At 44.2% G+C, this 144,179-nt stretch overlaps 3 protein-coding genes across 5 annotated transcripts; 2 read left to right on the forward strand and 1 right to left on the reverse strand.

Annotated features, from left to right (window-relative positions):
• Nucleotides 1-15,043: 15,043 nt before the first annotated feature.
• On the reverse strand, nt 15,044-105,604 carry LOC121870045 (involucrin-like). Of its 3 annotated transcripts, XM_042371784.1 has the most exons (6): nt 105,373-105,604; nt 52,731-52,760; nt 38,230-38,363; nt 25,132-25,639; nt 19,357-19,491; nt 15,044-15,134 (listed from the first exon to the last, which is right to left on the reverse strand). In XM_042371784.1, the coding sequence occupies exons 1-6, from the start codon at nt 105,500-105,502 to the stop codon at nt 15,064-15,066; spliced, it is 1,008 nt and encodes a 335-aa protein (XP_042227718.1). In that variant the 5' UTR covers nt 105,503-105,604; the 3' UTR covers nt 15,044-15,063. The 3 variants fall into 3 exon arrangements, with proteins under 3 accessions (XP_042227718.1, XP_042227719.1, XP_042227720.1); XM_042371785.1 differs by lacking the exon at nt 52,731-52,760; XM_042371786.1 differs by lacking the exon at nt 52,731-52,760 and having other exon boundaries at nt 105,376-105,603.
• Nucleotides 105,605-123,560: 17,956 nt separating this feature from the next.
• On the forward strand, nt 123,561-128,873 carry LOC121870047 (endoglucanase A-like). The gene is made up of 15 exons (XM_042371787.1): nt 123,561-123,673; nt 123,983-124,131; nt 124,304-124,472; nt 124,592-124,677; nt 125,124-125,268; nt 125,387-125,482; nt 125,644-125,732; nt 125,939-126,032; nt 126,186-126,244; nt 126,550-126,668; nt 126,786-126,951; nt 127,417-127,584; nt 127,725-127,870; nt 127,999-128,107; nt 128,583-128,873. Exons 1-15 carry the CDS (start codon nt 123,613-123,615, stop codon nt 128,688-128,690), a joined length of 1,764 nt encoding a protein of 587 aa, XP_042227721.1. The 5' UTR covers nt 123,561-123,612; the 3' UTR covers nt 128,691-128,873.
• A 4,022-nt stretch (nt 128,874-132,895) lies between these two features.
• LOC121870048 (endoglucanase A-like) lies at nt 132,896-140,144 on the forward strand. Its single transcript, XM_042371788.1, has 15 exons — nt 132,896-132,997; nt 133,798-133,943; nt 134,089-134,254; nt 134,474-134,556; nt 134,936-135,080; nt 135,201-135,296; nt 135,895-135,983; nt 136,286-136,379; nt 136,892-136,950; nt 137,456-137,574; nt 138,047-138,212; nt 138,736-138,903; nt 139,182-139,327; nt 139,516-139,624; nt 139,865-140,144. Exons 1-15 carry the CDS (start codon nt 132,937-132,939, stop codon nt 139,970-139,972), a joined length of 1,755 nt encoding a protein of 584 aa, XP_042227722.1. The 5' UTR covers nt 132,896-132,936; the 3' UTR covers nt 139,973-140,144.
• The last annotated feature ends 4,035 nt before the right edge of the window (nt 140,145-144,179 follow it).

The following is a 144,179-nucleotide window of genomic DNA, read 5'->3' on the forward strand; positions in this document are numbered from 1 at the left end:
TAGGGGAAGGAAGGGGAGAGTTGAAGAGGAGAGCGGTAAGGGGATATGGAGGAGGGAAGGGGAAGAGATGTGGAGGAAGGAAGTGGAGAAGAGGGAAAGGGAACTTGTCTTTGATGTTCAATTACCAGTTCGGGAGTTAAGTAATTATGGTCAGTATTTACAGGTGAGAGGAGGTGGAGGCTCACTCTTAATTAGACATTGGCGAATGGCGGTGCAGGCGAGTGGCTGTGCAGGCGAGTGACGATGCTGGCGAGTGACGATGCTGGCGAGTGACGATGCTGGCGAGTGACGATGCTGGCGAGTAACGATGCTGGCGATTGACAGTGCAGGCGAGTGGCGATGCTGGCGAGTGACGATGCTGGCGAGTGACGATGCTGGCGAGTGACGATGCTGGCGAGTGACGATGCTGGCGACATCAATCTCCCTTCCCTCCCTTTCCCTCGCCCAGGTCCGCTCGCTTGCGAGGCGAGCATGCTGACCATTACACCACAGGTCGCCATACACATGTACTCCCCTACCACACACCCCGCCTACTCTCTCTTCCCCAACCTTCTAACCTTTACCTCTATGTTATCACTGTTGAGTCTCTGCACTATCCCGCTAAGATTGTGTGTAAACATCGACACGCACTCCTGCTCATTCCCTAGAAGGACCTGAACAATATTACGGTTCTCAGAAAACAGGGAAGTTATAGTGCCTTCTGTTGTTATTAATTCTCAGAAAACAAGGAAGACTTTATATAGTCCAGTGCCTCGTCTCTGGGTCACACCAATACCATGAAGCGGAAGTAAACAATGCTCTTATTACTGTAAAATGTCGGGTTGGGTTAAGATGGGGACAAGGTTTAGGTTAAATAAGGTTAGGTTAGTATTGTGTAAGTTAAGTGTGTGTGTGTATTATGTTAAGGGTAGGTCAGGTTAAATTAGGTTAGGTTTAGTGAAGTAATAATGTGGCGGCTGAGTGGATATAACTCTCGACCCCAGATCAGGGAGTGTTAGTTGTTCAATCAAGGGACGTATTAACTGTATGTGTGAATGCCGCAATAATGCCAGGTATATATATATATATATATATATATATATATATATATATATATATATATATATATATATATATATATATATATATATATATATATATAACAGCACTCGAGAGAGCTGACACCGATAGCATCTTCTCCTAAGCTGTAACACTGACCTTTGACCTTTGAGGCCCGGAAAGACACTAGCTATAAGGGTCATCTTGGTGAACGTAAACACCAAATTTGAACACTGTAACGCCTTCCATTCTCAAGGCATTCCGAGGACATACACTGTTCGTTAGTCAGACAGCACTGACCGCCCTACATGCTGGACCCGTCAACTCCAGTATTAAGTGACAGTTACACAGAGGACACGTCCAACACAGCTTCAGGTTGTCCGTCTCACTCTTTATTTTATTCATTAACCTGGAATTTAGTTTTCCAGGATATAAAATGTTTTCTTTCCAGCTTCGCGCGCGCGCGTGCGTTTGTGTATGTGTGTGTGTAACAACTGAACGGGCTTAAACACTCGTCTATTTGAACATCTGTAAACATTTGTTCCTACGAGATTCCAAAATGTTCGTGTAAATCTGTCATACACTTGTACCCACTGGAGTACCCACCTACACCTGTGTCCACTATCTTACCTGGCCACACCTGTACCCACCAGTGTACCTCGTCCTACTATTATGCCAGGCCAGGGAAGGGGAATGCCGGCAGCCCAGCAGTGCGACAGTGCCAGGCCAGGCCAGGGGGGAGGGGGGTGACAGTAGCGCAGCAGTGCCACACAGTGACGCTGACCAACACGCAAATCAGAATTCGATATTTCCCGGAAGTGATAGTCAGGCCACACTCTAATTGGGGAGGGGAGGGAGGAGGAGGTGGGAGGTGAGGTGAGGGGAGGGAGAGGTGGGGAGGAGAGGGTGAGGGAGGAGAGGGTGTGATAAGAGAGAGAGAGGAACAGGAGGGCTTTATTTAAAATGAACAACTTGAACCCAGACGACAAAAGTAGTTTTAATATTAATGGGTCTTTGAAGTGTCTATTTAAAGAATGACCTTAGCCTTTTGTGACCTTCTGACCTCGAAGGAAAAAGTACCCTTAATGTTTGGTCAATGGGTATGATATAGACTGCAGTTATTTTATTTTCCCATGAGGTGCTAGACCGGCTTGGGTATTATTATATGAGACTGTGACTCGATATTAGGAGAGTATCATATTACTCCATCACTCCACACCAGGAATAAGGGTATTGGTACATCAACCACAGGAGTTATATCAGGAGCAGGAGTTCGACAATCAACAGTGCCGTGTTGTGGCACTACGAAGGCCTAACTGCATCATTTCCCTTCCTCAGGTGGCCGTCCCTGCCTCCTGACTGTCAGCGGACGAGTCGCCCTACTCAAACTTTCAACTAACTTCAGTGGCAATTCTATCGCCAGTATTGATCTGCTTCCAACACCACCAGAAGGATCGTCAGTGTGTGTGTGTATATATATATATATATATATATATATATATATATATATATATATATATATATATATATATATATATATATATATATATATATATATATATATATATATATATATTCTCCTTGTTACACACCACCGGGCCAAGGGCCAAGTGAGTGGCATTTGAAGGTGATAAGGGAGGTTGTGGAGAACTGCCGTGTTTGTGTGTGATATTATTCCTTCCTTCGTCATTGACACCAGTCACAGCTGGTTCATATCATTACTGGTTTATGTGTTCTATAAAACATCCGCAGCTGGTTTGTTTTATAAACGGTTTACGCGTGTTTGTGAATTAAAGTCTTTGCGTAAGTGCGCTTCACGTTTTTAGGCATCTACTGTACATGACCCAGGAAAGGTGTCGCCTGAGTGTACACACACACACACACACACACACACACACACACACACACACACACACACACACACACACACACACACACACACACACACATTCTGCTCTATTCAGAAAAGAGTCTCTCCCTCTCCCGCTCTCTCTCTGTTGGTTGTATGTACCAGTATGTGTTGGCCTCTTAAAGCATGTGAGTGCAGCGTATACTGTATACCTACACGACCTCATTACCATAAGCATGACATAAGTGCCAACACCGCTTGCTGGGATTTACCTGGCCATTACCTGAGCTCTACTTAAAGGTTTTAGTGTACCTAGGCCAGGGACCTGACTACCACATACCCACAACACACCTGGCGGCTCCTTCACCAGAACACAGCGACGTTTCAGTATACAGCAGTCTTGCACCTGAAGAGTCGTCCCCTCTTATCTGATATAACCTGAAGGTTAACCACCATAACGTTAACCTAACTTAACCTAACCTGTCCCAACACCCTCATGGCTGTTTTGGGGTCACGATCATATATACAGTATATATATATATATATATATATATATATATATATATATATATATATATATATATATATTCAGGTGATTCATAGAGTTATGTCTTAAACGCGCACACTCACACACTCCAGTTTTCTGTTATTGTTGTAAACTGAACAAAACTGTGAACTCCTTTGTTTTGAACGACCGCTACGGTGTAGTGAAGGTGAAGGCAGGTGAGGGGCTCTGTGAATACACGTATACACACGAGCACATTACTGTGCCTACACACACACACACAGGTATATGCATACCACACGCATGAACTTTTCAGATGGCACTCTAACTTACGCACTGTGTGCAGCTATCACCTGCACACACACACACACACACACACACACACACACACACACACACACACACACACACACACACACACACACACACACGAACAAATTAAGATAGCATGCTCACACGCACACCAACAATACAACCACACAGACACATGGTCGTACGCACAAGACCTTTACTGATGGCGCCATGACCGTCATGGGTGACTCATGACCACTGTGTGTGTGTGTGTGTATGTGTGTGTGTGTGTGTGTGCGCGCTCCATGTCACTCACCAGGGCCTCGGGTTGACACACTAAAGGAAGAAAGGAAAATCAAATCCATTGACTTTTTTCAGCCCTTCCTGTCTTTCCCGAGCGCCAGACGATGAGACGTCTGTTTCGCTTCCGACCTTATCTCCGTGTTCGTATTTTTCAGCTCGCATACATGAAGTCAAAGTCTTTGTGAACAGCTACCAACCTTTATGTTAATTTCCTGTTTTTAGTCACTTAATCATTAACAAATACTAAATTCTAATGAGTCTTCTCCCAGAGACATATAAGCGACTTGGTTTGTGTGTGGGTGATGCAGCTCGCTCATAACTTACAGACAAGGGGTCTCCACCTCCCTACACGGTGGCTTCACGAGGTGAGTAGGGTACATCCAGCATGCCTTGTTGAACACCACTAATATAAAATACACAATAATCTGTAGTCAGGCAGCACAGGTTAACACAGATAATGTCAACACCATCATCCTGGCATTACGTGATATTTATATAATAGGTATTTTGTTAACACAAATCTTACTCTGAACCACTTTGTTAAAATCTGGCCTAAATTACTTGTGTGTGAAGCTCTGGCTCACGTTGAGAATCAGGCCCTACTTTACTGATGAACAACTGAGAATCATTTATTTAAGTCGTGTGCGCCCCCAAGCAGCCATGTTTAGTTCAGAAAAAAGCCCACCAAAGCAATCAACAATAATGTCTCCAGCAATGTACAATCAAAGGAATATCTCAAGCCTTTCCTTAGTCTGGGAGGAGCCATGACTACTGCCAATACGCAATCATACAGAACCTCTACCGACACAGGCTCATTCACCGAACTAGCACTATGGAACACCGTTATAAATGTTGTCCCTGTCATCAGATCATTACATCCTAATTTAAACTCAGTGAACAGATCTTGTACTAGCATTTGTCGCATTAAAAACGGTCGTATTGTTATTCCTAATCAACTTGTACTTCCATTTCGATAGACATATTTTTTTTGTATATGTCAGCTTCTTCTCCTATACTTACTATCCTTTCTGTATCGTCTTCTCTGTCAACTTTCATCGCTTTACTCTTTGTTTCTGTCTATATCATCTTTCTTATTAATACCTCCGTGTTCATCAGTTCACTTACGGATACATACTGAACAAAAAAATGAATATCCACTCACTCACTCACTCACTCACTCACTCACTCACGGAAAAAGATGAGCTTCTAGTCTGACACACAGCACACAGTTACTCACACAGGCTCGCACTTCAGCATGACAACCGTAAGTGTGATCCTCGTACAGGCTGAAGGATGAGGTTCAGCCGCACCTTCGAGGAACTGCGGCATCATATTTCAAAAATGCAATAAGCAGAACCTTCAGGTGGGTCATGAGAAATACCTGGTTTGTGAGAAATATCAAAGGGTGAAGGTATTCATGTTGGAACACTATGCGCGGGTGAGATGAAGGAATATAAAAAGCAGTTCATCAGTCTTCTTCTTCCTCCTCCACCACCTCCTCCTACTTCACCTCTCTCCATAAGGTTAGAGGGGGCCCTAGTCCTACCCAGCCAATTAGGAGTGTGGTCCTGTTCTAATAGGTCCCAATCTAACTTAACCTAACCATTGGAATTAAGATCCACTAGGAGTGGGGCTCCTGACCAGTCGTCGTCGCTCTTTCTCCCTGGTTCACTATCTACGTATCATCGTCTCCTTAGTGTGTTCGTACTACCACTCTATAAAATGATCCTTCACTCTCCTTACACATGGTTCCCAGTTAACCATTATCACGACGATATCTTCCCTGGTTTTCTACATACGCTGGTGCGCGCCTGGTCACCCTTAGTTCACCCAGTTGTGGATGGTTACCAAACTTTACATTAGGAGAGCTTAAAGTTGTCGAGTACAGTGCCGGTCATACTGTTTACTTGTGTATTGAAGGATTATGTCACCTACTTTCCTAACTTATATGACACACTCGTTAGTATATGACACATTTATCAACACACTCGTTGGTATATGACACAGTTATCGACACCCTCTAAGTATAATTAACAAATTATGACATAATCATTGTACAGGACACTTCCTCATGTATACGACACACCCTCGACGCCTCACGGTAGTGTCTAATAGCGACGACGCCTGTAGTAACGACAACGCAAAATCCCCCTTCTCCAAACACTCTTTCCCGTCGTCTTGCCACATTCGTCCACACCCGCCCTCACCTTTACCTCTCTATAAGAAGTCATCTGGAAGGAAATGAAACTGGACGTCATCCTCAGCAGGTAAGAGCCTGGAGGTGGTGTGGGCGTGTGACTGTGGCCGCCTAATGGACCTTCTTCCCTCCTTACCCCAGGAAACTTATTCAATTCTTGTGCGTGCTGGAGTTTCCGCTGCGTCTTATAACTCAATCTGTACACCGGTCGCTGGGAGACGGGCTCAAGGAGGCTGGTGGAGTGGGAGAAGATTATTCCAATTTCTCCCATATTCTTCCAATATCTGGCTTAGGCAGTAATAACAGCAGTCAGCATATTTTGTCCTCAGGCCTCGTCATTTCCCGGAGGTTGGAAATTGAAGGATTTTAATCAGCGTTCATTTTACCTGTGTGTCTGTGAGGCGTGGGGATGACATCTTAGGCTCGTATGTGTGTGTGGTATGGATCTGTTCACTGGAGATATAAAGGAGCAAACATGACTCAAGTGCTGGTCGGTAACACATAATGGTTCAGTAAGCACACGAGACCTTGAAATACCAAAAGCTTAAAAGGATGAGTGTTCGTTGTTCCTGATATATTACGTATTAATTATGTTTTTGAGGCAAGTAAACATATCTAAAGTTTGATAAGGCGGACACACACACACACACACAGACACTCACAGACAGACAGACACACACACACACACACACCACGACCCCATCTTCAAATTTGATGAGAAGCTTCTGCACCATCCTCGACACCGGCTCTTACTACCACCCGAGATCCCTCGTCCGATAATTGCTGTTCGACACCACAACCGCATCCAGCCCATACGAGCACGAACTGATCGTTATAAGAACAGCCCAGTCCGAACCATTGTAAAAATTATCAATAACTTGTAATCAGCCAGTGTATTCACTCCCAGTCAATCTTACTCTTCGCACTGTCACTATGTTGAAATGCCCTGTAGTATGACCTCCCCACCTAGTTATTATATATCATATGTGTATCACTTTTGTTACTTGTATATTATTTGTAATTCAAGAGACCCATTCCCTAATTATGTAACTGTATATTTTCAGCCTTCCAGCTGCCATGATCTTTCAATAAACCGTTTAGTATTATTTCTATTATTATTACACACACACACACACACACACACACACACACCTACCGTGTAACCGAATTCATAAAAAGACACGAAATATTTACACAATCCGTAGCTTGGGCCCATAAATACTCAGAAGACCCCTCCCCCCACACACACACATCATCATCATCATCAAGTGTTAGACACGGGAAAAGTTTCTCACACATGCTTGATAATTTTCGGTCTGGAAATTTCCTTGTCTACCGAAAACTTTCCAAATTCCTAAGTTCACGTATTCACATAGTAAGTAAGTCTTCTTCTGACCAGTTACTATGTCTTGAGATATATAAGACACAGAACGGTCACCCAGCAGCTGGCCCTACTCCGCCCCCTTGTCTCTCCTCCTCTAACTTCCATTATTTTTTACGAGGCGCAGCTGGTCCCTCCCTTCCACACACCTTCCCCCATTCCCTCTCCCCCTCCCTCGTGTGATTTACTCCAGGGCAGGAATGGGTTCCCGGCCCCGCTGCTCTCAGTTGTCGCCGGCAGTAACAGCGCCTCGACAACCTCACACCACAAATTGGAAAACGCTTACACGCTTTTTATTTTGGCGAGAAACAACTTTTATATACATGTAGTTTCTTGGTACAAAAATAAAGATGTTCACTCCTCACTCGCCTCCTTCACGCTACATTTACTTCGGGTTCTCCTTAAAAATTATATAATTTATAAAAAAATCACTCCCATTCGTGAGTGATTAACCAGAGTAGTAATGAGGTAGAGGATGAGGAGTAATGGGTTGATAGTATATGACATGAACTCATACTCTCTTTTAACTGATCTCATATAACCTAACCTAACCTAACAATAATTAAGATATGGACACACAACACACTCGTCAGCACACACACACGTCAGTACACACTCAACACTCTCGTCAGGAAACACTCAACACACGTCACGGCACAGCAAGACTTACTATTGGTGTCTATACTATGTACTCTCCACCCAACTATTTGAAACGCCAGGTGATGTTCCGGAGTACACCTCAGCCTGGGGTACTTAATAAAGGTGAGGGGTGGGACAGGTGAGGTGAGGGGAGGGGAGTAGATGATGAGGGGAGAAAAAGGTGAGAGGAAGAACAGGTGTGTGAAGGAATAGGTGTGGGAAGGGACAGATGAGGGGAGGAACAGATTAGGGGAAGAACAAGTGAGGGAAAGTGTCGGTAGGTAATTCATTCCTTCACCTTACAATACAATACAACTGAATGAGACAAAGACACTCTGAAGACAAAGACTCGGTAGGTATCACTGACCGTATGTAAGACTTGTGGCATACTCATAGAAGTAAGACCTGGTTGTTTGTTGTTTGATTCAGGTGCTTCAAGATAACCAGGGGGCGCTGGCCGTTTTGTACACAATATTTCAACTAAAATGTCGAACACTATAACTTAAAATTTTAGGGTACGGAGGCCGAGCGCAGACAACACTTGCCTCTTGCCTATAGGTTCGTTAGTTTGATATCGAGTCACTCCCAGTCCACCCAGCTTTAAATAGGTGCCTAATTTTACAGCTGGTATGGTGAAGAGAGTCGAGTGCAGTCAGTGTCGACCACTATGCATCCTTGTGTACCGAGGACTTAGTAACAGTATGCAGTGTGCTGTATCCGCACTGTCCCTGACGGGCAGTTATGTCTAGGGGAACTACTTTCTCTTTTTAATTTATCATTAATACAGCGTTAAACTCAGTTAACTAAGGCTAAGTTAGAGTTAACTTAGTTTGGATTACGTTAGATTAGGATAAATTAGGTTATTATAATTACGCAAATTTCAATTACTTTGAATATATTTACCAAACAACCTGTAAACATGGCCAGGGTCTTGAGACAATAAAGTCTTGCTCTCTACACTAACCAACAACTGTCATCACCAGAAACTCTTACTACGTGTTTTACAGTCCGTTAAAATTAATAAAATACTTTTAACTATATTATCGCCCCATTTAGAAAATAAAGTATTCTTAGATATTTTACAATCCCATTTACAAGAATAAAACCACATTTGTGGTTGAATGTGGGTGCGCCAAGTCCGTAGACTTACTAGTTCTACTTATAATAATCATGGTACAGTACTGTACTCCTTAGTATTTCACAATCACTCATAGAATAACTAAAGAACTTAGAGTATGTACTTATAAACCTGGTAGTTATAGAAACAGAAATACAGTAAAATAATCCTAACGTATGTGATTTAAAAATAGGGAGATAAAAATCTTTGACTGTCGTTGAATTTTTCGGAATTAAAGACTTTTTTCCTTAATTCTATAATGACGTAAATACCGAGAATTCCCCAGAGCCCGGAGTATTTAATATAGGTGAGGGAAAGAGGTGGGGTGGGGAGAGGATGGGGTGGAGGGAGGAGGAAGGGAGGGAGGGGAAGAAGCGAGGGGAGGAAGAAGTGAGGAGAGGAGGAGGGGAGATGGTGAAAGGAGGGGGATGGAGGAGGTGGTGAGAAGAAGTGGTGAGGGAAGGAGGAGAGGAGAGGAGAAGAGGAACGGGAGGTGGTGGCAAGAGGAGGTGTGAGACATGAGGTTGGTAGGAGGAAGAGATAGATGAGGAAAAGCAGTCGGGAGGGGAAGGCAGGCGAGGGAAGGAAGGCAGGCAAGGGAAGGGGGGCAGGCAGGGAAGGGAGGGGCAGGCGAGGGAAGGGGCAGGCGAGGGAAGGGGGGGCAGGGAGAGGGAAGGGGAGGGGCAGGCGAGGAAGGGGGAAGTAAGGTAAGGGGCAGGTGAGGAGTGCTACAGGGGAACTGCGGGTGAGGGAGAAGAAGGTATGCGGTGGTAATCTTCCCATCCAACGTTCTGTCCCTCTGTTCTTCCACTCTTAAGTTTACCCTCGGTCATGTCCTTTCCAGTCTTCAGTTACTAATTCTTTCCCCTCTCATTCTCCCCTCTTCTCAAGTCTCTCCCCTCGTAATCTTCTCTACTTCCGATTTTTCCCCATTATGTCATCTTTTCCCCTCACATTATCTTCTCATATACTATCCTGTCTCTCTCCTCATACTACCCTGTCTCTCTCCTCATAGTATCCTGTCTCTCTCCTCATAGTATCCTGTCTCTCTCCTCATACTATCCTGTCTCTCTCCTCATACTACCCTGTCTCTCTCCTCATACTATCCTGTCTCTCTCCTCATACTACCCTGTCTCTCTCCTCATACTATCCTGTCTCTCTCCTCATACTACCCTGTCTCGTCCCCTCACACAGTTATCCCATCTTTATCATCCTATGTCTGTCTTTCTCTATGTGTTCTTTCATGTTTCATTCTCTTTATTTTTCTCTTTCTTACTCTTTCTCTCTCTTCACATTTATTCATTAACGTTTCTTATGTAAGCTTTTATTTTTTTATTCTTCTTCTTCTTATTCTCTCTTTCTTATCTCCCATTATCAATTTCCCTTTGTCATTCGATCGTCATTCATTATTGTCCTATTTATTGACAAGTTAAATGGGACCATATCCTAATTGGGCCCAAACTAAAATTGGGGCCCATTGGAGTAAAGGTACATAAGAACAAAGGTCCATTATAATTAGGGCCCTTTAATTTAGCTTAGATTCTGTTAGGCTGGGGTCTATTAGTTTAGGGGCCTGTTAGGACTGGGGCCTATCAGGACTGGGGCCTTTAAGGACTTTCGCATGGGACCGTGTGGGACCATTTGACACTAGAATATTGGGACTGGGACCATTTGGGACAAGGACATTGGGACTGGGACCATTTAGGACTGGGAAAATAACATTGGGACCATTTGGGACTGGGACCATTTGGGACTGGGAAAGCAAAGGCAAAGACAGATAACAGAAGGGAGGGAGTCAATTGAGGGAAGGAGGGAGGAAGGAAGGGGTGGAGAGGGAGGGCGGGAAAAGGGGGTCACTCGAGGAAAGGAGGAAGACATCAGCATTGCGGTGGGCGGATGAAGGTGATGGTCAGGACCCAGCGAGCTGCCACAATAAGATTCACCTCATTTCACCTCCCCATCACAGCTGAGAGGCAACCTGGCCGCAGATGAAGTCTCGGTCTCAGGTGAAAAAAAAAACAGCGACGACTATAACACTTGTCTTTTGCAGATGATGTTTGTCACTCCCAGGCGGCAACACAACCTCTTAACTCGCTAAAGGAGACAATAATTCGGGACTCATAATGCTGTAAACATCTACAGAACAGATGAGTAAGACTCAGTTGACATCATTACGAACTCCTAACGCCAGGATGAGGTAAGGATGGGGGCCATGGAGCCGCTAACACTGGCTGTAAGACTTCCTAGGAAATCAACTTATCTCACCAGGCTGCCGGAATTCTCGGTGTTCCAGGCCACACTGGGGATGCCACGCACGTCTTCCAATCCCATATTACGGAGGACGCAGGGGAGGTGGTTGGGGGGGGGGGATAAAGAGGTGGAGCATTGGAGGTATGGAGGCCAATTTGGTGAGGCGGTAGATGTTGGGGCAGGAGGAAGAAGGTGGAAGTGAGGGCTGGTGGCCGCTGTGGTGACAAAAGCCAGAGTGGACATCGATCGCCGCGTTTATGGTATTACAACATCAGCTGACAGAGAAAAATCATCTCGCAAAGAAGGCAAAGAGGAGTTTAAAAAAAATATTATACATTTAAGAAACAAAAGGCTCCGGATGCAAGAGAAGGAAGTAAATTAGAAGTAACAGAAACGATGTAACTGAGAATGATCTGTGGAGTGAATAGACAGAGAGAAGAAGAAATACAGAGATAAGAAGATATGGAAGAGAAAGAAGCCATAAGTTAGAAAGGTTCATAGTTCCGCTAAGATGGTATGGTCATATTGAGGTGGATATGAAGTGAAACCTCATATAAAATGCAGAAGTCAGAGTTGGGTGGTAATGTGGATAAAGGAAAACCCGAAAGGAGACGGAACAAAAAACAGGATAAATGGCAGACTTAATAAATAATAAGCGATTGACATTTAGGAAAAACAGTGTGCGTGAATGAGAGGATAGCATGATGTCGCGTGATATAAGGGGATGGATAACACGAAGCGAAAGGGATAAACCAAGACAATGGGACTTTAACAGGACATACCATAACAGAATAAGTCTCATACATCAGCGACAGGGAATGAAATACACCCATGGAAAGAAATGTTTACTAGCGAGAAGAGTTTTGAATTTGAAAGTGTAAACAAACTTCATTTAATTTCCCCCTTGATCTACAGTGCATTCATAGATTAATTGATATCAGCAGATCTATTTTAATGGAAAACTGATACGGATTTAATTATTTGTTCTGTTTTCGATTTTACTTAATTTCTTATTTAATTCAGACTAAAGATTGGAGAGAGAGAGAGAGAAAGAGAGAGAGAGAGAGAGAGAGAGAGAGAGAGAGAGAGAGAGAGAGAGAGAGAGAGAGAGAGAGAGAGAGAGAGAGAGAGAGAGAGAGAGAGAGAGAGAGAGAGAGAGAGAGAGAGAGAGAGAGAGAGAGAGAGAGAGAGAGAGAGAGAGAGAGAGAGAGAGAGAGAGAGAGAGAGAGAGAGAGAGAGAGAGAGAGAGAGAGAGAGAGAGAGAGAGAGAGAGAGAGAGAGAGAGAGAGAGAGAGAGAGAGAGAGAGAGAGAGAGAGAGAGAGAGAGAGAGAGAGAGAGAGAGAGAGAGAGAGAGAGAGAGAGAGAGAGAGAGAGAGAGAGAGAGAGAGAGAGAGAGAGAGAGAGAGAGAGAGAGAGAGAGAGAGAGAGAGAGAGAGAGAGAGAGAGAGAGAGAGAGAGAGAGAGAGAGAGAGAGAGAGAGAGAGAGAGAGAGAGAGAGAGAGAGAGAGAGAGAGAGAGAGAGAGAGAGAGAGAGAGAGAGAGAGAGAGAGAGAGAGAGAGAGAGAGAGAGAGAGAGAGAGAGAGAGAGAGAGAGAGAGAGAGAGAGAGAGAGAGAGAGAGAGAGAGAGAGAGAGAGAGAGAGAGAGAGAGAGAGAGAGAGAGAGAGAGAGAGAGAGAGAGAGAGAGAGAGAGAGAGAGAGACCACCATATAAAACCACTGGGTTAGAACATCATCAAAAATAACCATTGGGTTAATATTGATAAGACACAAAGATATTCCTTGTTAAACAGTAAAATAAAAGTGTATTATTTTATAATTTTAAGCTTTCTTATTTAGATAATTCAAATTTTCAGATTAGCTATGTGATTTTATAAGAAGAAGCCTCAAAACAATTAAATTATGAGCAGAAAACACCGCAGTGGTGAAATATGCTACAAGACTCATAGTAATGCTTACATTACTTTAGCTGCCCCTTTCTTTCCTAACGTTTTCTGTTATGAGACTGAGTTACACAGAAAATGGTTCAGAAAAAGAAGAAAACGGGTATTTATTGATTAAAGGGCTAACTCATTTAATACTTTGTTAACTAGTCGGATGTTAATGTTGTGCAGCTAAAATATCAGTTGCCATATACAGGGATTTTTCGTGTGCATATTCCAATTAACAGTAATAAATAGTTAATGATAAGTAAAAGTTATGAAGATTGGTAAGATTTTTGTGCATTAAGTTGTCTCACATTAGGTTGGTCTACTTACTCTCACTGTTCGTTTCATTACATTACACAACACACTGCCCAGTAAGAACAACACACCTGAATGATTGTTGTTGGCCTGGGACGAGAATTCTTGTATTTATGGTAGAATGGTAGTGAAGGAAACACGACTAAGAGATGGAGCTTTATTCCTGACGTTTCGTCAAGACTTTTTCAGAGTCGTGTTTCCTTCACTGTCATCTGTTCTCAATGAAAAATCTTGTATTTATGAAAAATCAAAATGTTTTTATCGCCTCAAGAGTGTAACGGTCTTATTAATATTGTGAAAATTAGGTTCGGTTAGGTTAGGTTAATCTTCAAGTGAAAAAACTGGGGTGTCTAATCCTCAGGCAATTCGAAATATGCTTATTTTATGCCCATATAGCCTAAATGATCAGCCTCAAGGCTGAGATAAACAAATATCAACTTTCCTAAGGTGCTCCACCCTCAACAGCTTACCCTCAGCAAACACAAACTTAAAGATTTATGTTGTGTTATATGGTATGGAATATTGAAGTTAATTTTCAGATAAAGAAAGACAAAACACCAACACTCGTTGCCAGTGTTTTCCTGTAATAGGTTATCGAAAACGACCTTCAGAAACATCCCCAGGCGTTTCATTAAGACGTGACAATAATAAAGGTTAAAAAGACAATACTATAAGCAAGACTTTTACAATAATAAAAACTCGAGATCTGAAATATATCATAAATTAAGATATATAAACAAATCACCGATATAACGTTCGTTCCTTACCACTGGCGGAGATGACGTAGTGCTCCAACTGATAAGACAGAAAACGGAAATAACTTTGGTAAGAGGATGACCGAACTAAAGTAAAAATAGCAACACCTGTACCTAAATTCTCTTGATATTTACCTTCAAAAGTATCATCACAATTTGTAGTAAAGCTGTATTATTTTTCTGTCGATTAGAAATAACACAAACTTAAGGGACAATGGGCAATTTAACCTAAATATGTAAACTAAAATACTGGTGAATAACTGAATAATCAAACGGAAGTCATGTCTTGTAAGTCATAAATAAGTATCAGGATATCAGGTAATATCAATATAGAACAAATATCTGAAAGTAAACCGGAAATAAATTTCTAAACACCGAGAAACGTAAACAGACGCTTAAACAAGAGAACCACAGCTGTGCCTCAGAGCTGCACCGAGACAAAGAATACAAGGGAGACCAAGAAAGGCTTCATTAATTAACGTGTAGTGAAGGGTACTCACCTATACCAACAGATGCCAGCCCCGATGACGCCACACACAGCCACGGCGGTGCAGCCAGCAACCACAGCTAAAGGAAGAGGAGGTGGATGTCAACAGCCTGGTCTTAGTGATAGGAATAAATTTTATACATAAATGATACAAGTACATTACATTACACACTTATAAAAGAAAAGTATAGTGAATGATATACTTAAGGGGGGTAAAGTACACTACATTGCATATTTGAAAGGAGATATGTACAGTCAAAGATACAGAGTGGATAATAATAACTATATTAACATGGCTGAGCCAGTTGAGAACCCGAGCTCAGGATCCATTGTAACCCACATGAAGGCGGTCGAGAAATAATCCCCCGTAATATTTACCTACCCGCTTGTTACATCTCTTAGCGTACAGTTACACTTTATTGTTCCGTCTCTTTACACTCGCAGGAGTTAAATCCTTTACTACTCTATTTTTGGATGCGACTGTGTATGACGCGTGTTTGTTCAGGATATATTTATAGTCGGGCGTTGAAAGGTTTATTAAATATTTCTGAAATACTTTTGCCTTGGTTTCTCCTCCCCCATCCCCCAGATTCTCTACCCCAGTCCAACTCCCCTACCACGGCCCACTCTCCCTAGTCTCCTCCCCAGCCTCCTAGCCCCAGTTCACCGCACCCCAGCTTCCTTGCCCCAGCTCCTGTACCCCAGCCCCTTCTCCAGCTCTTGTATCCAAGCCGCTTCCCCTAGCCCCCTCCCTCAGCCTCCTCTACTCCAGCCTCCTCTTCCAGCTCCCCCCCCAGCTCCTTCCCCCAGCCCCTCCTCCCCAATCCCCCCTCCCCCTATCCCCCAGATCCTCTACCCCTGGGCCTGTAACCCCATTCCCAAGTCAGCTCCTAATAGACATATTGACAGATTCATCTATTTTCAGGTTTCTGGCTGCAAATGCAATATTCCTTTGTACCTTCATTGCTTCATTCTTGTTTTGTGTTACTCTGGTCAATATATATTATGTCATGGCATTAGTAAACTCTTATACGGCGTCTGTGTTTGTTTACTTGTCCTTCCTGTCGTGGGTTTGAATAATAACCATCCTCGTCTCTCTCTACCTTGAGTGAAAATTTCCTCTCTGACTATTTTGAGCAACACATTGGAATCTTTCATCACTGTGGTGCGCTTTGCATGGTAATAACTTAATATCCACAATGGCTCTGTTCTTTAGTAATGTATTCATGAATATTATATTACGTTTTGTGCGGCGTCAGGGCCTGAGGGTCGTCCGCTGGTGGAAATAATAGACTGGCTCAGTGTGTAAGACGATATAGTGCAGTACCTGGAGAGGGTGGCACGGTATTATGGGGTCACTTCAAGATGGCACGGAACTATTTTTAGAACCTGTGTCCGTACACGAGACGTTCATGCGTGTGTCTATGTGGTACAAGAATAGTTAGTATTATGGTATCTGTCAACGTTTATGGTGACTTCTGGTACAAAACTTTCTCTGGGGTCAGGAGACTCACGTGCACTGATGTACATTGTTTAGGGTTCATCTTAAGGTTCACGGTTCACTTATCAAGACATCGTGTATATACAGACTGAGTCACCTGACTGTGTTTACTCGATCACTGGGCCCCAGAGTAATGACGACGATGACAGCTATTAAATAGATGAGGAAGGAGGATGACCACGGTGTTGATCCTTAACAGTCAAGTACAGTGAGTTTTATCACTGTAACGGCAGTATACAGTTATCCTAGGAGTGGTACACAGACGACTGACTGACCTTAAAGTGGAGGACACCATCCCTCGTAAAGCTGAATATTAACAAGTACTTCAAATTGAGACAAACTCCCAACAACATTTCACTAACAGGTTCATATTATACATTCACGCGGTATAAATAGAAGCGAGGGTACAGTGGACGCTACCAGAGCCCAGCCGTCCCCTGTGCAGAGCCTCTACTGCATCAAAAACTCCCTTGACTCTGGTAGTTTATCCTTGTAATGCTGGTGTGTGTGTGTGTGTGTGTGTGTGTGTGTGTGTGTGTGTGTTGCTGAACTTAATGATGACGTACTGACTGTCACCACCTTGATCATCACAACCCGTCTTAGTTATCATTAATGGAGATACTGTACTAAACATCACACGGTAACTTCCTTGTGTAAACGAGAGCGTGAGTGACTAAATAGATCCCAGTCCTAAAATGATCCAAATGATTCCTACTCCTAATGGGCACTACTCCTAATGGGCACTACTCCTAATGGTGCCTAAATGCTATGTCTTTAGGTCAAGGTGGGGTCTCTTAGAACTGGGGTCCCTTAGAACTGGGGTCTACTAGGACTGAGGGCTATTTGTGTAGCTCCGGCAGGTGGACTTATGATGCCGCCACCGTCCCGCCACCACAGGTACCCGGGACATTAAGTTTAAACTCTTATATTAGTTTGTCCCTTTATGAGACTAGTACTGGATCCACCCATACTGCTCATAACAACAACTGTATGGATGAATGACCCGGGAGAGAATATTCCGACAAAGAGGCAACAGGACTGCAATTAAGGCAATAGATTTACTCGATATATATACGCACGCACATTGTCCTTGTTTCATACAGAGACTGAAAGGGATGACAGACGCTCGGAGTTTTATACTCTACTCTGGTGATAAAGTCATAAGCACTGGCATTAATACTACTACTACTACTACTACTACTACTACTACTACTACTACTACTACTACTACTACTACTAATACTACTACTAATAATAATAATAAAATAATAATAATAATAATATCAGCACGAGTATTAACACTGGAATATCTGGTTAAATTATTAGCATGAATTATTGAAGCGTCAATATTGAATTTCAGACTAATTGTTGGAGCTGGCTGCTAAAAGCTACTTACTGTATTGCTCCTGAAATATCAACTGTAATGATGAAACACGCGGACACCATCTCTCTCTGTCTCTATCTGTCTAAATTTACTTATGTCTCATCTTATTTCCTTATATATTTTCGTATCTCTATTTTCCGAGCTAATTATCTCTCTCTCTCGCAATATCTCAGTTTCTATCTCTCTACTTCCTCTCAGTTTCCATCTAATATGTATTGATGTCATTTATCTATATGTCTCTATCTCTTTCTCTTGCTAACCCTTGTCACTCGCTCCGACAGCTGTACACTAGGCCCTGCTGCCTCACTCACCGCTATCTTCCTCACCACCAGCAACACTTCTCCCCCTAGACAGCCGGCCATCAATATGCTTTCTAGTTCAGCTGTAAAAATCGATCATTCTTGAGGAAAACTTTTATATTCTTGAATGATGAAGAACACTGAATATACAAACGTTATTCATATCTACCAGCTGAGTAATTCATCATCTTTAAGGAGACAAGACGAGTTTATTCAGGGTTTTATTCATTTCAGTTTTAATACCTTCAAAATGTAGTGTTAGTGATTTGGTCATTCATTTATGGTTACTAACAACACAGACACCACCTACACACAGTACCCTACACCACCTACACACAGTACCCTACACCACCTACACACAGTACCCTACACCACCTACACACAGTACCCTACACCACCTACACACAGTACCCTACACCACCCACACACACAGCACCCCACACCACCCACACACAGCACCCTACACCACCCACACACAGCACCCCACACCACCCACACACAGCACCTACACCACCCACACAGCCCTACACACACACCACACACACACACACACACAGCACCCTGGCCACAACACACACACACACAGCCCCTCCTCCTCCACACACACACACAGACAGCCCTCCTCCTCCCTTCATACACACACACACAGACAGCCCCTCCTCCTCCTCCTCCACACACACAGACAGCCCCTTCTCCACAACACACACACAGCCCCTTCTCCACATACATACACACACAGACAGCCCCTCCCAACATACACACACAGACAGCCCCACAACACACACACACACACACACAGCCCCTTCTCCACAACACACACACACACACACAGCCCCTCCTCCTCCATACCTAATCAAAATTCTAGTGTGTACCAACAACGTACTGGAAATACTACGTAACACCTGACCACTAGGGTTTGATAAACACCCTTTGGGACCTCTACTCTGTAATCCCTTTTTCACTACCGCTCGCAGGATGAGTATGGGGTGCACAATAAACTAGCTGCTGCCTGCAACAAAATTCAAATTCAAAATTCCCTCCTCCACAACACACACACACACACACACACACACACACACACACACTCAGACAGCCTTAGGACCCGTCATGTCACCCACCTGTGAAGTAGAGGTCACTGAGGTGAGGCTGCTGCTGTTGGTTGGCGTCGTGGATGGCATAGCTGGATTCTTTGGCCTCAGAGGGCGAGTGACGCAGGTGCATATAGTTGACCGCCTCGGGCTGAGAGGTCGCCACTGTGGACAGATGAAGTGTGTTAGAAGGAAATAACACGAGTAAGAAATACATACATGTACTCTGATCAATACCCCAGTTTATTTACCCGATGATTAAACACCCAAACACTATACCTGGGGAGGTTAAGTTAAGTTAAGTTAAGTTAGGGTGTTTAATTATAAGGTGAAATATGCTGGGTGCCTAAACTGGATGTACTCCATATAATGTGGTCCACACAGGAGGATGGTAAGTGGCGCAGCAAGGAAAGAGGTGATGAAGGACTCCAGTATTATGATAAAAATTATAAAAAATGTGAAATAAAGAAGCGATGTTCAAGGTGACCTGTGCCCACCAGACGACGCCAGGCCACTAGTGCTGGGGACCATTCGTATTGGAGCCTAATGGTAATAATTAGGTTAGGTTAGGTTAGGTTAGGACCTTCAAGGACTGGGATCATCCTGTATGAACAAGACCCCGGCTTACCTTTTTAGTCTGACAGTTAGCAGGCATAGGGCAATTAATTAACTTAATCGTTAACTTCTACAAGTTAACGATAAAGTTAACTTAACTAGTTAACCTTTAAAATACCGGATAATTTAATTTATATTAACCGAATTCTTATCAAATTAATCGATAAACTCCGATTAATTCTCGATTAACTCCTTATAAGAAATAACAATTATGTAATATAAAACACAGGGACCCTTGAGCCCAGCGGTGAACGACGCAGTGTGTCAGGCTGCCTCACTCACTGGGTGTGTCAGGCTGCCTCACTCACTGGGTGTGTCAGGCTGCCTCACTCACTGGGTGTGTCAGGCTGCCTCACTCACTGGGTGTGTCAGGCTGCCTCACTCACTGGGTGTCAGGCTGGGGTGTGTCAGGCTGCCTCACTCACTGGGTGTGTCAGGCTGCCTCACTCACTGGGTGTGCACTGGCAGGCTGTGGGTGTGTCAGGCTGCCTCACTCACTGGGTGTGTCAGGCTGCTTCACTCACTGGGTGTGTCAGGCTGCCTCACTCACTGGGTGTGTCAGGCTGCCTCACTCACTGGGTGTGTCAGGCTGCCTCACTCACTGGGTGTGTCAGGCTGCCTCACTCACTGCTCACGAGTAGGAGTGTAAAGAAGAAAATAAATCATTCTCAGCCCCAAAAAACGTCTGTGATATCAACCAGGTAACGAAGGAAAGACTCAACCAATGGAACCACTAAGTAATTTCCCTTCCACCCACACCCTCTACATGGCATCTGGAAGCGGGGTGGGGGAAGAGGTGGAGGAGGGGTGGAGGAAGAGGTGGATGCGGGGTGGAGGAAGAGGTGGAGGAGGGGTGGAAGAAGAGGTGGAGGCGGAAGATTAAATAAGGGTGAGGTAAAGTCCAGTCACTGATGAAGAGACAAATTAGATGAACCTCTTAATCTCTTTAGTATGACGTCCTTCACTGTGTGTGTGTGTGTGTGTGTGTGTGTGTGTGTGTGTGTGTGTGTGTGTGTGTGTGTGTGTGTGTGTGTGTCAGTTCATCAATTTTCTCCAATTTCAAACAGATAAGGTGGAACAGTTAGTACCATTAATGACTCTCAAGGTAGCTGAGATTAATCCATCAACTCAAGTCTCTTCTACCTGGAGCAGCTGCGCGTCGCTCGGTGCGTAACAGTATCAAGAGTTGTTCCTTGTACTGTACTTGTGTATGAATCAACCACAACAAATTATCTAAAACTTGTTTCGTGTTTTCATTAAATTTTTGCCAAGTGTCAAGCATATTTATAAGCTTAATAAAGTGATCCTTATGTTTCATTGTATTTTGACTTTTGTAAATAAGCCAACAGTTTAGGTCTGGGAGGAGTGGTATCTAGTCTAGTTAATCCATATACCTTAACTGTCAGCCTGTCTAGTGAAGGAATAATATCGTGTTACTATCTCGTCTCTTCTTCCATGGAGTGTGGGTCATGTTTACACTAGATCTCCTCAGGAGGTGGGGGTCAGGCAGTGTTGACACCACCAGGATGGGGAACTTCAACAAGCTTAGATTGAAGGTCTTCCTGCCTCTTCAGTGCGTCATTAAGGACTGCTATAAACTTTGGGCTCAGAAGGAAGCAGAATGAGGCAGAATATCAAAGGACACGGTCGGACGGAGGCTCTGGCTGGTGGCGATATAACTTTAGTTGCTAATGTTCCTTACGGAGTTCAATAACAACAATTAAACGGGGAATTTAAAGTCCTCTGTAACACTAGCAATTTAATTTTTGATAACTAATTAATTATAAATTCATTCAACTGCAAGTGAAGGGTCTCAAGACACATGACATTTCAACTGTGTAAATTGACTTAAAACCTTAAAAGTTCAAGTGAAATTTGACGTAAAGCACAAATGTTGTATATCAGTGGCAAGTCTAGCAAACTGTTTACATAATCCTGTTTTTCTCTAGCTATACCCGTATATTGCCTCCATAGACGAATGAATCCTCAGCCATAAGCATTTAGATAGGTCGTTCAGAAAATTAAAATAGAATGACTTAGCATACAATACGTAGTCAATCTTTTTCTCGCCTCTCACACACTGCATTATTTAACACATAGTGAGGTAAGAAGCTCCTGGTCCCTCAGTTAATACAATACACAAAGTGACTCTGTGGAAGCCATGTGACTTTGGTTACTGGTGGACCATGCAAGAAACAATTTAACAACAGTAGTGATGATAGACCCGAGTAGTGTCCAATAACAGACAATTATAGCTCGTATATTACCTGATTAACGCAACTCACTTCTCTTATAAACTCATAGGAACTAGGGAATCATACATTGTTTTTGTTATTACTACTTTCTAGATACTGACAAAGCGTAACAATAAAAAAACGCCTGACCAAACTTTATTACAATGACCAACAACAGAAGACACGGATAGAGAATGATAGATGACGCTAAAGGAGTAAGATATCCTAATTTTGTCTTGTAAAGGAAGAAGCGAACATACTTAGATGAGAGTAAATCTACATACAATAGCTCTGTGTGTAAAGGGATGGTAGCTATTGACTCGTGGGCCAATTCAGTGGTCCCGCTTACCACGTAACGCCTTTTGTTTGATATAGAATGATGACCTATAAGAGAGAGAGAGAGAGAGAGAGTATCACTGGCCACTACTAGGAGAGTGTCGTGGGCGGGCAGCGGCGACAGAAACGCACCATTAGCCTACACAAACAAGACTGGGCCCCGGGGAGTCGTGATCCAGACGGCAATGGGTAATTCCTGTTGCCAGACCTCCTGGCGTAATGGACCATTTGGTGGGAGGATTTTCCAATTTAATCCTAACCGGTTTCCTCACAAGGTAAACAAATTACTACATTCAAGATCCGGCTCAAACACATCCTGCACGTGTGTGTGTTTTAAATAGAATGGTTACTATAAGACATTCTAACATGCAAAAAGATTCAATAAAACTCCCAAAATGGGGAAAATAAATGAACAATACAATTTTCAGATTAAAACATTTACCGACAACAAATTCAGTGAAAGGAATATTAAACGATGTCATTGTTTTCTCCCAATGAGGACATCCCCGCGACTACGACTTAATGGAATCTTTCAGACGTTCATACTTCTTCCCACTGCTGGTCCTCCTCCTCCTCACCAACCCCCATCACCGTGTACTATACTCCCCATTAACATCCCCCAGGTTAACCATACATCTTCTAAATATTCAAATCTTTTCCCTTTTCCCATATGAACGCCTCATTACTACCACATTCCTCCTCATCCTCACACATCACAGTAGCTCTCCCCATCCTCACACATCACAGTACCTCTCCCCATCCCCACACATCACAGTACCTCTCCCCATCCCCACACATCACAGTACCTCTCCCCATCCTCACACATCACAGTACTCTCCCCATCCTCACACATCACAGTACCTCTCCCCATCCCCACACATCACAGTACCTCTCCCCATCCCCACACATCACAGTACCTCTCCCCATCCTCACACATCACAGTACATCTCTCCCCATCCTCACACATCACAGTACCTCTCTCCCCATCCTCACACATCACAGTACCCTCACCCATCCTCAAACCCCTGTCTTGGCACACGTGATACACCTGGCTCCTCACACTTGGTCACCTGAACACCTTCATATGGCATTAATGAACCTTCACTTAACCTGCCCTCAATATTATATTCAGTATCTAGGTCGCTGGTCGTCTCCACACTGTCACCTAGATGGCATGTTTAACTTACTATGTGTCACCTAGATGGCATGTTTAACTTACTATGTGTCACCTAGATGGCATGTTTCAGTATGTTTCACCTAGATGGCATGTTTAACTTACTATGTGTCACCTAGATGGCATGTTTAAGTATGTTTCACCTAGATGGCATGTTTAACTTACTATGTGTCACCTAGATGGCATGTTTAACTTACTATGTGTCACCTAGATGGCATGTTTAAGTTACTATGTGTCACCTAGATGGCATGTTTCAGTATGTTTCACCTTGTCACCTTTGCTCTCATCTAACACAACTCAAGAGACGTTTATTCACCTTATTTATGATCATGAAGTCACATATGTTCCTCAACTGGGTTAATGAATGTATACATGTAAGTGTGTGTAGGTATGTCAGCTTTGTGTGTGTACGTGTGTAGGGGTATCGGTGTGTAGATGCATCGGTTTGTGTGTAAGTGTGTCCGTGTGTAAGTATATAAGTGTGTCCGTGTGTAAGTGTGTCGGTGTGCATGTGTAGGTGCGTAGGTGTGTAAGTGTGTCCGTGTGTAGGTGTATCAGTGTGTGCGTACGTGTCTCAGTGTGTCCGTGTGTAAGTATATAAATGTGTTGGTGTTTGTCAGTGTGTACATGTGTCGGTGTGTACGTGCTTCGGGGTGTAAGTGTGTCAATTTGGCGGTGTGTAAGTGTGTAATGTGTCGGTGTGTAGGTGTCAGTGTGCATGTGTACGTGTGTAGGTGTGTAAGTGCGTCCTTGTGTCCGTGTGTAAATTATATAACCCTAACCAATAATATTTCCATTAATTTCTGGGTAATTTCATTTTGGCAGCGCTGGTGGAGTGTAAACCTGACAGTGACGGCTACTGATTGATGGACGCACAGAGGCGGGGATTAGGCTTTATTTGCCTCGGAAAATTTTAAATGTTTATACAGATATTTAGTTATGTGGATGAGGAAAGGTGGAGGATAAATGGGTCTTAAGACTTAGAAGGCCCAAGTCTTAGTAAGCCTTAGTCTTTGCAAGCCCCAGCCTTACTAGGTCCCAGGCTTAGTAGGTCCAAGTCCTAGTTGGCCCCAGTCGTAATAGACCCTAGCTAATCACATCTGATTATTATTAAGATTGAAGCTTTAAACTAGTTATTAGTATTGGGACATTATCGTAATGTAATGTAACATAAATACTAGAGCTGGGGCCCTGTTCTAATGGGCCCCAATCCTAATGGTTAGATTAGGTAAAAAAAATCGTCAGTTCATGGTAGAATGACGAAATCTCCTGGTAAAATGGTTGCTTGTATTGTTTACTTGTTTATAGCCTTATATTCAACCGATAAAAATATACGTTAAATATTCCTGTGACAATTATCGAAACACAAATGACCAAAAAACTTACTAAGACCAACTACTTGTTTATTTGTGTTTTACATTGGCCTAAAAAATATTTATTTCTCACCTTTTTGAGGCGCCACCGTCGTCTCTGCTTCTTCTGCCGTCTTCGTGTTTTTATCGACATTATAATCGTCATTTTCATCCACCATGAGGCGCTTGATCTCTTCCCGCCCGGTGTTCTCCTCCTCCATCTCCTCCCGCTCGCCTTCTGCTCCCATCAGCCTGGGGTCCAGCCGCCGGACATCGTACACGGCCTCCTCAGGATACCGACTATACGGCAGCCGCGGGAGGAACTGGGGTTGATACTGGTCCTGCTCCTGGGGTCGTCGGGGTTCGTACCTGTACTGGGGTTGGTACTGGGATGGGTCCTGTTGTTCCTCATCCTGGTATTGGAAAAACTCCCCCGGGTACACCTGCTGGGGTTGGAGGCCGAGGTCTTGTGGCAGTAAGCGAAGGCCCTCCTCCTCCTCCTCGACCTGCTCGGGGGGCTCCACAGGCCGGAGGGAGGAGACGGGCAGATAGTAACGCTGGTCTTTTGGGGAGACAGCGAAGTGGATCTTCCCATTCACACCCTGTAAACAATATGTGGCGTTAATAGGTGTAGACAATAAGTTGCTACCTAAAGTGTAGACAATAGGTAAACAAAAGGCGCTAATACAGTTCATGTAAACGATAACGTTGCTTAATGTAAACAATAAACAACGTTAATACGTGTAAACAATGAACTAAACAATAGATAGACGTTAATATCTATAAAGAAAATGTAATGTTAATTCATAAAATCATCTGATGTAACAAAGGGTTTAACTTATGAGACAGACAGACAGACACAAAGAGAGAGAGAGAGAGAGAGAGAGAGAGAGAGAGAGAGAGAGAGAGAGAGAGAGAGAGAGAGAGAGAGAGAGAGACACACTTCAACAGTTACCCTTATCATTGACTTACTTACCATAAATATTAAACACTCTAATGGTGTGTCCAGGTAGGTTAAGAGGATATGGACCAGGCAGGTGTATAAGTGAAGCTGAGTATAAGTTTGCTTCAGCCCAGCTAATACCTTTTACCTGAAGCGCCATTACCGTGAATTGCGCCAAATTAGAATTTTTACCATAAACTTAGGGAAATAACTTTAAGGTAATCCCTGACTACCCTTTGAGGACGATGGTTTAAGCTTTATACCTAAAACCATTATTATCATCATCAAAAGGTTTTACCTTAAACCAACGCTTCTATAAATAGTGTCGTTCTCTCATATGCAAATCTTGTAATGTTAATCAGCTTTAGTTGTGATTCATAGGAGAGGAGGGGAGGGGAGAGGAGGGGAGGAGAAGGTTAGGGGAGGGGAGGAGAAGGTTAGGGAGGGAGAGGGGAGGGAAGAGGGGTGATTAATGCTGCAGGGAATGGGTGATTAATGCTACAGGAATGGGGGTGATTAATGCCAGGAATGGGGTGATACAGGAATGGGTGATTAATGCTACAGGAATGGGGTGATTAATGCTGCAGGAATGTGTGTGTGTGTGTGTGTGTGTGTGTGTGTGTGTGTGTGTGTGTGTGTGTGTGTGTGTGTGTGTGTGTGTGTCCAATACTGCGTTCAATATTAACCACTAGACTCCCATAGGACTCCCATAGGACTCCCATAGGACTCTGGTTGGGTAATGTAGTACTCCTGAGATGGGCAACACTAATGTCAGTTGAATAGTCACTCCAAAAACTATCTAAACAAAATTTTTGAAAAAAAAACATGACACAACGGACGAGGGATTTTGGCAACCTACCGAGACAACAGGAGTCAGTGTTTGTTCTGAAATTCATCGACCTTCCCAAGTACAGATAGTTTGTACTACTATTGAGAGGAGACAACTAACCCGAGAAACATCCTATTAAGTTTCGCTAAAACTAAACCAGATGTTTTTGTTGAATCGGAAGTGTGAAACTTTTATGGCAACAGTTGAGTGGATAAAGAAAAAAAAACGAAAAACGTGGAGAGTTATCGTATATCCAGAGCGATAACAAGAGGAATCATTAGTGTTCCAGTTTTGTCCTGAAAAACTGTCCTGTACATGCACATGCAGTTGTACAATACACATACAACATAAACGAGTTCTGCCTGTGGGTCTCATAGGCTCGTCGGCCCATATTTTGCACACAAAGAAACAGCAGCGTGGGCGGCACTGTATTCAACCGCCTCCACTTCCCCAACTGTAAATTTAGGTACTCGTTTACAGCTGGGTGGACTGTGGGTGCCCGGGATCGAGCCAGCGACTCACATACAATGATATATTTTGAATTAAACATTCTTATCTTTTATGGCGACATGAAACTGTAATCCAGGAGAGATGAATTTAGTCATGTCCACTCGGTGACCAAACATTTAATGAGAGTTACACTGTAGGTGTTGAGACAAACAGTTAAGTGACGTCAGCTGTTTTACCTGACATCTGTCTCTTGACACTTGTTAATGTGTCTAAAGTGATACCGGCATGCAGGCCAGGAGGACGTACCGGTATGCAGGCCAGGAGGACGTACCGGTATGCAGGCCAGGAGGACGTACCGGTATGCAGGCCAGGAGGACGTACCGGTATGCAGGCCAGAGGACGTACCGGCACAGGCCAGAGGACGTACCGGTATACAGGCCAGGAGGACGTACCGGTATACAGGCCAGGAGGGACGTACCGGTATACAGGCCAGGAGGACGTACCGGTATACAGGCCAGGAGGACGTACCGGTATGCAGGCCAGGAGGACGTACCGGTCTACAGGCCAGGAGGACGTACCGGTATACAGGCCAGGAGGACGTACCGGTATACAGGCCAGGAGGACGTACCGGTCTACAGGCCAGGAGGACGTACAGTAAGTATCAGCAAAATAAACAAACACCGGGGAAGACCCACACTCTCCATCCTGTCATCATCTACACAGAATTATTGTGTTGTCCTCTCGGTGGTGGAGAGAACCTGTCCTTCCTCAGCACCTCCCTTAACTCCTTCAATCACGGAATATGATGTTTTTATCAAGCCGTGTGAAGGTCTCTGTCAGGAGTATTGTTTTGCCCCTTGACGAGTGTATCAGGTTATTCCATAGTCTTATTTCTTTTGTTCACCTGCTATGAATAAGTTGTATTTATAGGAAAACAAATAAAGGTGTACTAAAATTGGTAAGAATAACAAGGAAAATCATTGAAATTTATAGGATAGAGAAAATTAGATACTTTGGCCATATAATTAGGGATGAGGGGATAATAGTAGCAATATTGGTGGGTAAATTGATGGTAGGAGGGCCAGGGGAAGGCGGAGACTGGGATATATGACTCAAATTATAAGGTGGGTCCCCAACGTGATGGAAAATCTGGGAGGCCTGGTAAACACAGCCCGGAAACGATCAGGGTGGAGGACCATAGTCCAGAAAAATCCAGATCAATCACCTCGTTTCCTTTGACAGAATCATAAATGTGTCTCACAAAGTTCCCTGCTGCCTCGACAAGCCAAGAGTCATTAACCCTGTAGTGTACCATATAAAGGACGTAACTGAGTTCAGCATCAATCACAACCCAGACAGGAGGCGACACGAGTCTCACCTCTCCGGCCACTGTCACCAAGTCGTCCTCACAACCCCACTCCCCTGACCTCAAGGCAGTCAACGAGTCGGAAAATGTAGATGAGGACAACTGATGGTGTGTGTTGTGGCCCGAGTGCATCTTCCTCGAGACATATATTAAGATGGCGCGGCTCGTTCCTCCTCTTTCCGCTGTTTTCCCAGTCCGTGTCTTGGCTCAGCGCGCACACACGCATACACTCGCTGGCTGCGTCGCTCCTGGGTCTTGCTGGAGCCTTCACGACGATCCATTCTTTTGCCCCAGTCAGTGCACTTTGTGAAACACCGTTTAGGTTTTATCGTTTATGTTCCGCCAGTGTTCCAAAGCGGGAGACGAACCGTGACAACACAACAACAATCTCTACCTCACTAACTCCTCGTGAGAGACGGCACCGTAAATATTTTTTCTTTAAGGACTCTGTCAATTACTCGCACTCTGTCATGCACATGATGAACAAGAATAGACGTGTTGTAGGCGACCAAGCTAAAGATAACGATTTACCCGAACGATGAAGACGACGCCAGGGCTGTGACAATACACCTTTGTTACCCTTGTAAACAGACGAGCTAAAAACGTCACCAAGTTGTGTTTATATTGTTTGCATTTGGCTTAGATCCACGTTGTTTTGTTTATACTGTACCACTGACGCTACTTTACTACATTACTATAATGTAGTGACCTTGAGAATGACGTAGCACTCCTCAGAGGAACCACCACAGAGACGAAACAAGTTGGAATGGTTCTTGGAGACTCGTCAAGACACACAGCATACATTATCCTCCTCCTCCTCCTGTCTACCTCTTTCCTAACCGTGTATCTTTACTTCTTACGGCTCTCTTCCCTCCTCCCTTCTCCTTTATTTCCGTCAATAGTTGTCTCATTCCCTTCATTCATTCTGTCTCCTTACATTTCCTTTTTCCTCCCATCTTCTTTCTTTTTCCCCCATTCGGTCTCTCACCCTCTATTCACCTTCTCTCCCTCTACACCTTCTCTTTCTCTCTCCATTCCTCACCATTTATTTTTTTCTTGCTTGTTTAAAGTATCCGTCCCTCCCAAGTATCCGTCCCTCCCCGATTTAGGGTCATATAGGTCCCAGTCCTAGCAGGTGTCAGTCCTAGCAGGTGTCAGTCCTGACAGGTGTCACTCCTAGCAGATGTGAGTCCTAAGTGTTAGTTTTGACAGGTGTCACTCCTAGCAGATGTCAATCCTAGGTGTTAGTTTTGACAGGTGTCAGTCCTAAAAGTGTCAGTCCTGACAAGTGTCATTCCTAGCAGGTGTCAGTCCTAGCAGGTGTCACTCCTAGCAGATGTCAGTCCTAAGTGTTAGTTTTGACAGGTGTTAGTCCTAAAAGTGTCAGTTCTGACAAGTGTCATTCCTAACAGGTGTTAGTAATAGTAGTAGTAGTCCTGAAATGTGACAGTCCTGACAGGTGTCAGTCTCAGCAGGTGTCAGTCATAAAAGGTGTCAGTCTTAGAAGACGTCAGTCCTAGAAGGTGTCAGTCCTGAGAGGTGTCAGTTCTTACAGGTGTCAGTCCTAGCAGGTGCTAGTCCTAGCAAGTGTCAGTCCTGGGAGGTGTCAGTTCTGACAGTGTGTAAGAGGCCACAACCTAATGGTGCTGATCATAGTAAACAAAAGTAAGGGAGCGAGAACACAGGGTAAAGGAGGGGACACATAAAGAAGAGGCGGGCAGTGAAAGGTGTATTGACGAAGAAGAAGAAAGAGAGAGAGAGAGAGGATCAACAAGCGGTAATCCACTTGTCTCAAATTAACACTGTGTGAGCCATGAGTGGGGATGGTGGGTAAGTGGGGGTTGTGAGTGAGTGGGGGTTGTGGGTAAGTGGGGGTTGTGAGTGAGTGGGGGTTGTGAGTGAGTGGGGTGTTGGTTAATAATAATAATGATGATAATAATAATAAAAGAAAAATAATAATTATTATTATTTCATTATAGAGTTAGGACACATACACGCACGGTAAACAACGGAACAACAGGACTGGGACACACGTTATAATAATCTTTACAAACATTAATAATAGTCACTTCTTTCACAACCAACAGAATGAATAAGTACAAAATACAAAACGGGATTACATAACAGTGCCCGTAGTTTGTTAGGAATACCATGATAACATATAATTACGTTGTTACCTGGAAATTACAAGTCACTAGAGAAAAAATAACACTTTAAATTTATGTCAATAAATAAACAACTCACAGGGTTGACGACTGCATTATTCTGTGGTTATTATCAGGACAGGGAGCGGAAGCCGAGAGGAGACAATACTCGTATCATGTCATCCTAAAGGTCATTGGTTCACGCCCGAGGTACTCCCTGCCCACCCAGATGTGAAAAGGTACCTAAATTTACTTGTGGGGAAGTGAAAACGGTCGAGTGCAGTGCTTCTCTGTATACTATAAAGAGGCTTAGTTTTTCAGAGCTGCGGCAGATGACTCAGTGTGTGTGTCGTCCATCACAGCTGCAGCAGAAGGTCCAGGGGTCTGTTATACACCCCCAGCTCTCGCCCAGGGGAGAGGAGCAGAGGAGATGAAAGATGTAGAGGGGGCAGGGTACGACATGGCGAGGACAGCTTTGGCCTGAGGAGGTCGACATGGTAAGGACAGGCTCAAAGAGAAGATTATCAAGGCTTCCTCACTCACTAGGTCATCCCTCCCACCCTCTCCCTCCTCCTGTACCTATTTCAATATTATTACACCCTTTCCTTAATCATTCATTGTCTTTTACTCTGCTTTATCATCCATGCTTTCTCCTTCTCTCTTAACCTGGTGCATGTGTCTTGTGTCAGCCGCTGCCTCTTAGTTACGCAGGTGTAAACATCGAGAAAATTAAGGGTAAACATATTAAACTGTTTCTGTGTTTCAGATCTCGGGAACACACACACACACACACACACACACACACACACACACACACACACAACCCTGAATGATAAACACACAGTTGTCAGCAGTACACGAATACCTCTGAAACACACACACACACACACACACACACACACACACACACACACACACACACACACACACACACACACACACACACACACACACACACACACACACACACACACACACACACACACAATTCTGACTTAACAAATCTGCTCAGATCCCCAGGCGACTTAAGAGAGTGTGTGTGTGTGTGTGTGAATTCCTTAATATTAATGTTAATAATTGTCCGTGTTTTTCTTACGTCGGAATTACCCAATATTAACAGTGTCATTCTTTACATACAGTGAAGAACACAGCTTATCATGTTACTGGTATAATCTCTATTAATTCAGGTTTTCTATCCAACAATATTACAGGTGCTAGTATTTGCTTTTCCTTATGTTTTTTATTCCTTTGATTTACTCGCGTCTAAAAGTTCTGTTTGGGAAGGAGGAGGAGGAGGAAGAGGAGGAGGAAGAGGAGGAAGGAAGAGGAGTAATATAGATTTTTGTCACCGAGTTAATATATTGTTGGTGTCTGTCAGTTTTTCACCTCTCTCTCTCTCTCTCTCTCTCTCTCTCTCTCTCTGTTTTTTTATTTGTGTGTCTGTCTCCTCCTCTTCACCGTCATTCTTCATATCTATCACTAATCTTCCTCCTCCCTTTGTCATGTCCCTTCCTCCTCCCTCCTATCCTTCCTTTAAATTCTCCTCTTTATATTAACGAAGATTGACATTACTCCAAGTTTGATGACTCCATTGACTTAGCTCCAGATATTTAATGGCCCCAGTGACTTAGCTCCAGGTATTTAATAGCTCCAATTATTATGCTCCAGGTATTTAATGGCTCCAGTGACTAAAATCCAAGTACTTAATGGCTCCAGTGACTATGATTCAAGTACTTAATGGCTCCAGTGACTAAAATCCAAGTGCTTGGCTCCAGTGACTAAAATCCAAGTGCTTAATAGCTCCAGCTATGATTCAAGTACTTAATGGCTCCAGTGACTAAGATCCAAGTATAATGGCTCCGATGACTTACTGTTAAAGACAAGCAGCTTTAGTATTTGAAATGCATGTCAAATGTCAATCCAAGTACTTAATGGCTCCAGTGACTATGATTCAAGTACTTAATGGCTCCAGTGACTAAGGTCCAAGTATATAATGGCTCCAGTGACTTAGTTCCAGGTATTTAATGGCACCAGAATGATTCCAGTGAAGCAGCTTTAGTAAAGATGAGATAATATATAAATTTGGTTTTAAAAATTCACTTGATGTGTTGTTACTGTTAAAGACACCTATTTGATGCATGTCAAGTCAAGTCAAGTCACGTCATATCGTGACATGACATATGTTATTTGGTTAATGTTACGTTGTGGTGACGTGCACATCACTCTCGTCGTGCACGGTGTTGTGGTGACGTGCACATCACCCTCGTCGTGCACGGTGTTGTGGTGACGTGCACATCACCCTCGTCGTGCACGGTGTTGTGGTGACGTGCACATCACCCTCGTCGTGCACGGTGTTGTGGTGACGTGCACATCACCCTCGTCGTGCACGGTGTTGTGGTGACGGATTAAACATAGCCTAATGGGACCACCTGCAGAGTAAACACCCCATCATATGTCACTTGATGATTACAAACCTTAACGCTATTCGTGAGATGATACGTTTGGTTAGGTTAGGTTAGCTGATAGGGAGGCGTCGTATAGACAGTGTCAGCAGAATACACAACATATATTTAATCAATTAATTTCTTTACAATTACAGATTGATAGACAACTTGACATCAACGTTATAAATATATACAATACGTCTTCAGTTTCCTCGTGAAGTTATATTGTCAGATTTGGATTATTTTTTTCCACCACACAGCAGAGAGACACACACCTTCCCGTGACCCAGTTACTGCGTCGCTCTCATACACAGTGGCCGCCTCAAGAAACAACAATGTGTCATAGTCATACAAGAAACATGAAATGCATCCGTGTGAGTACAAAGGCATGTAACGTAATCCAAGCACACACACACACACACACACACACACACTACCTTTACCTTCCCCACCCACCATCACCAACTATCGAGACGAACGCAAAGACTTTCTGCCTCTCACCTCCCTGCTCCGATTCCCGTCCCGTCCCGTCCCGTCCTGTCCCGTCCCGTCCCGTCCCGTCCCGCCCCGCCCCGCCCCGCCCCGCCCCGCCAACGACCAACTACTACATTTATTCATCAAGAAAGCTCGCTCCTCCGTCAGCAATACCCTGAGGGAGGGGAGAAGGAAGAGGAGGTGCAGCTCTCAAGGACGCTGTTTGAGAGAAGAATCATGAAGAGCGGGTGTGAGCTGGTTTTCCTGGCGTGGGGAGAGGGGGGGGGGCGGAGGAAGAGAAGGAAGTGGAGGAGGAGAAGGTAGAAGGGGGAGGAGGACGGCGATGAGGAGAAGGAAGAAGGAGGAAGAGGAAGAGAAGGAGGAGGAAGGGGAGAGGCCTGACAAGAGGCAATATACCACAAGCTTCAGACGAGTGATCAGTAGGCGTCATGCACTCGTTGGCCCGCGGTGAGGGATTGCGGTAGCAGGAGGAGACAGAGAGAAGGAAGAAAAGAATGGACGAAGGTTAAGGGTAAACTTCACTTTTATTAGAAACGTGAGACAGTTGTGAGTTCTGGTAAACTTGCTGTTTACAAATCGCTGCTGGGTAATTTCAAACGGCTTAAATAAATTTGTAAGAGGTATCTCTGACACGACAGCTGTTCTCCAGAGTGCACAATTCAAGCACCTTGACATCCGAGTCGTATGTAGGTCACGACCTCATCAACATGCAGGAGATAACCGAGGTATCTGTCGGGGGTACGGAGGAACACTAGCAGCGGGTCGTGCCTTCTCGATCACAATCCTCTGAGTCCCTGCTAAGAACTTCTCCTTAGTGGCTGCTGGGTACACAACAGCCTGTGCATCGATTATTCTTGCGGAGGAGAGTTCCTCTGTGGTTATGGCGGGCCAGGGTGAACTTCACCTCTGGTAGATAACTACGAGCATCACTCACCTAATACCTTAATGCGTTAACTGCGAGACTCAAATTTTTAGATTAGTTTGAGTGACATTCAACAGATATATACATATATGGTTTTCTCTGGTAGATATATTCAGCTGGATTAAAGAATAAGTCTGTGACGACCACCAACCACATATTGATTCTCGTGCAAGTAGAACACCGGAGGTAAGAGTCTCCCTTGGGTGTCAACCTCAGATTATATTGACAAAAACCTGGAAAACTCTAGCATCTCAGGACGAATCTACCGTGATCATGATCTCCCTCTGACACAACACACTTCCATATCGCATTCTGCAATAGTAAGGTGGAGATTATTTAAACGTTTGCGTTTCTACAGGAGAGTGAGAAAACACAGCAGTAGGTACACGCGCTGTATGTGGTGGAACACGAGGGTGCACAGCTATTAGAATTCTTGCGGACTATTTTCTTCCCAGGGGCGTCGTTGTCGTGAAGGAACGCCCACACGTACGCTGATAAGTTTTCTACTGCTGCGTGCACACGTAAGCTGATGACGAAGACGTCGTGTGTGAGTGGAAACACTTCTGCGGCGCCTCCCACAACACCAGCACCGCCCACTTACTGATACAACCCAACTCTTTGTTCGTCTTCACACTCACTCCAGGACGGGTATGAAGATGAAACACCCATCTAGACGCTCTTCGGGTTCTTCCGATACCGCGTAAGGTAGTTCTAGCTGTGACGTTATCCTGGAATAGTGACAACTGAGCGCCGGGTGTAGGAGCTGTGTGTCTCATAGGAAGAAGACGAGAACACTTGTTGCAGGAGGTGTCACTTAGTACCAGAGGGCGGGGGAGTCTGGCTGGGCTGGGCGTGTCAGCATCCACCGGTCCACCTTGATACGAGCACCAACAACATTCAAGAGGTTCTTTATAAATTCATTACTGGAGGAAAGCCAAGTCTCTTCGGTAACCTGAAAATTCACCCCTAATTTATGTTGGTGGGTGTTGGTGGGTGCTGGCGGGTGTTGAGTAGTGAGAGGGTGTAACTTTCTAATGTCATCACCAATCAAATCTCGGAGTGAATAGATGAGACACATTGATTAGCTGAAAGCGCCCATGTTTGAACCAAGAGGATAACACTACCAGCTAATCAACGTATCTTTGGTTGCCATCCGGGGATATGATTGGCTCATCTGGGAGACTACACAGTTACCGATGTAACTACCACACAGGGAGGGCTTCAACTAACCTTAAGTCTGACCAAAACCACTGGTGCTGAGAGCCCAGACCAAAACAAGAGAGAATCGAGATAAAAACAATAGAGAATCAAGACCAAGACAAAAGAGAATCGAGACCCAAACAAGAGAGAATTGAGACCAAAAACAAGAGAGAATCTAAAGCAAAACAACAGAGAATCGAGACCAAAACAACAGAGAATTGGGACCAAAAACAACAGAGAATCTAAAACAAAATAACAAAGACTCGAAATCAAAACAACAGAGAAACGAGACCAAAAAAGCTCACCTGGGAGACTCGACAGGTGTTGCCTTACAGTAAAGAGATACGGAATAAATGACTGACACATCACATCCTGCGATAATGAAGATGAGTCGTAGTTTTTATTAGCTAATGCATAATATACAAATGAGGAGGAAGAGCTTAATCATTCACCCTAATTAAGTGCTCTAAATTATATCCACCACTTATAATGTTTCAAAATTACTAAAACAATTTGTAATATACATATATATATATATATATATATATATATATATATATATATATATATATATATATATATATATATATATATATATATATATATATATACACAGGTGTCCTGTAGTAAGGTTAGCATATGACAGGTGTCCTGTAGTAAGGTTAGCATGTGACAGGTGGCTCGGAGAATTATCAGACAGTATCCGCCGGTGAGGTGAGGCAGCAGGTGTGGACCAGACCTTCGCTATCATGCTGTAATCTGCCTCTCTTGTTTAACACTACATAAGCACACACAGTGTTTATCAACGCTTGCTAATGTACCTTCCTTTATATAAACTATTGACATGTGATGCTGACATGTGATGAACCGCGTCATACAAACTAGTGGTAAACAACACATGAATAATGTGTCATATTTTACAACAGTAATGAACGTATTGCTATTACTGGTTAAAAAAATACTTTCTTTTTGTTGTTGTTGTTCGGTAAGTGTAGACGAACACTTACAAATAAAGTGAAGGTAAAACATGGCGGGGTGTTCTACTACACGAATAGAGTATTATATTGTTACTCTTATACAGTTATAAATTGGTGATATGGTACTCGTTCCTCGACTATGATAACAACAATGACAATCACAACAACAATAACGACAACAAAATTTATCAGGATCATCATCATTATTATTATTATTATTATATTAATGATAACATTATTATTAACTATAATGAGTTACTTTCCATAATATGGTATGACTAAACAATCTTTTATACCAAACACAAAATTCTTTACTTTATTTAAAAAACAAAACCCAAAGTATAGGAAGGTGTGATGTTCCTGACGGCCATCAGGGGGATACTGGCTATTATGACTCGATACACAAGAAGGCATGATGGCCGGCACAGAACTTGACTGCCTTCACTTCTCTAACTGTATAATGAGGTGTCCCTTCACATCTGGGAGGACTGGGCGCGAACCAACCAAACCTAAGATGGGAGGTGAGTACTGTGTCCACTCGACCACTGTACCGGTGTGTGAGGGCGAGTTTAGAAACCGTTTATAACTCTTTAACATAGAAACCATTACAACAGCCTCGTTAAGTGATAATTTAGGCTTTGTGGTCTGTTTCATACAAACTCACGTCTTCCTTGTTTCCGTCAGGGCTGTGTAATGTGTACAGTAAGACAAACTTGTTGATGGAGACCCCGCGGTGTACAAGACCCCGTGGACCCTGGTACAAGACCCCGCGGTGTACAAGACCCCGTGGTGTACAAGACCCTGTGGTGTAAAAGACCCGTGTCCCTGTGGTGTACAAGACCTGTGGTGTACAAGACCCCTGCGGTGTACAAGACCCTGGTGTAGAAGAAGACCCGTGGTGTACAAGACCCCGCGGTGTACAAGACCCGTGGTGTACAAGACCCCGTGGTATAAGACCCCGCCCCCAGTGTACAAGACCTGTGGTGTACAAGACCCTGTGTGTACAAGACCCCGTGGTGTACAAAGTGGTGTACACCCTGTGTACAAGACCCCGTGGTGTACAAGACCCCGCGGTGTACAAGACCCCGTGGTGTACAAGACCCCGTGGTGTACAAGACCCCGCGGTGTACAATAACAAGACATAAGACCACACAGCCCGGGTGAACCTTCACCTTTTCTAATTACCAATTAACTCAAATTGTGGGTAAGTGGGAGGTAACAGCTGGACACGGTAGGTGTGCCCTTAAAAACACGACACAGTGTAAGTAGTTAGGAAGACAAGGTTCTCACCTGCTGGGGGAGGTAAGGAGGCGAGGTTCTCACCTGCTGGGGGAGGTAGGAAGGCGAGGTTCTCACCTGCTGGGGAAAGTAGGGAGGCGAGGTTCTCACCTGCTGGGGAAGATAGGGAGGCGAGGTTCTTACCTGCTGGGGGAGGTAAGGCGGCGAGGTTCTCGCCTGCTGGGGGAGGTAGGGAGGCGAGGGCTGGTCGTCCAGGTGGCGACGGGACTGCAGGAAGTCTTCCAGTTGGTCAATCACCACCTCGTCCCCGCTCACGTCTGTCAACAAGAACAGTTATGTTACGTCACTTCTTAACACTGCTGCTGGTTTACCTGTAACCCACTGTGTGGCTGTAACTCATAATATATATATATATATATATATATATATATATATATATATATATATATATATATATATATATATATAAGAATATTCATGCACTATGTATAAGAAAATTAGACTTATAATTTAGATTTGGGTTCACTGTATGTCGTATATTAATGTATTGATGTCCAATATTAATGAGTTATGTTCTACACCTAAAGAGCTTATGTCCAATACTTAACTTAGATGTGGAGGGCCAGGCCCGGGAGGATACTCACCTATTACTTCAACAACTACGGTCATTAAGCGCCTAACAAGGTAAGTAATTACATAGTTCATGAACAATTAAAATATTAAGAAAGATAGACCTCTAATAGGGAGGAGATGGATGTATCACGACTGAGAAATGCAAGGAGTGAAGGAAGTGAATGATGATGAAGTTTTAGTGTGAGGAACTTTGTCGACGCAGGAGGAAAAAACACGATAATGAATGACGTGTGTTGTGCCGGGGATGACGGGAGGGTGATGGATGGGTAGTGCTAGTGAAGAGGCAGATCATCAGACGTAAAGAGGAGAGGCGAGGTGGTGAGATGCTGTGCCCCCAGACCCTGAGAGCTGTGCAGACGAACACGGTTGTTGTAATGTACAGGGTATTACGTTCTTCCCTGGTGCTGTACAGACAAAACCCCACACAGCTTATTGATTCATCATTAACCTAACAACTTGAAGAGTGAAGAACGTGTGTTAGAAAAGTAAACAATGATTGTTCAGTTAGTTGTATTTTGTAGGTCATATTGGTGTTTGGAGGAGAGGGTAGTTCACACTACTACTACTTGGCTGTCACTCGGAATCAAGCATGACGATCATCCAGCTAAGATACGATGATACGAGTTATAAGGGATGTCACCTAGGTTGGTGAGATTTAAGGTGACCAAAGAGGCCGATACGGGACCCGCAGCGTCGTCCATATTCGTTGCACATGTGGAGGGCTCCATCTACTGTGGGAGGGGCGGTGGCAGCGTCTTTCCGACGTTGGTGCTTGTCTGCCTCGGTTTGCAATCGGTCTAACTCGAAAGTATTGACACCTTCCCGCGTGGTGCTCCTCCGAGCGTTACGATGTGGAGTAATCGACTCCTCGGTGAGGGGGTCGATTTGGCACCTTTTCAGGTTTGTCTTAAGACTATCCTTGTACCTTTTCAATTGCCCGCCGGTGTTACGTTTACTGTTCGTTAGGTGACTGTAAAGTAGCTGCCTTGTCAGTCCACTGTCGTCCATGTGGGTGACATGGCCAGTCCAGCGTATTTGTTCATGGATATTGATAACCTCGATGCTCCTACAGTTGGTGTCAGCGAGAATACTGGCATTTGTTCTCTTGTCTTCCCAACGAACTCGGAGGATGGAACGTAGACTACGTTGGTGAGAGTTTTCAAGTGCCTTGGGGTGTCTCCTGTATGTGACCCACGTCTCACTGCCATATAGTAGGGTGGGGAGGACCACTGCTCGATATACGTGCAGCTTTGTGGATAATTTCAGCTCCCTACAGCTGAAGACACGATTTCGGAGTCCGCCCAAGGCTTGAGATGCACATCTGATCCGATGCTAAATCTATTCATCGATGTCTGCGGTGGTGGACAGGTGGGAGCCGAGGTACCGAATGTGGGCAACATTAAGAGAGGGTAGTACCGTTAAGCTGGATGGATGGTGGAGGTGTGTTTGAACCAGTGGTGCAAGTGTTGCAACGACTGGGGAGAGGGAGAGTTGCAATGTACTGCCGATAGCCCAGTTTGTTGGATTTCGCCTTAGTAGCCTGTCCATCAGGCAATGCCTTCGTCCGCCGGTGTAGTCGTTGGGTTTCCATGGTGGTCACCTCTTCCGCCTCCACCGCCGTTGGGGTCTTGTTGGAGCTCTGTAAGCATGTCTGCCTGATGCAGGGCTCCACTGCAGAATTTTCGTTCGGGGTTTACTCTCGTAGCCTTATACCTACCAAGGTTAATCTGCAAGGCAGCGGGGCGGTGGTTGGTAGGCGCCAGGTCGTGTCCACATGCCAGTAAGCCTATGCGCCGTCCCTCTGGGGCCCACTGCTACTCCGAGATCCCCTGCTGATCGAGCCTGGGCCCACAAGGCACCCAGTTACCATGTGTTACCACGAGCAGGCACAGCAGGAGCCTTGATGGTGAGGAGGCTGTATACTGGCAGGGGAAGACTTATGCAAATTGCTTCCCTGTTCGCCACTAGGGATAGCCAGCGGCTGCAGCTGAAAGTAAGAGGGAGCAAGCAGTGCTTGCACCCTAACACTAACATAATGCTCTCACACTAGACGCATTTCACTACCCTGTGTGCGAACACACAAATAATATATATATATATATATATATATATATATATATATATATATATATATATATATATATATATATATATATATATATATATATATATATATATATATATATATATATATATATATATATATATATATATATATATATATATATATATATATTGTAAAGTAAATAAAACTGGGAGAGAAATGGTTGCATACACATCATCAATCACTGTGACACACCACCTGTCACCACCTACCCCTACCTGCCACCTTCCACCACCTATCATCACCTGCCACCAACTGCCACATGCTATGACCAGCCACCCCCAGCCACCATCTGCCACCACCTGCCACTACTTGTTATCACCTGGTACCACCTGCCACCACCTGCCACCACCTACCAACACCTGACTTCATCTGTTAACACCTGTCACCGCCTCCTACCACCTGCCACCACCTGCCACCACCAACCAACACAACACATCTCCCCTCCTCTATCCCCTCCTCTATCCCCATTCTTTCTTCTACTATCCCTTCTCACCATGGTTCTTCCTCGTTCCTTCCTAGTCCTTCACTTCCCCATCACTTTCTCCTCATTCTCCCTCTCCTCCTCCACCTCCCCAGTATCAATCACCTGGGTTCACCACAGCACATCCTTCACCCACACAGTAACCCCCCACTCTTCCCCCTGATATACACACACGAATAATCACAAACACGTATTTTTGTATTTCCTCTAAACATGTGAACTGTTGTGTGTATTTTTCCGGTGGTGATAAATCTACAGAGTGTTTGCCGAATAATGTGACCAAACTATAAAATTTAATTAATGGTTCATATGACAAATTGGCTCCAGTCATAAATATCTCCAGTCTTAATGGGCCCCAGTCCTATGAGGGGATGAGGGAAGGAAAGAAGGGAGGAGAGAGGAAGTGAGGGGAGAAGAGAAGAAGCGAAAGAAGAAAGGTAGTGAAAGGAGGACAGAAGAAGTGAGGCGAGAAGAGAAGAAGTGAGAGGAAGTAAAGGGAGGAGGGAGCAAGTGAGGAGAAGTAAGGAAAGAGGTAGTGAGAAGAAGGGAGAGAGGTAGCAAGGGAGGAGAGAAGAAGTAAGGGGGAAGTGAGGAGATAGGTAGTGAGAGGAAGGAAGAAGTAGTAAGGGGAGGAGAGAGGATGTGAGGAGAACCAGTCTTGCCTCAGGTTGAGCTACGTGATTTAAGAGCAGTGTGGCGGAGTTGGAATATTTTTGTGAGGGGGAGACGTTCTCACCGCCACACTCTGATGAATGTTTCCACGCCCACCATATTTCACCCTGTGTGTGTGTGTGCGTGTGTGTGCGTGTGTGCGTGTGTACGTGTGTGTGTGTGTGTGCGTGTGTGCGTGTGTGTGCGTGTGTGCGTGTGTGTGAGTAGAATTTTCGCAATACTTGTATAGGTTTGATTGCACAGGTACCTTAGCATATGTACTTGTATGTGTCTGTATATGCCCGTGCCCCTATATGTATCTATGTCTATATGTATCATTGTGTATATGTATCCGAGAGTCTATGTATCCCTGTAGCCACACCAACTAGGAAACAATCAGAGTGCCACCTGAAGAGTCAATTAAGGGGAGATTACTTGGGCCAATTAGTTCAAGCTTCCGCTATTAGTCTGGCTGAGGTCTGAGGCCTGTGTCGGGGTTCACTGAGCTTTGAAAGTTATATTTTCCTCCTAATTAGAGATGTGAGGAACGTGTCTAACTGTCTCACTTGGACTATGATACAAAGATGGATTCTCAGAGTTTCCTACATTAAGTTTTCCTCCTAATTAGAGATGCGAGAAAGTATTTTACTCTCCCGCTTGACCTACGACACAAACATGACTTGATTTTTCAACTATTTACTGCCTTTACTGTTTTCAGTATAGTACCCATTTTTCCCCATTTCCTATTTACCATATCCTATTTAGTACCACCTGTTTATTCCTCCTTTGTATTCCTTGGACATAATACTTCCTATAATACCCTATGTCTAATATGTGTGTCATTTAGTAATTATCGCTACCTCTTGGCGACCTGTGGTGTAATGGTCAGCATCCTCGCTTCGCAAACGAGCAGCAGGGTGAAACTATGGACAAGTTTCTTTACGCCATTTGCCGCTGTCTACACAACAGTAATTGGGAACCTGGATGTTAATCGATTTGCGGATCGTGTTCTGGGGTAATAGTTAGCCAGTGCAGTTGGCGAGTTGTCCGGTCTTCTCGGACTATTCCTTGACACTGGGTCATGCAGCTCGTTAACTTGGGGTGTGGTTGTTGTATTGGCGACAGCTTCTACACCTTAAACAAATTCACGCCTAGGTGGCCCTTGGATCGGCCATCGTCGATTTCGAGGGGCTTTCCATTATATGTGTGTGCGTATGCACTATCCGTCTGGGGCCTACTGCTGCTCCTAGATCCCCTCCTGGTCTAGCCTGGGCCCACGAGGTACCCAGTTACCGTGTGTTGCCACGAGGAGGCACAGCAGGAGTCTTGATAGTAAGAGGCTGTGTACTGGCAGGGGAGGACTTATGCTAGTTGCTTCCCTGTTCGCCACGAGGGCTAGCTAGCGGCGAGAGAAAGCAAGCAGTGCTTGCACCTTAACAAAATAACACAATGCTGCCACACAGGACGCATTACACCACCCTGTGCACTCTTACACGCACACACACAAACAGACACATTCCAGGAAACTGAATTAATGTGATGTAATATTCAGGGAAGTACACCTTGCCCCCGGAAAGGAGACATAAACATTACGTCAGTTTATGTTTGACTCTGACGTGTCTTTACTCTGTGTCTGTGATAATACTCACTCGTCTGTTAAATTCTGTGATAAACAAAGGCACAACATATTATTTGAGGACCACGACACGAATTCTATTTATTTATTTTTACATTTTCGAAAAGTAACAGACACAAGTTATGGACAGTAACATTACCTGTAACACGTAACAATTCTAAGTAACAGCCAGTAGCATCACTTCCATCACTTAACAGAAGCAACACACACACACACACACACACACACACACACACACACACACACACACACACACACGCACACACACACACACACACACGCACGCACACACACACACGCACACACACACACACACACACACACACACACGCACACACACACACACACACACACACACACACACACACACACACACACACACACACACACACACAGCCCCAATAAGTGGGTTTTCTGAGAATAACAAGGAATAACTTACATACTCTGATAAAAACAACCAAAAGAGAATAATAACAATGCAATAATATCTAGAACGGTCAGCAATTTCCTGTGTTGACACGGCTCAGCGCTCAGGGAAGAGACAAATATTTTACAGTAATTCCGTACAGAGAAAACGTATACAAAAATAGTAATAAAGTTAAAAAATTGAAAAAAAATGAGAAAGATTTCCTTATGTTCTGAATCGTTCGTAAACGAGATTATTACAAATTTACATAACGAAACAGTAGTGAGAAAATATGGTGAGCGTGACCTTTCTCTTGCCTGTTATCTGTGTTAGCCGTGATGCACGCCCACACACGCCCACGGTATATACACGCTCCTACGTACTACGCCCATTACAGTTCACGGCTCAAACACACCACACCCACACTTGCTCACAACTGATGCACACCACGCCCACACATGCTCACGGCATGCTCACACACGCCCAGGATTCTCATACACCACGCCCACTTCTCCTATACGCCCCACTCATACATACCCACGGCTTCTATCCGTCACGCCCACACACGCCCACAGCTACCACATGCTACGCCCACAACCCCCCCCCACGGCTTACAGACATACACTACGCCTACAAAATGCCCAGCTGCCTACGGTACCTACACGCCAGGCCGTCCACATCCCTCCACCACAACACAACCCTCCCTCCACACCCCTCCACCAACACACCCTACTAACACACCCATCCACCAACACACCCTACTAACATACTCCTCCACCAACAAACCCTACTAACATTCTCCTCCACCAACGCACTCCTCTAACATTCTCCTCCACCAACTCACCCTACTAACATACCCCTCCACCAACACACCCTACTAACATACCCCTCCACCAACACACCCTCCCTATAACTCTGACACACACACACATCTCAGACACCCTCTCACTCCACCCCTACTACTCCCCGGGCGTGTATCCTCGGTAAACATGAGAGAGAGAGAGAGAGAGAGAGAGAGAGAGAGAGAGAGAGAGAGACTGCCCCTTATCCGGCTAATATTCAATTATTATAGTAATACATTCCTAACAACATATTACTCTTTAGCGGAGGAAGATTTTTTTTTTTACATCTCATTCAGTCCCCCTCTTCCTCCTTCTCTTGTTTCTCCTTACCCACCTACTCTTTCTTCTCTACCATATCCTCCTTCTCTCTCCTATATCTGCTCCTCCTCCTCAACTCTTCTTGTTTTTCCTCCTTCCCTTCTCATTTATTCTTACTCCCCCATTTATTCTCCCCCTCTTCTTCCCGAATCACTTTCTCTCAATATATTCCTCCCCCTCTCGATCTCTTCTTCTTCCTCCCTCACATCATTCTTCTCTTTCTCCTCATCCCTTGTAGAACCTCTTTCTCCTCCTCCTCCTCCTCTTTCCCCTCTCCTGCTCCGTCTCCCTCCCTGGTCTCCATGGTGACGGGTGCGAGGGCAGGTCGAGGGGAAAACAGGCCAACACAACACTGTATGTCCCCTCACTCTCTCTTAGGTCCCCTCACTCTCTCTTAGGTCCCCTCACTCTCTCTTAGGTCCCCCCACTCTCTCTTAGGTCCCCCCACTCTCTCTTAGGTCTCCTCACACTGTTTTAATTGTGGCGTCTAATGTTTGATGAGCTTTTGATCGCCTAATTAATTCTGGTTGCACGTCGAATGGGGCACATTCCCCATGGGCCATCAGTACTTAATGGGCCCCATTACTGATGTGCTCCAGTACTCATGGGTTTCGGTCTCATGGGTCACTTTAGGAATGTGATCCATTATGAATAGAGCCCTTCAGAACTGGGGCTCATCAGGACTAGTGCCCATCAGGATCGGGGCCCTTCAGTAGTAAGGCCTAACAGTACTAGAGCCCATCAGGACCGGGGCCCTTCAGTAGTAAGGCCTAACAGTACTAGAGCCCATCAGGACCGGGATTAATAATTTATGATCAGTCATGAATTAATTATTTGATTTATTCAGCTTTGAGAATCTGCTGGTGCTTCCTGGTCTTGTTTGTTCGGTCTGTCTTGTCAAGGTTAAAATGAGATATAGAGAAACAGTTATATACCGGGAGGGAGAGAGAGAGAGAGAGAGAGAGAGAGAGAGAGAGAGAGAGAGAGAGAGAGAGAGAGAGAGAGAGGTCAGGTTAGTTTATATAGGTTAACTTGGTCACTCAAGTAGATGTGTGACCTACAGGCAACAGGTGCTGCCACGATGGAGGAGAGAGCGCGCGCGCGAGCACACACACACACACACATTTTCCTTAATATAACCAATATCTCCATAACGAAGATAATTATTACACCTTACGGAGAACATCTCCCAGTGAAATTTATTTGGAATACACAGGAATTCTACGAAAAAACCCGTAATATTGACAAGATGAATACTCTCCCTTAAACTAGGTTGGTCTGAATAAGGTATACCAACATGTGTAAAGACCTTCCAAGCCTTCCTCACAGCTGTTGGGCGCAGCTGGTGTGGGGGAGGAACGGATCATCGCCCTTACTTCATGGAGAAATACGTCACAAAGTTCCGCAACAGCTGATGATCGCTGAGAGTTGCCAGATAGTAAATATGGTTCGTCTGCATCGAGCAGCTGTATTCTGTAGGTGAATTTTTATGGTATCGTTAGGTTAGGTGTAAGAGCGCGTGTGCTTTGATAGGTAATTGTAATTTATTTACTCGAACAAAAAACACAGAGATTATGCACAGTGGCATGGCTCTGGTCACACACACACACACACACACACACACACACACACACACACACACACACACACACATATATATATATATATATATATATATATATATATATATATATATATATATATATATATATATATATATATATATATAGAATATAAACAAATACACACACGTATGTATATAATCTGTACACAAACACACATGCACGCGGAAGTGTAAAGCTTTCACATACGCATACCAAAGCACGCACGCACACACGCACATACACACACACACACGCAACCACACACAGCTGTAGTGCGGTGTCCTTCAGACACCGCACTACAGCTTTAAAATTAACAAATTCCAATAAAATTGGAATTAGTTAATTTTACCGCCACACCACCCCATCAAGTACTAATTTTTTTTTTAAAACTCGGGTTGAAACACGACGGCCCTCTTCAACGGAAGGCGGTGTTTGAAACTCCGGGCGTAAGCCTTCGGTACACAGAAATGCAGCATGGCCAGTAATGCTCTTCACTTCCCCAAGTTACAAACTTCAGTACCCTGGGTGAACTGGGAGCACCGGGGATGGAGCTACCGGTCCGTGTAACAGGAGGCGAGAGCTCCTCAAAAAAAAAACCCCCAGTATATTCTAATATTCTTTTTTTTTCAAAATGTTCAATACCCATAAAATATTCAGTTTAGTTGCGTTAACCAGTTCTATGACAGCTTTTCTCAACACACGCACGCACGCTCACTCACTCACTCATTCGGGTTATTTTCCGAGTTTACTCAACACTTTTCCAGTTGCCTCACGGAGTGCTGTGTAGAGACTGTGTTTGGTGCGTAATATTGTCATACGAATATATGAATCATTAAGGTAATTACGCGTCACAATTGGCCGGTACAGATATATTTAGGTCTTAAAAGAGTATTTTTTTCAGAGTGGAGTTAGCACAATTTTCACGTTTTCATTTGTAGTTAAATAAATTACAGCGTTATTCTGTGTTACTTCCTGCCAGGTAACTATGTAATTACCTGTGTGTGTGTGTGAACAAAACTCTCTCTCTCTCTCTCTCTCTCTCTCTCTCTCTCTTCACTTCTCCTCTCGGTAAATCCACTTCGTTTAACTTTAGTTAATCTTTCGTTTACATCTCGTTAAACCTGAATCAAGATCGTTCTCTTGTTTCCAGGTTAATCCAGATGTCTCGCATTGTTAAGTCTGTATGTCCTTATCTATATATATACCTCCTTCGTTAACTGGGAAGTCAATCGTATACACTTCGTTATACCTGCATCCTCCTCCTACCACTCGTTAAAACATCGCAGTTGCGCACCTCCTTTCCTTATACCTAATTAAAATCCAGGGAAATCGTTCGTTAAGTTCTCGTCAGACTACGAACATCTTCCCTTACGCTCTCGTTATACCGCGGTTGTGTTTGTTATATCATCTTTTACCTCATTCTTAAGACCCGGAAAATCTTCCGCTTAATGTCTCATTAGGTTAGACCACGGAACTCCTTCGTTTATTCCCTCGTTGTATTTCGGAATACTTTCACGAGCTCCTTGTTAAACAAGGTGCCCCTCGCTACCACCACCAGAGCGTCGGGTGTCGGTGGTAAACGTTGAGTGTTATTATCCGTGCTGTTCAACGTCACCGCATCCACTCGTTTATCCGGGAGTAAACGAATATCATAACTGGCTGAAAAACAAGGGAAAGTGGGTGGGTCCCATACGCTTGAGGGCCCGTTAGGGACAGTATAGATACCGACACCTAAAACAGGACGAAAATGGTAGATGGTCTGACGCCATTATTTTTGGAGACTGTAATTGAATGAGGATATGAGAGAGAGAGAGAGAGAGAGAGAGAGAGAGAGAGAGAGAGAGAGAGAGAGAGAGAGAGAGAGAGAGAGAGAGAGAGAGAGAGAGAGAGAGAGAGAGAGAGAGAGAGAGAGAGAGAGAGAGAGAGAGAGAGAGAGAGAGAGAGAGGTTTCACGAATAAGAAAGGTAATATAAAAAAGCCACACTCAAGAGAACATAATCCACATGGTGTTAAGGGAAACTTCGCCTGAAATATATAGCCACACACGAGGCCGTTCCTGAAAATCAAAAATTTTCAGCAGAGGCTTTAAAAATTTTCCACACGATCACCTCACCGCTCGAGGCAGACACGGCGCACTTGTTTCTGAAAATACGCAGTCGTTAGTGTAGTTACTGCGGCCTGGTGTTGATGTAGAGCTGCTTGTCGGAGCCCACGCCACGTTTTTGGCCGGATCCCTTGGGTATTATGTGCGCTGATTGGTCCTTATCGACTATGACGCCAGCTAATGTCCCTCCCATTGGTCCCTCTGAGCATGACGTCATAGTGTCCCTCCCATTGGTTCTTACCGAGTATGACGTAAGTTAGTGTCTCTCCCACTAATCCTTACCGAGTATGACATCAGCTTGTGTCCCTCCCATTGAGTCTTACGAACTATGCCATCAACTAGTTTTCCCCTCATTGGTCCTTGCTAACTATGGCGCCAAATTATGTCCTTCTCATTGGATCTTGAGAAATATAAAGGTAAATGAAGTCCCTACTAGTTTTCCTTACCGAAACGATTTAATATTAGGTTGAATAAGCCTTGATTCAGTTAACTTATCTACGGAATGTAAGGTTGGCGCATCGGATTTTGTAAGAGTAATGGAAGGTAAGCGTCTGGACGTCATAGTCAGAAAGACCCAATCAACAAACAGCACTCCCTTCTACGTCATAGCTATCAAGAACCAATCAACAAACAGCACGCCCTTCTACGTCATCTCTGTCGAGAACCAATCAACAAACAGCATGCCCTTCTTCGTCATAGGGGGGTAGGAGTGGTGGGGGTGGAGGGGAGGGTGAGAGAAAAGGGTAGAAGAAGAGGAGGGAAAGGAGAGGGAGGGGAGGGGTGGGAGGAGGGGAGAGTTGGGGGAAGTGGTAGAGGGAAGGGAAGGAAAGGAGAAGCAGGGGAGGAGTAGGAGGAGGGGAAGGAGGGGAGGACGGGGCAGCAACAGGTCTATGGCTCCTGTTAAACAACCGCTCCTTACTGTACAAGGTGACATCACCAGTGAATTAAAGAGATTCGTTTTAGGGTGAGTGGGTGATCATCATCCTCCTGCCACGCCGTACAACAGTCAGTGGTGTGATACAACACGCGGAACATCACATTTCTGTACACCCGGAGGCAGTGTGGCTGGCACTGCACTCGACTGGCCTCGATTCTCAACAGTAAAGTTAGGAAACTGTTAACAGATCGTGTGAACCCTTAGGACACGATGCGAGCCTCGAAAATTCAGCGTAAACGGTTAAAATGTTCACTTTTTTCGAAAAGGAATTTTATATCAAAACTTGCAACAGGAGGAATGTTATTGATACCACCAGCCGGTACACGCTCAAGCCTTATAAAACATACATTTAATTGGAACCAGAATTTAGAAATGCAATTTTCGTGGTGTGGTCAGGTGGGTGGAGGCAGTGAGAGGGTGGTAGGTGATGGGGAGAGGGTGGTAGGTGATGGTGAGAGGGTGGTAGGTGATGGTGAGAGGGTGGTAGGTTATGGTGAGAGGGTGGTAGGTGATGGTGAGAGGGTGGTAGGTGATGGGGAGAGGGTGGTAGGTGATGGTGAGAGGGTGGTAGGTGATGGGGGAGAGGGTGGTAGGTGATGGGGAGAGGGTGGTAGGTTATGGTGAGAGGGTGGTAGGTGATGGTGAGAGGGTGGTAGGTGATGGTGAGAGGGTGGTAGGTGATGGGGAGAGGGTGGTGGGGGTGTGGGGTTAGTGGTAGGGGAATGTGTTTAGGGGTGGGAAGGGAGGATGGTAGGAGTGGGGAGGATGGAGCGTTATTTCTGGCTCACGTCATACACTTTTGGTATACCCTAAACCTAACCTAACCTAACCTAACCTAACCTAACCTAACCTAACTTAAACAGTACCATAAGCAGCAACAGTCTGGGTAAGTTTCTGACTGACATATCCACTGAGAGAATATTTCATCCAGCGCTGCGCCACTCTTGTCTTTCTCATCTCCGGGTGAAAGTGGTCCAGCAAAGGTAAGGTATTTAACAGGTGAATGACAGGTATGTAACAGATGTGAAACAGGTGTAACATGTTTAATAGGTGTGAAACAGGTGTAACATGTATACAAGTATGTAAAAGGTGTGTAATAGGCATGTAATATTTTTTTTTCTCCAGGAATTAGCCCACCTGGACACAGGTCACTGACCCACATCGGGGCCTGGGGGACGAAATTGCAATAATAACTACAATAATAATAATAATAATAATAATAATAATAATAATTATAATAATAATAATAATAATAATAATAATAATAATAATAATAATAATAATAATAATAATAATAATAATAAAGAACCATAAAGAAATAAAAAATATCAATAGTGAGAAACAATATATACAGTATACAAGTATGTTGTGTTGTCAAAGTAAGAGAAACAATTGAGACCCTGCAAGTGCGTGTAAATGAGGCAGAAAGTCAGATCAGCAACCAGGGACTTGGTCACAATTTTTGTGTGTTTATCAGGTGTTTAACAGGTATGTATCATGTGTGTAGCAGATGTATAACAGAAGTGCAAAAGGTGTGTAACAGGTATGTAACAGAGGTGGAAAATCTCTTGGTCGTGAGACTCTATTCGTATTCAAACAAACTACAACAAATTAACACAATATAAAGTTAAGGTAGAGTCTCGGTGTAAGTTAAGGTAGAGTCTCGGTGTAAGTTAAGGTAGAGTCTCAGTGTAAGTTAAGGGAGAGTCTCAGTGTAAGTTAAGGGAGAGTCTCAGTGTAAGTTAAGGTAGAGTCTCGGTGTAAGTTAAGGTAGAGTCTCAGTGTAAGTTAAGGGAGAGTCTCAGTGTACGTTAAGGTAGAGTCTCAGTGTAAGTTAAGGTAAAGTCTCAGTGTAAGTTAAGGGAGAGTCTCGGTGTACGTTAAGGGAGTTACGTGGAATTTTACGAAACTTATTATGGAACTTGACCCACATATGGACAGATGTGTGTGTGTGTGTGTGTGTGTATAAATGTGTGAAGAGTGTGAAAGTAGTTGAGTTGCAGCCAATGAATAAACCGGTGGAGTGAAGGAAAGATGGAGGGAGTTAATAAAGAAGGGAGTGATGGAGGGAGTTAATAAAGGAGGGAACAAGAGAAAAATTAACCTACCATAATAATGTATACATAAAATCATTTCAAAGCAGGTATACATGCCTACACATATGTATATTACACTGTCATACATACACTATATTAGATAATACTCAGAAACGGAAAATGGTTGCTGGACTCACTAACGACAGGTAACCACGCAAACACCTCTTAATGACCCATGTATGTGATTCAGCGTCAAGGTCACTTTCATAATGACCTGACCTCTAGCTTTCCTTTGTATCTTGTGCTTTCATTATCTGCCTTTCTTCTCATTCCATTTATCAAAGACTTTCATTCTTAGTAATTTCCTTTCTCTTGTGTTTTTGTTAATAGGTAAACTTTCCTTCCACACACCTCACCACACCTGTTAACACACCTCACCACACCTGTCAACACACCTCACCACACCTGTCAACACACCTCACCACACCTGTTAACACACCTCACCACACCTGTCAACACACCTCACCACACCTCCTGGACCACACCTCCTGGACCACACTTCCTAGACCACACCTCCTGGACCACACTTCCTAGACCACACCCCCTGGACCACACCACCTAAGCCACACCTCCTAGACCACACCTCCTGGGATCCACACCTCCTGGACCACACCTCCTGAACCACACCTCCTGGACCACACCTCCTGAACCACACCCCCTGAACCACACACCTCCTGGACCACACCTCCTGAACCACACCTCCTGGACCACACCTCCTGACCACACCTCCTGACCACACCTCCGGAATTCACACCCCCTGTTCACAAAATTGAAACCGTCTTTGTACCAACCCCACCCATCCTACCTCCAGTCCTCCTCCTCCCTCCCAAGTGCCCCTCCTTCCCCTCCCTCCCCTCATCAATACGTACAGTTAATGGTGTCTTCCTCAGCTAATCCTTCTGTAAAGACAAGAAATAAACATGAAAACAATTTATTTTTAATTGAATTTTAAAAGTTTCATTTACATTTTTCTTGATTAAACTGATTATTAGATTAGTTTTTAAAAGGTGAATTTAAAGTAGGTTTTTCCTCGAGGTATTTTGTATAGTATTTAATATTTATTCTTTATTAATATTTTATGTAGGTTTTTTTTATTATTAGGGTTTAAGTAAATTTACCTTTTATAAGAATTAAATTTTTTTTTTACTAAATGTCATTATATACTTTTAGACAAACTGTAATCAACTTGTGTATTTTCTCTCACCCATACACTGGCATCCTTTCTCTCTTTCTTAGAGCTTTCTCTCCCATTATCTCACTCTCTCACCAAACACTCCCACACACCTGTAGTTATACATTTTAGATGCACAAGGGATGGGGCATTTGAAGCTTCGCCCCCACCACCTTATTTCATCTGGAGACTAATCTAACCTAACCTAACCTGAGGGGGTCGTAAGGATGGAGTCGTAAGGATGGGGTCGCAGGGTGGGGTCATAAGGATGGGGTCGTTAATTTTTGTGCCTTTACTTATATGAACAGGTAAGTGGATTATTTGAACTTCACTTACAAGAAAAATATCCACCGTACGACCCTTGTGTTAATCTACCCAGCAGTCTGTCACCCCACCTACCAAGGATGTCGTGTTCCCTCATGAGACAATCACAACACCACCCCATTAAATCTAATATATATTTCCTTCTCTTCAATGACATTCGCTAAAAAAAAATAGTTTGAGCCAAGAACAGGTACACAAGCTTCCTTTACGGCCTGTCATTAGTGTCTTACCAGGTGTGTTCTGTCATGGCATAATCCCTAATTAGTCTAGATTGTACATTTTCAACCTTCGGGCTGCCATGTATCTTAATAAACCGTTAATTATTATTATTATTATTATTTATTTATCACACACACACACACACCACCCTCCTCCCCCCATACACAACACCTCCCCCACACACCAAAACAGAGCCAACTCATTAACGCAGCCAAATATTCACACCACGACCCACCACACACGTCAGGGAAGATTGGATCCCACTTGACCACCCTGATCTCTCGCCTTCCCCTCACCTCACCTCGCCTCACACACCGACCCTACAAGTACGTCTCCTCTATCTATTATTCAGTCCCGTGTTCAGTTTATTCTTTCTCTCTGAATCCTCTTCAGTCTCTCATTTATTCCGTTTCTTGTGGGTCTCTCTCTCTCTCTCTCTCTCTCTCTCTCTCTCTCTCTCTCGCTCCTATTAAGAGTTCTGTAAGGGACAAATTTTCTTCCCAGGTGCGTCTTCTGAATAATATTAAAGCAAGAGTATATTATGTCTACTAACCTCCCAAGGAAGTTGAGTGTGTCTTAACTTCCTTATAAAATAAAATAAAATAAAATTGTGAAAAAATAAATCAAAATCAAATTCATAAGGAGAAATATCAACGATGTGAATTATAGAATAAAAACAATTGAAAAATAAAAGACATTCGAAAATAAAATAAAATAAAAATAATTAACAGTTATTAACTCTTTAATGATAAAATAGGGAAAATAAAACCCAAACGAGCATAATGTACTGTGTGTGGAGGTGGTTCATTCTCGTGTACACACTGACACTGATGGGAGAGTCCGGCTGATGCTCACGTCGGCGGAACACTACACCAAGACGTCCTCCTCAAACTCAAGCGATATAATGAATAAGTTTCTCTTTCCATTCGGATCACTTGAAGAATCTCCACCCCAGCTTCTTTCACCTCACCTAACCTAACCTAACCTAACCTAACCTAACCTAACCTACTTTAACCATTAGGATTGGGGCCTGTCAGGACTGGGGCCCAACGTTAATAGTGGGGTAAGGTTGGGGGCTATTAGAATTGGGGTATCTTTTGATGGGTCTATTTGATCAATCAACAAATAAAACTCAATCAACAAAAGTCTGTCAGAGCAACAGCCAGACAACACGGCCTCATGTTAACAACAACATAAAGTGCACGATCATTTGTCACTACACCAAGAACAGTAAATGTTAACAAGGTGAATGACTGGACGAGCTGTCATTAGAAGCGAATTCCTCAGTAGGACCTCTGTCACAGCCCAGAGCAGGTGCCCAGTACACGGCCCAGCGGAAGTGCCCAGTCCACTTGTCAGTACAACTCATTAATAAGTGCCACAACAAGTCCTACATATACATAATATAGATAAGAAGAAACAAGGCCAGAGTTGCTCTTTGTAAGGCAAGACAATAAAGAGATACAGCTCTTAATGTGGAAGGGACAATGTTTGTATGCTGTCTGTAATACTCCAAGTACCCTTTGCTGTTCATATGAAGACGTACCTGTAGTTTAACTCTTATTGTCTAACCGTCGTGGCACAGAGGAAGAGCCAGGAACATGACCTTAGTCCCCCAAGAGAGGACCTTGACGACGGAGGGGCTAGACAAGGACCCACGTCCTGGTGTGGCCCGGCACCACGACACACCATCATCTGGCGCCTCCCGTTCCCCTTCATATTGACCCACTAGCAGTGTGCAGGCCGCCCTCCCTCCCTCCCTCCCTCCCAGCCTGCCTGCCTGCCGCCCACGTGCCGCCTTTCCTCCCTCCCTCCCTCCCTCCCAGTCTGCCTGCCGCCCACGTGCCGCCCTCTCTACCTCCCTCCCTCCCAGTCTACCTGCCGCCCACGTGCCGCCTTTCCTCCCTCCCTCCCTCCCAGCCTGCCTGCTGCCCACGTGCCGCCCTCCTCCTCCCAGCCGCCGCCCACGTGCCGCCCTCCCTCCCTCCCAGCCTACCCTGCCGCCCACGTGCCGCCTTTCCTCCCTCCCTCCCTCCCAGCCTGCCTGCCTGCCGCCCACGTGCCGCCCTCCCTCCCTCCCAGCCTACCTGCCGCCCACGTGCCGCCCTCCTTTCCTCCTCTAACTCTTTTATGTGTCTCCCCTACCTACGGATCTCTACGCCCTCCCTCCAGGTCTCTCCTCCCCTCCCTCCAGCCCTCCCTACCCCTCCCTCCAGCCCTCCCTACCCCTCCCTCCAGCCCTCCCCCCCTCCCTCCAGCCCTTTCTCCTCCAGCCCCCCTCCCTCCAGCCTCCCTACCTCCTCCAGCCCCCTCCCCACCCTTCCCTCGAGTCCTCCACACACCCCTCAAGGTCGTCTGGAAACTAAGGGGGGATCATATGGAGAAATAAAACCCCGACGTCTACGAGCGAGAGACAGAGAGTCTATGGGGACAAACTCTATGTCAGGGAGAGTGATAATGTGTCTAGGAGAGAGGCTATATGTCTGGGAAGGGCTAGGAGTCTGTGGATGATGCAAGGAGTCTGTGGGTAGAGCTAGGAGTCTGAGGGAGGGGCTAGGAGTCTGAGGGAAGGGCTAGGGAAGCAAAGAAGGGAGTAGGGGTGTAGGAGAAGTCTGGGGACAAGAATTAGGTAACAAGAGCGCTGGTCATTCAGTAATCCGTCTCAGAAAAAGAAAAGAGAGAGAGAGAGAGAGAGAGAGAGAGAGAGAGAGAGAGAGAGAGAGAGAGAGAGAGAGAGAGAGAGAGAGAGAGAGAGAGTGTGTGTGTGTGTGTGTGTTATGGCACTTACTAACGAATACAAAAATATTAATACCCTCTAGTAGAGGATATTATTAATACCCTGTATTACCATAGACATCATTGGTATTATTATTATCATATATATATATATATATATATATATATATATATATATATATATATATATATATATATATATATATATATATATATATATAAGGTATGAACACAACGACTCATCACTGCGACTAATGGGTCATTTACAATAGAAAACCAATGACTCCTCTGCCACCTTATTTTCACTACGATACTTTCGATTTTTCAACAGAGTGTCATGAAACCAAGACGGCCAAAGGAAAGTCATTACCTGTGTTAATAATTTACTGGGAGCTGTAAAGAGCGTCCTGCATACCTGTGTGTAATTATCATAACTGGGTGGTGGAGAAACACAGGGGGAGAAATACAACACAGAGGCTCTTGTGGGTTAACTGTGGGGTGGGTGTGAGAGGTTAACTGTGGGGTGGATGTGAGAGGTTAACTGTGAGGTGGGTGAGAGAGGTTAACTGTGGGGTGGGTGTGAGAGGTTAACTGTGGGGTGGATGTGAGAGGTTAACTGTGGGGTGGGTGTGAGAGGTTAACTGTGGGGTGGATGTGAGAGGTTAACTGTGGGGTGGATGTGAGAGGTTAACTGTGGGATGGATGTGAGAGGTTAACTGTGGGGTGGGTGTGAGAGGTTAACTGTGGGGTGGGTGAGAGAGGTTAACACACTACAAGACGTCCTCCTCAAACTGAAGTGACAAAATGAACAAGTCTCTCCTCCCATTCTTATCCCTCAAAGAATCTCCACTGCAGCTTTTCTCACCTAAACCTAACCTAGTGAAACCCATTTATTGACCTTGACCACTACCTTAACCTGACCAAACTTGATCAATAGTAAGAAAATCATGAACTCAATCAGCAGTGCAAATTTGGTAAAGATAAGTTATGATCTGTGGACACTAGAGTGATAAAGTTAGTTACATAACTCCGGAAGGTGATGATCACTGAAGAAAGAGGTGAGGCAGTGTTAGGTGTGTCAAGGTTGCAATAAGACGACACTCAGAAATATTATCATGACGAGACAATTACTTACTTTATTGGTTGTTGCCCTATACCCTGTACAGTATACTGCTGTGTATTGTTCTTCCTAATTGACCTCTCAAACACACCGTAAACTCTTTAATTGGACTCCATAATTACCCTCCCTCATGCGCAGTACGCTCCCACACACACACACTGTACTCGCTACCAACCCTCCACACACACACTGTACTCGCTACCAACCCTCCACACACACACACACACACACACACACACTGTACTCGAGTGGTCCCTAACCATATTATGGAGGCCACAAGGGTTTCTTAGAAAAGTGTAAATTATTTGGGATTCTTTGAAAGAGTGAAATAAATGAAAATATGTAATAACGTGATACAATTGTCGTGTACAGGACGTGAGAGCCAGCCTTCTCACTGGGGTAAAGACACACGTCCTGGTCACGAGTAAATGTAAAAAAGTATGTAACTTATAACAATTGGACGTGTAAAACTGCAAATAATGGACAGTATATATGAGATTTTTGTTTCTTGAATGTAGATCCAAAGTTCTGGCGCCCTCCACTATATTTACAACGATAAATGTGGCCCAGAGCCTACAAAAGGTTGCGGACCACTGCACACAAACGCCCCTCTCACACACAAGGTATTCACTCCCTCTCCCCCAACATATTTAGTACTCGCTACCACCCATCCCACACATTAGGTACTCACTCCCTCCCCTCCCACACACTCTATAATCACTCTGTCTTCTCCCACACACACTTAGTACTTGCTACCACCCCTCCCACACACTCTTGAACTCACTACCTTCTCTCCCACACACTCTGTATCACTACCTCCCATCCCACACAAAAAGTAAAAACTCTACACACACTGCATTCGGTACCTTCCCTTCCACATACACTCTGTACATTCCCTTACCCCTCACACACCCCCCCTTCCCCCCCTCGTACTCTCCCCAAACGCTCTGCCCATCTAGTATGGCTGAAAGACCGCCTGAATCTTAAAACCTGGGCGGTGAGAGGGAACATTTGTGGCGGTGGGCAATAGAAGACGTCCCGCTGTGGTATATCGAAGTTAAGGTTTAGCGCCGCCGGGAGACAACGCCTAGGGATTCTGTCTCGCTCGCCTGGCTATAAGAAGGTTTATGTCTCCCAGATGACTTTTACCGATAATAAAATATAGAGATATTATGATTTAAAAAGACATATTTGACTTCAAAAGACAGAATTCGAGAGAGATCTTGACTTCAATTGAATTCGAGAGGCGCTGGCTTTAAGAGATACTTGTTAAATCTAGCTTTAATTTGTGTTAGTTTTTTCTCAATGGGAGTAGAAGTTATCTTACAAGTCAGTATGTTCAATTTTGTGTGACCATATTAATGCTTGCTGGCTATTCAAGTGGGCGCCAGTCATTAGGCCCCAACCGTAATGGATCCAAGTCCTAATGGGCCCATATCTAGCCCAAACAATAACATTAAGAGCTTAGGACCCATTAGGACTAGAACCCATTAGAACTGTGAACTCGATGTTAATGGGTGTGTTAGGTTAGCGGCCCAGCAAGACTCGGGACATAAGTGATCAATTAACTAATGCGTTATAGGGCGTCGTCAGTGAGGGAACGTGTGGTCAGACAGAACGACCGGGTCAACACACTCAAGCCCGCTAACACACACTAACAGACCCACACGTATGCCCGCTAACACACTCTAACAGACACTTCATAATACCCACACTTATGCCCGCTGACACACTCTAACAGACACGTCATAATACCCACACGTATGCCCGCTAACACACTCTAACAGACACTTCATAATACCCACACGTATGCCCGCTAACACACTCTAACAGACACTTCATAATACCCACACTTATGCCCGCTGACACACACTAACAGACACGTCATAATACCCACACGTATGCCCGCTAACACACTCTAACAGACACTTCATAATACCCACACGTATGCCCGCTAACACACTCTAACAGACACTTCATAATACCCACACTTATGCCCGCTGACACACACTATACAATTACAGAACAGAATTCCCTAACCTAACTACCCCAGGTAGCGTTAGGGTGATTAATCTTCAGGTAAAATATGCTTGGGGGAAAGGTATCGAATGTTGATCCAAAATTTCTAAATACTTTTCAAAGAGATCAAATTTAGGATCAGATTACAGTGAAGTCTCAAATTAACAGACTCCGAAAAACTACAAGAAGATCTAAACAAATTTTTCACATGGTCTGAAAAATGGCAGATGAAATTTAATGTACAGTCCTCCTTTACCAAGTATTGCCAGGTAAAATTGCGAGCACGAGACCCAGGGTGAGGTCGGTGCATCTTTGGTTGACTCTACCGCTCTACTCTTTCCCACACCTAACCTAACGCAATCTAACCTATAGTACACTAAACCTTACCAACTGTAACCTAATCCCCACTAACCTAACCTAACCTAACAGTGAGAAAAAACTACTAACAGATACCATTGTAAAATTTAGCCAATCACAACATAGGATTCCCGTATTCGCGTAGATTTAGTTACAGTATCAAACAAGCGTAAGGCCCCACTTGTATGCCCGTGGCGGCTTCTATTGTGGGCACGATATACTTCCTGTCCTGTCAGCACAAAGACACTCACAGAACACAGACATAAACGAACACAGACGGAGTGACAACAAGAACAGTAAAAAATCTCCATCAATCTAATTGGTATAATCCGTTATATGATGGTTTCACTGATAACGGATTACACTCCCCCATAAAGTAAGTTAAATAGAGGTGTGTGTGTGTGTGTGTGTGTGTGTGTGTGTGTGTGTGTGTGTACAGGATGTAGTGAGATTAAAACATGTGGCAAGACGTTTTGTGACTAAACACATCCTCACACATTTGTTGGTTTGTGTGGTAAAGAATGTACAGGGTGAGCATAAAGTCTTTCCCTGATTATGAAAAATCATATAACGAAGACCATTCTAGATAGAAACATGAATAGCATTGTGTAGACGAATTCATAGATTTTTTTTTCATGGATATTTTAAGCTGCAAAAAACTGTGTTTGTACCTAGCATATGTTTTGTGTAATAAATGTTTGTAATCAGGGAAAGACTTTATGCTCACCCTGTATATTAGCGGATGGTAGTGAGAGGTTAGAGGTCATGGTGAGAGGTTAGAGGTCATGGTGAGAGGTTAGAGGTCAGGGTGAGAGGTTAGGAGGTCATGGTGAGAGGTTAGAGGTCATGATGAAAGAGGTTAGAGGTCATGGTGAGAGGTTAGAGGTCATGGTGAGAGGTTAGAGGTCATGGTGAGAGGTTAGAGGTGGTGAATGAGGTTAGAGGTCATGGTGAGGTTAGAGGTCATGGTGAGAGAGGTTAGAGGTCATGGTGAGAAGTTAGAGGTCATAGTGAGAGATTAGAGGTCATGGTGAGAGGTTAGAGGTCATGGTAAGAGAGGTTAGAGGTCATGGTAAGAGAGGTCAGAGTTTATGGTATGAGAGCATAGAGGTGATGGTGTGAGAGGTCAGAGGTTATGGTATGAGAGGTCAGAGGTTATGTTGTGAGAGGTCAGCGGTCATGGTGTGAGAGGTTAGCAGTCGTGGTGTGAGAGGTCAGAGGTCAAGCACAATATGCCATCGACTGTAAATTATAATTTGTATGTTCAATTCATGTTCCTTCTCCTTTCAGTAATAAAAGCTTTTGTTAAACGACCCACCCAGCCCATGTCTTTGTATGTAATAAGTCATTTGTGTCCACTGTATATTTTCTACCTTTCTGCTGAACTTTTTTAAAAAACCGTTCATTATTATTATTATTATTATTATTACACACACACACACACACACACACACACACACACACACACACACACACACACACACACACACACACACACACACACACACACACAGCTATCACTTGGTAGTACAGTAAAACATTATGGCTGCCGGAAGTGAGGTCATCCAACATAAGTGTTTACAGAGGGGTGACTGTGACGGTAAACAATAATAGTGACTGTGTGACGGTAAACAATAATAGTGACTGTGTGACGGTAAACAATAATAGTGACTGTGTGACGGTAAACAATAATAGTGACTGTGACGGTAAACAATAATAGTGACTGTGTGACGGTAAACAATAATAGTGACGGTGTCCTGTGAATCGTGATAACAAGTGTAAACAGACAGAATAGATTGATAACTCTATTAAGATAAAACAAGCGTAATTAATAGTGATAATAACACACCCCAGACATGATATTACCTACAGTAACATGTAATTTCACAGAAGCCAAAAAATATACTATTCATTCCACCAACCTATTTTTTCTCAACACAATTTCACTCGAGAATGAATATTTATTTCTCTTCATTTCAGATAATTTAGGAGAGCTTCCCCATATAGGTTGCGCAGTGGGGGGGGGAGAGGTCTATTAGGTCTGGGGTCTACTAGGTCTGGGGTCTACTAGGACTGGGGTCTACTAGGACTGGGGTCTACTAGGTCTGGAGTCTACTTGGTCTGTGGTCTACTAGGTCTGGGGTCTACTAGGTCTGGGGTCTACTAGAACTGGGTCTACTAGGTCTGGGTCTACTAGAACTGGGCCTACTAGGGTCTGGGGTCTACTAGAACTGGATTTATAAGGTCTGGAGTCTAGTAGGACTGGCTTCTTAGAACTCTACTAACAGATTTGGTCTACTTAGGTCTGGGTTACTAGAACTGGGCCTTACTAGGTCTGGGGTCTACTAGAACTGGATTTTAAGGTCTGGAGCTAGGACTGGCTTTACTAGAACTCTATCAACAGACGGGTTCTCATTAGGTCTGGGGTCTACTAGAACTGGGCCTAGGGTCTGGGGTCTACTAGAACTGATTTACAAGGTCTGGAGTCTAGTAGACTGGCTTCTACTAGAACTCTACTAACAGACGGGTCTCAGGTCTGGGGTCTACTAGAACTGGGTCTACTAGGTCTGGGGTCTACTAGAACTGGATTTACAAGGTCTGGAGATCAGTAGGACTGGCTTCTACTAGAACTCTACTAACAGACGGGTCTACTAGGTCTGGGGTCTACTAAGTCTGGGGTCAACTTGGACAGGATCTACTAGGACAAGGGTCTACAAGGGTCTAGTAAGGCCAGTGTGACCTGACTCACTATAACTGGTAAGGTTCAGGTGTAAGATATAAGGTAGATAAATAGTCACATGTGTACAAGTGACTCACCAGGTGTTTATTGACGAGGTCTGTAATCACACACACACACACACACACATATTACACACACACACACACACACACACACACACACCATTTACTGTATATTCATCAGTTATAATAACTCTCGGCTCCGGGACGCAGAGCTGGAAGAGTTCTTTTTTTAGATCTCACAGCCAGCTATATTTTTTTATTATCAGTAAAGGTCGACAGAAATACCAATGTAAGTTTTTTTTTTTTAGAAATGCGTTTATCTACGTGTGTGTGTATGTGTGTGTGTGTGTGTGTGTGTGTGTGTGTGTGTGTGTGTGTGTGTGTTACTAAAATGCAAGAGCATATTCGTTTTGAGAAGAGAGAGAGAGAGAGAGAGAGAGATCACTGCCGGGTCTACACCACCTGTACACAGTATTTCCCCGTTACAAACATAACCTTTCTTGTGACTGGTGGAGTGGCACTACCCTTGATTATTTTCTCTCTCTCTCTCTCTCTCTCTCTCTTATTTTCTCACTCCAACTATTCTCTTCACTCTCTTTCTAGGCATGTACAATCACTTCATGGACCATGGATCTACAACAACTAGGTACAGGTGTGTGTGTGTGTGTGTGTGTGAATCATCTACAAAGAGGTGTGTGCGAGTCATCTTCGTACGTGTGTGTGTGTGTGTGTGTGTGTGTTATCTATATGACAACCTGTGTTGTAATGGTTAGCATGCTCGCCTCGCAAGTGAACGGACCCGAGTTCGATCCTCGGGCAGGGTGAAACTGTGGGCAAGTTTCTTTACGCCATTTGCCTCCGTCTACCCAGCAATAATTGGGAATCTGGATGTTAATCGATTTACAGATCGTGTTCCGGGGTAATGGTTAGCCAGTGCAGTTGTCCGGTTTTCTCGAGGTTTGTTTACCCAGTCACATGAAAACAGCTAAAATGTCCCTCCTTATACACCGATGCATCTGAGGGACTGAGGGACTTTCGAAATTTCCCATATAACTTTTTCCTCACTCATCCACATTGTTTTAGCTGTTTTGAAACTTTTTACGCATGTACAGTTATGAGCAAAGAGAACTCGGCGGGGGAAGAGGGAGTGTAAACTGTGTCTGCCTCATAATTAAACTAAAAAAAACTCAATTTGTGGTATGTAAAGAAAATCGAAGACTTTTAGTTGCCACCTCTGTGTAACATTACCAAGTCTCCGCACCCACCCCTACCCACCCATGCACAACCTCCCTCCCTCCCACAACTGTACCTGAAATGACTACACATAAATTCATAAACATCGGACCTTAGTGTATCTAACTCCTTGTCGAGAGGCTGTTTCCTACGAGTGAATCTATACTGGCGGGCTTGAATACATGTACACACGACTCGGCGCTTCCACGAATAAAGTGAGTCGTGTATGTTGACAAAACCAGAATTTTCCTTTACAGATTCAGGAAATCCCATTCAGTGTGTAGTAATTGAAGACAGCAGAAGACGTGTGCAGTGTGGTGTAAAAAATATATATACGTATACAAATGAGTGACTTAGATTGTGAGGTAATTTTTTCTGGGTTTTGTTTGATATCCGGAACACAAATATTATCTGTCCGTTTCGTTTCAGTGTCTTTTTATTTAGTCTGGGTGACTAAGGTAGGTGAAGGTGGTGGTGACTGAGGTAGGTGAAGGTGGTGACTGAGGTAGGTGAAGGTGGTGACTGAGGTAGGTGGTGGTGACTGAGGTAGGTGGTGGTGACTGAGGTAGGTGGAATGATGGGAGAAACTCAACACCTGTCGTCTCCAACATCTGTCGTCCTCAACACCTGTCGTCTCCAACACCTGTCGCCCAATACCTGTCGTCCCCAAAACCTCTCGTCTCTAACACCAGTCGTCTCCAACACCTGTCGTCCCCAACACCTGTCGTCTCCAACACCTGTCGTCACCAACACCTGTCGTCCCCAAAACCTCTCGTCTCTAACACGTGTCGTCTCCAACACCTGTCGTCTCCAACACCTATCGTCTCCAACACACCCATAAGTGGACCTGTTACTTCTGTCCCTTCACCTCCTCATTTATCAAGCCCTCCTGTCTCTTCCATCTCCTGCATCTCCTCATTCATTAAGTCCTTCTGTCTCTTCCTCGTCGTCTACTGCCACAGGTAACCACAATGTATGGAGCCAGGTACTGTCGTTTTGAGAGCTCAGACATAATGGGGGAAGTTTGTGTCCGTGAATCATTTATATGGTCCAGTCCTGATGGGCCCCAGTCCTGAAGGGCCCCAGTCCTGATGGGCCCCAGTCCTGAAGGGCCCCTATCCTATTCGGCCTTAGTTCTAATGGTCCCAATTCGTAGTGACCCCAATCTTAATAATGACCTCAAATTTCAATTAACCTAAATTCATACTCACACAACACCTTATGAACTGGTTAGATTAGGTTAGGTAAGGTTACGGTAAGTTGAATCTATTTCGACTCAAATGCATTTGATAAATAACCCATCAAACTGGTGTGATTCTTCATGGTTAATGGGTACACAGGGTCCGAACTGAGAGAGAGAGAGAGAGAGAGAGAGAGAGAGACAATAATAAAAGGAGGAAAGGAAAAAAAGAATGAATGACGTTTAACAGTGAGAAAAAGGGGTGGTGGTGGAGAACCAGACTTTCATTCACTTGCGTGGTGGAGAGAGAGGAGAGAGAGAAAGAGAGAGGGGTGAGGCAAGAGGGAGGGCGGGGATGTGGCGGAGAGAAAGAGAACTGTGGTGGTGGGGCGGATGGGGAGGTGCTGCTCTGGGGTATGGGTGGGAGTGCAGGTAGGAGGAGGAGGGGTGGAGACTGTCAGCTGGGAGAGCAACAGTTGCCACCAGTTGGAGGTGTTACCTGAAAGACCGTCACCACGTACAAGTCTGGCACACCCTCAACCTGTCTCTTTGAGAGGACGGAAAACCTCTCGCCAAGACGTGTGACCAGCATAACGCACGCAACACCTCTGAGAGAGAGAGAGAGAGAGAGAGAGAGAGAATATGTGTGTGTGTGTGTGTGTGTGTGTGTGTGTGTGTGTGTGTGTGTGTGTGTAGAAGGACAGGCACTTCGCTAGTGACGGAGGGATTAATAACCTACGCGTTGACAATCTCAGAGCAGGAGGAAGGTGATGGTCTGGATGCTGCTTTGCAAGAGAGAAAACTGCCTCTGAGGAGAGAAAAAGATGTCTATCCTAGTCTTTGACACGCCCACAAGAGAGGCCTCCTGTCTTATTGATCTCTCGAGTAAGCCGCCCACGCCCACGCAATGTTGTGGAGGGGGGGGTGCAATAGAGAGCGAAGGGAGGGGAGAGAGGGGTGGAGGAGGAGAGAGCTAGGGACTGCCAGGTCTCGCCAGTCAGTGTAAAGTCCATCAGTAAAAGATGTTGGTGGTGTATGGGAGCCGCCTCTAGATACCTCTCTATCCCCTGACGTCCTCAATTAAAACACACACACACACACACACACACACACACACACACACACACACACACACACTGTAAACAAACCCTCAAAGTTCAGCACCACTAAAACACTATAAACCCCATTGACTTGACTCCCATTTTAGCAACAAACCTTCACACGATATAATCTTAACTTCTCGAAATATCTAGGTGTTACGCCGCTGCCCTTGGCATTATAAATATAGCAAGTGTCTAACAGTGTTTATCGATGCAATAATCTGTTGTGTTATCTTCTGCGTTATTTTCCACCTTCCTGAGTATGATGAACAGGTGAGAGTTAGTGGTCCTGCTACACTCTGGGTCACCTCTCGTGTTATTAAACCATTAGTCTCGTTCCTTTAAAGTGCATTACAGAATTTTCCTCCACATAATATTAACAACCAATGAATTACTAATCTTTCGACACTTAACTTGTATTAAAGTACTGAAACCTTATCTAAAGTTACCGAACTAAACTTAAACTAACTTAACCAAACCTAAACAGGCCGTTACCTAATCTACCTCAACCAAATGTACACCTAACCTGACCTAAACTAACATGACCTAACAAAATCTACCCGCCCTCAATCATACTAACCTTGATTACACCTAACCTAACCAGAACCAGAACCCACAATGCCTGTTAAGAAATTAGCCTACGATTGTCGAAACGTGTTCATGAAACACAGGTAACGGTGTCCAGCAGTGACCAGCAGTGATCGCAACACCAGGGGAGAAGGGAGGGAGGGAAGGAGGGAGTGAGAGAAGAAGGGAGGGAAGGAGGGAGGGAGAGAAGAAGGGTGGGAGGGAGGGAAGGAGGGAGGGAGAGAAAGAGAGAGGGAGAGGAGGAAAAAGGCAGGAAAGGAGGGAGGGAGGGAAGTAAGACGGAGGGAGGTGGGGAAAAGGGGAGGGAGGGAAAAAGGAGGGAGAGGAGAAGGAGGGAGGATAGGAGGGAAAGACAGAGGAAAGGAAGGAAAGAGGAAGGGAAGGAGAGAGAATGGGAGGGAGAGAGGAAGGGAGGGAGAGAGAAAAGGAAGGGAGAGAGGGAAGAACGGAGGAAGAGAAAGAAGAAGGAAAGGAAGGGAGAAGGGAGAGGAGAAAGAAGGGAGGGAGGTGCATGAAAGGGAACTGCTATCTCTCTCACGCTGAAACATCAATGTCCTTGGCCGAATTCACTCTGCCATCACGAAGGTTGAGTCCCCACTGTGTCGAGGCCGAGTGCGTATGTGTCCCAGTGGATCCCCTGTGGTACCCCTCAGGTACTTCTCTGCCCTCACAGACCTGGGTGGCAGCTGGCGCTCTACAGTCCTAAGGTTACAACTCAAACCCGGAATTTATCCAACTGTACTTAACTAAACAACTCATTCTAAGACAATATAATCTTGCTTGATCTAACCTAATCTAACCTGATCTAACCTAACCTAACCAAACCTATCCAAACCTAATACAAGTCATTTAAACCTGACTTAACCTAACCAACCACTATCGTAATTCAACCTAACCTAACCTACTCTAACCTAACTTAACTTACCCATAACCTAAGCGAACTGAAGATAACGTTCCCCTAATTTAAAACTAAACTTTCTTTGGGAGGACTCGACACAAAGAGGGAAAAGGAGTATTGCTGTGTTTATCACGTTTATCGCCACACAAGGTGAAGTGACAACAGTCGTTATTTGTCCTTGATTTTGTGGTACGAATAGCTGCGTATATACGTATTATTATAGACTACACCACAGCTGCTGGTAAGTGTCGCAGCAAAGTCATACCATGTATCAAAATCATTACACATAACATCATTCAAGTTATATCAACTTACCTATCGTAAAAAGTGAATAGATATAAAAAAAAAAATTATATGTTTGTAAAATAAAATAAAAATAAAAAAAGAATAAAAAAAGTGGTAAATATAAAGTGAAATGAAAGAACTCAAGATGTGTTTGAGAAGGGTAATGCTCAGTGTCTTATTGACCGTCCACGTGGTCTACACTCTCGAGCTGCAATAAAAAGCAGGAAATAGGTTTATAAAAGGTTCATTGTCTCGTATCCAGAGTGTTTACCGGAAGATGCTGTTGTCTTGGCCCGCCTCGAGACAGATGTGTTATTATTTTTTCTTGTAATATACGACAAGAGACGACTTGTAGCTGAACGAGTGTTAGCCACCATCTTCAGGCAGCAGGAAACGTACTAATCTATGAGAATCTGTGCATTGGTTTTTGAGATATCTGAAATGTCTGTATTTTTCTCTGTTTATAAGGAGCCATAACTCTTTTTATTGCCTAGTGATTATTATACTACACTAACATTTGCCTCTATATAACGATAACCTACGCTAACATTCACCTCTATATAACGATAACCTACGCTAACATTCACCTATACCAACATCCTTCGGTATAAAGAACACATGAATATAGCAGCCACTTCTATATTACGTCTACTAGTTTAAACTCTGTCTGTCTGTCTGTCTGTCTGTCTGTCTGTCTGTCTGTCTGTCTGTCTGCCCTGGCCAACGTACGCTACACCCTACCTGACCTACTCTTCAACCTACCTGACCTGCTCTACACCCTACCCGAATGCGTCACACGCGTCACCAGAGTATGTAGTCCGTCACATGCGTCACTAGAGTATGGAGTGCGTTACATGCGTCACTAGAGTATGGAGTGCGTCATATACGTCACTAAAGTATGGAGTGCGTCACATACGTCACTAGAGTGTGGATGCGTCACATGCGTCACTAGAGTATTGAGTGCGTCACATGCGTCACTGCTCTTGACGTCACATGCGTCACTGCTCTTGACCTTCACCATGAACAAGGAGGAGTGACCAACCGCTTGTAAATATTTAACGGGGAGCTCAGAATACGGGAGGCATTTCACTGTCTGTTTTTCTGTCTATCTCTCTGAGTGTCTGATTGTCTATCTGTCTGTCTGTCTGTAAATTTATCAATTTATCCAAATATCAATCAACCTCTTAAAATCCCTTCGTCTATATGTGTGTGTGTGTGTGTGTGTGTTTAATAATAATAATAATAATAATAATAATAATAATTAATGGTTTATTGAAAATGTTCTGCAGCCCGAAGGCTGAAAATATACATTGTACATAAATGACTTATTACATACATTGGTGGTTTAACAAAAGCCTTCATTAGAGAAAGGTAAAGGAACATACAGTGAATATACAGAGTAATGTTAACAGTGGAGGTCACGTAGATCACGTGCGCTGAGGTGTTGAACAGCTAACACGTGGTGTAGTAATTCCCTCACAGATGGTGTTATGAGGGGCATCACGTGGTGTGTGTGTGTGTTCCACGACCTCGTCTCACCTGCACTCTCTTTTCCGGGTTATCGTGTTGTACAAGATACATGAGACCTCCCCAACCTCTCCCTCCGCCCCCAACAACCTCCTGCCAACCCCAGCTCCCTCTCCTGGCCGCCCACACCCTCCTGTCATCCCACCTCTTTCCCACTCCACCACACCTCCTGCCCCCAACAACACCCACACCCCATTAACCTTCTGCCACTCCCTCACACTTCTGCCACCCCCACACCTCCTGCCACCCCCTGCCAACCCCACAACCTGCCACTATTCCTCTGCCTCACAACACACCTCCTTGTTCCCCCACACATCCTCCTGCCACCCCCACACACGTTCCTGCTAATTCCACACCCTCCTTCCCCGCCCCATAAGCAGTAGAAGCAATACGAGACTTAGAAATTACCATGAAAATAAAATTGACAATGAAATTAATTGATCGATTTGATGTTGACGATGTGTTGCGATTAAATTGGAACGGAACAACATTATCGGTGAGGTTATAACAACTTTCCTCTAATAACACGGTAACAACTTTCCTCTAATAACAAGGTAACAACTTTCCTCTAATAACACGGGAACAACTTTCCTCTAATAACACGGTAACAACTTATCTCTAATAACACGGTAACAACTTTCCTCTAATAACAAGCTAACAACTTTCCTCTAATAACAAGGTAACAACTTTCCTCTAATAACACGGTAAATAACTTTCCTCTCTAATAATGGCAACAACTTCTCTTCCTCTAATAACACGGTAACAACTTATCTCTAATAACATTTGCAACAACTTTCCCTCTAATAACACGGTAACAACTTTCCCTCTAATAACAAGTGGTAAATAACTTTCCTCTAATAACACGGTAACAACTTTCCTCTAATAACAAGGTAAACAACCTCTCCTCTAATATCATTTAAGTAACAACTTTCCTCTCTAATAACAAGCTAACAACTTCCCTCTAATAACACGGTAAATAACTTCTCTCCTCTAATAACAAGGTAAACAACTTTCCTCTAATATCACGGTAAATAACTTCTTTCTCCTAATAACACTTGCAACAACTTTCCTCTAATAACAAGGTAACAACTTTCCTCTAATAACACGGTAACAACTTTCCTCTAATAACACGGTAACAACTTTCCTCTAATAACACGGTAACAACTTTCCTCTAATAACACGGTAACAACTTTCCTCTAATAACACGGTAACAACTTTCCTCTAATAACACGGTAACAACTTTCCTCTAATAACACGGTAACATTAGAGGTGAGAGAGAACACCTGTACAACCACCTGCCGCCGCCCTATACAGTGTTGCTGACGTCATGAGGCTGTTGTGTTATGCATAAGACAGCACCTTAAAATAGTACGGCATTTGAGTGGGTCTGCTCCTCTCCACACACACACACTCAATCAATCATACGCTCATCCTTTACTCTCTTATTTGTGAGAGTAAAGATGTGAGGCAGTAGAGTGTGAGGCAGTAGAGTGTGAGGCAGTAGAGTGTGAGGCAGTGGAGTGTGAGGCAGAGTGTGAGATAGTGGAGTGTGAGGCAGTAGAGTGTGAGATAGTAGAGTGTGAGGCAGTAGAGTGTGAGATAGTAGAGAGTGAGGCAGTAGAGTGTGAGGCAGTAGAGTGTGAGGCAGTAGAGAGTGAGGCAGTAGAGCGTGAGGCAGTAGAGTGTGTGAGGCAGTAGGAGTGAGGCAGTATGTGAGGCAGTAGAGAGTGTGAGCAGTAGAGTGTGGAAAGGCAGTAGAGTGTGAGGCAGTAGAGTGTGAGGCAGTGGAGTGTGAGGCAGTAGAGTGTGAGATAGTAGAGTGTGAGGCAGTAGAGTGTGAGATAGTAGAGAGTGAGGCAGTAGAGTGTGAGGCAGTAGAGTGTGAGGCAGTAGAGAGTGAGGCAGGGCGTGAAGCACCACACAGGGAAGCAAGAAGGTTATACGGCCATGTCAACTTATCCTTAATAAAAGCAACAGGAGTTTGATCTTCTCGTCTCCTGTTGTTATCGAATTATAGAAAATTAAAACAAGACTTTTGTTCCCGTGTGATGTAAGTTAAACAAGATCTGATTAAAATATGTCCAATGACACAGTATACACGGGAGCTCATATAAGGTACTGTTGACCTTTTGTTCTTCACCGACACAACACACAATTTTTACAGTGTCTTAGGCTAAACGTACAGTCACACGGGTCACACCCAGGCACTGACATGATTGGCAACTGACGTCATGAATAAATAGTCACGTTGTTCAATGACGTCACTGCCTAGCACGAATATGATTGGCTACTGGTACACCGTAAACACCCAGTCTTTAGTGTTCTCATTTTTTATTTGAGAAGACGTTGCAGTATGTTTCTCCCATGCCTGATATTATCTTGTTTATACCGCCATCAGCTGTGATGTACTGTACACCATGACTGTTTGGTACACTATGTACTGTACATCATAATAGTGTACTGGCAGACTATGTGGTACTGTACACTAATGGACTATAATATTTCCTGAAAGATGTATGAACACTCACACATCCATGTAACACACTACACTTCACCAGGGGATGAGGCAGGATACACTGACCTCCATGTAACATACTACACTTCACCAGGGGATGAGGCAGGATACACTGACCTCCATGTAACATACTACACTTCACCAGGGGATGAGGCAGGATACACTGACCTCCTCGATTATGAACAAAATACCTGTTCGTTCTTTTAGGCATCGCGGTTCTCTCTCGGTGTCCACGATGCCTAGCAGAAAAATAGTTACGGTACTCAACTCATAATCGAATATACCATTATTTTTGGAGCAGTTGCTGGCTCAGTGGTAGTGAGTCTCCTACCTCGTGGCTCAGTGGTAGTGAGTCTCCTACCTCGTGGCTCAGTGGTAGTGAGTCTCCTACCTCGTGGCTCAGTGGTAGTGAGTCTCCTACCTCGTGGCTCAGTGGTAGTGAGTCTCCTACCCGTGGTCGTAAGTGTTCTGTCCCCCGCTGTTGAGTGAGAGGCAGCAGGTGGTGGTGGGAGGAGGGCAGCAGGTGGGTGAGTGAGAGGCAGCAGGTGGTGGTGCAGGTGGGAGGAGAGGCAGCAGGTGGTGGTGGTGAGGAGAGGCAGCAGGTGGTGGTGGGAGAGGCAGCAGGTGGTGGTGGTGAGTGAGGGGCAGCAGGTGGTGGTGAGGAGAGGGCAGGTGGTGGTGGTGGTGAGGGGCAGCAGGTGGTGGTGGGAGGAGGGGCAGGCAGGTGGTGGTGGTGAGGAGGGCAGGCAGGTGGTGGTGGTGGTGTGGTGGTGGGAGTGAGGGCAGCAGGTGGTGGTGGTGGTGAGTGAGGGGCAGGTGGTGGTGGTGGGTGAGAGGCAGCAGGTGGTGGTGGTGAGGAGGGCAGCAGGTGGTGGTGGGAGTGAGGGGCAGCAGGTGGTGGTGGTGAGGTGGGGGAGGCAGGGTGGTGGTGGTGGTGGGAGGAGGAGGCAGCAGGTGGTGGTGGTGAGTGAGGGGCAGCAGGTGGTGGTGGTGGCAGGTGGTGCAGAGGAGAGGCAGGTGGTGGTGGAGGTGAGGGCAGCAGGTGGTGGTGGGAGGAGGGGCAGCAGGTGGTGGTGGTGGGGAGGAGGAGCAGCAGGTGGTGGTGGTGGTGCAGGTGGTGGTGGTGAGGAGGGCAGCAGGTGGTGGTGGTGGTGAGTGAGGGGCAGCAGGTGGTGGTGGTAGGAGTGAGGGGCAGCAGGTGGTGGTGGTGGAGGTGGAGGTGCGGCAGGTGGTGAGGAGTGAGAGGCAGCAGGTGGTGGTGAGTGAGAGGCAGCAGGTGGTGGTGGTGAGTGAGGGGCAGCAGGTGGTGGTGGTGAGTGAGGGGCAGCAGGTGGTGGTGAGAGGCAGAGGAGCAGCAGGTGAGTGGTGCAGGTGGTGAGGAGGGGCAGCAGGTGGTGGTGGTGTGGGAGGGCAGCAGGTGGTGGTGGTGGGGAGGAGGGGCAGCAGGTGGTGGTAGTAGGTGGTGGTGGAGGAGAGGCAGCAGGTGGTGGTGTGGAGGAGGGGCAGCAGGTGGTGGTGGTGGTGGTGAGTGAGGAGCAGCAGGTGGTGGTGAGGGCAGGTGGTGGTGGTGGGAGGAGCAGCAGGTGGCGGTGGTGGTGAGGAGGGGCAGCAGGTGGTGGTGGTGGTGAGTGAGTGAGGGGCAGCAGGTGGTGGTGGTGGTGAGTGAGGGGCAGCAGGTGGTAGTGAGTGAGTGGAGGGCAGCAGGTGGTGGTGGTGAGTGAGGGGCGGCAGGTGGTGGTGAGTGAGTGAGGGGCAGCAGGTGGTGGTGGTGAGTGAGCCGTCGGTACATGGTGGGCGGTGACGCAGGCAACAGGTCTCTCTCCCCCATTGAACCGTCGTTCCTGCTACTCCTCCCGCCTCTCTCCCTGTCTCCCCGCGCCTCCCCAGCCACATTTGCTGCTTCTTCCGCCTCTGCCACGCCTTCCGCCTCTGCCACGCCTTCCGTCCTAGGTCTGATCCATCTTCACTTACTCTGGACAACAAAACTCTGATACCAACCTGAGAAAACTTGACAATCGGCCACAGTTTTCCAGTCAGTGGTCTAAGTGTATAATAACGTGACCCCATTCGCTATACACCAGATTGTATGCTATATTGGTTGTTTGTGAGGTGCTTGACGAAAGTTGAAGACAATTTTGCAGTTTAGGACTTTCTAACAGTTCACATGAAGAAGAAAGAAGAAATAAGGAATAACAAAGAAGAAGAAGAGGGGTGGAATAAAGGATACAGTGCGTGAACCAAACAACAACCTTTATAACACTTGAAGCATTATACCTGTAGCAGCCCCCAGGTGATGGGTGGTCGAGGCAACATGACTCCCCGCACTATAAAAAAGCAACGCCAGACGCCCCTTCGCCTACCACTGGCAATGTCTCCCCTAACCAGAATAAAAGTTTCCCTGCCACATTAAAACTTCCCCTTCTCTTAATTTTTTTCCCCAAACAAAGAATAAAAATCCTCTACGAGTTGAGAATTTGTAATTATCGCGACACTCAGTTCTGTGAAGCAATTATCTAGCTGAAGAGTCTTCAACTTAACTCGAGTTTGGTCTCTTCCCCCGCTGCCTCATTCCTCCTGATCCATATGAAGAAAGCCTGCTGCAAAATTCCCCGTTCAAACACTCCAAGTTGCTTTTTACATTGCATACAAATGAACCTCTCTCTCTCTCTCTCTCTCTCTCTCTCTCTCTCTCCCTCTCTCATTTCGTATTCCCTCCCCCCTCTTTCTCGAAATATTTATCTCCCTCTCACTTACGCGCTTTCTCCTTCATTCACAGTCTCTTCCTCACTCACTCACTCCCTCTCCCTTATTTGCTCACTCATTCATTCTTCCCCACACTCACCCACTCACTCACTTTCTGCACCTCCATAAACACGGGAGAGACAGCGGCAGCAGCGACGCAATCAGCGACTATTGAGCCAGAAACAAGAGGTGACGTCACACCCATACGAGGCGCACTTCACCTACATCAGGTCAAGGACACCCAGGGTAAACACATTTAGCAACCTTTATGTTCCAACCAGTTTAAGGCACCGCCATTATTTTGTATATAACTAAATACTGTAGTTGTGTTGGTGCACAATGTAAGGGTATGAGGCTAAGTGGTTGTGTTCGTGTCTCATGCCATAAGGACCACTGATCCGGTTTTGGGTCATTTCCAATCCTTTCAGCTGTAAATGGGTACCAAACTTAATAGAGTGTATAGGACTGTCGGACAAGAGCCCCAAGGACAAATAATAGTATTATTTTAAATAATGTAAAATATTATTCATTATATCGTAAGGCTGCAATACCGAACCTATTTTGCACTTTAACTGAGGGGCTTTTGTCCAGGGGGCTTTTGTCCGGACCCCTTAATTGCTGGGGAAGTGAAGGCGGTCCAGTGCAATGCCGGCCACGATGATTCCGTGTGTAGGGAAGGTATAGCCATATACGGGGTTCGGACTAAAGCCCCCCGGACAAAACACCCTCAGTTAAAGTGCAAAGTAGGTTAGGTTAGGTTGGGTTAGGTTAGGTAGTGCAGCCTTATGATATAATAAATGTAATATTTTACATGATTTACAAATTCTTATTATTAATTGTCCTGGGGACTTTTGTACTACACTCAGTTATATACTGTGAGGTATCCACACTGTCCTTAGCGGGTCGTCAGTGCCTACTGGATCCAGTTTAATTTTTCATTTATGTGTATAATACTTATACAGTATACCTACTCATACCTTTGTTACCACTGTTAGGATACTGTGGCCGGCATGGTGTGAAGGTGTGGTACAATGTAGCTCACCCATTGGAGGAAACACTACACTTTCTTCCTTAGAATGATCTCTTTAAAACACATCTACTATCTAGGTATTAAAATGTTTGTACTTTTACTTTTCTACCTTTGTTATATCTTTCTACTCTTATTAAATCACTATAATGTATACGGTACATTGATGCCATGATCAAATTTCCCACTGCCAATGATTATCTGTTTCTCCATCACGACATGGTCCTGACTGATGGTTTTATTGTTGCCAGCCACCCACCACGCCACTCTATACCAATAACACTACACTAGAACAGAACAAAAGGTGTGAGAATCGTAGTAACATTCTAATATGCATTTACTATCACTTTGTAACATGACGTTATCCAAATAAACCTAAATGTTTTATAATACTTCCTTGAGATAAATGTACAGCCACTAAGAGGGCTCAGGTTCTCAACTGACTCAGCCATGTCAATATTGGTATTATTGTTCGCTCTGTATCTGTATTTTTCTGTGTGAAGAAACTGTTTTAATATCAATATCGTAATTACAACACCATTGTATACTCAAGTGCTAATCTGTACTCATGAATCTGACCCCAACTGTACCGTTAACTAACAAAAACCCAAGTTCCTTTGTATTGTTTTATTATCTTAACAAATGCCACATAATAGAGTCTTGGGCATGAATACTGGATCAACACCTTCCACAGTGAGAGCATTACCCACAGTACGCAAGAGACTAAGTTATTGAAGCCGTTCACTGCTCTCTACCCCAGGATTTTATTCAGGCTATCGACAGACACTTTTATTCAACGTGGAGAAAATCCCCAGCATTGAGAGGCTTAAGCACTGATGTTGAACACACGTTACTAAAGTGGTGAGGGAGACTTACGACAGTACATGTGGAGCCGAGAGAGAGAGAGAGAGAGAAATGTATCTAAACCACCACTATCCCCCCCCATCTGACCCTCACACCACTATCCCCCATCTGGATCACACCACTCACCCCCCATCTGGACCACCACTACCCCCCATCTAGACCTCACCACCACCCCCATCCTGGACCACCACTAACCCCTCATCTGACCACCACTAACCCCCATCTAGACCACCACTAACCCCCATCTAGACCATCACTAACCCCCCATCTGGACCTCACCACACTACCCCCATTTGGACCACCACTATCCCCATCTGACTACTCACTACCCCCTCCTGGACATAGTTCCTCCTCACCTGGTCTCTAATGAGGTGACCCTAAGGCCCTTTATTACTGTCCTCACACTGAAAATACTGAGGTGCCAAATATAGCAAGGGAAGAGGGGAGGGAGGAGTGGAGGGAGGGAAGAGTGAGGGAGGGAAGAGGAGGGGGAGGGAGGAGGAGCAGAGGGAGGAGTTGGGGAGGGAGGCGTGAGGGGAGGGAAAAGTGAGGGAGGAAGAAATGAGAGGGCTGGAGTGTGGGTGGCAGAGGAGATTGTGGGTGGCAGAGGAGATTGTGGGTGGCAGAGGAGATTGTGGGTGGTAGGAGGAGATACGTGGGTGGCAGAGGAGATTGTGGGTGGCAGAGGAGATTGTGGGTGTGGTAGAGGAGATAGTGGGTGGTAGAGGAGATAGTGGGTGGTGAGGAGATACGTGGGTGGCAGAGGATCAGGGGTGGCAGAGGAGATAGTGGGTGGTAGAGGAGATACGTGGGTTGCCGGGAGAGGATAAGGAGGGGGGGGGGGTGGTAGTCATCAAGCCACCCAGCCGCGATAGTATTATGTCATTAATCGTGGCTGAGCCGCCCATACTGCCGCCCACAGTCTCATTGAAGCTTCGCTGCCGCCCACTGTTAATTAATTGTTGAGGGACCCAACTATGTGTCTCAGTGAGGAGTTATGTGTCTCAGTGAGGAGTTATGTGTCTCGGTGAGGAGTTATGTGTCTCAGTGAGGAGTTATGTGTCTCAGTGAGGAGTTATGTGTCTCAGTGAGGAGTTATGTGTCTCAGTGAGGAGTTATGTGTCTCAGTGAGGAGTTATGTGTCTCAGTGAGGAGTTATGTGTCTCAGTGAGGAGTTATGTGTCTCGGTGAGGAGTTATGTGTCTCAGTGAGGAGTTATGTGTCTCAGTGAGGAGTTATGTGTCTCAGTGAGGAGTTATGTGTCTCAGTGAGGAGTTATGTGTCTCAGTGAGGAGTTATGTGTCTCAAAGTGAAGAGCAAGTGTGTCTCAGTGAAGAGTTATGTGTCTCAGTGAGGAGTTATGTGTCTCAGTGAGGAGTTATGTGTCTCAGTGAGGAGTTATGTGTCTCAGTGAAGAGTTATGTGTCTCAGTAGAGTTATGTGTCTCAGTGAGGAGTTATGTGTCTCAGTGAGGAGCGTGTCTCAGTGAGGAGTTATGTGTCTCAGTGAGGAGTTATGTGTCTCAGTGAGGAGTTATGTGTCTCAGTGAGGAGTTATGTGTCTCAGTGAGGAGTTATGTGTCTCAGTGAGGAGTTATGTGTCTCAATGAGGAGTTATGTGTCTCAGTGAAGAGTTATGTGTCTCAGTGAGGAGTTATGTGTCTCAGTGAGGAGTTATGTGTCTCAGTGAAGAGTTATGTGTCTCAGTGAGGAGTTATGTGTCTCAGTGAGATGTGTCACAGTAAGATGTCTCTCAGTGAGGAGGAGTCGTGTGTTTCTAGTTAGTATGTCTCTCTCTCTCTCTCTCTCTCTCTCTCTCTCTCTCTCTCTCTCTCTCTCTCACTTCTTTCCTTCATTTTAGTGTTTCTTCCACCACCGTACAGATCAACTAGTGCGGGTCTCCTCTGAGCTGAATATAATCGTCTGGCGTTAGTTAAATGAAATATTAAGTGAAGGAGATAGTGTACTAACTCTGACCAAAGGTACAAATGGAACAACTTCTGGGTTTGTTATGATGTTATTACTGCGCTTCAGCAATGGAGGTCTTTAAGCCCGTAGCAAGGTCAGTAATATACGAGTCCAAAAACATTAAAGAATTATGAGATACAACTCTGTGTATAAGATGCGATGTAGTACATTTCTATCAACAACGCTAATTAAACAATTCTAACACTAACACTAATGGAACAAGCAGAGTTAATTAATAATCATATAATTACCGAGTATATTGTCAGCTGTCAAACATCTGACATCACCTGACAAGTTTGGAAATGTTAGCAGCTTGTGACAGCTCTTGTGGGGCAGAACTCCAACCTAACTGAACCTAACTTAACCATAGCTAACAGAATTTCCACTAAACTATACCAATAAAAACATAAAAGTTGTCAATAATTGGTAAAAAAAAAACATCAAATATATTTTTAAAGTGATTTATAAGTATATAATAGGGGTGTATGTTTTTATCTACTTAAATTGATATAAAAGAATTAAGTCTGGTTGTTTCTGTTTATTGACTGGTAAAGAACAAGGCTCGGGCGCCCTGTGATCCCTGCCTGTGATACGGCGCCTCTCTACCTGATGAGGAAATCAATATTTATATGAGGACTTAGCAACTTACGTGTGACTTAACGAGAAGCCGATACCACCAACTGATTTAAACACCCATTATGAGAGAGAGAGAGAGAGAGAGAGAGAGAGAGAGAGAGGGGCGAAGGCTTCAATTAGTCGCTAAGATAAAATGCTGGAAACTTGCACAGTGAGTACAGTACGAGTCAACAACATGGACAAAAAACGCCGTAAATATTCACTTTACATAAACCACCTTAACTATTTTGAACCATTCACCATGAAATTACCGACAAAGTAACTTCCCCAACACAAAAAAACACATCCAACACCCATGAAAGAAACAGCTAAACTAAATCACCACCAACTTCCTCACATCGCGTGTCGCCAAGTTAACAACCTCACCAACTTGCACTGCGTATCCTCTGACGTCACAGGTTTGGTGACGTCATTAGCCGTATCTCTCCTCCATGTTTGTTTACATTCGAATTATTACCCAACTATTGGTAAAAGAGACGATGACTTTCACAGCTGATGATACTTTAATGGGTTGATATGTTCCTTATGGGATGTGTGTGTGTGTGAGTCTACATACACACACATAAACATAGCTACGTACACAACACCTGTACAACAACGGTATATTGCCCTTCAACAGGTGTAACTCTCTCTCTCTCTCTCTCTCTCTCTGTTAAAGGAGACTGGAGACCCATAAGAGCGAGGGTGAATTTCCCTTAAAGGTAACGCTATTATTAAAGGGTTGAAGGGGGAGCATTGATTGGCCTCATCTTATCTTTGTTAGTTCACACACCTCCACCTTCTGTCTCTGGCCCTACCTCCTCCTCTTCCTGACCTGGCCTCTACCTCCCTCCCTCCTTCACAGCCCTCAGCGCTTCCCCATCTTCCCTCCTGCCAGTTACTGATATGAAAAGGTGACGGGTCAGGTAAGATGGGGGAGGAGGGGGGGGAGGGGGAGGGAGAGGGGGAGGGAGAGGGAGAGGTGGGGAGACGACGGAAGGGAGGGGAGGTGAGAGGAGGAGAGGTGAGGGGAGGTGAGAGGCAAAGCGAGGCGAGGGGAAGCGAGGGGAGAGGAGGTTAGAGGGAAGAGGAGGAGGAGGTAGAGGGAAGAGGAGGAGGAGGTAGAGGGAAGAGGAGGAGGAGGAAGAGGAGGAGGTGAAGGGAAGGGAAGGGAGAAAAAGTAGGAGGAGGAGGGAGAAACGGCAATGAATGACGAGGAAGTAGACATGGAGGAGAAAATAAAAGAAGGAAGGGATGGGAAAGAAGGAGGAGGGAAAGGAAAAGGAGGGAAGGGGAAAAGGAAGAGGAGAGACAAGAGAGAGAGAGAGAGAATACAGGAGCGACAAGAGAGAGAGAATAATTATGTTTGAGGAGGAGACAAGTTTTGATAATATGTTCTTTTTTTTTATTGGTTAAGTTAGGTTAGGTAAGGTTAGGTTGATGTGAGGATAGGTAAGGTCAGGTTGAAGTAAGGATCGGTAAGGTTAGGTTGAAGTGAGGATAGGTAAGGTTAGGTTGAAGTGAGGATAGGTAAGGTTAGGTTAAAATGGGGTTATATTAGGTTAGGTGATAACTTAACCTGGAATAATAGAGGAATTTTGGGGGTCGAGGAAGCACCAAAGAGAATCAGTCTGTTATTTCTTTGAATGAGAGAGAAATTAGGCTGAAATACACAAACGCCAGACCCTTGTCTCCCCTGAACTTAGTATAGGGTAACATGGCAGGCGGAGAAGCCAAGGCAGTGTTCAAGAAGACACTAACTGGATGGGAAAGAGGGAGGGGAAGGAAGGGGGGAGAAGGAGGGAGAGAGGGGAGGGAAGGAAAGGAAGGAGGGGAAATGAGGGAGGGCAAAAGAGGGGGGAAGGAAGGAGGGGAAAGGAAGTAGGGATAGGAGGGAGGGAAAGGAGGGAGAGGAAGGGAGTGATTAACCGTTGAAGTGAAGTAATACAACAGCAACACCTTAAAGAGAGTCACAATAAACAGATGTTACCTGGGTGGGCAACACAGATAACCTCAAGCGTCTTACCTTTACTTTAACTGTAAATATTATAAGTTTTCTGCAAGATTTTCAAGATTTTAAGTGATGGGATTTCTTTATATGCAATATGTCACCAGCAAGGTATACTGATGTCACCAGCAAGGTATACTGATGTCACCAGCAAGGTATACTGATGTCACCAGCAAGGTATACTGATGTCACCAGCAAGGTATACTGATGTCACCACTTCTATAAGTCATTTAAAATGTTCCAATATTTTCTCACTGACACTGGCCGCCATTTTAGAGCGACACCTTCAAGAAATATTTCCTACAAGGAAAATTAAAAGTTAATGAAAATAAGAGATAAGGCAATTTCCTTTCATTGGTAACATTTATCAACAAAACTACACAGTTAATGGCTCTTAACTACTGCACACAGCCAAAAAATGTTTGTTATACAAGACTAGTAATATGTTTACTACCTGTCCCGCATGATAAGTTCGGTCAAGTTAAGTTAGGTCAAGTTAAGGTCAGGTTAAGTTAGGTCAAGTCAAGTTAGGTTAAGTTAAGGTCAGGTTAAGTTAGGTCAAGTTAAGGTTACGTTCAGTTAGGTCAGGGGGAAGATACAAAAAGGTTCCTCTATATTGTGTTTACATACTCCTTTGTATTGATCCGTCCAGCGACCGCCTCCACCTCCTCCACTTCCTACTTCTCTTATTTCTCCTCCTCCTCCTACTACCAGTGGTGACGATGGCATGGTGAGAGATGAACCTTGTGACGAGGAAGAAGAAGAGGAACAGAGGAGGAGGAGGAGACGAAGGAGAGACGGAGGAGGAGAGAAGGCGGAGGAAACGGAGGAGAGAAGGAGAAGAAGCAAAGAAGGGGGAGAAACAGAGGAGGAGACATACATTGATGAAATTTAGGCTTAAGTGGAGGGAAGTGATAATACGGAAAGGTGGTGTGGAGGGAAGAGAATAGGGATGGAGGGCGTGACCATGAAGGGGAGGGAGGGGGAAGGAGGGATGGGGAGAGGTGAGGGAGGAGAAGGAGGGATGGAGTGGAGGCAGTGGAGGGAGGGAGGGAGTTGAGGGAGTAGGGGGGAGGGAGGGAGTTGAGGGAGGGCGGGAGGGAGTGGAGGGAAGGAGGGAGGGATGGAGTTGAGGGGTGCTCAAGAGCCGGGAAGTAATAAACCTCGACCATATCAGTAAGGATGTTATCTGTCAACATAATATAGATCGAGAAGTAATCTTACCCCGAGGGCTTCCCCAGGGGTGAGGGAGGCTTCACTAGTGTTTGTACTGGACACAGAGGCTTCCCCAGAGGTGGTGGAGGCTTCACTAGTGTTTGTACCACAAATTATGGCTGGTGCGTTTTAAGACAGGGCCCAATCGAGAACGATATCCAAATGGACGAGGTCCCAAATTCGAATGGTTAGTTTTGGTTAATTTGGGGCCAATTAGGGTTATCCCCTAATCATTATAGTTAAATTAGGTTAAACTGGGGGCCTATTTATCTATCACTAGCGAGTCACACCACTGCCAGAACCTTATTTAACATGTCTCGTATTAAAACATCATTAATTCCTTCAACTTGGCTAGTCGTAGGGACACACCTCATCGTCTCTCACTGCGGCCGAGAAATTTCCCTTGCTACGTTGTTTCTCGCTCCATGTTAGGTTAGGTTAGGTTTCTCCTTGCGATAAGTTTCGACTGTAATTATGCACTTCTTTCCCTCCCTCAAATTGATGGCCAAACTAAATTTCTAATCTCTTTCATATTTTCGTCAATTTCCCAGTCAGTTTTCTCTCGAGTAAATTTATTTGGCGGTAAAATTTGACGTCTGAGAAAGTGGGAATATATGGAACGTGTATTTCAAGGAGAGACTGAAAGAGAATTTAATGGAGGTGTTCGATTGTGGTGTGTGTGTGAGAGAGAGAGAGAGAGAGAGAGAGAGAGAGAGAGAGAGAGTTGTGTCAGTTAACTCACATCTGTATCGATCAAGACCATAATAATCTTCAACATCGTCCATTATCCTGAGACTGAAAGAGTCTTGGTAAACAACTCAACATTACGACCATAAACACGACGGCTTCTGTAGTCACAATTACTAAGCACCAAATGGTACAAGAAACACACTTGAGCTTACATACGAATCATAACCAAATAATACAAGTAATAAAGGGGAATATATAATAATAACAATAAATATTAAAACGAAGGAGAAAAATGATGTAAAAGAAAAGTCTCTGACGGGGGAAGATAGACGTAAGCCAGTTTTAATACCGTGTTATAATATCGACATCACTAACACATGATATACAGTAAACTCTCTCAATACCGGACATCTCATAATAGTAAACTCTCTCAATACCGGACATCTCATAATAGTAAACTCTCTCAATACCAAACATCTCATAACAGTAAACTCTCTCAATAACGGATATTCTCAATAACATAATCTTCCTAATAACGGACAGATCGTGGAAAATTCAGTCTGCCATTGGGAAGATTTACAGTAATTACTTTTAAGTCACTGCAACAAACGGTCAAGAAACACACTACTAATACTAGAGATGCTTCATTGACCAGAGTGAATTATCAACGTTGTGGAGGAGAGTTAGGAGGGGAAGGTCGTCTAGACATATGCAAATGAGAGAGTTAGTCTGGTCAAAAATTATGTGGAAATGGTCCCCACCTCTCGACCCGCCACCACAGCAAGAAGCCAACTTATACACCGCGGGGGCTGCAGCTACATGGTTGTGCTATCAGGGAGGCGGCAGGGTGGCAGGAGGGAGTGGCACGGTGGCAGAGAGTGAGGTGGGGGTATTGTGATAGTAAGGGGTGGGTGGCAGTGGGAGGGGTGGGTGGCAGTGGGAGGGGTGGGTGGTAGGATAGAGGACAAAGCTGTAGGGGGCGGCATGTTTTTTCTAGGATAGAGTGAAAGGGGTGAAGGGCCGCTGACCCTACACGTCAAGGTCAATTAAGCGAGATAGATAGATAGACAGTTTAGACAGACAGACAGACAGACAGACAGACAGACAGACACAGATAGTCAGATAGATAGATAGATAAAACCAAAGCGTCAGAATTGTTAGAGGAAAGCTTTGGGGTGTAGCCTGGCCTCCTCACAACAGTATTGGAGAAACTTTGTCAAGTCTGTGTGTTGGGAGAAAAAAGGTTTAAGTATCTGTAGTGAATGTTAAGTATCTGTAGTGAATGTTAAGTATCTGTAGTGAATGTTAAGTATCTGTAGTGAATGTTAAGTATCTATAGTGAATGTTAAGTACCTGTAGTGATTGTTAAGTATCTAAAGTGAATGTTACGCGCTTATGGGCAACATTCCAACTGGTGGCTACATTACAATATAACCCACGAGTGTTCGGGAGTAACTAAGTCAGATGTATTAGTTAAGGTAATCAACTCATCCCTTGGTTAGGTACACTATTGATTTGTGGCAGCGATATATGTACACTATTAAATACACAATAGTATATATTAAGTAGTGATAAATACACTGCAATACCAATTATTAAGTGACGATAAATACACGACTGTAGTGAACTAATTTACTAAGTGTTCAAGACAGACATTGTGGTAAGCCAATCAACTGTTTGCTCTTCGTAAACGAATGACTCAGTTTAGTGTGGGGTTCTTTTTTCAGGAAAGCTGATTCTTTTAGGTTAATATTTTATCAACCTGGCACCAACTGATCCTAAAATATGAGAATTACAGTGAAATTGCACAAAGAAGTGTTAAATAATGTTGGGGGAGAGGGGGAGGGATTACCTACCTGTACTACCCCCCTCCCCTCCCCTCCCAGATAAACACTCGTCTTCCACACACAATAAACTCCTAAACTTATTTGTTCTTAGTTTTCTCTTTAAAGTACTGTACAATATACAGTTTTCTCTTTATTCATAAGACAAATTCTGTGGTTACTTACATATTACACTTTACAGTAAATAACAATCATCTCCGTGACATTAGTTGTTGATAACCAGACTTATATGGCTGGTATACAACCCAGAGTTTGGTTTCAAATTTTGTTTTTTATCGTTGATGTAATATTTTTTAATAACCTTGTTTAACGCTTAAAGACCTTAGTTGTTGAAGTGCAGTAATAACATAACATCAGCTGATTTTCTTTCAACAGTTCAGATAACCGGGTTACCTCCACCCACCCCCCACCCCACATATTCGCATTTTTCGGATTTTCGAATTTTTTGGACTGGGGTCTGCTCAATTAGTCCGACTTATTATATATATATATATATATATATATATATATATATATATATATATATATATATATATATATATATATATATATATATATATATATTTCATGTAGATCCACAATGAAAACGTGGATAAGATAAATCAAGATATATATATATATATATATATATATATATATATATATATATATATATATATATATATATATATATATATATATATATGTGTGTGTGTGTGTGTGTGGATGGGTGGGTGTACTGCCGTAACATACTCAGGGTATACCAAGATGTCTCACACACACACACACACCTCATTGTTGGATGGGGATACAGGAACATTTGGCAATATAGTAATCATTGTGTTGTCTGTTGAGTGAACACCTGTCTACCTTCACCACATTTCACTCTCCAATTCTTATCAAGACAGCGGAAATCCCTCTTCCTTCCTCTCTCCTTTCTTCCCTGCCTTCTTTTCTCCTTCCCGCCTTCACTCTCTCTCTCCTTCACTCTTTGTCTCCTTCCCTCCCTCCCACCCCCCAACTTCGACAATAGACACAAAATACGGAGGAGGGAGTGGCAGTGTCCTCCCCCATCCCATCCTCCTTGCTGCGGGAGGAGTGTGCAGGAGACAGCTGAGCCAAGGATTAAGGATGTTCCCTAAGACTGTGTGGCGTTCAGCTGGTCTCTCCTTCCAGGTCTCCCACACACACACTCCTCTCCTGACTCATGACGGAGAGAAAACGGGAAGAAGGTAAACTGAAGAAAATAAACAAAAGAGGAATTAAAAGGGGAAATGAAAATTGCTGGATGCGTCTTGGAACGTTTCCTCTTCAGCACCTGTGAAGCTTGTGGAGGAGGAGGTACTGTGTGAGAGGTGCGAGATTACACGAGCTGGAGAGAGCTGTGGTGTCGGCAGACTCGTGATGATGAAGAGTTTTGGTGGGAGACGAGAATGGTCTAACCACACCTCCATGGGTCTAACGAAGGTGAGGCCAGGATGAACTCTGACCTTTATGGTTAGCGGTGTTGGCTATTTGAAGAGAAAATAGGGCGGGGGGATGGGGAGGTGAGCTGCGTCCTGGGGGGAAAAGGGGAAATGAAAAGGACAACACGAAATATGCGGAGCTTGGTGTTACCTAAGTGACTTTCAGGGCGAGAGAGAAACTTTTAGGGTGTAGATCACAGTTTCCGTAACACACACTCACAAATATAATAGCTGCTACTGTAGAAGAGCTGCAGTGCAAAACCTGTAGAAGGTGTAGAGGAGAAAGTTGTAAAGAAGATGAGATAATTCAACCAATAGCTAGCTCCCTTGTGTGGCAAAGGTGCAACCACTCGAGAAAGACGAAATGCCAGTTATAAGACGGTGGTAACAGACTGTAGTGTATAGCCAGTCGAAGCCTCTTAAGTGAAAAGAAGTGTTTGTCGTAGTGTTTCCTGTGAACCCTTATTAACTATATGCACTGGGGAGGGTGGAAGGCAGACACAGTTTTATGAGTATCAAGTTTCAACGAGACACGTGAGACAGAGGAACCACCACACCTTAGGTTACTTACGCAGCGAATATGCTTACTCAGGGCGTCTTGACGTAGTGGGGATGACTAATAGAAACTTCTAGACCAGAGAAGCAATAGTAATTAACTTAATTAATTAATGAACAATCAGGTGAGGATCGTCATAATGCATGAATACACATAAAACAAATAAGTAACAGATTACACACACACACACACACACACACACACACACACACACACACACACACACACACACACACACACACACACACACACACACACACACACACACACACACACACGTCTATTTTTTCAGGTATACAAGTCTTCCTATAATATGACCTATTATATGGTACAGGGTAGATGCTGCAAATGGGCATACAAGTGTGCGTGTACTGCCCTAATATATTCAGGGTACAGCAAGTGTTCCATATCACGAGCGAGAGGATGTCACTATCTCTCGCTCTCTCTCTCTCTCTCTCTCTCTCACACACACACACACACAGTGAGTGAGTCAATATGTCAAAAGTGATGTTCAGTGAATGTGCGAGTTAATAACCCATGATCAGTGCCCACAGAGCTAGCTGACGCACACAAAAATAAAGACAATCACCACCAGAATGAAACAGAAAAATAGACACGGATTCCAGTAAGAGAGTCCGGCGGGCCACAAGTTAGGACCCAAACTTTGGTCTACACCTGCCCTGGTGGGGAGATAAATCTCTCCCTTCAGAGATGTTTCCCCGCGGGTTTTAGGGGAGTTTCTGCGGTACCTGATACACAATTAGGAAAGCCCGGCGCGGATATCAGTGGCGGGGGAATTACCCACCAAAGGGAGGAGGAAATTGGGGGAGAAGTGAATATTGCACGCAGGGATATTGATGTCTCGGGGAGGTAAGCTTCGGTACACACCAGGATGCAGTTGTCTGGTCTTCTCGGGTCATTCCTGGGTCATACAGCTCGTTAGGGGATATAGTCTCATAACCACTTGTGTACGGGATCCCCTCTGTACTGAACAAAATCATCTGGACTAAACCAAATAAAATATTAAATGTGGAGTCCCCGTAATGAAAGGGTTAACTCAGGGTGTGAGTGTTGTGTTTGTGGCCCTGGGACCGCTCAGTCCTGAAGTATTGATAATTGTATGTTGTGTGTCACGTGATACAGACTAAGTCAATAAATCTAACATTTACGAGGAAAAAATATTGTAGGAACCTTTGAACATTCGACTAGAACAACGGGGTTAAGAAAAAAAGCTCCCGGAAAAACCTAACCTAACCTAACCTAACCTAACGTAAGAATTATAATACTTGTCTATCAGACCAAAGCTGTCCAGTCCAGAGTATTAACGGAATATAAGGAAGAGTTTAGTGTTCCTTTAGCAAACTTGTTTAACATATCATTAAAAAACGCTTTCTAGTACCTAGAAACTATACAGAGAAGGATGACAAGACCACTCCTGGGCATTAGGAACCTTGAGTATTGGGACAGATTAAAGCATCTGAATTTGCACTCCCTCGAGAGACGTAGAGTGACGAGCGATATGGTTGAGGCGTATAAATGGATGTCAGGGTTAAACAAAGGAGATACAACAAAGGTTCTTAAATTATCTAACCTGGAACGAACTCGTAGTAATGGTTTTAAATTAGACAAATTTAGATTAAGGCGTGAAATAGGTAAACACTGGTTTAGAAATAAAGTATCGGGTGAGTGGATCAAGTTACCAACCATCATCATTAATTCGAACACGCTGGGTAGTTTCAAATATAGGTTGGATGGATATATGAGCGATAGGGGTTGGGTGTAAACGGGACTGCCCAGTAGGGGCCAATAGGCCCACTGCAATTTCCTCCATTCTTATGTTCTTAAGAACAAATAGTAGTAAACAGTGGAGTAGGCGCACACCTATCTAAGTTGACCCACTCAAAATGACACCTGGCCCAACAAAGGACAGGCAAGGGTTAATGAGTCCTCACCTTCGTGTTAATCAAAGGACAGGCTCAGTGACCCGGGAAATACAATATACTGTATACTGCACTCCAGCAAGCAGGAGACGCGCCGAGACACACCTACAGGATGAACTAGATAAAATCTATTTTGGGAAAAGGTACAGTTCTTGTGACCTTGAAAAAACAAAAACATAAATGGGGCTCTTACAAGGAGCCGACATCATTCTCATTCTGATTCTCATCTGATATCCAGCTCAGATTCCAACCAGATACAAACAGGCGCGAGTCTCGACCCGAACGGGGGTTGGACCTCTCTCCTCGGCCGTGAGCAAGGCTCGGCAGGTCTCGAGGCCCCATCTTGCTGGGTCTCCCACAATGTACACACGAGTCATTATCACAGCGGTGATCCTAGAGTGAACTACTGTGGTAGGAAGTGTATCCATGTTCATGTTTTATGTGTAAAAGTAAATTGTCAGTCAAAATTCGCAGTGCAATCCGTTCACTGGTAACGACATAGTACTGAACTGTGCAAGTGTTCTATGAGAAGTAATGACAAGTGATCAAACAGTTAACTAAATAACTAACTATGTATTGTAGAAATGTTGTTTATAACACCCAAGACCATATTCTATTGTAATGACACACTCACACAAGCACGTTACTATTGTCCTCACTTTGCAATCCCTCTTATTATAAATTCTCACTACATATTCATAACAAGATTCCCCCCCTTACACTAAGACCTCACCTAACCTTAAAGTCAATAACCTGCCTGGTGAGTCTTGGTCCATGTACCCAGAATGACATGTCTGGGAGTGACTATCAATTTTTCAGAGATACCAACGACACCGTTATCAAATTTACCTGCAAAAAAAAAAAAATAATAATAATAATAAAATCAGACCAAAAATGTAATTTATCAGGGAGGAGGAACCAGTTAGTAAGTGACTGAGGAAATAAATAAGAGAAAAAACTAAAACAGTTTTAAGTGGCGTGATAGTTATGAGCGAGGGAGGGAAGGTCACGTGTGTACCCCTCAGACCTTCACATGTGGTTCTGATCAGTGTTAATCATATATTTCCATTAGTTTATAAGACGAAGCGATTAATATTTTCTCCTTAATTGCGGATATTTGGGGTCCACAGTGAGAGAGAGAGAGAGAGAGAGAGAGAGAGAGACTGACATATTAACCGATAGATTTTTCTTCAGTATAATAATCCATCTCCCTCTGTGACTCAGGGCCAACACACACTCATTCGTTCTTCGTGTGTGTGTGTGTGTGTGTGTGTGTGTGTGTGTGTGTGTGTGTGTGTGTGTGTGTGTGTGTGTGTGTGTGTGTGTGTGTGTGTTGCTCCTCCTTCACAACCTGAATACTTACAATTAAAAATAGCTTCCTAGCAGACTTCGCCCCAGTTGCTTTTACATGAATATTAACCTAACCTAACCTAACCCCTCCAGGGAGTGTTCGGGTGGTTAATCTTCAAGAGAATTAAGGTAGGGGGAGAATCCTCAAGTGATCCCTGTTCCAAAATATAGGAAAGACCTGTGTGGTGTATCAAATAAACCTTCTTTTGGGTCGATCAGGGGCACGACGACACTCTGGGACCTAACTCAGGACCTGAAGTTTTCGTCCGGGTCGATAAAGTGGTCTAAGTGGAGGTGCTAGTTTAAGTGGTTCCTTACACCATATACTCCCCAGCCTAATTTAACTCAACCCTCACCTAATTTAACCTAGTCTAATCTAGGTTAGGTTAGGTTAGGCTATTTTAAAGTTAGGCCGAGCTTGGTTAGCTTGCCTTACTGCCAATTATCTCCCATGAAAATATTCTATGTTTATTGATACATTATTGTAAGTAATCCCGGGAGGCTACCCACCATGACTATGCTCCCTCCCATCACACCTCAGGTCGCTGCTGGTACTGTGCTCGTGGACGCTGTGGCTCTGTCCACACACACACACACACACACACACACACACACGGCAGATCAGTGTGACAGTGACGGTCAAGTAACACGCTACACGCCCGCTGTGATGGCCAAAACCTTCCACAATCTTCTCAAGAGATAATTTACCAGCACAATAAAGCTTGGGTGTGTTTTACATGAAAGACGCACAAGACCTGGCGATTTTAGTTAATGCTGCAAGTTTTGTAACTCACACTTTTGTTCTTTCATAAAAAAAGAATCAACCTAAGTTTTTTTGTAGCGGCCGAGTTTGATACAACATCCGCCCGCCTTCAGTCTTAAAGGTTGCTGATTCGTGCCCGGAGCACCCCCAAGCCATCCATCTGTGAGGAGGTGCCTATGGTTACAACTGAGAATGTGAGGACGGTCGAGTGCAGTGCCGGCAGTGTACACAATTTCCTTGCTTACCGCACTATAGCAAACGGACCGCCAGGTACAAAAGACCCCATTCATAACATTACTTAGCAGTAAAACACTAAACACTTGACCTTACTGGCCAGTGTCCAGAGAAACAGCTCTCAAAACCCAAACAATTACGTCCACAAAACCTGTAAGAAGACTTGAGGGCCAGGAGCGGCTGTACCATTACGTGTGTCTTGTATATCACAGAGGTGGATGACAGGCGAGACTTACTGTCTTCCTGAAATTGTGTTTCCTTGGTAATGGAGGCCAGAGATTTACTGCCTCCTCTGACCTGCCGCCTCCTCTGACCTGCCGCCTCCTCTGACCTGCCGCCCCCACTAACCTGCCGCCTCTGACTCACCCGCCTCCTCTGACCTGCCTCCTCTGACCTGCCGCCTCCTCTGACCTGCCGCCTCCTCTGACCTGCCGCCCCCACTAACCTGCCATACCCCTAGGTTTCCTCCCACCACCCATCCTGTATCCTCGCCCCCACCCTGCTGAAGCCCTAATGGTCCTACTTCTAATGGTTATATTTGTTCTTATAGGTTGGGCCTACAAGGACAGGGACCTTTCCAGACCAGGTTATATTAGAACTGGGATTTGTTAAGACTGAAGCCTATTATGAATGAGGCCTTAATGGAGTGGGGTCCATTAGAACGGTAGCCTTGTAGTATTGGAACCTATTTGGGCTGGGTAGGATCGATTAGGTTTGGGGTTTATTAGAACTGGGACCACCTAGGACTTTGGTCTCTTAGTAATGGAGTCTATCAGAACTGGTACCTCCTAGAACTGGGGTCTCTCGGAACTGGAACTTCCTAGGATTGGGGTCTATCAGAACTGAGACCTCGAAGAACTGGGGCCGCATATTAGGGCTGGGGACCATATGTCTAAAAACACAACATAGTCTGGTGCTAGAGGGGCATATGTGTGTACTTTTCTTTACAGGTATCATATTTGGCACACACACCCTTCTCTCTTCCCCTTCTCTTCCCCCTCTCCCTTTTCCTTCACCCTTTTCCTTCACCCTTCTTCCCCTTTCCCCTGTCCACCGTCCTTTTTTCCTTTCTCCCTTTCCCCTTTCACTTTTCCTTCCCTCCTTTCTTCTCCCCCTCTTTACCTTCTCCCTTCTCCCTTTCCCCTCCCCTCATCTCCTCACATACACTTCACTCAAACAAACAACTTGAACAAATTTCCGCTCGACTGTACAAGTTGAATAAGAGTGGCCAAGAGACAAGAATCATCCAGACCAGATCATCAATAATCATCCAGACCAGATCATTAAGAATCATCCAGACCAGATCATTAAGAATCATCCAGACCAGATCATTAAGAATCATCCAGACCAGATCATTAAGAATCATCCAGACCAGATCATCAAGAATCATCCAGACCAGATCATCAATAATCATCCAGACCAGATCATTAAGAATCATCCAGACCAGATCATTAAGAATCATCCAGACCAGATCATTAAGAGTCATCCAGACCAGATCATTAAGAATCATCCAGACCAGATCATCAAGAATCATCCAGACCAGACGAATGTGTCTCTAATTTGAATAATATTTTGTTGATTTACTGAAATATAATACATATATTTTATTATTATTATTATTATTATTATTATTATTATTGCATATTTGTGTTTCTATTAGTGCATAACGATGATAATAATAATAATAATAATAATAATAATAATAATAATAATAATAATAGACGTTTATCACTAACCACAAGGTATAAATAAAATCAGATATCACAACACAATAAAACACTAGAAACACATAAGAACTTATAAGACAAACTGGGCTGTATATCCTCCAATCAATGAAATAACAACAATAATTCAAAACACCATTGGTCGAAACATGTAAACACGAGAGTTAAACAGTCAAGCATGTGGTGTGTTGACAAGGGGAGAGAGAGAGAGAGAGAGAGAGAGAGAGAGAGAGAGAGAGAGAGAGAGAGAGAGAGAGAGAGAGAGAGAGAGAGAGAGAGAGAGAGAGTCTGTTGTGCGTATGTAACGGCTGTCAGTCATATAATAGTTCTGACAAGTGTCTGATTGACTGTCACGTCAGACTGTCCAGCCAGCAACACCCCCCGCTGATCGTCATGCATGAGTTAGTTTCAATAAAGACAATGCTTGACAGTCATGCAAGGGAAGGTTGCCATCTCAGTAGTCTGTCCGAGTCGCATATTGTGAAGTGGTTACAACTGGAGTGGTTCTAACGGGAGTGGTTCTAACTGGAGTGGTTCTAACTTGGTGGTTCTTGCTGGAGTGGTTCTAATTTGAGTAGTTCTTGGGGGAGTGGTTCTGATTGGAGTGATTCTTGCTGGAGTGGTTCTAATTAGAGTAGTTCTTGCTGGAGTGGTTCTGATTGGAGTGGTTCTAAATGGAATGTTTCTGACTGGAATGGTTGTGTTTGGAGTAATTCTAACTGGAGTGGTTCTGACAGGAATGGCTGTAATTGGAGTGGTTCTGGCTGAAGTCGTTCTAATTGGCGTAATGTGATCAAGACCCAGTAGTTGTCGCTGACACAACACATAGTTAACGAGCTGCTTACCCTGAGGAGGGCCTGGCAACTCCCCAACTGCACTGGTTAACTATTACCCGTGGAACTGTTAATTGATTTCCTGCCAGGTGCCAGTTATGTACGGTGTGGTGCTCGATACTGCACTCGATCACGTCCACTTCCCCAACAGTAAAGTTAGGTACCCATTCACAGCTGGGTACTGATTGGTTGTAATGTTGGTAGCTGTTCCAACAAGCACCCTGATTGGTTGTCATGTCTCGTGTAGGTCCAATAAGCACACTGATTGGTGTTTAAGTCCTGGTGGCTGCGTTCAATATGCTCGTTGATTGGTTGTCAAAACTGGAGTGGTCACAATATCAGTTCTGATTGATTGAGAAGATTGGAATAGTCCCAATATCCGCTCTGATTGGTTGAGACGATTTGAGTAGTCTCAATATCCACTCTGATTGGTTGACAAGCCTGGAGTAGTCCCAGTATCCGCTGTGATTGTCTGTCAAGTTTAAGATCGATTCACTTAGCCCTGGCTTATGGCCGTTGAGTGACCTGGTAAGAGGTGTGTGTACTGACCTAACTAATATTGGGTATATATACACTATATAAAGCCAAGTGTGGGGATACAATCAACATATACCAAAAAGATTAGCATAATATGACCAGATATGTTTGTGTATATAAAACATTAAATATATTATTGTTTTTTTTTTCTAATCACACTGCCTATCTATAAATCGTCTGTCTGTCTGTCTGTCCGTCTGTTTATTGCGAGTGTTTCTTCTTGTTAATAATAAATAAATAAAATCGAGAATAATGTACATAAAAAGGTTGTATATTTACCTGACAATACTTTAATTATCTCAGCTGGAAACATTTCTTATTGTCATATCGGTCTTGGGTGGAGAGAGAGAGAGAGAGAGAGAGAGAGAGAGAGAGAGAGAGAGAGAGAGAGAGAGAGAGAGAGAGAGAGAGAGAGAGAGAGAGAGAGAGAGAGAGAGAGAGAGAGAGAGAGAGAGAGGCATATGATTAAAAAAAAAGGAGGAGGAAAGGTAGGTAAAGGTGTGAGAGAGGTGGTGAGGGGAGGTGAGGTGAGGGGAGGAGAGAGAGTGTGAGGGGCGGATTTTGGCAGCCGATGTAATGCATGTTATTGGGAGAAAGTTCTTTATAGTGGTGTTGTGTAGTGGTGGTGGTGTGTAGTGGTGGTGGTGTGTAGTGGTGGTGGTGTGTAGTGGTGGTGGTGGTGTGTAGTGGTGGTAGTGGTGTGTCACATTCACCAATGGCGTCGTTTAATTTCATAAGATAATATTCTTTAAATATAAATTAAACACAGATTTACACATATTACGTCGATTTTTGTTTTTGTCTTAATTTCAGGTCCAATAATACTGATCACACTTACTACACTATTAGCACAATGGCTTATATCAGTGTTTTTATTGTTGAGAAATGAGCAATAATGAATCGATAAGAAGTTCACAAGTTGGTAAGGTTCTTCGCTTTGCATGCACGCGAACACACACACACACACACACGCGCACACACACGCGCACACGATACTGTCAAGTACGTCCACCATGGAAAAGTAGAAAATTTTTCAAGTCAGAATGTAGTAAGTCTCCCCCCTCTCTCCCTTAATCCCTCCTTCACCTCTCTCTCTTTCTCCCTCCTCTCTTTAATCTTTCTTTTATTTACGTTATACTTCACTCCCTCTTGCACCCCATGACTCCTACTTTTCTCCGTCCCTCCTGCACCCCCTCTCTCCCTCTTTCTCTTCCCCCTCTCTCTCTGCCCCACTCCTTTCCTTTACAGTATAATCTGATTAGGATATGATGGCTGGAGTTATGGTGTTGACGGTGGTGGAGTCGGGAGTATCAAGAACGTAAACACCGACACCGTGGCTGGCCAGTAATTGACACACGGACAGTTTGACGTACTTGGTGAATGTTGTTTTTGTTTTTTGTTTTTGGCGAAGGATAATTGACGGATTAGCCTCGTTGGTGATTATATATTAAATGATCACATGCCTGAAGATTAACCACCCTAACGCTTTCTTGCACGGTAGAGGTTAGGTTAGGTTCATATCGAGTATAGATTAATTCATGATCACAGTTTGCGAATATTTCTCCAAATGATGTGAAGTCAAGGAAAAATCTGAGTTTATCAGCGTGACGATTTTCAGCCTAATTGGAGCACATATCGGGGACCGTTTCGCCAATAACATATTTTCCTCGGACACGCAATAAACATCGAACCTAACCTAACCTTAGCCATATGACACGAAGATGAGAAGTGTCCAAACACAGGCGGTATTGACTTGTAAATTAATTTGGATTAGATAAGGCTAGGTTAGGTTTGATTAGGTTGGGGTAGGTTAGGTTCGAGGTCAGATAGATTAGGTCAACAGGATTAATGATGACGGAACTATGCATATAAAGTTTCTGTATAGTCAGTCGAAATAAAGGTAATATAATTTATTTTCATGTAATAATTGATGGTGAATATATTACAGTATGGTAGTATTAACAGCAGGTATCGTGGTCACGTACAGCCAATCCGAAAGGCATCGAGACGCCACACGACCGAAAGAATATGAAACATGGCACGAAAACCAAACCAACCCAACTAGTTATCGCTCATTTATCTCTTGCCATTTCTTACTCTGTTTCTTCTCTTTCTCAATTTTTTATTTCTTTCTCTCTCCCTCACGGTTTATCTTTAATAAATATACAAACAGTCGCTTCCTATTGTACAAGCTAACTAAAAAAACAAACAAATTCTTTTTATAAATCTGCTGTCATCTTAGATGTTGTTGTTGACAGGTTGTTGACAGGTTGTTGTTATGACGACACAAAAATATTTTAAGGTTGTTATCCTATACACAAAATTTTCTCTCATCATTCTTATTTTTTCTTTAAACTTTTCATCGTATTTGGTAATCTCTAGCCCGGAGATTACATTTACATTAAATTTATATTTTTTTCTCCAGGAACAATGTCTCTCCTTGAAATGCTTGCTATGATATAACACTATTTTGGGGCGTTTTTTGTTACCGGATTTAAAAGAGCGTTCTGAAAAAATAATTAAAAGGTTCTTCTTCCACATGTGTAAGAGAGAGAGAGAGAGAGAGAGAGAGAGAGAGAGAGAGAGAGAGAGAGAGAGAGTGTGTGTGTGTTAGGGAGGTCCCTGTGGGTTAGTGAGGGAGGTCTCTGTGGGTGAGTGAGGGAGGTCCCAGGGGTGAATGAGGAAGGTCCCCGTGGGTGAGTGAGGGAGGTCCCAGTGGGTGAGTGTGGGAGGTCCCCGTGGGTGAGTGAGGGAGGTCCCAGGGGTGAATGAGGAAGGTCCCCGTGGGTGAGTGAGGGAGGTCCCAGGGTAAATGAGGGAGGTCTCTGTGGGGTGAGTGAGGGAGGTCCCAGGGGTGAATGAGGAAGGTCCCCGTGGGTGAGTGAGGGAGGTCCCAGTGGGTAAATGAGGGAGGTCCCTGTGGGTGAGTGTGGGAGGTCACTGTAGGTGAGTGTGGAGGTCCCTGTAGGTGAGTGAGGGAGGTCCCAGTGGGGAGTGAGGGAGGTCCCAGCAGGTGAGTGTGGGAGGTCCCCGTAGGCGAGTGAGGGAGGTCCCAGTGGGTGAAAGAGGGAGGTCCCTGTGGGTGAGTGAGGGAGGTCCCCGTAGGTGAGTGAGGGAGGTCCCAGTGGGTGAATGAGGGAGGTCCCTGTGGGTGAGTGAGGGAGGTCACCATCACACGTCCCCCTAAGGTCAAGGGGTGCACCTAGCCTCTCACAAGGTATCACACAGCTTTAAGTTGCGAGTCTTATAACGAACACGGTGAAGGAAGTCTCCTATAGGCTGCCCCACTTATATCGTGCAGGTGACGTGGCCTCTTATCAGGAAGGTAAAGATAGATGGGAAGATGGACTGATTAGTTATAATTAAAACAGTAATTAACACAGGTGTGGAGGACTCACCCATCTACACTGGGTTCTTATATTTCTGCGAGAGAATGATTTAGTTAAAGGTCACTGAGATATGACGGAGTCAATGAGGTAAACATACACAAGGTTTATTAACGATGATGATTGTGATGATGACGGCACCGACGACCCGCGCACATGCTAAGTTACGCGTCATCTTCAGCAGGCAAACAAAAAAACTCTGGATAGAGATCGGTGGAAATAATGGTAGATGGATGGTTAAGGACGGGCCAACAGACAGACAGACAGACATATAAGTAACTTGATCTAAATTAGCTTAACCGAGTCAAACCTTAACCTAAGCTAACCATGAGAGAGCGAGAGAACTTCGATGTTAAGGCACAGGTGATGATCTCTTTCTCCCTTTCTCTCTCTTTTCTCTCATTCTCTTTCTTTCTTATTCCCTATTAGACTTTTACCTTATTTTGTCTTTTCTCTGTTCATTTCTATCCTTCTGCTTTCTCTGTTTCCTATCCCCAACCAAACCCACTCTGATACTCTCTCTCCACCATGTAAAAAAAAAAAAATGCGATCATCAAGGCAGTTCTCGGTGACTGGTCAAATAGGCCACAAGTCCTAATGGGCCCCAATCATAATAGGCCCCAGTTATAATACACCTTTCTCCTAAAACACCTCAGGCCTAGTTAGTCTCACTTCTATTATATCCCAGTCTTAAGAAAACAAGTCGTAAAAAGTTTATGGTCCTTATAATACCGAGTCACAATAAAAGGCCCCAGTGCCAATAGATCCCAGCAATAATAAACCCCAGTTTTCATAGGGCCCAGTCATAATAGGGCTCCCACCTAATCCAGGTCTAACAGGCTCCAACCTTCGTGGCCTGGGTAAATCATGTTATTCTAGATAAGGTAAGGTAAGGTAAGGTAACTTAAAAATGTGCAACCATTACACCAGTAGCCTATGAGGACTGGGGTCTGTTTATGAACCTATTAGAACAGGGATCTATTACACATCTGGCCAATTCGGATTTGGGCCTATTAGGACTGGATCCCATTACACCTGGAGCCTATTAGACCAGTGGCGTATAAGGATTGGGGCCCATTAGGATTAGGGACCACTAAGACTGGGGCCCATTTGAGCTTCAATCACGCCCAGTCCACCACACACACCTGCACCAGGAGCTTCTAGTTGCCTCCAATAAGAACTGAGGAGGATGTTGGTGGCTTCAGGTTTGTGAGGAGGATGTTGGTGGCTTCAGGCTTCTTAAAGTTTGGAATGGTGGAGGTAGGTGAGTGAGGGAGAGGTTTTGGTGGAGGTCCACTTACCAAACTCTCTCTCTAACTCACCTACCTTCACCACAACCTCTCCATCACTCACCTACAGTACCACCACCACCACCTCTCCACCAATCACCTTCCTCCACCACACACTCTCCATCACTCACCTACCTCCACCACCACCTCTCCATCACTCACCTTCCTCCACCACCTCCCTCCATCATCCACCACCACCTCCATCACCACCTACCCACCACACCTCTCCATCACTACACACCACCACCACCTCCTACCCACCCTCCACCACCAACTCCCCATCAATCACCTTCCTCCACCACCACCTCTCATATCCTCCAACCACCACCTCATCACCACCTCCTCCACCACCACCTCTCCACCACTCACCTACCTCCACCACCACCCTCTCCATCACTCACCACCACCACTCCATCACTCACCTACCTCCACCACACACTCTCCATCACTCACCCTCCTCCACCACCATCTCTCCATCACTCACTTAACACAATTTACGTCTTACAGCCTCGCCAAGATTCCCTGCAGACCGAACGTAACCTCTCAATTTTTCAGTCTTTCCATTCAGAGGATCTTTATCACCCTCTGCCTCTCAGTTCTCCAGGAAGCAGAGAAAAGAGTTAACCACTGGGTTTTCTACAATAGTCTGGCCAGCTTGTGTTGATGGCCTGTGAGCTGAACGGTTACCGGTAAGTCTTATGAAGATAGATTTTCAAAGATATATGAGTTCAAGTAAAGGTATTGATAATGAAACAGTTCATTTAGCCAGAAAAATACAGATACAGAATGGATGATTATAATGATAATATTGACATGACTGAGTCGATCTGAGCTCTCTTAGTGGCACCTGATATATACTGTACATTTATCACACGCGGTAAGGTCGTGGTCTAGATGGTGGCTTCGAAATTTGGCGTTAAAAGTTCGCCACAATATAATGTTCTTCCACCTTAATTTGGGAAAAATATTATATTTGTGTCTTCTGGGGAGGTGGAGAGCCAATAGCTGGACCTCCTGGACCACCACCTCCCTCAAAAATATAACCGCTAAAGGCCATCCATACTGCACAATAAGACACGAGTCACTAAAATCAACATTTTCTCCGTCCGTAAGTGAATGATTGAGTCAAGAGTGACGTAGAGAGCTGCCACCGAAGCTAAAACCAGGTTGACATATTCAACTGTTAAGGAAGTTTAACATATCATAATAATTATCATTACAAGGAAATGACAGTCACAAATAAACTGCTGTTTAGAGAACGTCTCTCGAAGACCCAAAAAACATAGAGATGACAAAATTTCTGAACAAATAATAACAGCGTCTTTTCATTCACATGGTGGGAAGGTGTGTGTACAGTATCACAGACCATAAATTTTAGTCATCTTGTGTCGCCTCCTCACACCCTCCGGTTAGTTAAGTCCAATTAATATCAGTCCTCAGGCCGCATGGGTCCCAGTCCTAATAGTTAGGTTAGGTTATACCAGCCAGCCAGCCACGACTGTAAATAATAATCTAAACTTAGTGTGTGTGTCTCCCTCTCTTCATCCACATTTATTATTTAATTTTTCTCTCCTTTTCACCACATTCATTCTCACTCTTACTATACCCTCACCCTCATGGCCAGTGGTCGCCCTCACACAGGTGGCGCCGCACCATTGTCTCCCGAAAATTATATGCCAGCAACACAAAAGCAAAGAAATGTATCTGAACGTCCTTTCCCATGTTCTTATCCAGGAAATTACACTTACCTTTGGCTGTGTGTGTATACCATATTCCTCTGTCCTCAACAAGCTTTACTCTCATCCCCGATGTTCAGTATCTCTCTCTCTCTCAATTCCCTCTAATCTAACCCGTGTCTTCCTCTTGACCTGATCAGCTCACCTCAGGTACGTTTGATCATCTCTTCCTCCTCTCGTCGTACCACATGACTAAGGCGTCTCAGTGTTGCCTCTCTCATCTTATTGCTTATACATGTCCCACTTGCTCTCTCAACCTGCCCTTGAATGACACTCTCACTATCCCTCACAACATCCTCATCTCACCTCTCAACAAGCTCTTCCACGGTGCCTAAGTCTGTGCTCTTTACAACAACATTTCACGCACACAAGGATAAAGTAAGTGGGAGCAATATCCCTTATAAGAGATATGGTCACCGACATCCACTGTTCCGAGAAAGATTGAAAACTTTCCATTGAATACTATTTATTTTCTTTCATCTTGGTCAATAGAATGCTAGTGCGAGCTAATAAATTCTCTGTCGTTGTTGTCATATGATAAATATATCAACATACCTCCTCACGAAATATAGAATGTTCAGGTAACAAATATCTGGACACAAATAACACATTCCTCCCCTTCAGGCATCCCCCCACAATTCTACCGCCCTTCGTCATTCTCAGCAATTTGCAGCCAATCAGAGCAACTGGCATGTGGGGAGGAATCTTGCCTCAGCCAATAAACAGGTCGAAAATACCAGTCCTTATGTTCTCACTGGGCAGCCTTCTCCCGGTGATGATTGTTTTTGGAAGAGAAATTGAATATCTTCCTTGTTCTCAATCCTGATGAACACTTTATTTTTATTAGGGTGATGAGGGAAAGCTGTGTGAAATTCCCAATGTATAAACCTGTCTGACCACACTCTCTTTACCTCCCTCCAACACCCATATCTTCCCTCCTTTCCTCCCTCCAACACCAATGTCCTCTCTCCTTTCCTCCCTCCAACACCCATTTCCCTTTTCCTTCCCCCAACACACACATATCTCCCTCACTTTCTTCCTTCCTCCCCCTCTCCCTCACTCTCTCCATCACCCTCGTCACTCTCCCTCCCTCCATCCAACACCCTTGTCCTGGAGAGCCACTTCCCCTCAGCCGTGATCAACATTACTGTATGTTTACGTCTGAGAGGAGAGGTGCTAAGAGTGTTATTCATGTCATTTAAGACCTGTGATGAAAATTCCCTCTCATTCCCTCATTTCCCCCTCACTTTTCTCTCCCCCTTCCCTCACCTTCTTCCCTCCCATACTCCTCATCTTCTTCCCTTCCATCTCCTTCCTCATAGTCTCCTCTCCCCTCTTTCTCACATTCCTCCTTCCCCTCCCTCTCACCCCCCCCTCCCTCTCACCCCCCCTCCCTCTCACCCCCCATCCCTTCTACCCATAATTTCACCCATTAATAAGACCACAGTTAAGTCCTCATCCATACTTACGAGAGACCAAACTACCTCATTCTTCTCATCTTATAAACTGCTTGTACTTCTCGCTACATCTGCCAATCTTGATTTTCTCCGTTATTCCAGTGCACGTGAGGATTAGACACCCTAGCTTATTTCACCTTAAGATTAACCCTCCTAAACCCCTAATTTAAACCTAACATAAACCTAACCAAACCTAACCCCCGCCCCCAGTAGCGGTAGGGAGTTTAATCAAGTGAAAACCTGGCTTGGAGAAGAGGCGGTGATCGGGCAGCTCTCCGTCAGAGTCACCAGGCCGGGTGACTTCACCACTTTTATTTCACCAAGAAAAAAAAAATGTAGCTGTAAATTTTAGGGAACAATTACGTCTTCATGGAGCCTCGTTAGTCAGCAGGTGGTGGAGTGGTTAGCTGATGGTGTAGAGGCAGTAGGGGGGTCATGTGAGAAGGGGAGGAAGAGAAGGGGAGGAAGAGAAGGAAGGTGTGTGGAGAAGGATGAGGAGAAGGAAGGTGTGTGGAGAAGGATGAGGAGAAGGAAGGTGTGTGGAGAAGGATGAGGAGAAGGAAGGTGTGTGGAGAAGGATGAGGAGGAAGGAAGGTGTGTGGAGTGCGGCGCAGACCACTACAGGCGCGTGGGGAAAGAGAGTTGTTCCTCCACCACACCCTTCTCTTTCACACTCACTCCCGCACGCCCACACACACCCACAAGCTCTCTTTCCCTCTCCCTAGTCCACTCTCCCTTGTCTTCTCCCTTGCCCTCTTTCCTGCCTTCTCTCCCTCTGTCAGCTTCCTGCAGGACCTGGTAAGATGCACTTATGCCTCGTTTACACACACACACACACACACACACACACACACACACACACACACACACACACACACACACACACACACACACACACACACACACACACACACACACACACACACACACACACACACTGTATAACCTCATCTCTTGTATAATTATCATCTACTTCCATCTCGCTCTCCCTCTGTTCCGCGTCACTCTGTCTCTCCCTGTCTGTCTTTCTGTCCTTTTCTACTTGCATTTGCTGTCTGTCTGTTTCAGTGTGTTTCTCTGTCTGTCTGAGTCTCAATACCTGTCTATGTCTCTTGGTGTATGTCTGCGTTTGTTGTGTCTGTCCATCTGCCTGTCTCTTGAGGTACGTTTATCTACCTCCTTCACTCTCCCTTGCCTCCATCCTACCTCAGCCTCGCCTCCTCCCTGCCTCAGCCTCGCCTCCACCCTGCCTCAGCCTCGCCTCCACCCTACCTAGCCTGCACCCCTACCTCAGCCTCGCCTCCTCCCTGCCTCCAGCCTCGCCTCCACCCCCTCAGCCTCGCCTCCACCCTACCTCAGCCTCGCCTCCTCCCTGCCTCAGCCTCGCCTCCACCCTACCTCAGCCTCGCCTCCACCCTACCTCAGCCTCGCCTCCACCCTGCCTCACCTCACCACCACCAACGCTCCACCCCACTCCACCAACACCCCACTCCACCCTGCCCCACCAACACCCTCTCAAGATTCTGGGAAGCCCTATAGTTAACCCCCTCCCTCAGTTTTAATATGACTCTATAGCTGTATTTATAAAAGTCACCACCCTGTATATTATCATCACTATCAAGTCTATTATCGCATTATTGTTTATATTGATAAAGTTTCAGGATTGTTTATAAAGTGTAAACAGTAGAACTTCCTGTTGTTATGAGGTAACGAGTGTGAGAAACGTGTCCACGCCATCTGCCTCGTGACCAAGGTGGAGGAGTGACGCCCTGCTTAAGTTTCCGTCACTCAATCATGTGTGTGGTGTGTCCAGTATCAGTTTGTATGTGATGTGTTTGCTAGGTATTTGTCTATCAACAATTTGTCTGGTACGTTTGTTTGCTGTATCTAGTGTGAGTTTGTTTGTGTCCAGTATGTGTTGTGTATGATCTATCGGCTATCCCATATGTGTTTGTTTGTGCATTATTTGTCCTGTGAGTGTTAAGTTTGGTTAAGTTAGGTTAGATTAGTTTAGGTTAGGTTAGGTTATTAGGGCTGATATTATAATTATAGTTTGTATTATGATTATCAACATGATCGTTTCTATATACAGACCAAACCCAAGTCGGGGAAAGAAAAATTTATGAAGATTATCGTTATTTTGTATTAATCCTTATTTACCGGCGTCATGATACATATACTGTACTTAAGGAAACGGTACGTCTTATATTCATACATCATTAAGAATAGACGAATGTTATTTTTCCCTTGAACTTATTATTGATGGAGACAAGATGATGATTAGGTCCTTCACTATTACGGTAACAGGCAGATAACAAGACATTCTTAACAATATGTCAACCATCATTTTTAGTCATCCGTTACTAGAGTCTTAAAGAGTTTACACATAATGAATCACAGGTAAACAGAAACTGAAGGTATCAAGTTGAGCAGTAAACACAAACACATCTGCCACGGTACACCCCTCCCTGCCTGGCTCTTACCACGTGACCACCCACCCACCTCTCTTCTTCTCTAACATGTACTATAACTGTAGCAAAATTCAATAATAAAATAAATGAAGATCTAGTTCACACGTAATAAATCTTCCCCCCACCCCGGCCATATGATGACCGATAAACCCCATAATAAAAAAAACATTCACATCAAGACAACGTCAACTGAAATGAATTAAAATTTCACACGTTTACACTCGATATTGACCAAGCAAAATGTTTTACAAGTTTGAGTTATGCCATTTTAGTTGTGGTAGAGCAAAGTACAATTGTTTTCCTTTGTCAAACGTCTTGTTAAGTTAATGAACGGCCAAATCAGATTTTTTAATGACTTGTGTTCGGTGAGCCATGAAACCTAACATGACGTGAAAGCTTCAGCTGGGAGTGAGTAAGTGCTCACCTGCGCTCCAGCACAGTCACAGGTAATTCCTTTACTCCCCCACCCCCACGTATTTCATTAAGCTCGCCCCATTATCAGAAAGGTGAGTTATAATGAGCTAACACGTAATCCCTTCCCCTAGTCGTGCCATATGCTGGAGGTGTGAGCCAGAGGATGTACGAGAGACCAACTTGTCACCTCAGAGAGATTAGTTAGCAGCGAGAGCCTGACACCCCAGAGTGCAGTGCTGTGCTGCAGTACGTGGCCCTCCATCGCCCGCATACACACCCCTCAGTCATCAAAACACGGAGGGGGGAGTGGGGGAAAACAACAGCGATAAGTTTGTGTGGGAGGCGGAGTGCGACCTGCGTTATCACTGTAGGTTAACACGTCTTACTTACCACCTCCATATTTGTTGTTTGGCTTGGTGTAGCCGTGGGTAAGGCCGCAGATGAAGAGCAGCGCCCACAACGCCCACGCCACCATACTCATGCCGCTTCTGGCCACGGTAGAAGAGGACAGAGCTACCATATGTTAGATAGACCCCGCCATGACCAACGATCGATACTACACAACACACACGCGACGGGACCTGCTCGCTATCAAGGCGCGCGGCTCACTGAGACGCTGCTGCCAGTGCCACAGTGACATGCGTGTACGTTCGTGCATGTGTTTGTGTGTATGTACGTGGCTCGCGAGATCATTATGTACCATTACAAACTTACAAAGTAAGTGTTGGAGGGTTAACAATATTATCCACAGGCGGTACAACCACACAAATGTTGCACAAGGATAAACTGAAATGTTAATATATCTTTGTGTACAGTCTAAATGATTTTGTGTATATAAGAGTTCTTTTTTAACTTACAATATAAAAAAGTCCATAAATATTATTAAAGCTTCTTCTTCAGTAGAGTGAAGGTCGGTGTCGTCACTTGACGAGTCTCCGCGAACTGACAGGACGGGAGTCGTCCGCCACCGGAAATGAAGTCGAGCAGATAGAGGAGAGGAACTTGTCCCTCGTCAGGCGGTTCTAACTATCTCTCTCACTATTTATGGACCACCACCAACCTTGACTACTGCAGCCATCACACCCACAATAGGCATACGTGACGTGGGATAGAACAAGCTATTAGTTGGCTAATGTAGCGAATGAGAAATGTACCGAATTTTAACAGTGAAAGAAGATTGTTCGATCAAACACACAAGTAAAATTCAATCTTGTTTGAAGGCTACTGAAGGAGGGAACCAGGGAATGGAACGACACTGAAGTAGTTTTAAGGCGTCAAACTTTGTCAACTAAAACCAAAAACAAACACAGGTAGAAACACTGACCTGGTGTACTCTGTAAAAAAATGACATGAAGAGAATTTTAATGAAGCTCAACAGTCCTGGTCAAAATTAGTGACGGCGAGTGACTAGTGACGAAAAGATGAGGAAAACCAACACAGAGAGACTACTGTGGGAGAACTAGTGGACCACCGTCAGAGGAGAGAGACCACTGTGGGAGAACTAGTGGACCACCGTGAGGGGAAAGAGACCACTGTGGGAGAACTAGTGGACCACCGTGAGGGGAAAGAGACCACTGTGGGAGAACTAGTGGACCACCGTGAGGGGAAAGAGACCACTGTGGGAGAACTAGTGGACCACCGTGAGGGGACCACTGTGGGAGAACTAGTGGACCACCGTGAGGGGAAAGAGACCACTGTTTGAGAACTAGTGGACCACCGTGAGGGAAAGGGCCACTCTGGAGAACTAGTGGACCACCGTGAGGAAAGAGACCACCGTGGGGAGAACTAGTGGACCACCGTGAGAAAAGACCACCGTGGGAGAACTAGTGGACCACCGTGAGGAAAAGACCACCGTGGAGAAACTAGTGGACCACCGTGAGGGGAAAGAGACCACCGTGGGAGAACTAGTGGACCACCGTGAGGGAAAGAGAGCCACTGTGGGAGAACTAGTGGACCACCGTGAGGAAAGAGACCAAGAGTGTGGACCACCGTGAGGGGAAAGAGACCACCGTGGGAGAACTAGTGGACCACCGTGAGGGGAAAGAGACCACCGTGGGAGAACTAGTGGACCACCGTGAGGGGAAAGAGACCACCGTGGGAGAACTAGTGGACCACCGTGAGGGGAAAGAGACCACCGTGGGAGAACTAGTGGACCACCGTGAGGGGAAAGAGACCACTGTGGGAGAACTAGTGGACCACCGTGAGGGGAAAGAGACCACTGTGGGAGAACTAGTAATAAACTCAGATATAAATGTATAGTTATGCTGAGCTGGGCGATGACGTCATACCAGGCCTTAATGGTGAGGCCACGGTTCAGATAAAGGACTTAAGGGATCTGCTGCCATGTGTTGCGGAACGACCCGAGAGGAAAGTAATTTTCTAGGTGTTGGCCGCACGCTTCAGGTCCAACGTAAATGAAATATTTTGACTACAAAAGAATTATGAAACAATAAACAACTTTTGAAAAACATAGTTGAGAACCTAACGTAACATTTGACCAGGTAACTGATGACGTCAGGTGAAGCCGGGAAGGGCGAGTAAATTGCTACATCACTATTTTCTTTTAAGTAAAAACTTCTTATTTCCCCTTCCAGTTTACTGATATAATCATAATTAAATTGTCTGAATTCAGAACCACGATTATAATCTTAACTAAAAATGAGTAAAGTCATTCCTTACAAGTTCCTCTCCTGCCAGCCAACAGTGAGTTGTTTTATATATATAGGTATTGTTTACAGTAGTGTCTCTGGCCGATGCTACTTGTTCCCAAAATAAATTAAGAATGGGTCGTCAGATTTGCAATAAACTTCGTAGGCTTGGTTAACATGTAACACGGTCCAAGTTGTAAGCCTCTGGTAGACCCGCAGCCGTTTTGGTTGCCCACCAAAATTCATCGCCATTGTGAGGCAACTCCACGATGGCTTGAACGGCAGTGTCCTGCACACCGGCACCCAGTCAGGGTTCTTCCCCATCCAAACGGGGGTTAAACAAGGGTGTGTACTGACACCAACTCTCTTTTCCATCTTCTTGGCCGCCTTCCTTACTCGTGCCAGTGCCAATTTAGCCAGCGGGGCGAACATCGAGTACCGGGTGAGGTCTTTTCAACATAAGACGACTCCAGGCAAGAACGAAGGTGTCGGCAGCTTCCATTACTGAACTTAAGTATGCAAACGACCTCATCCTTGTTACTCACACTGAACACGACCTACAGGAGATCAGGAACACCTACACAGACGCGTATGCAAACTTCGGCCTTGAGGTGAAAGTACGTAAGACTCAGATTCTCTTTTAACCTGCCCCTGGTTCAGACACACCTCCACCATCCATCCAGCTTAACGGTACTACCCTCTCTTAATGTTGCCCACTTTTCGGTATCTCGGCTCCCACCTGTCCACCACCGCAGACATCGATAATTAGATTCAGCATCGTATCAGATGTGCATGTTAAGCCTTTAGCAGATTCCGAAATCGTGTTTTCAGCTGAAATTATCTACAAGCTGCACGTATACAGAGCAGTGGTCTTTCCAACCCTGCTATATGGCAGTGAGACATGGGTCATATACAGGAGGCACTTAAAGGCACCTGAAAACTTTCACCAACGTAGTCTACGTTCCATCCTCCGAGTTCGCTGGGAAGACAAGAGAACAAATGGCAGTATTCTTGCTGACACCAACTGTAGGAGCAACGTGGCTACCATTATCCATGAACAACTACATTGGACTGGCCAGATTACCCGCTTGGACGACAGTAGACTGCCAAAGCAGCTATTTTACAGTCAACTAACGAATAGTAAACGTAACGCCGGCGGGCAATTGAAAAGGTATAAGGATAGTCTTAAGACAAACCTGAAAAAGTGCCAAATCGACCCCCTCACCTGGAAGTCGATTACTCCACTTCGTAACGCTTGGAGGAGCACCACACGAGAAGGTGTCAATGCTTTCGAGTTAGCCCGACTGGTAGTAGGTCGTAGGCAGCTACCAAACAGGAAGGTGCTTCCGCCTGGGAAGATATTGGAAGCATAATGTGTTGTCTAATGGTAGACCCTGCTGCCATATACCATCACGAAAATTGTGACCAAGTCCCAGGTTACTGATCTGATTTTCTGCCTCATTTACACACAATTGCAGGGTCTCAATTGTTTCTCTTACTATTGACAACACAACATACATATATTGTTTCTCACTTTTTATTTTTTTTATTTCTTTATTATTATTATTATTATTATTATTGTTATTATTATTATTATTATTATTATTATTATTATTATTATTATTGTTATTATTTTTATTATTGTTATTATTATTATTATTATTTTATTTTCAAATTTGTTTTTATTTTATTATAAATTTCATTTACTATGAATAATAATAATTATTATTATTATTATTATTATTATTATTATTATTATTATTATTATTATTATTATTATTAGTAATAGTATTACATTTTCGTCCCCCAGGCCCCGATGTGGGTCAGTGACCTGTGCTCGGGTGGGCTAATCCCTGTGTAAAAAACAAAAAAAAAAAACACAAGGCAGCCAAGCGCCACCGCCCCTCCCGCAGTAGATGGAGCCCTCCACATGTGCAACGAATGTGGACGACGCTGCGGGTCTCGTATCGGTCTCTTTAGTCACCTCAAAACTCACCAACCTAGATGACATCCCTAACAGCTCATATCATTGTATCATAGCTGGATGATCGGCATAGTCGATTCCGAGTGACAGCAAAGTAGTAGGTGTGCTCCCAGTGTGTTGCTGGGTGTTGTTGATGTGCTATTAGTGTGTTGCTGGGTGTTGTTGATGTGCTATTAGTGTGTTGCTGGGTGTTGTTGATGTGTTGTTGGTGTGTTGGTGTGGTGTTGCTGGTGTGCTGTTGCTGTGTTGCTGGTGTGGTGTTGCTGGTGTGGTGTTGCTGTGTTGCTGGTGTGCTGTTGCTGGTGTGGTGTTGCTGTGTTGCTGGTGTGGTGTTGCTGTGTTGTTGGTGTGTAGTTGTATTGTGTGTGGTGTTGATGTGTGAGTATGAGGGATTTACAACATTGTCTGCTGTTTCATATTTTAAATACTCCAACTCGGTTACAAGATCGCCGAGTGTGTAACATACCAAGTGTTTTGAGTATCCGTCGCCAGGTGTGTAAGACTCCTTCAGGTTCACACACTTCCTTTCCTCGATATTCACGTTTGAGTATCCGTCGCCAGGTGTGTAAGACTCCTTCAGGTTCACACACTTCCTTTCCTCGATATTCACGTTTGAGTATCCGTCGCCAGGTGTGTAAGACTCCTTCAGGTTCACACCTTCCTTTCCTCGATATTCACGTTTTGAGTATCCGTCGCCAGGTGTGTAAGACTCCTTCAGGTTCACACACTTCCTTTCCTCGATATTCACGTTTGAGTATCCGTCGCCAGGTGTGTAAGACTCCTTCAGGTTCACACACTTCCTTTCCTCAATATTCACGTTCTTAAAGTCAAATTGTGATCCAGTATCAGTATACTCGTAAACACCCACACATACAACGCTGTCAACTGGTCTTTATGTGCTGTAAGAGTCTACACCAAGAAAGTATTACTCCAAGGAACTGCTACTACCGCTTATCAGTGAAGATGCCTTGAAGTATGTCGCACTATTTGTAGATGGCGGTGATCCAACTGAGTATTTTGCTGCATGTCTGTTTGTTTACATTTGGCAAAAAGACTTCGGCATGGTCAACCACTCATATGTGGGGGAAAGACAAGAAGAATTACAACCATCTGATTTTCCATCTTTTTGTCAAGGAGAAAAAATGAGGTAATTTAATGTCAATATGTAAGTGTTTTGTGGAAACTACATTATATAACCACATTCAGTGCAAGGTTAATACTCGTTATTTCGTTTTAGCACATGAAATGAAGGTTTGAATTTCAAGAAACACAGTGAAATACACCAGAAAAGCCAAATATCATGCCAAATTTTCTTACTGTTGCCTGATGTTGACTGGAGCTTATTTGTATAAGAGCTACGCCTGGCATTTCTAACTACAAGCGTTATTCTATTTCTGATACTTCGGTAAACATCACCGAAAATTATGGGTCTTTTTGCAAATTATCTTTGAAGTTTGTGTTTTTCTTTTATCATTGCCTTGATTTTACTTGTAGTAGAGGATTTGGAGATAGACACAGTTTTTACTAACTTGTCTGAAGGGGGAAGCATTTATCAAAGCAAGTATTGAAGATGCAAGAGAAGTTGCACCGACTCCAATGAATTGATATCCATTCTATAATAAGGGCACGAGAACTGAACAGCATAATCGAGGTGCGGCCTGACTAGCGCAAGAGAACGTTGCATTATGACCTCCGCACTCTTATTACTTAGACGTCTAGATATAAAACCCAATACTCTGTTTGCCTTATTTGGAACATTAACGAACTGTTTTCTAGGCCGTAGGTCCGGGCTTACAAGTGCCCCTAAGTCTCTTTCACAAGTCGACTTCTCTAGGTTGATGTTGTTAAGGCTGTATACATTGACAGTATTTGTTCTTCCAATATTAAGTACGCTGCACTTGCTGGTGTTAAATTTCATTTGCCACTTTCCTGACCACTCCTGCAGTTTAAATCCTCCTGTAGTGCATTTGTATCCTGCCCTGAATTAATCTGCCACCCTATTTTGGTGATAAATACGTTTTGTGTTTGCATTTCAGACAATTATCTAACTTCTATAATACAAGACTGACAACACTTTCTATGTTTCCTTCGGATTCTCTGATGTTCATATATCAAAACAGTATGACTTCAGCTTCAAACTGCCGCCGTGTAATAATACACGAAACATGATTTACAGCTGGCAAACAGAGTACTCAACACATAATCTCTTCACACGAAATACTCTACACATAAGAACATTAAACATAAGCACATAAGAATGGAGGAAACTGCAGCGGGCCTATTGGCTCATACTGGGTAGTCCCATTTACACCCAATCCCTATTGCTCATACATCCATCCATGTTTGAAGCTATCCAGCATATTCGAGTCAATGATGATATTTGATAACGTGTTCCACTTGTCCACTACTCTATTTTTAAACCAATATTTACCTATTTCGCGCCTAAATTTTAATTTATCTAATTTAAAACCATTGTTACGAGTACCTTTGTATGGTCCCCTTTGCTTAGCCCTGACTTCCATTTATACACCTCTATCATATCACCCCTCACTCTACGTCTCTCGAAGGATTGCAAATTAAGATGCTTTAAAATGTCTCTGTACTCAAGGTTCCTAATGCCCGGGATTAGTCTTGTCATTCTCCTCCGGATTCTTTCCAAGGATTCTATATCCGATATCATAAAGATGCAAGATGCCTTCAACATATACTCAATACATCTACAATATTTTCTCTCACGGTGGGTAAACATAATTGACTGTATAATAAATTCATTCACTCACACTTTCAAATTCGGGAACACCCTAGGAGGTATACAGAAATACCCGAGTCCCTGATAGAGTAAAGAAAAAGAAAACAGATGACTATGACAGACTGAAGTGATTAGAGGACGGACGTCTCTACTGGGGGACTCAAAAGTTCATGTTTCGTGGGCGATGTAGCGTAATATGAATACTCAAGCGTTGAACGGACTACTTTTTACTTTTACTTTTATCCTCTTCGCCACTGATCGGCTTGTTAGCCGCTTGGGCGATCGGTCACGACTCTTTTCCTTTATATTCTTCACCAAAAGGTCGGCTCGCTAGCCGCCCGGGCGATCGGTCACGTCTCTGTCACGCACTGTTGGCAAATACTGGGCATGCACCGGCTCCTGAATGTACCTGAACCCGCTCCAGTGTTGGTCAAGTCTTCTCTTGAAAGAGCTCACACTCGGTGCCGTCACAACACTTTCTGGTAGATTGTTCCAAGAGTTTACAACCCTCACTCCGAAAAAGTTTGCCCTCACGGTTTTCCGGACTTGCGGCTTCTTCAATCTTGAGCTGTGACCCCTTGTGGGGCGAGCGTCCGCCAGCTCCAAGTAAGGACACTCAACTGAGTAGTGCCCCCTGAGATGCTTATAAACCTCAACTAGGTCCCCCCTTGCCCGTCTGTAGTATAAGCTAGGCAAGTTCAGGCGCTCCAATCTCGCAGGGTAGCTGAGATGCCGAAGTGCAGGCACCAGCTAACGTGACCATGACATCCATACCTGGAGCTAGCGGGCGCCCGCCCCATAAGGGGTCCCAGCTCTAGGCTGAAGAAGCCTCAAGTCCAGAAAAATGTGAGGGCAAACGTTTTCGGAGTAAGAGTTGTGAACTCTTGGAATAAGCTGCCAGAGAATGTTGTGACGGCACCGAGTGTGAGCTCTTTCAAGACCAGACTTGACCAGCATTGAAGCAGGTTCAGATACATTCAAGAGCCAGTGCATGCCCAGTACTCGCCAATAGTGCATAATAGAGACGTGACCGATCGCCCAAGCGGGAATAAAAGTACAAGTAAAAAGTAAAATATTAATAGTCAGTAATTCTCACAAACTTACTTTTGTTACATATATGCATTCTTGTTGAGGGAACAAAGGTGGCGTTCGTCTCCTAAATCCTAACTTATAATCGCAGTTCATATACAGTATATGCCTAATTTGTTCAAATTATAATAAATAAGAAAAAATATATTCCAAGGGAAGATTAATACATTTTCTATTGTTTACCCTTTGCTGAAAGTTTTCTCTTCGTACGGTTTATCAAAGAAAATGAACAAATTCTAATATATAACTAAACTATAACATAGCCTCTCATAAGTCAGCAATATAGAAATTACAGTAGTGGAGTATAGGACATACAAGGACTTCAGGCACACTTAGAGTCTTACTACCTTGCCCTGTATCCTCCAGAGTAGAGGCCCAGATGATATCTCAGTGCTTTCAGACTCATGTCAATTGGTTGAAAATGTCCAGAGGAGGGCCACCAGACCGGTGCCTGAACTACGGCTCCTAAGTAACCCAGAGATTTTGAAACGCCTGCAGTTGTCTAACTTATACTATAGGCGGGTTAGGGGTGACCGATTAGAAGTCTATAAACACCTCAGGGGGCAGTATTCAGTCGAGAGTCCATACCTGGATCTGGAGGTCGGAGGATGCCCGCCTCACTAAGGGTCACAGCTGAAGGTTGAAGAAGTCACAAATTCTGAAAACCTTCAGAGCAAACTGTTTTGGAGTGAGAGTTGTGAACTCTTGGAACGACATACCAGCGAGCATTGTGACGGCACCGAGTGAGCTCATTGAAAACTAGGCTTGACCAACACTGCCTTGGTACAGATACAGGAGCCAGTGCATGCCCAGTACTTGCCAACAGTGCGTAACAGAGACGTGTCCGATCGCCCAAGCGGCTAACGAGCCGATCATTGGTGAAGGGAATAAAAGTAAAGTAAAGAAAAAGTATGACAGTGAAATAAGTAAACCCAAGAAAAGGAAGAACACGGAGCGACTAAGATGATTCTGGAACAACGTCATTTCGATTACCCAAGGCCAATGGTTCATATTAAGGCCCGTCCCACCATACTCAATTCTGTTTCCAGTCAGTGGTTCCTGGAACCTTCCGCTCCCCCCAACGGATATTACTATTCCTCATTTCCCAGGATCCCACACACCACACCCACACCGGTGATAATTAATCAGTCAGGCATGATACCCTACGTTTCTTCACCTCCAAGAAGACGAAGAACCATTATTACGAATTTGATTTTCTATTTACAGTATGTTAAACACTCTCTCTCTCTCTCCCTCTCCCTGCCTGCCTGTTTATTTCCCCCAATATTGTTTTCCATCTATTTCTTTGTTTCTCTGGCGAGGTCACAGGTCGAAAGATTTAATGGTAACACATGCCAGCACTGTAGCTGAAGCCAGCGGCGATAATAATGGTCATTATCGTATATTGTTCAATAAATCACTGGAATAAGTTTTCGGAGTGGCAATCTAATCCTTGAATAATTACAAAAGTATATTAATAGTAATAAGACAGTATAGCGTTTGTCCACAACATAGTAGAGTGCATTATTTCCCTCCCAGATCATCACAACCAGTCACGGTAGACATATTAAAACAAAATTATACTTAGTAATAAGGTGCTCGATATTATACTGTTATAGACTCATGCTCTCGAAGCGAACATAAGGCTTTATAATTTGTACAACCGAGTAAAATCATGAGTGGGAGAGACATCAGGGGAACAATATTCTCCCGTCATGGAATTAAACAATCATTTACAATACAGGGAAATAAAATGATGTAAATTGCGTTGCTTTTAGTGATCTCTAATTAATCATGTTCATTAAAATACTTTATACTCTGCGAGGGAACGAATGTAAGACTAAAAATCTAAATTCTAATTACTCTTAATTGAAATTTGCGTTAGTTTTTCCCAGGGCTTCGCTAGGCTGCCAGGGACCTGCCCCACGCAGTTAACCTCTCTCTCACTAATAGCAAACTCATTAACCCGATTAAAAACCTCGATATGATTGGAACGTTAATGTAATTACTAGAAAGAAAGTAACTAACGGGTAATTTCCTGATCTATGTACTGTACATAAAACTAACTTATATCAAGAATTCACATCTGGAAATTGCAATTTTGGACATGGTACGGTAGCCTGCATGTTGCACTTTGCTGTTGCAGTTGGTTATTTTGCAAGTTAGCTGAAAAATAACCTAACCTATTCTAACCTCACTAAGCCGAGCCTAACAGCCTAACCTAGTCAAGTGACCTGTTATAAATGAACCATACAACATCTAATCAAACCTAATGTGATCAGTATGTGGACCATGAAGAAGCAACAGTAATGACAACAAGCCTGGGTGATCCCTGGCCTCTAATCAGCATATTTATGGCAACTTAAAAACTCATGGCGACCAACTGACTCATGGCAATCTGTTAGTGTGATGTAGTGTCATGTGGTGTGGTGTCCTGGTAAGTTGTTGTGATGTGGTGTGGTAGTGTGATCGTGGAGTGTGATGGGAAGGTCTTTTGATGTGGTGGCGAAAATCTTGTGGTATTAATTGTTGTGGTGTGGTAGTAAGTGTGGTGGTGTGGTAGTAAGTGTGGTGGTGTGGTAGTGTGTTTTTGTGTGGTGTGATGCAGTGTAGTGTAATGGTGAAGTGAGTAGGTGGTTATGAATGTTGGCCTTAGTGCCAGTGTGTGTGTGTGTGTGTGTGTGTCAAGTACAGAGTGAAGTTTTAAAGGAGCGTCAAGTGACGTGACCAGGCGACTGTCCGTGGTGAATGTTTGGTCCTAAGCTCTCAAGTGAGATCTTATGATATTCAATATGATGGACGTAGTTAAATGTAATGGTTGTAAAGGGTTTTTATCCAGATTCAGTCCCTGGTGGGTACAGAACTTCCAAATGTAACATGACGACTTGTACAAAACTAATTCATTCAGTTAATCGAGTAAATATAAAAGTACAAACAATTTAAAGGACTTTTAAGTACTTAAATACTCCAGAAAGTAACAAAGTACTGCTACTTTGTTACTGGACACCTCTACTTCACACTCAACACGATAAACATGTCATGGATTACCGTTATCGTAGGCCTGGTAGCTGCTTGGGCAGCTGGTCATATCTCTATTACGTACTGTGTGCAAATACCTGTCAGAGTTGGTTGAGTGACGGTGACGTCACAATATTCTAGCAGCTAGAGTCAGCTGGTAATTCCAGGAGTTCACAGCTCTCGCTCCAAGGAAGTTCGTTCTAACAATTTTCTGGACTTGTGGCTTCTTAAACTTGAGGCTGTGATTGACCTCAAGTGGGGCGGACATCCACTAGCAGTTAGCTTCAGATATGAATACTTGACTGAGTTATGTCCTTTGAGGTGCTTATCAACTTCTATGTGACGTTGACGTTGTTACTACGTTTCAAAATTATGGTCTTTAAGTGCGTAACATAGAAAGAACTCTCAGTTGAAATTTTATTAAATCGCTTATTATTACCTGGACATTCCCGTCTTGTTTCCTTATCGATTCAATCCTCGGTTAGTACAGCTTTTTGTCAACAGATGGCGCGAAAATGCACTTTGGTGCAATCCTCGGTTAGTTCAGGGTTTACTCAATAGATGGCGGAAGAATGCACTTTGGTGCAATCCTCGGTTAGTTCAGGGTTTACTCAATAGATGGCGGAATAATTTACTTTTGGACAGTGTGTGTGTGTGTGTGTACATCCAGTGGCACCGCCGACAACATCCTTAGTTCACCACTCATCATCAGTGATTTTCACAATGAAGCAAGTAACGTACAGTACAGTATATGCACCACACAGTCATGACTATACACTAATATGGCCATCTTTCTCCTCCAATAAAAATAGCGAGTCATAAGAGAAATTTACCATGCCCTTCCAAGACGACGGCTTGGTAAAAATAATCAAACTATGACTTGGGGTGGCAACTTTCATACTGTCCTGGCCAAAACGAGTGTGTCCTTCAGTTGTAATTAGGGAGGCGGTTTCAACACCACACACACGCGCTGCTGTCCAGTTTCCCAATTCAGTACGACTTTCTCTTCACTACTCCCCAACACACCCTCCCCACCAAGTGCATTTACGTTATGAGCCATGGGCGGGTCTCTCTCTCTCGCTGTTAACACCCAGGAGCCACTCTTTGCCACTGATTGAAGGAGACCCAACATATTATGTAAGTCCAGTGACCCGACAACCTTCCATCCTCTCTGTCTCTCTCCCTCTGTCTGACTCTTTTTTGCGCTGCCGCTCTAGGCTTTTCTAACCCTCCTTTGCAGTCATAGATCAATATCCACAAGTGGTAAAGGACAGGAAGAGTAAGACGCCGAAGGTTGAAGCTGGCGAAGTAGGGTGTGAGGGAAGGCTGGAAGATATCCCCCTTAAAAAAAAGTTTAAGCAGGGAAGGGGACACACTACATCCTCTTTCTCACCTGCTTCAAGTTGGAGTGGATGGGGTCTGTCTTCTCCCTTGCAACGCCTGGTAAGGGACACGCTATATATGGCCCCTTACCTTCATCTTCCTGAAAGCGTAAGTGGAAGGGACCTGTCCTTCCCTTTCTCCGTTCTCTCCATAAGTTAAACACATGTCAAACTGTGTAAAAAGTACCATGCGACATTTACAGTTTTTACAGATTAATCAACGGTGTCATTGAATGGATTTACTTGACCACCAGCAAATATAATCTTAACGTACAGGAGTCGCTTACCTCTCTGTCTACCGTCGTCACAGACCATCATTACAGAAGTCGACGAGGCAGACGCATAACTTAATTCACTATATGAATAATCTGCCCGACTTTATCTACGTTGATATGAGTTGTCATCCCCTATCAGGCCATAACAAATACGAAGAGACGACTGACAAACCTCCACCTCCTCCAGAGACCGTCATCAAGGAAGTTTACAGGAGCAACACACATTAATTTACCATCAACCGCTACACCGACGGCTCTCTGAGGTCCCAAGGCCGCTGGCTCAGCACTCCTCTCACATACTGTCACGTCCATCATCGTTAAGGAAGTTATTAAGAAACTAAAGGACTCGAAAGATGACTTACGTAAACACAAGAGTCACTATGGGCCAATATGTGTAGCCGAGGATACAAGGGATGACCTCTATAGACTGGCAGGGATACACGTTGTGTTTTGAGAGATGTGACTGTGAACTGGAGAGTGACGAGTTACATCACAGCTTCAACGAACTCCGAGGATAAAGTTCACGAAATGTAGATTTTCCCCTTCCTTACTTTTATCACTGTTCTCCATTCCGACCCTCTTTATGTCCCTATTTCCCTCATTCATAGTACACCTTTAAGCACACACACACACACACACACACACACACACACACACACACACACACACACACACACACACACACACACACACACACACACACACACACACACACACACACACACACACCTTTACTGCATCTCATCTTCATAATTCGTGTACTTCAGCCTTTAAGTCGTATTTCGTGTATTTCAGCCTTTAAGTCATATTTCGTGTACTTCAGCCTTTAAGTCGTATCTAGCAAGTGAACACTGTGAGTGTAAAAGTAACAGCAGAAGAAGGAATAGAATTGTGTTCAAGAGACGTTCCCCTCCTGGACCTCACGCACCATCCTTCACCAACCCTCGTTACGTTTCCCCTTTTGAGAATCCCCTTTTCCAATCTCCTCTCTTTCCTCTCACAGTTTACTCTCCCTCTCGCCGCCCTTGCCAGCCTTCACACTCCAAAGAGAATATCTCGCTTACTTTTTTACCTTATCTTGTGTTACAACAGTGGACGCAGACATGATGGCCTCCTGTCATCACCAGCCCTGTGCCCTGTACCACACTACCACTGTACCACACTACCTCTGTACCACACTACAGCTGTACCACACTACCACTGTACCACACTACCACTGTACCACACTACCACTGTACCACACTACAGCTGTACCACACTACCCCTGTACCATACTACAGTTGTACCACACACTACCACTGTACCACACACTACCACTGTACCACACTACCCCTGTACCACACACTACCACTGTACCACACACTACCTTTGTACCACACACTACCTTTGTACCACACACTACCTTTGTACCACACACTACCTTTGTACCACACTACCTCTGTACTACACTACCCCTGCACCAAATTTCATCACACTAATCATAAAAAAAATCTGAGTCCTTGCAAAAGCTAGAATACTGTCACTCTCGTCTCACTAAGTACAAGATAAATGCATAATTCTCTATCGTTATGTAAGGGATGAAGCATTTCGCTACATCCAATTTAGTCGGCAATGTAGTAAGTGGGTGGTTAAGACGGAGACCAGAGCTCTACTTAATTGTCATTCAATGGCTGGTTGATGATGGCGCTCTGTAACGACTCATTCGTAATACCCTTATCATCTTGACTCTTTCTGTTGTATCTTTCGTTGTGTTTGTGTTATTTTTATTCACTTTACGTAACTTGACATCCACTTATATTAAATCAAAGTTTTAACCGTTTTACACTTCAGTTACATAAACGTACACTTTCAACACCTGTATTACAATCAAACTCATACCTGCACCGTGTTGGGGATTCATGTCTAATGTGCATTACAATTTACATAGCGTATAATCCCACGAATTATTTGGAAACAAATTAAGAGTTAAATCCTGTCATATTTCCATCTCTCCCCCAGCCATAAATAGACGCCCTCGACTGACGCACAGCTGGATAAGATAAAAAGTTAAGGGGATCCACAAGGAACTTACGTCAATGAACACAACACAGAAGCTTTTTAGCGTGAGGTAAGATATAGCATCGTCAAGTGTTAGTGCCTGTGAACCGCTCCACCTGACTTACAGAGAGATTGCAACAAACTTTGGTGTCACTACTGACCGCCGCCCGGTTCTTGGTCTGTCTTTCACACTTCCTGTGTCACAAAAACGTTCCACCAGTTCATAAACAGTAGCCTTACATGGTGTGGGGCTATTGGGGAATCTCCTTCTAAAGATTTCAACACACCGTTGGCAAGATGTGCCCGCTAAAGACTCATTGTCGACTGACTCACACTTACGTCCCTCTACCCGGTCATGCGCGAAGTCACATGACCGGTACATTACTCAGCAATCTTCTGCGATGATGCCAGCATGTGCCGCGTGAGACCATGGATGGCTATCGTTAACCATTAAACTACTATAAATTGCCATACTTTGAGTATGGAGACTTTTGAGACACCCTGTATAACATGTTAACTAATCCCTCACAGGCGTTGGGTTCCTTGTTGGACCCAGACAGCACTATGTACGCTGATGCCCTGAAGGCCTTCCTGGAGTACCTGAAGAACGACGCCAAGTACACTCCAGGCGGCCTTATCTTCCTGGACCCGTGGGGCTCCAACCATCACGCCGGCAACGTTGCATTCATCTCTCTCTGGGTCAGTTTATTATCACTAATATAACTTTCTGGACTGTAAGAATTATCTGCTAGTGTTTAATATTAATGCTAAGTTTATTGATAAGCTTTATGAAGAAATGTTAATGTTATGACTGACAGAGTTAACTGAACTATGTGTTTGATGACCAGGCGGCCAAGTACGGAGACCCAGCAGACGCGGACGCCAACAGGGAGTGGGCTGAGGGCCAGATTGGTTACCATCTGGGTGACTTCGATCACTCCTACGTCGTGGGCTTTGGTGTAGACCCTCCCTCACACCCCCACCACCGCTCCAGGTACACACTCTACCTCTCTATTACCTCAGATGCCAAATCGTATTATTAGGTCTCAATTTCCTTAGCACCTGACAATCTCCGTCTGGGCTACGTTCCGGAATATTTTCATAAAAGTACTTGTAAATGAACTCCTGAACGACGTAAATTACAAAAGTGTGTGAGTGTAATACCCCGCTAAATGATTTTGGCTGTGCAAAATTTTTTCCACATGAGTTTTAAGGAATTCACAAAACGTACCACAGATTTTCTATGAGCATATCATGCTTTAAGACTTCAGTTACTGAAGTAACTGTAAAAATGCGGATATTTCTGGACTTTGAACATTTATATTGAGTCACACATGTAACGAGAAAATTTACAGTAATATGCTTGTGACTAACATTAAAACTGAACTGGCTTGACCTTGTATCTTCGTAACTCTCGCTTGGTGTTCCTTCCGCAGCTCGTGTCCTATACCACCAGATTCCTGCCTAGTCAACAGCTGGGGACGGATCCAACCAGGACCTAACCCTCACACCCTCTACGGTGCCCTCGTCGGCGGTCCTGCAGATGTAAGACTTACCTTGATGAGTGTTGGACACCGTGCGTCGGGCTGGGAGTGAGGCATCTGGAAAGGAAAGCCGTCGTTAATTTTTAAATTAGACCCATAACACAAGACAAACTTACAAGATATTTATGTGGATGTACTTTTTGAGGAATAGGAAAAGTGATAGCAAAGGTTTTCTTTTACTTAGAATGCTTAGCTTAGTTGGTCTTTGGATGGTCCATCTAGAACTAACAACTAGCACCATTGGATTCTCTAACACTCACTGACTCATATAAAAAAAATATGTGCATAATTATTTTTATCATTTGGTACATTTTGCACTGGGAAAAGACGAGCAGTTATTAACAGGTGAGATACAAGCGCAGCAGTTCAAATGTGTGATAAAGAGGACAACTAACTTAGGCATCCGTGAGGGAAAGTACGTGTACAGCAAAAAGAAAAAAAACTATCTGCCAGGCTGGGTCCGATGACTTCCAAAATGCTATATGCAACTCGTGAAGTCCTGGTACGGTTGGTGTGCGTGGCTCTGTCGCATACTGATCCTACTACTGTATATTTGGTAGCCGAACATATTAATGACGCCGAAATAAATACACACTGCATAACTTATGTTAACTATATACCAAAGTAAATGCATGTCCCAATATCTATCATCCGTGGTCTCAAAATGTTTCACACAGAGTGTGGACAGATTACCTCTTTGAGACTATACAGTACATGGACCAGGACAGGTACACTAGGCGTCAGTGAGGCAGGGTACATACAGTAGATGGAGACAGGTGGAGCGGTTCACACTAGGCGTTATCTCCCGCGACACGCCCAGCGGACGTCACCTGTAGTGTACCATCGTCAATAGTTTATTATCAATTGATGCAGGAAGGTTAAGGTTAGGTTAGGTAACTGTTACCACCACTGTCTCACAGACTGTGTCACTAAGGCCACAAGGGGGTTGCCTCCTCACCAACACATACTGTACACTGTGTTTTGTACCTTAAGTATAGTAGAACAGAGAAGTAATGTTCCAAAGCTGCGATTTTTTTTAGAACACACAGTACATTTTAGGTCGCATATCCAGCAGTGACAAGAAATGAAAACCGGAGTAACCAATTACCTGTAATAACTGTTAGTGATAATAACGACTGGGTGTTAAATGGAACATCAAGTCTGGCCATCACCTTTGCGACTCTTCTCTCTCGCTACTGAGAAGGTCTCCCTAATGATGTTCATGCCACACACTGATCAGTAAGTCGGTGAAGACAAACTGATTCTCAGGAGATGTGTTTTAATAATTTGTACTTAAAAACACCTCAAATAGGCACTCAGAGGCGAGGTCCTTCCCACATCTTCACTTGTTTCTGTTTTATTAATGAGTCTGGTCATTTTATAATAAATTTGCATTTATATGTAAAAAAATAAACCACAATAATATTTCAAGAAACATCACGGAAATTTATCATTCGTAATCATACTTCAACTTCGAATGAGAGGTTGAAAGTTTTATAATTAATTTGTGTGTCAGTATCAATCATTTAATGAAACAGGTCATGATGGGGCAACACTAAGACCCCTTTTCCATTCCTGCAAACCATTTTCAGCAAGTGAAGGACAGGCGCAGTTGAGAGCATCAAGAAATTTACCATCAATCGTTTTCTCTTGACAGCTGCAGCAGAGGTGTACTACCAGAGTGTTCCTCATGATTATAATACCAATCTTTTACAATGATTTTCAAAACAAACGAATCTGTAACAGAGAAACTGAATTGAATGTGAGGTTGACTAATTGTGACGCAAATCTCTTGTTAAAAATAGGATATTATCAGCTAATGAGGTAAGTGGAGGCAACAAGAGGAGGGTATATAAGTTGAGGAGACGCTGCCTACCGTCACCAGTGTGATTTAGACCGCAGACATGACCAGAGTCCTCTTCCACGTCCTGCTGGGGGTCGTCAGCCTCACCCTCCTACACACAGGTACTGACTCAGGTCGCCAGGTTCACCCTCCTAGAGAGATTCACTCATTCGTCCCAGTCTTAACTTTCCCTTGTATTATACAGATCCCAGAAGAGTTAACTAAATTTCTCAACGATATCATTTATGTTTAATGAATTTTCCAACGTCTTTTTCTGCTATTTTTTCCTTTTCGTCTCATAATGCACTAGAATGACTAGATAAACTTTGACCTAAAGTGCGTCTGGCACAACACCGGGAAGATTAAGTAAGTTACGTTACACTTGTGTACTCTCGCAGACGTAACACAAAATCATATTATTTGTCTTGTAGGAGTGGCGGCAGGTGAGCAGTGTGTCGTCATTACCGAAGACCACGAGTGGCAAGGCAACTATATCGCCAACTTCTCTTCCCAGACTGCAGTGCCTTTCAGGGGTCTCAGCATCATATTCACCTTTGATAATCCCGTTGACGCCATGTCCGTAAGTGAACAAACACCTCAGCACTTTGTTCGCTGTGAACATCTGAACACATTATGACTATTGAACGTTCACCTACAGTGATGATGAGAGGTATTTGTGGTTACAAGAAGTGTTATTTAATATAATGTGCTATCCTTTATGTTTTCAACACCTGATACATTCTCTCATGCAGTACTTCGAGGGCGCCACTGAGAAGTTAGACGACACCCACGTCAGGCTGTACAACGACGACAAGTTCCAAGAGACGGGGTCCTTCGTCAACTTCGGGTTCTCGGTGGCCTACTCCGGCAGCGAGAAGCCTCTGGTCATTGGCGTCGACCTCAACGGCCAAGAAGCTTGTGGTGAGTGAAGTTTTCTCTTTTCTATCTTGTCTCATGGTGGTGTCTGTCCTTATTTTATTGAAGAAAACAAATAGGTATTCTAACTCATTTTTCTCAACTCTCGCCTTCGTCATTTACAGACGGGACACTAGTCTGGACCACAGAGTCTCCCTACGTCCAGCCCTGTGGAGCCTCGGGCCTGGGGGACAAGTATGACTATGGTCAGGTCAGTGTCTTCACAGTTTGGCGCTGTAACGAGTAACATTATGGAATTAACTTTTGAGAAGTTATCTTAACCATCCAATCGCAGTAACTTAGTCCCATAAGTACTATGATTTAATCTACTGAATTAAATGCAGTCATTAAGAGTATTGATTTTATTCCTAAATTAGTATAAAATCTTTCTCACTACTATTGATAAAATCATAATTCAGAGGAAATCTTACTTGAATACAAAATCTGTAGGCACACACACACACACACACACACACACACACACACACACACACACACACACACACACACACACACACACACGCACACACACACACACACACACACACGCACAAAAGGACCATTCACACCTACAGATTTGTACATGTCCTTATTTAGCTACTCTCTATTGGCAGACTTGGAGAATGTGTTGATTACAAATTCCTTCACCTCTTACAGGCACTGTGCATGTCCTTCCTGTTCTACGAGGCTCAGAGGTCAGGACATCTCCCGGAAGACCAGCGTGTTGAACCCTGGAGGTGGGACTCTGCTATGGACGACGGTGCTGATGTGGGTCATAACCTTACTGGCGGCTACTACGACGGTGAGAGAGAGAGAGAGAGAGGCCGTCATTAAGTGATAAACAATATACCTAAATACATCCAGCAGATGTACCAACACTTGACCTTCCAGCCTGACTCAGGATCATATCTCCCCAACAGCTGGTGACCACGTCAAGTTCGGCTTCCCGATGGCCTACACAGCCACCGTCCTGGCCTGGGGACTCATAGACTTTGCTGAAGGATACGAGGCAGCTGGTGAGTAAATCTTACGTTAAGTTTGGCTTTTAGGTGTTATGGTACACCCGGTTTAAAATAATATATATGCATACAGCAAATTGTATTTAGATATCAATAAGAAATGAAAACTTCAAACACATGTAGTTCAATTGATCTTACTGAGGTTGGTGGTCACACAGGTCAGACGGACTACGGTCGTGCGGCCGTCAAGTGGGCCACTGACTACTTCCTCAAGGCCCACACCGCTGAGTACCAACTGTACGGCCAGGTGCGTCTACCGTCCTCTCACTGGTGTTTACCTTGTCTGGTTCACACTGTCTCAACTAACACTTATAACAAACTGGCCTTTTATCAGCTCAGTGCATTGTTTTGCAATATGTATTGTGCAATATATATTAGCATGTAGAATTTGTTATATTCTAATTTAATAGTTTAATGGTTTCATTAATTATATATATATTTGGTGGCTATCAGGTTGGTAAAGGAGGTATTGACCACTCTTTCTGGGGTCGCCCTGAGGACATGTACAAGGAGAGACCTTCCTACAAGATTGACAAGGAGGCGCCAGGTTCGTATTGTTAATACCTGTATGATCCATCAGGCTGAAGAAACACTGTTATTGCTTGGAATTAATAATGTCAATTTTAATTTCAAGAAATATTTCAGGTTAGAGCTTTTTGGTAGATTTCAGTGTCTGACCAGCATTATGTTCCTCCTGCAGGAACTGAGTTGGCTTGTGAAACCGCCGCCGCCCTCGCTGCTGCCTCCATCATCTTCAAGGTACTTTACTTTGTAGGCAAAGCGTCTCAGTCTACCTCCAACTTCATCTGTTTTACACAAAGCTATTTCCTCCTACATTCCTTTGTTAATAAGCTCTGACACGTAAGCCAGATGATTATACTCAGACTGACTAACCAAATATAACTCCAATATTTGTGAGCTAGCAATAAAACTCTTGCTATTAAAATTCGACCACTGCAAGTTTTATTGCGACGATTCAGAGTCAGTGACGATGTCACAAACTCTGCTAAATTGTCTCTCAGTGACATGTTCAACAAAAATACGAGACTGTCAATACCTTACAGAAGGATGACCCCGACTACTCGGCTGAGATGTTGGAGGTGGCCAAGGAGCTCTATGCCTTCGGCGACGAGTACCGTCTGGAGTACCACAAGTCCATCACTGACGCTGCTGACTTCTACAGGTAAAGTGTACCACTTTGTCACACAAGATCAATTGACATACTGTTGCAAGATATAATAACCTGGTGGTGTACCTCAGGTTAGTGACACATAATAACCTGGTGGTGTATCACCTACAGGTCGTGGAGCGGGTACGGAGACGAGCTGCTGTGGGGCGCACTGTGGCTGTACCGCGCCACAGGAGACGACACCTACCTCACCAAGGCTCAGGAGGCCTGGGATGAGTTTAACCTGGCAGAAGACGCGCTGCAGTTCTCCTGGGACGACAAGAAGGCTGGCGCCTATGTAAGTAGATATTAGTAAATATTTCAACACCATTTAATGCCATCTCTTAATGTCAGAGCTTGAAGTAATGCAGTCATAGAAGAAAACATAAATGAAACTTTCCAAAAGTTAACATTATGAGTTATGGAAGTCTTCTTGATAAAAGCCACGATAAGAAAGCTTTAACACCAGTAGACACTCCTTATCAATGGGACAAACTTCGAATTAAGATCATTAGTATCCTGATAGTCTTAGTGGAAAATTTCAGTCCTGAATCTCACGGAGCCTTTGCAGTGTCATATACTGCTGGACTACATGGAATTTACACAACGCTAAAGTCTTCCTATGCAATGTTAAGTGTTAAGTATTGGTGGTAATATGCTTAAGCAATCTTAGGTCTTACTCTTGCGTTTCTCTTCAACTCTTAGTCGATCATGTAGAGTCTCTAAGTTGTGTGTAACACACGTTCGATCTGACCTTCCACAGGCGCTGGGCTCGATGGTAGACCCAGACAACACTATGTACGCTGATGCCCTGAAGGCCTTCCTGGAGTACCTGAAGAACGACGCCACCTACACCCCCGGAGGTCTTATCTTCCTGGACCCGTGGGGCTCCAACCGTCACGCCGGCAACGTCGCTTTCCTCTCTCTTTGGGTCAGTCCCTAATAACACTTTACACTTCGGGAGTGTGAGAAATTTTTTTTTGCTTACCAACATTAATAATCAAACCTAATAAACTATATAATTACTTTATTAACAAACAAAAATTACATAATCATATGTCTGATCCTTAGGCGGCCAAGTACGGAGACCCAGCAGACGCGGACGCCAACAGGGAGTGGGCTGAGGGCCAGATTGGTTACATCCTGGGTGACTTCGGTCACTCCTTCGTCGTGGGCTTTGGTGTAGACCCTCCCTCACACCCCCACCACCGCTCCAGGTACACACTCTACCTCTCTATTACCATCACCCACATGATATACGTACACTCAGCTATAAACATTTGTTGTACAATTTATAATACATACTAATAGGTGTTGTCTTATTGACTTTGTTATTATTCTCCAGCTCGTGTCCGATCCCCCCGGACACTTGCTTCCTTAACAGCTGGGGTCAGAACCAGCCAGGACCCAACCCTCACACCCTCTACGGCGCCCTCGTCGGTGGTCCTGATGACGTGAGTCTTATTAAGACAGTAAATGAGCGACTGTGTATTAGGGAGCTTTTTAGTTAACTTTATGAAGCAGCGTCAACACTGCCATTACCTCAGAAATAAATAATTGCTTCGTAAAGGCAACAGGCTGTGGTGTTTGACTAACATTTCGTGTGAGAAATTGCATGTGTTGTATCTTTTGATATCCTTCACACCACTCAGCCTTCATTAGTCAGGTCAGGTGAGAGGCATCCCACTCTGTTTATTAACCCAAACAAGTGTTGAATATCTAGGGAGAGGTGTCATTATAAAAGGCTTTCTTTCACCCATATTTCTTGCAATTATGTCAGATGTAAATTGTTGCCAGTTAGGTAAAAACATCATTTTCGACTCCTCTGCACGGCCATTTAACGGAGGTGGAGGTTTCATGCATTCTCTTGTCCCCTGATCAGCTCATTTCAATTTGCATAAACTCTATTGTGTGATACTCTCTCTACAGTCTGATGGCTATCAAGACATCCGCTCAGACTACCAGCACAACGAGGTGGCCTGTGACTACAACGCCGCCTACACTGGGTGTCTGGCTGCCCTGATTGAAACCAGCTAGAGGACGTTCCTATTGACTTTCATGTGATGGCCTCTTCTTTCACAATGTCTCTCTCTCTCTTTCTCTTACCAAAGAAAACTGATTTTACAAAAGTAACTGATCCAAATAAAAAATAAATCCTTTCACTTATGTCGCCTAGTTTGTCGACAGTTCCAATGATATTAAATAAATAAAAAAAATGAATGCTGTATTCTCACTTAGCCCTCAGATGAATTTGACTTTCTACTTCTCTCTCTCACGAGCCACTCATATTAACCCTTTAGCGGGCAGGGGCTCCCCTCAGTTGAATAAAATCGACTGGCGTTACCCATAGACAACAAACTAAATTGGAAACCACACGTCAGTGAAGTTGTCAAATCCTCCAGTTTCCGTCTCCACCTCCTCCGCCGACTCAAGTCCCTCGGAGTTCCTGCACCCGAGCTCCTTAGTGTTTACTTAACATTTATACTTCCCAAGCTCACCTATGCCTCCCCTACCTGGTCTTCCTCTCTAAATGCCACACAACGTAAACACCTAGAAAAATGCAAAAGAGGGCATGCAAGATTATTCTCTCCTCTTCCTACTCCACATATCAAGAAGCGCTCAACACACTGACCCTCTCGGCTCTCACTGACCATCACCACGACCTCATCTGCAAATTTGGGGAGAAGCTTCTGCACCATCCTCGTCACCGGCTCCTACTACCACCTGAGATCCCTCGCCCGAGAATTACTGTGAGACACCACAACCGCATCCAGCCCATATGAGCACGAACTGATCGCTATAAGAACAGCCCAGTTCAAACCATTGTAAAAATTACCAATAACTTGTAATCAACCAATTGTATTCACTCCCAATCAATCTTACTTTTTGCACTGCCACTATGTTGAAATGCCCTGTAGTTTGAGCTTCTCCCCACCTAGTTATTATATATCATATTGTATCACTTATGTTACTTGTATATTATTTGTAAATCAAGAGACCCATTCCCGAATTATGTAACTGTATATTTTCAGCCTTCCGGCTGTCATGTTCTTTCAATAAACCGTTAATTATTAATAATATTATTATTATTATCACTGCTTCTAGACTCTTCACCTGCTTGTAGCACACGATTTGCAGCTCCTGGGGTAATGCACTATGCCCCGTGCATGGCAAAGGTCATTTACACTTTCAAAGTTTGAATGTTTCGATCGCAGTTCAAACTTTCCAACGGGAGGAGACAGCACTTCACAATCTTTGCATCTTTTTTGCCCACTTGCTGCAAAAGTCCAGCAAAGTGATCTTAATCTGCTCAAGGCTGTTGTCGAGTACAAAAGGTTCATGTAGGAATTTCAAAAGTAACTTCTAAAAAGATGGCTCGCCATATGTGGATTTTGTCAGAAGAATTAGTGAGCCTCTCTTTCTTCGGTGGTGATATGGCCTCAGACAAGAAAGATCAAATGGTTGAGGCCATGGTAGAAAATAAAGGAAAAGAAAAACCTCCCAATAAGCCACTGTTAATTTGTTTTTCATAAAAGGCAAGATGCTGATTCACTTTACTACAGAAAACACCAAACTATTCTTTGAAAAATTTATATTCCACAAGGCTTTCTAGAATCCCAGCATCAGTGGGACAGTAATGAGTGTTACATACAAGCAAAGGAAATCGCAAAAACATTGGCGGTCACAAATGACGACGCTGAGCGTGGTGCAGCTCTTGTACAAGAGTACTCCAGCCATATAACAAAGAATGAAGAGCAGCTGCAGTACCTGTTGCAAGTCGTTGCTGACCATAGAAGCCAATTTCCTAAAGCCCTTAAGAGACCATTAACTTGGCAACACTGAGCGGTTGATCACTGTGATACCCCTGTTTTAAACGTTTGTGTGTGTGTGTGTGTGTGGAGGGGATCCAACCTAAGGGCTGGGGCTGTTAAGTGATAACTCACAGCAGTGTTATGGGGTGAAATTTACAAGTCATTGCGCAACCTTTAAATATTAATAAAATTTAATGAAACTTTGCACACAATGTTTTTGCAAATATAAGCTTTTACAAGGATCAGACATAAATATTTCAAAACATTTATTTTTTTCCCTGTATACAGTATAGGACCGCACTAATATTTGTATGAGCTTGTATGCCTGCACGGTATGTATGTGCATGTTTTGGTGAGGACTGGATATTGTCGCTACCACACCAACTGCTGTCCAAGTAATGGGTCCCACACTTATCTCCTTCACTAAAAGCCTGTGTGAGAACCAGCGTATAAGTGTATTCCTCTGTGCGTCACCACTGTCAATAAAATGGAACACTGACGTAAAAGAAGGAGTCATATAATACCCAAATAACTGCATGTGGAAATGATACCATGAAGCACACACACACACACACACACATACACATACACACACACACACACACACACACACACACATTTTCAGCCTTCTGGCTGCCAAGCTCTTTCAATAAACCGTTAATTATTATTATTATTATTATTATTATCAAGAATTTTATATGAATTAGTGAGGAAATTTAAGCTACCTACAAGAGACTGATGAATATTACAATGTGGCTTTGATTATTCACGAGTCTTGCTTAAACAGGTTAGTATGGGTCAGCTTTGTCATGACTGGGGTATACATGGCGTCTGAGGAAGGTAGATTCATCTACTATACTATAGGACTAGCCGTCTGTCTGTCTGTCTGTCTGTCTGTCTGTCTGTCTGTCTGTCTGTGTGTCTGTGTCTGTTCTGGGCAGCCGAAACAGCACAATCGTCTTTCATCAAACTTGGTGGAAAGATCGCAAAAAATTCGTAGAGTGGAACAAACCTGGTCCCATGTCGATGGTTTCTTTAGGAAGGCATTAATTAACCATTTTATTTAAGATGGAAAACGATGCAACTCTACGGACTTGGCGCACCCTAATTAACCACGCAAGTCTACGGACTTGGTGCACTCTCATTCGCTGTACGCTAGCCAAGCACGAGCGTTCAAACTTTCACTGGGCACGAAGGTGCCCGCGATCACTTGTAAATCTCTACCCGACGACTATATTCTCACTCCAGGAAGGTGAGTGAGTGAGTGTGTGTGTATTTGAGGTGCCATCGTGGCCTTGGTGGACTAACAGGAGAGAACTACTGCACCTGTCCAGGCCAAGAGCAACATGTTGCTCTCCCTTATCCCTAATGTATCTATTTTATTATTGGACCACACTCGTCTCTCTTTCTCCTCATACAGAAACACACGCACTCACAACAACACAGAGTGACCCTTGGGGACCTCTGACCTTGACCTATAAGAGATTCTCATCAACATTTATCGGTACTTTCCTGTCAGGTAACTCAACAAGCTGTGAAAAAAGAAAAGAAAACAATTTTGGTTATAAAGAAATATACAAAACCAAAATCCGAGTTGATCAATCGACAAAACGAAATGTGGAGTTTGCCTGGTAATGACGACAGACACAAGCACAAGCACTTTACTCCCACTACTTTTCAGTTTATTTTGAACAGAGATCAAAACTCGAAACAATTAAGTATCATACGAATCAGTTTCATTAAAAGGAATATCATTGAAACAATACAGTTTCAAAACAGTTAGACAAAGTGTGTCTGTACAGACATTTTATAAAATACGTGAGTCTATAGGGCAAATATTAATAACACTGATATTACAATATATACACGGTAACATTATCGAAAACAGAATGCCGTACTACTGGAAGACTGTTTGAGAGCTTTATGGTTTGGAATACCGTAAGACACCCATATTCATACCTACGGTTGACTGTGTATTTTAGTGATCTGTCGGTGTAATATCTGCAAGTCTGTCGAAGTAATCTGATGGAATGTCAATTTATAATGAGATTGTCTCAAAGGTTATGACGCTGTGGTATAATGCAAAATATTGTCTATATTTTATGAATTTCGGTGGATGTAAAGTTTAAAAGGGGTACTTAGGTAAAACACTTGTTGATGATTATATCTCCTGCCTCATGATATAGAGTCTATACCATGAGGCAGGAGAAATAATCATCAACAAGTGACACAGACCTTTCCAATGTATACTAAGAGAACGTCTACCACAGTGAAATAATTAAAGATTTAATACGAAAGACCAAGCGAGAGAGAACTTAACGAGCATCTAAAGGGATTGTGACGCAAATCAGTAATAAAAACGTGATCTTATCAGCCAGTGAGGTAAGGAGGTAACATGGAGGACGCCACATGGAGGTATATAAGTGGAGGAGACGTCACCTCTCGTCACCAGTGTGTCTTAGACCGCAGACATGACCAGTGTCCTCGTCCACCTCCTGCTGGGGGTCGTCAGCCTCACCCTCCTACACACAGGTACTGACTCAGGTCGTCAGCCTCACCTTCCTACACACCTGTATTGACTTAGGTCGTCATCATCACCCTGCTACACACCCGTACTGACTCAGGTAGTCAGCCTCACACCTACACACAGGTGCATTAACACCCTGTTTACAGAGCCTACACAGTAATGAAACTGTTTCTACGTTTTTCTAGCAAATATAACCCTCATTCCACTTATCCATCTTGCCATAATACCAAAGTCGGTATATTAACAAGAATCCCATTAAGACACTTTTGTACGACGGGGATGGAGAAGTACGACTATAGTCAGGTCAGTATCTCCCTTACACTCTCTCTCTATGGTATTCCTGTAGGATTACTTAAGATTAGCCCCCAGCTAATTTCACCTTAAATTCAACCACCGTAACCAACCTAACCCCTCCAGGTAACATTAGGATGTTTAGTCTTAAAGTGAAATAAGCTGGGGCTAATCTTTATGTGATCCTTCTTCTTATATGACAACCAATCTGACTGCAGCATTGGAACTATAGACATTTATCACATATGCTAACATGTCTGTTAACATTGTGATGCACAGAGTCAAACATGAGGCTCTGACTGTGTGTCCAATAATCTAACTAGGTTTCTCCAGTACACTAAGAAAATTATAACTCAACCCACGACATCGGTCGCTGGGGCCTGGAGGATCACGAGATAGGAGAGGTTTATCTCCCCTTATGGTCTGGATATTTGTGAGCCATTTGGGTTTTAACGACCAGCTGGTAGCGATATAGTTATAGATTTAAGTCCGATTATACTTGTTCACGTTGCAGGAGCGGAGGCAGAGATGTGTGCAGTGGTCACCATCACCAAGGACTGGGAGCACAACTACAACGCCGACTTCTCCTCCGCCACCACTATACCCTTCAAGGGCCTCGACCTCACCCTCACCTTCGACGCTCCAGTGGACTCTATGTCTGTGAGTAACTTGCTGTCTTCAAAAAGAACACACTATAAAGGTAATAGGCACTGAGCCATGTAAAGATTAGGCCGAAACGTTATTCTTCTCATCGAAACGTTTTCATCACAATGCATTACCCTCATTTGGTAATTTCTTTCCACAGTTCTGGGACGGCTCATGTGAGAAGATAGATGACACACACTTCCACATTTCCAACAGCAAGTTTTATGAGACGGGGATGTACGTGGACTTCAACATCCAGGTCACCTACTCCGGCGCCACCAGGCCAGATATTGTGGCTGTTGAGATGAACGGCCAAGACGCCTGCGGTGAGTGACGGATTCTACACTCTGTTTTGGCATATTGTCATTCACGGAATAATCAAGCAGTATATAGCGCAGGTTAAGGGACAGTGGTACCGGGAATATAAATACATCTTAATAGACGAAAAATATAATAGAAGAAATAAGAAAAAGTATTGGTAGTTTTACTATTTGTATTGCTATGATTACTACCACCCTCACGAGAGCTGCCTTGGCCTCCCACAGACGGAACTCTGGGCTTTACCACGGACGCTCCCTATGTCCAGCCTTGTGCAGCTACGGGGATGGAGAAGTACGACTATAGTCAGGTCAGTATCTCCCTTACACTCTCTCTCTATGGTATTCCTGTAGGATTACTTAAGATTAGCCCCCAGCTAATTTCACCTTAACCACCGTAACCAACCTAACCCCTCCAGGTAACATTAGGATGTTTAGTCTTAAGGTGAAATAAGCTGGGGCTAATCTTTACGTAATCCCTCTTCTTATATGACAACCAATCTGACTGCAGCATTGGAATTATAGACAATTATCACATATGCTAACATGTAAACAATTTTCACCTGTGGGTGTTTGGGTTTCAAATCCAGACACCAACGTTGGCTAAAAGCTACCCATACTATTCTTATCTTGAGCTCTTTAATGTAATTTCTGTGACTCCAGTCATCAGCTTCCCTTCACCTCTTACAGGCACTGTGCATGTCCTTCCTGTTCTACGAGGCTCAGAGGTCAGGACATCTCCCGGAAGACCAGCGTGTTGAACCCTGGAGGTGGGACTCTGCTATGGACGACGGTGCTGATGTGGGTCATAACCTTACTGGCGGCTACTACGACGGTGAGAGAGAGAGAGAGAGAGAGGCCGTCATAAAGTGATAAACAATATACCTAAATACATCCAGCAGATATACCAACACTTGACCTTCCAGCCTGACTCAGGATCATATCTCCCCAACAGCTGGTGACCACGTCAAGTTCGGCTTCCCGATGGCCTTCACAACCACCGTCCTGGCCTGGGGACTCATAGACTTTGCTGAAGGATACGAGGCAGCTGGTGAGTGTAGCGTGAAATATGGTCTTAGTTCTCTGGTCATTTGACGCAACTCCATATTTTCCTTTTGTTTACACTGTGATATATTAAGTGTGGTAAACCTGAATGTGTCGTCCAGAGAGCAATGTGACCAGTAGTTTTCCAGTTGAGTTTGCCTCGTGTATCGTAGATAAGAAAGATGAAAATGTATGACTTAGTTGTGTGATAAAAGGTGAGTAATTGTACCGCTTGTAAAGACTTGTGTTGTAGGTTAGTGTAAAAACATTAGTGGAGGAAGAATTCCGTATAGATGAAGTGTGAGGAATGAAGGAATTAATGGTGATGATATGCCTTAAAAGTAAAAAAAAAAAACAATAATAATACATTTACAGTTCAATAACAACATTTTGGCAACGCACATATAATAAATACGTTGCGAACGCGTCCGCAAGATATTAAGAACACATCCACAGCGCGTCCACTATAGATGAGATGCGTTTCCAGCTAATTGAAAACGCATCATAGTTGGTCAAGTTGAGGATTTATTGTATTGTGTTGCTAACATGTTGAACACAAGCTACAATAAGTTATAATAACACGTCTCACGTTTTTCGGCACACAGGTCAGACGGACTACGGTCGTGCGGCCGTCAAGTGGGCCACTGACTACTTCCTCAAGGCCCACACCGCTGATTACGAACTGTACGGCCAGGTGCGTCTACTGTAAACTCACTGGGATTCATTACTGATGGCTGATAATACGAGAATATCTCTAAGCAATTTCTATTTCATTAAAACGATCCAAAAACACGAGGTCAATCAAACGATACAAGAAACAAAGCGATCACAGTTTTTATTTATATTTGTCAAGGTGTCAGCAAGAACGTAGGTTGTAAAATATAACATAATTATTGAAGTTATCTTTACTTCCTGTCACTATCTTCTATGGTGTATGCTGCTGGCCTGCTTATATCAACGTTTCTCTCTCTCACACTATATTGTGGTGACCATCAGGTTGGTAAGGGCACCGACGACCACAACTTCTGGGGCAGGCCCGAGGACATGATGATGGCCCGTCCCTCCATGAAGATCAACAAGGACGCCCCAGGTCAGCAGGTCACTGTACTATAGTTAGGCGTCTTTGATCATGTCACTCGGTTATAAAGACTCAGGGATTTTAAAGTCTTAGTTGGTTCCCTTCAGGTTGTCACTGCCCCTCTCACTCCACACCTTCAACCAGCAAACGGCGTCAAAGTTTGTGGCTGCTGGGAATTATTATGTTAAAATCTTCAGTAAAGAAGTTTGAAAATTCTCTGCCTCAAAGTTTTCAGTCACACACACACACACAGATGATTAATCTTGACTCCTGGGGTATTTATGAACACAAGCAGCCTTAATGAGATACTTTTACCAGACTTTTCTGGATTTAAAACATTCAGTCACAAACCAGAGACTTATCTATATTTGGCACAAAGAGAGAAGCTTATAATAGTCATAAAAGACACCTTCTTGAATTTCAAAATCGATAAGCCACAGGTACAAATTTGATCGTAAAACATAAGTGTATTCCAAGCTTAGATTGTCTTCATGAGGCCGCTGACCATTTGTATTTTCCTGCAGGAACTGAGTTGGCGTGTGAGACCGCCGCCGCCCTCGCTGCTGCCTCCATCGTCTTCAAGGTACTGTGACCACTGACTGACCCGTCACACTGTACCTCGCACCTTCTATATATTCTTCTTTTAGTTGACTCATCCAATCAACTTCAAAAAAATATATATAAAGTTGCATCTACTGACTTCACTTGGAATATTACTTCAACATCCACTTGTAATAATTTTATTCAGATATATTTTTTATGTTGAAGATAATGTTCTGCCGTCACGTGTACCGATTCATCATTACCGGGAGAGACTCAGATTACTCTACAGTATATAGTAAATTATTTACTTGTTTTAATAAATTATCTTTTTGGTAACTAGTTTGGTAGAGGCAACATATCAAACACATTAAAAAGACCACATGAACAAGAAGAAAGAGTTAACAGTTTTGGAAAAGATTTGCCTACATATTCTTAGGTTATTTAGCCAAGTTTTCTTTATCCTCTTATCCATCCTAATTACGCTTCGTGTTTGTTGATCCTTCATCACCATAAAACATAAACACGCTACTGTTAACACCTTACAGAAGGCTGACCCCGACTACTCGGCTGAGATGTTGGAGGTGGCCAAGGAGCTCTATGCCTTCGGCGACGAGTACCGTCTGGAGTACCACAAGTCCATCACTGACGCTGCTGACTACTACAGGTTAGAGCTCAATAGTACTACAAAATCATACTGTGTATCACGTCATATTAGAAGCTTTAATTACTTACGTACTTCAAATACACAGAATAACTCTCGCATAATATACTGTGCATTGATACTTCCACGTCACCCTAAACTTTATAATGCTGACTGAAAGTAATGATATTTTTTTCAAAGCAGTTGTCACAGACCAATATAATTATACACGCAACACTTTGTTTATATATGATAATAAAATTTAGTTTTTAATGTAATTATCATATCTGAGACATGGAATAGTATGACACGGGCGAATGTAACGTTCTGAATTGGGAAGTGTTGGCTTAGGTCAGTGACACTTAACCTGGTGGTGTACCTCAGGTCAGTGACACATAATAACCTGGTGGTGTACCTCAGGTCAGTGACACATAATAACCTGGTGGTGTACCTCAGGTCAGTGACACATAATAACCTGGTGGTGTATCACCTACAGGTCGTGGAGCGGGTACGGAGACGAGCTGCTGTGGGGCGCACTGTGGCTGTACCGCGCCACAGGAGACGACACCTACCTCACCAAGGCTCAGGAGGCCTGGGATGAGTTTAACCTGGCAGAAGACGCGCTGCAGTTCTCCTGGGACGACAAGAAGGCTGGCGCCTATGTAAGTAGATATTACATATTGAGGGTTTCCCGCACTACCAGTGTACGATTCTAGGTTGTAACACAGACATAGTGAAGAAAATATTGCACTGTTACCCAGGAAAGTTTCGGTTATCAAAAGTGTTTGACCCAGACTCCCAAAGTCTATGAAAATACAGTAGATGCTATAAGATCATTACTAAGCCTGTAAGTCTTTTAGTAGTGATGGTCTCCAGTTGGCACAATACATCTAGTTTACTTCATTACCAGACTAACTTAATCTTGTTTTAACATTCAATCTTTCATGTTGTCAGGTGTGAAACTTGTGTTGTTCCATGAGATAGTTATGGTCTCACACCAGTCCACTTTGTGATAAATCTCATCTCGTGATCTTGTTCCATGTCAACTTATACAGGAGGCATAATTTTAAGTTGCTGGTTTTATACATTGTGTCGACAGAGAAGTTACTCATGTACAGCTGTCAGGTATTAGCCATAGGTGGTAAATACTGTACAGTACATTCCCTTAACGGTGGTCCCTTGCAGGCTCTGGGCTCGATGGTTGACTCAGACAACATTATATACAGCAATGCCTTGAAGGCCTTCCTGGAGTACTTGAAGAACGACGCCCAGTACACTCCTGGTGGCCTTATCTACCTAGATCAATGGGGCTCCGCCCGTCATGCAGCCAACGTCGCCTTCATCTCTCTCTGGGTCAGTTAATAAACACCCTTTTCTCTTAATGCCGTGGTTGATAAACTAAGTAGGACTGTTTACTTACTAAACGTTACATCAGTGCAGCTGACGAGAACTCCACGCTATCAGGCGCTCCCTCTCTTGTGACTCCAACTTTGTATAGCAATTTATTCTCTATATTATTTCTGAGGTTATATATCGATTTCCTTGGTAATTATCATCTTAATTGACCATAACCTAGCGTGTTATTGGTCTTCTAATAAGAGAGGTAGCTAACCCGCGTGTGTTTCATCCAGGCGGCCAAGTACGGAGACCCAGCAGACGCGGACGCCAACAGAGAGTGGGGCGAGGGCCAGATCAACTACCTTCTGGGTGACGCCGGTCACTCCTTCGTCGTGGGCTTTGGTGTAGACCCTCCCTCACACCCCCACCACCGCTCCAGGTACACACTCTACCTCTCTATTACCATCACCCACATGATGTACACTCTACCTCTCTATTACCATCACCCACATGATGTAGTGAAAGAACTTCCGCCAGTTTCGCCCTCTGGCATTACTTTTAATATAATGACGCAGGAAGTTAGCTATTGCGTTATGTTAACCTTCGCTCGGTCTCCTTTCTCCCCAGCTCGTGCCCGATCCCACCAGACTCGTGCACAAAGGACAACTGGGGATTCCAAAACCCAGGACCAAACCCTCACACCCTGTACGGCGCCCTCGTCGGTGGTCCTGCAAAGGTAAGAATAAGTTGGCTGATGGGTGGCCTTCCTTCACTCCCTGTCCAAGGAGAGATACGCAGTGACCTTGTACCCCTGAACTTCTTGTCAAATTCCCTAACCTTCTGTCTCACAACATCTTTATCTCTCAACCTCTTGCTGAAATACAAGTGTACTCAGTTTTCAGCTGTCCTACCATTATTTAAATCACTGGACAATTACAGGTGAGACAGGTGTTGATTATATCAATGTCCCCCACAGGACGGCTCTTACAATGACAAGCGCTCAGACTACCAGCACAACGAGGTGGCCTGTGACTACAACGCCGCCTTCACTGGGTGTCTGGCCGCCATTGTCGAGAACGTCTAACGGCATGTCAATCCATTGTACTCCGATGGTCTCTCTCTCTCTCTCTCTCTCTTACTTGTCTCGTATCTGTCTCTTATTTCTTCACCTATACAGTCGCTCTTCTGTTCTTACACTGCTATGCTGGCGGAGTCTGATGAAATATACATAAAAATAAATGCGTTAGGAAATTAAAGGAGTGTTTTTACTGAATCCTCAACTAACGCTGGCGGTTGTCTCTCCCGAGGTCAGGTTTACATGCTTTTAGTTGCTGATGATGTTATAATATATTATTGTGCTTTAACAGCAAATGTTATTAAGCCTGTATACTAGATTAGTAATTACACGAGTCCATTAACAGTTAAAAATTAAGAGATATTCAACTCTCTGCCTGTCAACACAGCGCAACATAACACGGTATATATATATATCACCTGAGTATCACAGGAAAGCAACTAGCAACACAACTCTGGATCCTTACGAGGCTGTCTCTTAGTATAAAAGGAAGAAGAAAAAAGAAACCTAGAACACGAGGATAAAAACAGAATAGAAAAATTGAAACTGGTGGTAATAACATTAAAGTTGACGAGGTGGTAGTGATGATGTCGTCTGCCAGCCTCATCACCAAGTCTGCCAACCTGACTGACGATTTACATGAAGTTGTTGAGGAACTTCACAGCTCTGTGGTACAGTGTCAGTCATAAGCTCCCTCGGCCACACAACGGGAGGTGGAGAGGCGAGTTGACAGAGTCTGTGTGTGTGTGTGTGTGTGTGTGAGTACTCCCTGTCACCTATACAACAAGATCTGCGCCTCTAGGATTGGACTCCATAGTCATCTACGGTGGCATTAGAGGAATAACACATAACTCATCAATCATCTGGAGCAACGTCGTCATCCACTTACTGCCATAAGTAAGTGAAAAAAAAACTCCAGTTACATTAAGTGTCACATGGACCACGGCCTGATAATATGATCGTTTTATACATATTACCACCATCGTTACCACCGCTACCACCATCACACTCACCACCACTACCACCATTACCACCACCACACCACCACTGCCACCACCACCGGGAGCGGACAGAAACAAGGAGTTGCTGACAAATTAAACAAAACTTCGAGTTCCGTCCCTAAAAGTTTTTCTTTGTCTTCTGTACCAAGAGGATTTGGTCATGTCTCTCTCTCTCTCTCTCTCTCTCTCTCTCTCTCTCTCTCTCTCTCTCTCTCTCTCTCTCTCTCTCTCTCTCTCCCCCTCTCTCCCTCTCTCTCTCTTGTCTGTCTGTCTGTCTGTCTCTCACCCGCTCTATAACTTTCTCTTCTGTCTCTCTTCTTCACTATCTCTCTCCTCTTTTTACTTCCGTTTCTCTTTATCTATTTTGTTTGTCAGTCTGTCTTTTCTTTCCCTCTCTATCTCACTCATCTTTTAATTTCTTTTGTGTCTCTTTATCTCTTCTGTCTGTCTGTCTGTCTCACTCCCTCTCTATCTTTCTCCTTCTCTTTTTATCTCTTCTGGTTGTCTGTCAGTCTCTCTCTCCTCTATTTCTTTCTTGTCTGTCTGTCTGTTTCTTTTTTCTCTTCTAACTCTCTCTTTATCTCTTCTGTCTCTATCTCTTCTTCCTCTCTCTTCCTACTATCTCTTACTTCTCCCTTCTACCCTTTCTCTCCCTTACTATTCCAGCTGCTTCATGCACCTCTAGTTGATAAGTCAGTGTGTGATAGGTACATTAGGCTGCCTCCCTCACCTGCCTCCCTCATCTGCCTCCCTCACCTGCCTCCCTCACCTGCCTCCCTCATCTGCCTCCCTCACCTGCCTCCCTCACCTGCCTCCCTCACCTGCCTCCCTCATCTGCCTCACCTGCCTCCCCATCTGCCTCCCTCACCTGCCTCCCCCACCTGCCCTCCCCTCACCTGCCTCTCCCTCACCTGCCTCCCTCACCTGCCTCCCCTCACCTGCCTCCCTCCCTCCCCTCCCCCTCCCTCACCTGCCTCCCTCATCCTGCCTCCCTCACCTGCCTCTCCCACCCCTGCCTCCCTCACCTGCCTCCCTCCCTCACCTGCCTCCCTCACCTGCCTCCCTCACCTGCCTCCCTCCTGCCTCCCTCACCTGCCTCCCTCACCTGCCTCCCCTCCTGCCTCCCTCACCTGCCTCCCTCATCTGCCTCCCTCACCTGATAATTTGAAGATTTATTTGTGACTCTGCCCAGCGGTTGTCCAGTCATCTTGCAGTTAATGGACCCTCCCCCCCCTCCCGCCTAGCAGTGTAGTGTAGAAAAGGACTAGAAACACTCGCTTGTCCTTTTCGTACCTGTGGGATAAAAGAACACAAAAAGCTACCACAGAGTCTCGCTGGTATTTTAGCCGCCGTTCTTGTCTCGTACTTCAGGCGTGAGTCAGTTAGATGTGTTCCTGTAGCACCAGTCCTGGGAGAGAAATTTAACGCACGTGCATTTGAGAATCCAGGTTAATGACACTAGGTACAGAGGCTCTCTAAGACGGTGTAAATGGACCTAGTTCTCGAGAACACCTTAACACAACAGCTGTGAGAACGAAGCCGGAAATCTGGTTACCACCACAGCAAGTTTCAACAAGGTTTCTTCTATCACAAAGTGTGTCGTATGTGGATGACTCAGCACCTGTTGTGAGTGAATCTGAGGCTGCGCCGTCACGGAGCTGTAAACGTTCGTGCAGGCCTCACACGTGGACGAATAATGTTGTAAAAAGGTTTCGTAATGAAGGCAAGGCATATACCAGTCATATGACCCACAAATTATAACCAGCAAGGCAGGTAGCGCCCCCCCCCCCCACCCGTCCCATGTACCGATGGGTGTTTCACGAAAGTCGCCTTTTTCTCTAATTTTAAACAATGTCGCTTGTGCCCTTACTACTGTGGTGTCACTTATGCTCCGCCCCCACAATCTCTCATACCCCCACCACGCCTCTGCCCCGTTACTACCCCCATCATGCCCCTGACATACCCTGCCCCGCCACTACCCCAACCTTTTTGAAAAGCTCCCACTTCCCACATCGGTATTCAAAGGAGAGGAAGATTGTATTTCCGCTTCACTGTGTGTAATGGAACACTGTCTGACACAGTGCTCCAGCAGCACCGCGCCAGCCAGCCTCACAATCCTGGACCCAGACCAGAAAATATTTCTGAGTCAACGATAAAATACACACGAGATGAAAAAGATGACTTGAAACAAGGAGAGAGAATGTGTGTGTGTGTGTGTGTGTGTGTGTGTGTGTGTGTGTGTGTGTGTGTGTGTGTGTGTGTGTGTGTGTGTGTGTGTGTGTGTGTGTGGTGTGTGTGTGTGTGTGCTAGGGAGGCTGAGGTGGGGTAGAGTGTGGGTGTTTACCTGAGGATGTGTGTTTGAGAAATATGAGTTTAATCATTGAAAGACGACAAGAAAATAAACTCCAGCAGCATTACGTATTAGAACAGAAGATAGAGCCTGAGGACTTATCCCTTCATATATCATCACAAACAATATACTACACGACAAAACACAATAACTGTCAACATCGCCCATAAGTTGCATTACTCCAACAAAAAAATATTTTTCCTTTGCAACAATATCAGATGTGTGTGTGAATATGCTGTAGTTTTTGCACCTGCACTCTGCAATATTTTAATGGTGCTGAGATTAATGTTTGCACTTAACACCACTCGGGTGGATGATTCAATGCACTAAAATTTAACTGAAAATGTAAACCTTTCTTCCCAGTCAACAATATCCATTATACTCAACCGTTTAGTACAGCCCTGATGCTCTTTAATTAACAGACTGAATACCCAATAGTTCCATAATATGACATATTTGATACATTTAAGATCACAGGCTTTTGAGCCCGATCCTAAATTTAGGGATACTCCAAATCCGCCCACCCAGTCACCCTCCAGTCAAATCAATTGGAATCGACACATCTCGCTCCGCCCACCAAGACGCCAGCCAATTATATCGTTTTCAACAGCTTATATACTATCGTCATTCATATTTAATCATTAAGTCCAACTCTATTAAGGTTATAATATGTGCAGAAGTTCCACAGTTTAGTAAATCAGGTTCAAATGACCTTTTAACGATTCATTGTAGAGTTGGTTGCCTTCTCGTGTGTCATCTGGTCACTGTGTGTGTGTGTGTGTGTGTGTGTGTGTGTGTGTGTGTGTGTGTGTGTGTGTGTGTGTGTGTGTGTGTGTGTGTGTGTGTGTGTGTGTGCAGTATATCA

Source organism: Homarus americanus, unplaced genomic scaffold (genome assembly GCF_018991925.1).
Source record: "Homarus americanus isolate GMGI-L3 unplaced genomic scaffold, GMGI_Hamer_2.0 scaffold19691, whole genome shotgun sequence".
Taxonomy (NCBI): Eukaryota; Metazoa; Arthropoda; class Malacostraca; order Decapoda; family Nephropidae; genus Homarus; species Homarus americanus.

Excerpts from the sequence above, each read along its gene's own strand:
- LOC121870045 (XM_042371784.1), bottom strand. The coding sequence starts at position 105,502 with ATGGTAGCTCTGTCCTCTTCTACCGTGGCCAGAAGCGGCATGAGTATG. Across the intron at positions 38,364-52,730 it reads TGAGGAAGACACCATTAACT|ACGTGAGCGGGGACGAGGTG; the intron begins GTACGTATTGAT and ends TCTTGTTGACAG. Across the intron at positions 19,492-25,131 it reads GACGGTGGCGCCTCAAAAAG|TGGCGACCTCTCAGCCCGAG; the intron begins GTGAGAAATAAA and ends ATCTGTCCACAG.
- LOC121870048 (XM_042371788.1), top strand. The coding sequence starts at position 132,937 with ATGACCAGTGTCCTCGTCCACCTCCTGCTGGGGGTCGTCAGCCTCACC. Across the intron at positions 136,951-137,455 it reads CTGCCTCCATCGTCTTCAAG|AAGGCTGACCCCGACTACTC; the intron begins GTACTGTGACCA and ends AACACCTTACAG. Across the intron at positions 137,575-138,046 it reads GACGCTGCTGACTACTACAG|GTCGTGGAGCGGGTACGGAG; the intron begins GTTAGAGCTCAA and ends TATCACCTACAG.
- LOC121870047 (XM_042371787.1), top strand. The coding sequence starts at position 123,613 with ATGACCAGAGTCCTCTTCCACGTCCTGCTGGGGGTCGTCAGCCTCACC. Across the intron at positions 125,733-125,938 it reads AGTACCAACTGTACGGCCAG|GTTGGTAAAGGAGGTATTGA; the intron begins GTGCGTCTACCG and ends GGTGGCTATCAG. Across the intron at positions 127,871-127,998 it reads CACCCCCACCACCGCTCCAG|CTCGTGTCCGATCCCCCCGG; the intron begins GTACACACTCTA and ends ATTATTCTCCAG.